This window comes from Eufriesea mexicana, unplaced genomic scaffold (genome assembly GCF_001483705.2).
Source record: "Eufriesea mexicana isolate 0111107269 unplaced genomic scaffold, ASM148370v2 scaffold2665, whole genome shotgun sequence".
Lineage (NCBI taxonomy): Eukaryota > Metazoa > Arthropoda > Insecta > Hymenoptera > Apidae > Eufriesea > Eufriesea mexicana.
In genome coordinates, this window is record NW_016910743.1 from 941216 (window position 1) to 1046951 (window position 105736).

At 30.1% G+C, this 105736-nt stretch overlaps 2 protein-coding genes across 2 annotated transcripts; both read left to right on the top strand.

Annotated features, from left to right (window-relative positions):
• Nucleotides 1–3161: 3161 nt before the first annotated feature.
• On the top strand, nucleotides 3162–79765 carry mAChR-B (muscarinic acetylcholine receptor). Its single transcript, XM_017904120.1, has 4 exons — nucleotides 3162–3259; nucleotides 73952–74142; nucleotides 74858–75052; nucleotides 77505–79765. Exons 1-4 carry the CDS (start codon nucleotides 3162–3164, stop codon nucleotides 79763–79765), a joined length of 2745 nt encoding a protein of 914 aa, XP_017759609.1.
• Nucleotides 79766–97025: 17260 nt separating this feature from the next.
• LOC108550369 (glycerate kinase) lies at nucleotides 97026–100563 on the top strand. Its single transcript, XM_017904115.1, has 4 exons — nucleotides 97026–97286; nucleotides 97741–98302; nucleotides 98801–99672; nucleotides 100216–100563. Exons 1-4 carry the CDS (start codon nucleotides 97026–97028, stop codon nucleotides 100561–100563), a joined length of 2043 nt encoding a protein of 680 aa, XP_017759604.1.
• Nucleotides 100564–105736: the final 5173 nt, after the last annotated feature.

Here is a 105736-nt window from a genome sequence, read left to right on the forward strand (position 1 = left end):
CTGATTATAAGCTATAATGAATATTATTATACTAATAATATTAACTATGAATATAATATTGAATTAATTATAATATAGAAATTATGTTTATTTATATTTTACTTTATGGTATATATATTATTTTAATTGTATTTAGTTATATGTTACAAGTATGTAATCCTATTACCGTTAATTCCATGGTAATTGAAAGTGTTAGGTATATGAAATAATATTTAATAAAATTAAGAAATATCTATTATTTTATTATTTACTCATTTACTGGTAGTATAATTTGATATGGTTACTATTAGAATTGTCTGCCTATAATGTATATATGAATATGGTATAGATAATAGTAATTAAAATGAAATGTTGTAAATAAATAAATATATGTATATGATTCATGTAACCAACGTTTTTCTCGATAAAAAATTCGAACAGTGAAGGCATTAAACAATATAAATGTAGTTTAAGTCATTGACATAGTCGTCTTATATGTCAATTTTGTTAAGAACCATTAACTAAAACTACTTAAATCGAATTTCACTAGAAAGTCCCTAGACCGACAAACCGTAAGGAAAAAACGAAAATTTCAACGTCACATTGCACCTTAAATGCCAGAAGTAACAAGGTTACCGTAAGGTTTAAAGTGCAGCGTAAGCTGAATAAAAAGGAGGTTAGGTTAAAGTGCATCTTCTTGAGGGAATGGAATTATCATATGAACCTTCCCACTGTGGTTCAAATTGATTGATCTTTATTAGAAATACCAAATTTCCTTTTACTTTTGCAAATACATACCATAATCTAACAACAAACAGCATTTTTATAATAACCTTATATACCATTTACAACAATACAGTTCACACTATGGTTTTCAGTCTTTTGAAACGTATACATTGTGTGTGCACATTTAACGTACTATATTCTAGATACGTACTATGATCTATATTAGGTACGTAAAATATTCCTTCCTTAACATTATGGGAAAAAATTACTATGAATATAATAAGGGAAATTTTTCGATAACATTTTTGATATTGGAAGGAATATTTATGAGACTACATGAAGTGAAAGTAATTGTGAAAGTAATTTAGAATGCGGCTTTTTTATTGTGGAATATAATTCCGTGCTTAAGTATAATTCGAAGTACCGTGGCCATAGTGCACAATAAATTTCTTTTCCGAATACCAGCAAATTAGGAAGGTCAAGAGAATCAAATGCACAATTGTCGCGTGTTGCATGAGTGAAAAGATTCGGTTTACGATTCAGTTGCAAAAAGCAATTGCATGTCGAAGGTCTATTTCTTAAACTTCATTTTACTTATCGTTAGATGCCTTGTTTCGATCAATTTTTTGCTCATTATCATACTTCAATGTTTATTCTGAGTGTACAATGGCTTTGTCAAATTTTTCTTTATAACCACAAAAATTGAGCGATACATGGAATTATTATGATACAATATGGTAATTTTCTTAATTAATTTTATGATAAGTATATTATATACGAAGCTATTATGCACATATAGTTCCTATTTTATTTTTATTATACTAAAATTGAACGTTGAATGAAATTATTGCGAAAGCTATGAATTATATGTGGGTATTGGTTTTATGAGAGTGTGAGTGTCGGTTTTATAAGTGTGAATGGTATCGAGGTAGAATAAATGAAAGTTATTTGGTATGATATAAATACAGGGTGTCCCAAGAAAACGTATACACACTTTAATACCTTATTCTTTCTAATTTATTTTTTCTTTTCTAGGTACAATCCATTTAAAGTAATGGCTGATTTTAGACTAGACTTTGAAAAACGTAAATATATTTTAAAGTGCTACCATAAGTGTGAAAACATACTGGAAGTGCAAAGACTGTTTAATTAAACAGTAAAATATATACTGTTTTCATAATCACGCAAAATGTGTATACATTTTTTGGGACACCCTGTATAATATGTGCGAGTGGAATCTAGTGTGAATGTTGATAAAAATGTTTAGAAGAATGTGCCAGAATGAAACAGTTACGTGAGAATCATCAAAGAGTAAACATGTGTTAATAAGTGTAAGAGAGAGCGAGAGATAGAGAAGAATTTTCTAGATACTGTGAATCTTTTTGTTTAAAATATTATATTGCGAATTGATGTCAATATTTAAATATTATTATATAAATATATTAATTTGTTAACTGTCATAAAACGTACTAGATATTGGTTTCCATTTCTATCCACATTATGTGCAATTATTACTGTGAATGCTTATTACTATTGGGAGAGGTACATTTTTCAAAATTTTATTTTAAATGTATTATATTCAAAGGCAATGTAAAAATATGTATATCTTTTAATGATGATTTCAAAAATTTTCATCACGTTTTATTCCTCTTACTCGAAAGTTGTAACATGGGACCTAAATATTATGCCTTTGGTATATTATAAAGTCGAATAGCCTTCAATCTTCAAACGACCCTTTCGACATAAATGAATATCAATTTAGGAGAAAATCAATAACAAAAGGATGCAGAGATGTCGACAGCATTCGTAAATGAATTCATTTCTGGCTTATATACTTTCTCCCGAGGACAAGTCATTTCTGAAAGTGGTAGTTCTTTCTAGTATTTGAAAAGATTCCAATTAGCATGACCTATTATAACACTGTTCACAAAAATTGTCTCATTACTTCGACACCAAAATAATTTATCACTTCGATATACACAATTGCATGATCAACATCTTAGTACGTACTTCTTTCGTATACAAAATATTCAAATCAAATGAGACGAAATGTTAGCATAAAACGAAATGTAATCTATTACGATACTCTAAATATTTATTAACATGATAGTACTAATCATAATATCGTCAACTCCCAATGTAGTTTCAAAATGTTCATCAATCTTCTACAAAATAAAATTTTTCTTATGAACTATCCATTTTCCAACATTCATTACGTCACATGAGATTAATTTCACTTTTATGGTATACATAAATTAATTAACTTGCTCGTTCTTCATCGTTTTATTCACAATTATGATTTAAATATCAGATTTGAAATTATATGGAAATTCAACGCATTGCCGCAATAACAAATTATTTCCTTCCTTCCAGAATGCTAAAGAGGTGATTGGATATCGAAGTGGAGGTGTCAGTGGTCTTGAATGTTACTGCCACCGCAATTTTTGCCTAGTGAAATGGAGATAAATGGAACGGACAGCAGCCTAAATGGCACTGAAACTAATCGTACTACCTTTCCAGGCTTCATTATTAGCCCGCATTACATCACGCAATGGTGAGTACATTTCGAATTTGACTATCTTTATGATCTATCTCATTTTTATATATTTAATGTTTCGATATTTGCAAAGTAAAGCTACGAAGTGCCAGAAGTTTGAAAAGCTGCTCGGTTTGAAAGTCGAATTTCTTTTCAAACGTGAAATTATTATTATTGTTTTTATTATTAATATTATTATTAACGTTAAATTATAACAACTTGTGCGTATAATCCCAATTGTATAAAAAGTTTAGTTGGAATTGAATAATTCAAAGAGCATAATGCATAATTGTATAACACGTGTTATGAAAAGAACTAGGTTTTAAAGCTGAAGAATATTTTCCACCCTTTAGTGGAAATATATTTACTTTCTTATTATCAGGAATACCAGGATTGTGAAACATAACTCGTCAATATATTTAAATTTAAAATCATTGAAACAATATAATTAAAAAAAAAATTAATATTATATCGGATCAAATATTATCTTTGCAATTGAATAATTATTTTTATTAATTTATTGATTTTTGTAGTAGAATTTTTAAATAATATTCAATATCCTTGTAATTAATTTGAATGTGATTATGTTAAAGGAAGTTAGATCATTGCAGGAATTTATTTAGATAAAGAAAGGTTAATCGAGTAATTAATTATTACTATAAATGTAAGAAATGTACATTTAGATAGACTTTTAAAAAATGATTCATTAATAAAATATATTGTAGATTGAATAATGATTCGTCCTCAACTTTTAAATTAAAAAATTTTCACAATTTTCCAGTCATGTGACTATCGTTCTTTCACTTGGTGTGTATGTCACGCTCCCTCTCTCTCTCTCCCTCTCTCTCTCTCTATTGGAATATGCTAATACCTAGACCATTGTAAAAACTGGAGGGTTCGATATATTAGGGCGCCAAACACGTTTACAATTTATAACATCCAAGTGACGAGCAAAGAAAACAAATTTCCGTCCTCAACCAAGGAAAAACCCAGAACCTAACTTCCTCTGGCGACTTCACATTTACGTCCGCCATCACACCCCAAATACTATTAATTTTCTTCACTCTCTACTACCATTTCTCTCTCTAACAGACCAATGGAAAGTGTCTGTGACACTTTAAAGTAAAAATACTTGTAAATAACAGGTTTCAGTTTAAATTGAATTCTTATTCATGATATATAGATTGTAATTGTAATTATGATAGACTGGATTAAATTAAATTGTCATCATTAATAAATCTCTACCTTTAATTCTGTTTGCCTAATCAGGCAAATAGCAATCGGCTTGCAAAAGGTACTTGTAAAGTATCGCATAGCAAATTGACTTTTGAAAATTGAATGTATGCAACAGTTTATTATTAAGTTTACACTAAATTACTGTAAATGAGAGTAGAATATTTTTGTCGAATATTTTTAAATTATTAAAGGAAATAAATAATAATTCTCCCTCATGGAGAGAAGTATTGTTTCAAATGGTGAAATTTGTGAAATTTCTTTACTAGACAAATGTAAATTATAGTTTTATTTGAAAATTGTAAATCTCAAAAGTTGCATAAAGATCGACCAAAAATTACAAATTTTTATTAGGAACTTGCAATATTAGGAATATTGGAGAATATCTATGTCTAATTAGTAATTACTAATACTTATAATTATTATTAATTATTAAATTACTAACAATTTAGAGTAAAAAATTTGTCTGGAAATTGTCGAAGCAATTTAAGTGATATTTAACAAACACAAATAATTAATAAAACTAATTAATGTAGAGTATAAATAGCATAACACGATTAATATGTTAGAAAGGTACCATTATTTTATTATAAAAGAATTTATAAAATAATCTCACAGAGAGAAAATTCATATTTCCTTTACTAACGAATATTCTCATTTCTCTTGAAAGTTTTAAACAATAGACCGTAGCTTTTGTATTGTTCTTTATAATATGAAGTTTATTCTAAAGCAGAAACTCTTGTTCTTATATGTTTAACTTCCATAACGTATCAAGGGATAAATTTTAATTAACAGTGGTATTCAATCAACCAAATAATGACTTTCCAAATATTGATTATTGCGAATGTTTATACAATCGCAAATTTGGTTTAGTTTCTTGCTTTATTTACATAACCACGCAATCCAACAGCTTCATGAAAATAACAGTATATACTCATATCGATAAACAAACTAATTAAATTAAAATCGTTTAACAAATTTCAGCATGATATATAAATGTGTAAATTTAAAAAATATTATAAATTAATGTCAACTTTACTATTTTATTGGTACAAATAGAGATACCTGTCACTTCCACGAAAATAATACTGAACACATATTCATATCGATAAATAAAATATTTATAATTACATTAATTATATTCAATTTATTTAACAAATTTTAATATATTATATTATTTATATAATTTATATACTATATTTGTAGTATACTGTATACTATATTTATAGTATAGTATACTAGATTATAATTAATATACAGATAGCTCTAGTACTACACGGTATCCTATAACACGGTGTCACTAATCACGATTCATAAATTGCGGTAACCTTCCTACAATACGGTTTCACAATAACACGAATCAAAAATTGCAGCAACCCTCCTAAAACACGATTTCACAATAACACGATTCATAAATTGCGGCACCCCTCCTGCAACACGGCAATCTGTAACACGGTTTCACTATAATACGATTGATAAATTGAGGCAACCTTCCTACAACACTGCATCCTATAACACGGTTTCACACAACACGGTATTTTCTAGGAACCTATCTACCGTGTTACCTGTACTATAAATTTAAAAAATACATTAATGACAATTTCATTACTCTTCCTATATAATTAGAAGAAGCTAACGCTTATATAAATTTATAAAAATAACACATATAAAATTAACAAATTTTATTTATATTTAAACCTTCAGCTTAATTTTATGAGAATATAATACACAAGAAAGTAAGTTCAAAAGACATAAATCCGACCGAACTTTAAATATTTTAAATTGCATTTTTAATCTTGTACCCAATGCAAGGAACTGCCTTTACCCATATTGTTTACCCTCACTATTTCCAATAGTAATAACGTTTCAGGCTTAAAACGAAAGTCGTGGTGACTATAATCGGACGTAGAACGAAAGTTTCTTGCATCAAGTAGCTGCGACGTATATTTATGGAATAATCACTTTCGGTGAATTACTTCGCTCACTTGCAAGTATTCAGCCAGTGCTTGCCACACGCGAAATTTTCGAACTGTTTCGCTTAAGGATATGAAGTTACGAAGCAATTTAGCAGGAGGTACGAAGCATTTATAAATCCGAATTACTCTCTGTAATGGGTACGAAAGAAATGTTGACCTACATTTTCCTTAACATTAACTCGCACCATTAATACTTCATCAAGGATTATTAAACAATCTCGATGAAAAAATGCTGCGTTCCGCAACAATATTTTTAAACGAGTCACGAGATTATCAAAATAATGGAAAATTTAGCGAATGTATTTTCGATTGTATCAACATTCAGTTTTCTCTTTAAATTGTAATTCGATGTTCATCGTACCAGAAATCGAATATTGTCGATATTATTTTGTTTCTGATTTCCTGTTTAAATGAATAGATGTATATCTACATTTTCGAATAATTTAAATGAGATGAAAATATTTTATTATTAACGTATTATTATATTTCTGTATTTAATAAGTTCTCTGCTAGTGTTTAATCAAATTTTCTTTTTAATTAGAAAGTTTTGTGCATTTTATTTTTATTTTTCGATAATATATTGTTATATAAACTCCTTCCTCCATTCAATTTTATTCATAGGTATACCTAAAAATGTCGAATCACACTTGACATTTCTAAATATATTCTCAAAATAATTAATGATCAATTAGTGAACCAAATTTCTACGAATTGTCTTCTATCAATTTACTATTGTTTATTTTAATGAAAATAAAATAAAATAAAATATTAAATTAAAATACCTGAAATAATAGAGTTAGTGAAAATGTCAGGAAAAAGAATAAAAATAATTTAAAGAAATAAAATACGAAGTATCAAATAGTGAAATAATCAGGAAGGAAATTGAATAAGAATTAAGAGTGCAAAGGGATAATGGAAAGTATGGCTTTCGAGTATTTCTGGTGGACTTTAAAGATGGCTGCTCTTGCGATAAACCTTGGTCACCACTGGGATATACAATTTTTAAGCAGAAATCAAAATTCGATGCTCATGCGATTTTAGAATTTAATGTTTACGTCGGCTGGATGGTTTTTCGAATTTCAGGCGACCGCGTTGGTCGTAATCTATCGGTCGTTGCTTCCGCAAATGCTCATTATCGAAGAGTAATAGCATCATGTGGTTTCTCTCGTACAGCTGATATTGGTTGTCTGCGGGGATGCTTAGGAAACACCAAGGTTGGAGGAAATGAACTTTCGCGGGGACGAAAACGAAGACAAAAATTTTCTTGTGGGTCTTGTTCCTTTTCGAGACACCATTGTTCTTCTGGTCGCGCTTAATGAGTACCGCTGTGCATGCGGTAAATGGGTGTTCGTTTCGGTCCTGTGGCTGTTGAAATACCTCCAGGACGATGCATCCTTTCTGATACAAGAGTAATAAATCTTTGAAAATTCGTAAATCCGTGTACATTACAAAACAATGGTGCAAATTTCAAAATGAAAATAAAATTTCAAAGAAAGTGACGAATATAGATATTTACTCTTAGCAACTATGTAATTTAATTTGAAGATTTTATTGCGATGAACTTTCGATTACTGTTCGTGTTATTAGTAATAAATTAGTAAAATATTATTTTTTATTATTAGTAATGTTATTATATTATTAGTAAAAAGTTCGTGTTATTAGTAAGAGTAATAAATCTTTGAAAATTCGTAGATCCGTGTACATTACAAAACAATGGTGCAAATTTCAAAATGAAAATAAAATTTCGAAGAAAGTGACGAATATAGATATTTACTCTTAGCAACTATGTAATTTAATTTGAAGATTTTATTGCGATGAACTTTCGATTACTGTTCGTGTTATTAGTAATAAATTAGTAAAATATTATTTTTTATTATTAGTAATGTTATTATATTATTAGTAAAAAGTTCGTGTTATTAGTAAGAGTAATAAATCTTTGAAAATTCGTAGATCCGTGTACATTACAAAACAATCGTGCAAATTTCAAAATGAAAATAAAATTTCGAAGAATGTGACGAATATAGATATTTACTCTTAGCAACTATGTAATTTAATTTGAAGATTTTATTGCGATGAACTTTCGATTACTGTTCGTGTTAATAATATTATTACTGTTATTAATCTCTTGTACAATAATTTAATTTTAAAAAATTGTGACAAGATAGTGTTAAATGTAATTTTATTTATTTATCTTTACGTAACGTGGCATGGAAAACTTATGACGAATTAGGTTCGTATTTATAGTTTAGAGGGTTAACACTATTAACACTGAACCAATAATAATTAAGATGGTGTAGTGAAAATAAATAAGCTAGTGAAACAGTAATTAAGTTTCTATTTGAATAAAAATTAATATCAGTTTTGCTAAAAAGAGCTGCATTTTCTGCAGAATGAAAATAAATAATCTGAAACCATTCATTGCGACCACTTTGGCACTTCAGTGTAAATATCTGTTATTGTGGAAAATTAATAATCGTTGGTTACTTGAAGTATTATAAATGATTCGAAAAATTATTATCTAAATGTAAAATGATTGCTTAATTAATAGAATTTCTATATAAATTGTTGCTTTTATTTGAGTAGAATAACAAAATTTCAATTAAATTTCTAAAAGTGGCAGATATGAAATAAAAGTTGCGGTTTAATTTAATTTACTTTAAACCTTGATAACACCATTACGAAATGTTACTCTGATGATTTAATATTATTATTTAAGTAGTCCATTAATTTATTCATTTATTTGGACCACTTCCCTTTATTATTATCGACTACTGTAATATCATATATACATCATATAAAGTCAATAATAATAGTTTCAATACATTAATTTGTACTATATACTTATTATTAAAATTATAATACATACATATAAGATATAATTAATATAATAATTTAATTTATCTTGCACAATGACTATTACTACACTGTGTGACATTTATAATACATGGATCAAATATAGTGAACATAATACATTAATCTAAACTGTATAATGATTGTTAGAATACTGTGCATTATATACACACATTACTTATACGAATACAATACCACAATTAATTTAATCATTGCTGTATTACAACTAAAGTAATTGTAAAATATACAACAATTATTCTTCACAAAACAAAGTTCAGAATGAATTCGTTAAATTTGTATCTTATTAAAAATTCATCGAAGATTTAATATTTTGCGTATTGAATACTTAATATCCTGCAAACAATATTTAGCAGCCAGGCCAATTTTACACGTACCAAAAATGATATAATAATAACATACAATAATTATTCCTCACAAAACAAAGTTCAGAATGAATTCTTCAAATTTATATCCCATTAAAACTTGATTAAAGGTTTAATATTCTGCGCATTGAATACTTAATATCCTGTAAACCATATTTAGCAGCTAGGCCAATTTTACACGTACCAAAAAAAAAGAAAAAAAAATTAAAAGGAAGAAAGTACTAAATATAATATCTTCACAAACTCAAACAAAATTCAGCATCCACCGACCAACATAATTTGCCAACAGTAAAAGCGTGGTAATCGTGTAACATCGTACTCAAAGTTGCAAGCAGCGTTCACACAACTCCGTCATCACTCCCAAGCAATAATTAATTTATGAAGTAATTCGTTTAAAATTACTCCAGTTTCTCATCTCTCTCTTACGTATAAATATCATAAATTTAATAAGACGGCATTTCTCGATTAAATTAGCGAAGGATAAATGTCACGAAGCGTACTAATTACGATTATCTTAAAGGAATCCTAACAAAGAATAACTTCATCGAAATGAACCAGATTCCACTGCGAACTCCTATTAAACCGAATTTATTTTTCCCCATCTCATCGTACTGTCGTTCAACGAAGCTTATCTCGGAGAAAAATAACGAAATCCATCCTCTTCGAGTGTCATTTAATTTGCAATAACATCGTAGCTTCGGGATACCTGAATTTCCGTCTAAATATTAACAGGTTGAGTAAGTTTAAAATTTTACACCAGAGATTCGCTTTGTCAGTTGGCTGTGGTCAGATAGGACACATATACGGGTGAATTGCAAACAGATACCTACAACGAACGTTCGTTTCAAAGGACGGCCTCTGCGTTTTCCGATAATGCAAGCGGTGTACCTGTGAAAGGCAATTACTATCGAGAACAATTTCTTTTAAAGGGGATGCTTGGCCAGAATATTTTCTTCTTTCTCTTTTTTCTAAGAAATAATCGATACCAAGCAAGAAATAGATTAGCTTTTAAAGTTCCCCACATCACTATTTTCCCTTCTTGCCTAGGCCGGGTTGTAACTATAGCTAATCGTATACCAAATTTTCAAGTTCCTTTTCATTCAAAAATTGTTCAATTCTTAAGATGTTGGAATTGTATGCAAAAGCAGATAGCAACACATGTCTGTAGACTATAACTTGTATCCAATTCTTCCATATAATGTTTACACGTTAATTTTCTTTAGTATTGTGTAACAGTTTTTAAATGAGTAGCATGTGCTTGTTTCTTAGTCAGTGTAATTAATTATTACATATTCTTAATATCCTGTATTACAACAAAAGTTGGTATATACAACAATTTTACAGAAAATAACAATTTTATACGACACTTTATATTCTACATATATATATTACAATAATATACACGTTAGTGTATCGTGTAATGTAATAATGTGTATAACATGTAACATATTATGCATGTGTATATATATACATTCACATATACGTATATCTTCCCATTGAAATGAATACATACTGTTTTTAATCAGCCTTTTATTCCCTTGACCGAGATAGCTTAAATATATTGGAACTTTTCTGGAGCGAATATTTCAAATGGAAGATTGCATTTCAATTAATATAAACGAGTAAACGAAATCGGATTCCACAGAACTTCAGGAAAATTGCATTGCAGTGCCTGAGTTACGCTGTTTCGACTTATTCTACATACAATACGGCTCTATATTTATATTTATTTTCTGCACGTAATCGAAGTAGAAGATAAAAAATGTAGTTCCACGAACTGCCATGTTGAGTATCGAGAAAAGTATTTGTTTCTTCTGTGTTTCTTCTCTTTCTCTCTTTTCTTATTACTTCATATCGATTGGAATATGATCACTTTTAAAAGAAAGGTTCGAGATCTGACTATTTTTGATATTTAATTAATTTCGTTTGGTGATCCAAAGATTGGAGGCAACATATTATTTATCTTATACAAAGATCATTTTGATACTAGATAATTTATATTAGAAGCTTCAAAGGATCTAAAAATATGTATAAAATTTTTCTTTAAAGTTCATGCGGTTTTAATTTATTTTGCCAAAAGAGGTATTCAGTTTTAAATACAATCGCAGTTAGTACCACTTAGACGACAGGATCTGGAAGTTTTGAACATCTCAAAGACGCTGAATACAGATTTCTTTCGACTTCGATTGGAACCTCTTGACTTACTTGAAGATGGCAACAGTTTTTCTTCTTTAGAAATGCAGACCTAATTTCGAAAGTTGACAAATCACTTTTGTATCGACCCTTAAAGATGCGGATCATGACAAATCCATCTTCTGAATGCTCATTGTACACTGATGCATGAATTTATCTTCGCGTACTCAATCACGAGGGCTCTTGTCTATGGGAGAAGACATTTTTCAATGTTGCGGAGCTTGGCGATAAAAATAGGCAATATGGAGATAGGTCGCATGGAAAATAGGTAATATAGGTGTACTATCCATAGAAAGTTTGGGTGCATTGTGTGTTTTAAAGGATAGGCTGTGGAAATGAGGACAAGTATCATTTTCATGATAAATAGCAACCCATAATTCATGTCAAATGATACGTAAATAAAATAAGGTATAATATATCGAACACATTCTTATCACAGTTATTAGTAGTAGTTAGTAAAATTTAATGAAGAGAAATAAATATTTCTTAAATACCTTACGATTTACAATTATTAAAATATACACTTACTGACAAAAGTTAATTCATATGAGAATAATTATGTGATAAAGTAACCATTTATACATTATCAACCTCAATTTTTGATTTGGTATCGAAAAACTTACAGAACTCGTAAAATATACGACAATTTGCATTGAAAAAAAATTATGTTCAACTTAATATGGCACATATGTTTTCCCAATATAATGTTAGAAAGAAGAATTGAAAGTTTGTATATAAAGTTTCTTCAAAAATCACCAGTGCCTCTGAACTTCTCGTTAATACTGTACACTATCAACTTTGAAACTTTTGAGAGTTTGACTTTCCACAGTAACGCTTATATGTAAATATATTTTAATTGAACAATCTTCTGCTTTATTCCCCAAAGAGTAGCAATCATTTGCTTGCACATCATGCAATTCCAGTGGATACTGGAAGCCTTAATAATAATTCTTTAAAAGCTTCAATAACGATAATAATTGTTTGAAAACTTTAATGATAATAATAATAATTCTTTGAATAATTAAATTGAATAATTGTTTTAAAAGTTTTGATAAAAACAACAGTGATAATTCTTCAGAAGGTTTAATAATGATAATAATATTATTGTAGACCTATGGGTTGCTCCAATTATATGATGAATGAAGGAAGGGTGAGACAAGTCATTCTCGCGCCTCTCGATAACTTTGATTCCTTTAAAATCACAAACCAGTGTGAGTTTTTGGATGGTAGGGTACCATGTTTGCTCCCAAAGGATCTGGGCTGAATCACTTCCAATTTGGCGTTTCGATCGATCAGTTGCTGAGGTGCGTGATCGAGTGGCAGAAGGATTTCAGAGATAAACTAGGTTCCTGATTTGGTCTAAAAATTATGGTGGTGAAAAGATCCTAGGGACGATATGTCTTGGAATAGTGTTTTCCTTCGCTTTAATTTAATTTTGCAATTTTGCGTATTTTATATATTCCATTTGCAAATTTTTCTATTTTATATTTATATATTTTTAAGCTACTTCGATACTCCAAATGAACTGTTCATCATAATATTGCTTCAGTGGAAAGAAGATCAAAGAAAAAAAGATATATATATGTATATATGCAAGAGAATCCTGCAAATTTTGTTTTACATTCTCTCCGATGTAATATATTTAGACGTATTAGTGATAATATATGTAACAGTAATAATTATAGAGAATTTAGGGAATTCCCTAAATTATCATTATTATTGTACTGTTAAATTGCGCATCTAATGTTCATACTACATTTGAAGCAGAAATTCAACGATTATATTAATAGAGTAATTTAGAAAAATTTCGCAATATTTTCTGTATTGTCAATTACAATTGATTTTATAATACGTCACAATTTCTTTCACTTCTATAGTTTTTCTTTGTATTCTTTGTGTTTTAATATATTTAACGTAATTTTAAAAGGAGATTAATATTTTTTAAAAACAGAACCTATCCCAATTTTTAATTGAATTTTAACTCAATCATTTTTAATCCAAATTTAACGATTGAAATACCAGGGGCCCGTATAGAACTATCATCGTTGGTCTCGTATGTGATTGCAAAATGGTCGCTCTTTGTTTCAATACACCCGCATCTAACAGCTGCATATTTAATTGCAGTCATCGATTTAAATAATCTATTAATCAGTGTAAATAACACATATCTTTTCCACTTTGACACTTAAAGTAGATACGATCAATTATGAATTACTATGAATCAGGTACAAAAATTTTACAGAAAAGTTTCCATACATAATAATACATAAAATGAAAATTATACATAAATTTTAATTAAAAGACTTTACTAAGATATTGCTTTTATAATATTTAAATTTATCGAGGCTACCTAAAACAAATTTATTAGCAGTGTTTTACACATTATTATACGTAAAATATATGTATAGTAAATAGCATACAAAGTACATATGAAACATGTGATGTATGATATATTTTATATATTATTCATTATAGAGTTTTATGTAAATTATTCGGTCTCATATATTTTATAAGAAATGAAAGAAATATTTAGAATATCTATTTACTAATATTTTTAATTAGTTATACAATTATAGTCATTCAGTATTCATTTTCCAATTTTCACTAGCAAACGGCGTGCCATAAACGCAGAATTGGAGATGTAGACAGTTGGAGGTTTTAATAAATCCTATTAATCTGCAATTGATTCTGCCTGGATTATTCCTTTGAATTATCTAACTGATTGTTACACGCAATATTATAAACGAAATACGTACTCTTTTGCAATTACCTTAACCTCGTTTGCATTAAAACTCGTACGAAGGGAAACAATATTTTTTATTCACTGATTATAAATTCATAAGAGACAAAATTTTTCCAGACTGTAATAAATTTACATAGCTGCTTTTTGTTAGAAAATTGTCAATTTCTATTAATAAACATATATTGCATTTTTCATACCTTGAAGATATTTGTAAATTTATTCTTTGTTCTTTACTGATATATTTACATTCATTGAGATTTATTGCATTGAAATAACGCAGCAGGATTAATTTATGAAATGTATACGATGTTATTTATGAAATTTTAGCGTTTTCATTTCAAGAGTACAATTATGAGATTAGAAAATATTTCAAACAGGTATCTCTCTCATGAGCAGCCTTGTAACCCAGATGATAAATTGGGCATTTCTTAAAGAATGAATTTGACGGGAAATATGAAATATTTCTATTTTTAATTAATACGTTATAAAAATTTGTTTCATGCAAAATAAATTATTTTGGTGTCAGCACAAGGAAAAATTTTGTTATGTTGTTGAATGAAACATTTTCTAAATCTCCAAATCTTACTAATAAGATAATAAAAAAGCAGCATCTTTTATAATCCATTCTACAATGGTCTTAATATAATTAAATTTAAAAGCTTGAAAACTTTGATCAGCGATAAAGATATAATAAATCTAAATAAAATAATATTTCTGCTTTTTCTGAAAATAAGTATTTGTTTAAAAATTGATTAAAAAAAAAATTATTGAAACATATATCACATTATTGATAAATTTCATATAGTAATTAGAGACTTTTAGAAGTATTTATTTAAAATCTCACATAAGTATATCATCATACATAATATGATGTCTCACATAATATCGATAACTCCTAAACTATGAATTATTAATTTTTCAATAACTTAGAAAAGAAGGATAACAATAGAATAGTATAAAGAATGGCATGAAATTACCATTATTTCTCATATCACAAATAAATTGTATGCAAATATATTTACAGGATATCGTGTAAAATATTTTCGACTTTCGTGCTATGGGCCAGTAACTTTTTAGTTCTACACAACGTACTAAAATGAACAGTAAAAAAATGTGTAATAGACGATTACAGAGAACGTGACGCTTATGTTCGAAGTACGAACCTGGTATTTGTGAACCGAAAAATATTTCAGATATGTTAAGAATAACAACGATCATTATTTAACTGGTACCAAACATATTTTCTTATAATAAATGGCATAGTTAGGCAATTTCTAAACCTGACACAAAATTCTGAAATACCAATTCGCTCTTTTCGTATGTCCATCATTTTCTTCATTCCTTTTGTTAGTATAGTATAAGTAAAAGTATAGTTATAATATTAACCTTTATTTAAATTACTCGAATATATAAAATATTGGTTTAATATTATTTTTATGCATTTAATAATATTTATTTTGTAATAGTTCAACAATATTTGATATTGTATAAGTCATTTATACAAAATGTATTTTTTAATAATATTTATTACCTCATAATGATTTTGGTGCCTCGAAAGGTATTAATACAGATATGTACTGTACGTCGAGGAACTTGGAAGACTTATCTGATTGATTATACTTAAATATATGAATTCACGATAGTGTGAGATTATTTCTTGATTTTTCCAGTCTATAATTTGTCTGAGCTTGTGTTTCGAACATCGACTGCTTTCTGATGCCCTGTTATTAACAATGAATCGACTGTTCGCATGATGCTTAAGGGTATAAGATTTAATCTACATACACGAGTGTTTTGTAAACCTCTGAAGTATGTTATTATTATATATTACACGGGATAAGATTTATCGATCGCATCGTAGAAAATTATATTGTAGACAAATACGTTGGTAGATTAAAAAGTAATAACACGAATTAGCTATTTAAAATAAAAACAATTTTAATTAATTTCTCATCTTGCTGATGAAGTGTATGAATAAAAATTTATATTAAATATAGCATAATAAATTATTTGTAATTTAATTTATTTTAAATATAGGATAGTAAATTATTAAAAATCTGCAGAATTGTTTTATATTATGTATTTTAATATTTATTAATGTTAATTTAATATTTATCTAATAACGTAAATTATACAGAAACCAAATAATATAGTAACTAATAAATATAGACGAAATTACTAGAAACAAGAGATATTTCTTCAATCTGTTGCTTTGAATAAGTATCATGTTCAGTAGAAAATTAATAGTACACAAAAATATAGGGCGTTTTCAAAAAAAAAGCAAGGGAAGGGGAAAAATGGTCATTTGATTTGAGACGAAATATAAAATAAAAAAGCTCGTTTTAAATAAATTTAGAGATCTGTTTTCATGGTAATCATAATTTTCGATCATGTCAAATTCCAATCATAGCGGAAGCTGTTAACATACATATCTATCGTAATATTACGTGGTGCGTATGAAATTTCATTTAGTTTGTATACGATGTGTCACATCATCCATTAAATTTGGTCCTGTCACCAATGGTTATCACCCATATCGTCGAAGCAAAATTTTGCTGAGAATTTAACCGTGAACACACAAATACTAATTTCGAACAAAAATTCTAATAGAGACATTAAAATCTCTTCATCATCTATTCTGAATAATCAGAATACTTATTTTTTTATGAGATTCCTTATGCTGTTTAAATTTGACAAATGTGCTGCAGAACCCGTTGAAGACATAAATATAATACTTGAAGAAAATTATGCAGATTTTGAGACAGATCAAAGTTGGTAATCTTTCTTGAGAAAATCAACTAAAATGAAAATAACAGAATTCTGACATATATTTTAAAATTTAATTAATTTATGAATATATTATAATACTATTAATCACATATTTGACTATATAATATTTCATGTAATATGCATTATATAATATTTAATATTATTTTGTATAAAATAATTCGCAGATTCTATGAAAACAAATTAAAGATCATGGAATATTTACTTTTTCTTTTAAAATATCAATAAGACTGACAATTCATTTATGAATATATTATAATACTATTAATCACATATTTGACTACATAATATTTTATGTAATATGCAATATATAATATTTAATATTATTTTATATAAAATAATTCGCAGGTTCTATTAATACAAATTAAAGATCATAGAATACTTACTATTTCTTTTAAAATATCAATAAAATTGGCAAGTATTGTTTTTAATGTAAAAATTAGTATACAATTTTAGACTAAAAATGTGTTTACTATGAATCACGAGTTATACCTCTTCGACTTTTCTGTGGAATAATTTTCTGAATATGATTCAGCATAAAATATGTCCAGAATTTCGAGGGTTAGACGAAGAAAATGTATCAGGAACGAATAGGGCAATGGGGAAAGTAGGCGTGACAGTGAGCTGGCATCGAACAAAACTAATCTGGGGCAAATTGCACCCTTGACCTAGCCACGCTAATTCGCGTATCCCGTGGAGCTGAGCTATATGAACGAGTTTCGGTTGATGGGGCCAGTTGTTTGAGTGCGCGAGTACATGCTTCTGGCGTCGTTATTTCGTAAAAAGGAGAATCCGTGTCGTGCAACAGGAACCGAGCACGCGAACTAGGTTCAGCTACTGATCGGCTGATCGGACACGCGATCTTCACGAAAAATTTGGAATTTTTGCGTGAGGCTATCGATAAAATGCTCGGACAAATATGTACGCAGAGTTCTCCGACAAGAATGCTATTGATTTGACCTGTTCCTTTTCTACCTCCGATAGGGCAAAAGGAAACAGTGACGATTATGAAATGGAAAAAGTCCATGTCCTGTCGATGGAAATTTATGTTAAATGAATAAATATAGAATTAAATTTCTAATGACTTGCAATAAAATTTCCAGCATTTTTTGTGATATTTAAAAATTGTACATGTAAAATTAGGAATTTTACTGTCATATCTTATTTTATACACTTTTCTAGTTATTACGTAGTATATTACATTTTATTCTATTTTATATACCATATAAAACACTGTACAGTATTTCAATTCCTATTTAAATATTATATTGCTATTTATAACTTACCAGTGAATATTTTATTTATTATAATAATATTTATGGTACTTTTGGCTATATAAATTCCTTTCCCATTTTAATTATTGTATTTATATCTTTCATAGCGTACTAGTACTTGTATATTACACACAATGTACGTATTAATAGTATACCTTCATTTATTTATTAATAATTTTATTACTCATATACGTACATAACAATAATATTGTTATGTAGTTTGTTTCGACTTCGAATTATGTTAATAAATATATGAAAGTATTATTTTGTAAATTTTATTGCATTATAACACGGAGAGTATTAATTTAATTTTGCAAAGAATTTGAAAGATTACAAAATTGACTATTAATCGAATGAATTGTAATAAAATCAGTCCAGAGCAACTAAATTGTAAAATTTTCTTTGTGAAATACAACTGTTATACATTAACATATACGTAGAAGCTTATAAAAAATTATTATTACTACGGCAGATCAAAATGTAATAATAATTAATTAAAAATACGTATTAGCATACATGATTATAATTTTAATTGGAAAAAGAAACTTAATAAAGTAAACACGTGAAATCAATTCTTCCCATTTCGATCCGTTAATTAAAACGACGCTTTAATCAATTGTATACATTCATGATTTATATCAATTGATATCGCCACTGATTTTCTGTAAAAAACTCAAATTAATTTTTTTTCCTGGATATCTATCTCGATAACGAACAATTTCATATTATACATGCATGTTCCTCTGAGTTCTAATAAACGAATAATCAATTATAATATCAAATCATATCAAATTATTTACATATAGCATAAGAAATCATAAAAAATATTTTTATTAAGAAATTAGATTTACAATTGTTTATTTACAATGTTTTCACAGGCGACATTGAATACAAAATAAAAAAATAGATTGAAGAAAAGAATTGAGTTGTTCCATAATTACTGATTTATTTTAAACACACGAGAAACCATTTTTAATAATATTAAACAATTTAAACACTGAAGAAGGTAAAGTAATATAATTATATATATGCTTATGACTACAAATAATAAAAGGACAAAATAGAAAATCTGGTATCAATAATCATCGTTTGTATAAATCCCAAAAGTGTTTCCAGAATGTTCATGTATCCTTACTCGCACAAAACAATTATAATAATTGTTAAATAAATATCTCGTGCATATTTAACGATACATAAAACCATAAATATATTTATGAATAATTATAACGACAGTAAGTAGTAACAAATGAAATATCAACAAACTGAATTAAATTAATTTCAAAAATACTTTGCAAAAGAATTTATGACATTCCAGGGCAGACATTAATTTATAAATTATACTAATTTATATATTTGTCATAGGTATTGTCACTAATTTTATATATATTTTGTTATTATTCTTATTAAGCAATCAAAAATCAGAAAAATATAAATACCATCGCAGAGTAACGAGACCTTAAATAATTTAATGTACAAAGATTTCACGGACTCTCGTCGAGTGCAGGTCGAATATAGGGTAATGATAATATCTTCGTTCTTTGGTATTGAAATCCTTTTTCAATAAAATTCTAAACTAATAGGATGGACCAAGACCTTTCATTCTCATCATATACAAAAGACGCAGTTGAATGCGGGTATTCGAGTATTACCATCTTTTACAGGTAGCATCATTTGCTATCGCTGCGTCATTTCTTTCATGGCTTATTGAAATACGATAAAACCAAATAGGTGTCCTTTGATGTGTATCATTTTCTGTTATCGCCAAGGCGGCCACGAACTTCTCACGGAGTATTACTCTGGCATTTAGAATATGAATTCACTGATAAGAGTGTGCTATATAGACAAACACTCTCTTCAACGAAACTTGTATAATTTTTAGTCTGTATAGGAAATAAGTAACACGTGGAATTTAAATGCCTTGCATTTAAATCCCTGTGAGAAGAATTTTGTTATTTCATGAATGAATACTGATATGTAAAATATTATACTAAAGATAGAAATATACATATATATCTCACGTTTATTACCTATAGAAATATGTAATTAATGTAATACAAGCACCTGCATAAATGAATATTTAAAAATAAATTTATATAATTACGTAAATAATTATTTAGACAGTGTTATAGGGGATTGAATACAGTGTTTTAACTATCTAATATTAAAACTATTATGAAAGAGTATCTTAACAATAGAATGACTAATTTGTTATTGCGTAGCTGAATACAATGCACATAAATGTTGTATATAATTACGTTTCTGTCTTAATCAAGATCAGTATTAATTTTTCCAAAAATAATCGCAGATTTTCAGTAACTGTGCACATTTTCAGAAATTTGTACAAATTTTTTTTTATTTACAATTTTTGTAGAGATTATTTTAAATTATCGATTACTCTGGTAATTTTTTATTAAAAAGAGAGGGGCTGTTCATTTTAAAATACAAATTTGCTACTTCACTCGTGAATGGTATATTAATGCACAAAAAATGTGACTGTCTTTATGATAAAATGTTTTTACGAATATATTACAACGATGTAATATTTTTAACATTCTCCAAAATGATGCATCCTTTATTTAATGTACATACGTAGGACGATATGGCTCGAAAATCGGCATTACATATATGGTAGATATGGTTATGCTCATACGTGCTATATTCAGCGGCAGGGTGGTTTTCCAGAACGTATTCAGCGAAACATCTTTTTTTATCGCTCTACGAGAGCTCCATTATACCAAATCGTCAGATTTTCGTGCCCATTTCCCACCTCTTACCTACCAATTCTCTCTTCAAACATTTTTCTATAACTCTGCTATCAGCGGTTTTTCTAGCTTTATCCACTATTTCATTAATTGTGTGAAACATTATCACTAGATACTGGACAAGTCCAAATGAATGGATACCGATGTTTTCTTTCTATTATTTATTAATAAAAATATATAGTTATTTTACGTTAAAATTTAAGAATTACATTTTTTAAATTAAATTTCAAAGTATTGTTCATAGTATGCTATATTATATTATAGATAACTTAAATTTTGTTATTATTATTAATAATAAAATATATTTCATGAATTTTGTAAAGTTTAGAAGGATAGCGGTTCGATTAATAATAATTATTTGTATCATGTTATATTGTATAATACTTTACACACCTTTTGTCATGTGAATAGATGTTGCAAGAATAGTAGTTTCGAAATAGTAATTACTTATATTATTAACAAATTGTATCGTAATTGATAGTAATAGAAAAAGGTTGAGTAAATTTGAATGAAGTTGTAAATATGAATATGGAAATCATAAGAAAATGGTTTTGGTTGAAATATGTACATATCAGATTATTTATTAGAATATGTAACTCTCTAATAATTTAAATTTCTATTATTTTGGTGAATTTATATTTAACAGAGATATGTTCAAATTTGATTTTTAGACTCTCGAAACTCGAATATGGAACATTGTAAAACGTCGAAACTCGAAACTTTAGAAACTGGAAACTTGAAGCATTTATTTTGCTTTCGAAAAAAAATATTTTGCTTTAAATACTACAGTCTGAAAGTTCTTGCATAAACCATTATTGATCATCGTTGAATGAAACATAAATAAAAACATGACGATATAAAAAAATATACAATCCTGATTCTTGTACAAATATTCGAACTTTTTCTGCAATAACATATCTGTTCCCTTTTATATCGACTACTGCACTGAAACCAGATGCACTGAAAAATATTCCGAGGTCAAATAGCTCACAGGGATAATCATTTAAATCTGTCATTTAAAATTATTTATAAGTTACTCGTTATATCATATAATTATATATATATACTCTGAATATAAATATATGAGTTAAAATATGAGTCTCTATAACATAATATGAAAAATTAGAAAAATAAAAATATATTTTAGGTGTATTTTGTAATATATAAAATACAACATATATAATTATAAAATAAATAGCAAATGAACATTGTATAAAATATATAAATATAATTTCATATAAAATATGATATATCTATATTATATAGAATTTAGAATACATTTCTATTTTAGTTACTCGTTACATCATATAATTAGATATATATACTGTGAATAAAAATATATGAGTTAAAATATTGGTATCTATAATATAATATGAAAAATTAGAAAAGTAAAATTGTATATTACATGTATTTTGTAGTATATAAAATACAACATATATAATTATGTATAAATAGCAAATGAACAATATATAAAATATTTAACTATGGTTTTATATAAGATATAATATGTCTATATAATATCTATATTATGTAGAATTTAGAATAGAATTCTATTTTATATAGAATTTAAGAAAGCCATCGAAAATCACTAGTGAACTGAAATAATTATCCTTTTTCACTGTTACATTGTTACATTTGATAGACTAAAATAATGTGCTTCTTGATGCCAAATAACACTTGTTTCAAACACTTTCCCACGCAACAAACAGCTCACGAGTAACTTCGTAATTAGTAGGTGGTAAACCAATTAGGTGAACCATATTTATTGCTATTAAACTTATTCGACAAAAATAAACAAATTTATAAAGAAGAAAAGAAATGTTAATTTCTTGAATCAAATGCGATTTTACAAAGGAGTTCTGTTAAATAAGCACAAGGTTGAAGAATGAAACACGCTGGAACCAATTGTATTTATTTATCGTCCATGAAATCGACGTTCAAGTCGTCACGAACTTGCAAAAATCTTTGCAATTCCAATGATCTGCATACCATCTGCATGCGATTGGCGACATGTAAAGTATATTACGATTTTCTTATTACCGAATGAGTGTTTCTCATGAAACTCATTTCAACCTTGCTATGCGTAATTAAACTTCGTGCAACATAATACAGGAGAACCTCGTCTATACGAACGAGTTAATGAGCAGTTATAGAAACTGAAATAACAGACTATAAGATTTAATAAATGAAATGAAACCTTCGTTCTTCGTTCCATTATTTTCCGCGAATTTTTCTTCGAGGAATAATTTAATTATTAAGTTAATTTCGTGAGTAATTGCTAGCATTTGTAGAGCTTGCGAGTATTCCTCGCATCCCGAATGCTGCGAGAACAGTGAAAAGCTGGAATTATAAATTGCATTTTAAACTTGTAATATTTTTAACTTTTCTCTTGTGACTCTTCGTCGACGAACGTTGCTAGAGGTGTTTGAATCTCGGTAATAAAAAAGAAAAAAGAGAAGCAAATAAGGTTTTGCAGTGTAATCAATGATGGTTCGAATCAAAATTCGTCCGGAGTTCAAACACACGTGACATTTACCCAATAGGTTTTCATCGTGTTAAAGTGCAATCATGCTGTTATTTGAGGATCGATTATCCAAATATCAGTGATTCTTCGGCCAATTTTAAGAACATGAACCGTGTGATGTCATATATTGTTAATCCTTGGAATACCGTTTCCGGTATTTAGTTCATCCTTTTGTTTAGGACAGACTGTGTATCTAAATGTGAAAGCTCCGAAATTTTACAAGTACCAGTGTTGCGGCCCTAGGACCGCAATGTCCCAGGTCAAGTGGAGGACTGTTTTATGTCCTTATTGTCAGCGTCCCTTGACGTCTATACACTCATTGTCACCTAAGCCACCACTTGGGTAAACCGTAACAAGCAACAATATATCACCCTCAAGACGACAGGCACAAGGATCCAGATTGTTTAAACAACCACCACCACCGAAAGACGCTGGAGCTAGCACACACCCCCAATATTATTCACAACCAATCAGTAGACAGACGAAGCTTATAAAACCACCGACAGAGCAGTCACGAAGAGAGTTCTAAAATACGGTCCACTTACCACTTCGAAGCTAGACAGAACTTCCCTCGAAGAACCGTCCGTCACTAATCGTCGCCAACTAAGTTCGACCTAGCGACGATATACATATATGTGTGGGGGTCCTTTCCCACCATCATTTGATGTCGGCTTGGTCGCAGGTATCCTCCGGTGGCGGTGTAGCTAGAAGGTAAGGAAAAGGAAGTGTTTCGTCCCGGGCCTGCTAGCGGACTCATCAGTAAGGCTACCCTTGCAGGCCCTGCCTTAGACACTGGGATACTATTGGAAGGTCGGGAAGTTATATATACAGGAATTAGAGGTTTTCCGAGGACTTGTCTCGAGAAAGTTGGAATCCACCTAGCGGTGAGAGTGAGAATGATGGTCGCTAAGATAGTATCGTTAGCTTCTTAATAGAATAAAATAATCTTATACATAGAACGACGGCTATGACACATGAGAGATTCGCTATGGGCACGCTCTTCTGATCTTTCTCAGACTGACTCGGACTTCTTACATACCCTCTGATTGACACATTGGCGTACTCCTAAAGTAAGTAATAAACGTCTCTACTGTAACTATTGTATACTTTTATTGTAAATAAACACTCTATTTTAACATCACACTCGGGATCCTTAATATTACAAAACTAATCACGCAATATTAATTTGGTGCATGATAAGCGTTCTTGGAAATTGAAGAGATTCGATACACAGGACGCTACAGATACTATGAATGCATTTTTGTGTAATCCATCTTGCAAAATCGTTATATCGTTCTACTCAAGCAAGAAATCAACGTAGCACGAAAGTGTCAACTTACAAGCTCGTCTCACCTTCCAGTGGAGTATCGAGGAACGAAGGATGGGGTTGAAAAATGCAGCTGATGAAGCGGCGTAAACAGACCCATCAGCTATTTGACTCGCGGAGCCTGTTCAAAAATTGAAACGCGGCCTGTAGTGTTTGAATGAATTGTGCTCGGCTGTCCAACGGGAGAAATCTGCCATTGTTCATGTTGCATTTGCTCATGTGAATTCTGCTTTACGCTCAGCAACAATGCATATAACCTGGACCAACATCCAGGAGAATAGTTTACACGATAGCAAAGCCACACTGTGCATTATTACGGCGTGTTAATCAGTTGCAACCACCCAGCCCCTCCACTCGTCATCCATACCCGTGTGTGTCACATTGATCGAAAGTCGACCAGGGGACAACGAGGCTATTTATTATATTTTAATTACCATTGCAAGCCATGATCAACGTAGTTCCCCTGTTTTTTTAATCCGACGTTAAAACGCGTTGACCGATTTGCGAAGTTCGATTCAATATGGTTTAAGCGAGTGGAATAATACGACTGGAAAGTAAAACGGGGACGCGGATATTCTTTAAACAGTGATAGCGTTACGCTATTGTTCTTTTATATATGAGCAATATCCTATAGATGATAATACGCGCGTACAGCGATGTCCATTTCAGCTATCGAATTATTGCAAAAATAAGGAATAAAATGGTGAAACAGCTTGGGTGAATGAGACAGTGGGTATGAGGAAATTATACATCGATTTGTGTAGATTAGTGATTGAATTTCTTTTTTGGGGGTCTTTGTCGTAAGATTTGGTGAGAACCTTAAGTTAGGTTTTTGAACCGAATACGTAGATCAAGATATATACTTCAGGGATAAAAGGTGAGAAACAAAGTTATAATTTGCGAATTTTTATATATTCTTTATCTTTTGGTTGCACATACATGTATTTTCTATTTACAAGTTAAAATCGGTTACTCTTTATATATTTATGAGGAACGTCTTTCAAGTGTTAATAATAGTTTCTTTAATATGCAATTATGGAGTAAAAATTACTAAATGAATAAAGTAATATAAAATAGTAATAAAATAATACTAATTTTCGTTATACTATTAAAATAAATTTTAGAAGACCTAGTTAAATTCCTTGAAAAAGAATGTTTGAATTTTATTTTGGTTGTACACACATGTATTTTCCATTTACAAGTTAAAATCGGTTACTCTTTATATATTTATGAGGAACGTCTCTCAAGTGTTAATAATAGTTTCTTTAATATACAATTATGGAGTAAAAATAACTAAATGAATAAAATAATATTAATTTTCGTTATACTATTAAAATAAATTTTAGAAAACGTGGTTAAATTTCTTGAAGAAAAATGTTTGAATTTTATTTTGGTTGTAAATACACGTATTTTCCATTTACAAGTTAAAATCGGTCTAATATAATAATATAAGTATAATAAAATAATAATATAATATATATAATATAATCTAATAATAATAATATAAACTCTTTATATGCTAATAAGGAACGTCTCTCAAGTGTTAATAATAGTTTCTTTAATAAGCAATTATGAAGTAAAAATAACTAAATGAATAAATTAATACTAATTTTCGTTATACTATTAAAATAAATTGATATCTTAGAAAACCATTTACGTGGTTAAATTTCATGAAAAAAAATCGTTGAATTTTATATACATTTCTTTTTATACTATAAATAATCCTGAAAAACCTTGATCAATCATTTTTTCAAAAACTATATTTTTTGCTTAAATTGTACGTTTTTAACATTTATTGAAATTTACGTCCTAAATTTAGTTAAATTGTTATTAATACCTGGAAAATCTCCCTCGTGAGTTGAGATTTATATGTATTTACTTGTGATTACTAATAACTACGATATCAATTATTTTTTAATTCTTTTTGATTTTTTCTATACATAAATATAATATATTTGATTATATAGATATATAGAAAATATATCTGAGAATATGATTCCATTATATGTAGACAGCTTTGTTCATTTGTTCTGCACTTGAGTTTATACGTATTTGCATTTATAGAGATTGATGATTTTAATAAAATAATAAATATAAATAGTAGCTTCGATTTTATCTCGATGAAACATTTGTCAGTGAATCGGGAAAGAGAATTCGATCAATTACGCGATTAAAAGCAACGAATGTAGATTCACCCGCATAGGGTGTAATGGAAAAAATCAAACAAACGTCTGTTTCAACAACTCTTGTTCATGTCTCTTTGACAGACGAGAAATCGGTTATTTTAATCGATATTTCTTTTACTTAATTTTCGATATTAAAATCCTTTATTGTTTATGGCCATTTCCAATCTGTCTCACAATTGATCTACGAAAAATTCACTGCAAGATTATTCACAATATTCATTGCTATTGCGCCTTTATCTACATATTTGTTAATTTTCTATTAAATATTGAATACTTTTATTAGTTCATCATTCTATTATTTAATATTATCTAATTCTTGTTCTATTATAATATTATACTAAATAATATAATTTAATTTTCGTTTTATTATAATTTGCATTACTGTATTATGATTTATGATACTATAGCGTAATTTATTTTATTGTATCATTTACATTATTGTGTCACAATTCGTATTACTATATTTCAACTTATATTATTGAATTATGATTCGAGTTATTGCATTGTAATTTGCATGACCGCACTGTAGTTTATATCACTGTATTTTAATTAACGCCGTTTCTAAAAAGGAATTCATAACCAAAAATGGCGAATTGAATAAATCGGGTCACAAGTTTTAGTTTTAATGGAAATCAAACGCAAACAAAATTTTTTAAATGGACAATATAGTTAGTAAATAACAATTACCACGAGTAAACAAAAAGCTCTCCACTTATCTTAATTGTCTGAATATTGATATTAAATTTTAGGGAAATATTTCTAGACGCGTGGCAATTCATAGAAAATGATTTACCAAAATGAATCTATAAACCCATAGATTCTTTTTTAGAAGTGTCCTTAATTTTTATTATTGCACCATAATTTGTACTATTGTGTCATAATTTATATTATTATATCTGAATTTATATTACTATACTGCAATTTATTTTATTATATCATAATTTGTATTACTATAATATTAAATTCCATTGGGTCATTTTTCCAAACGTGTCCTCAATTTGTATTACTGTGCCATAATTTGTACTATTGTGTCATAATTTATATTATTATATCTGAATTTGTATTACCATACTGCAATTCATATTATTATATTATAATTTGTATCACTATGATATTAAATTCTGTTGAATTATTTTTTCAGAATTGTCCTCAATTTGTTTTATTGTAGCATAATTTGTACTATTGTGTCATAATTTATATTATTATACCTGAATTTGTATTACTATACTGCAATTCGTATTATTTTATTATAATTTGTATCACTATGATATTAAATTCCATTGAATAATTTTTTCCAATAAAGAAATCAGTATTATAAAAATTTAAACAATTTACCAATACTCTTAAATATTACACATCATGTTGCAAATTTTTCTACCTAATTACTGTTATACCAAATCATTTATCAATTACTGTCAATTGACTATCGATTACTGTTATACCAAAATATTGTGTCTAATACTTCCTCATTACACTCATCGTATAAAATACTCACTGATCACATTCTCAACATCAGCAAACATTTTACACCAATACTGCACCATCTTTCTATAACCTATATATCCACAGTTAAGATGTATACTATATCCACTTCGTGTATCTGCAATTTCCGCAAATCCTTAAACAGATTTGCAGACGTAGAAATAAAATGTAACGTCGAAACTCTTCGATCAATCTGATGTGCATAAACGCATGCACGCATATTTCTCGTTTTTATTGCAATATTTCGTATGAAAGGAGCTGAGAATAATTCCATTGGCTCGTGTATACGTGTATATCTACGTGGCGCATGCATATGACGAAGATAATGTAAAGAAAAATAAGCACAGCAGTGGAAACTGTGGTAGGCACATTGTGATGACACGGGGGATATTGATTTTCGAATTTTCATTGCGCCGTGGAGAGAATGGAGGCAAAAATGCATTCTCTATGTTGAATCGAAGCGTATTGCTTTCAAATTGCATACTCCGGTTGAGGTTCGGGATATGTATCTATCGAGATATTTAGTATATACATACATATATATGTAAATATTTAATTTAACCACAATACAGGAAAGTCTGTGTATCAGTTTTTATAGATATACATTTGAAACGCGAAATCTGATTTGTTCGGCAAGGAAAGGTTACGAATATCTTCACTGGCCCACATTGGATACGTGTATCATGATGATATAGTTAATGCAGTAATTAGAATAATTAAAATTATACGATATTTAAATATTAATTTTTGGAAATGATAATATTGTTGATATATTAATTAATACTGATCATTAGTAGACTGCATGATGTTAATGCAGTGTACTAGTATCGTATTACTGTTCATAATGAAGCTTACAATATGTTAATGCAATAATGATTTCAGCATGCTGATGTTGCATCAGTGCTAATAATAAAGTACTCGGGTGTCGCATTAATGGTAATGGTAGAGTATGCGAATGTTTGCATTAGTACTCACAGTGTAGTATATTAATGATATATTAGCTGCGATAGTATAGTAAATTATCGTCCCATTAGTGTTAATAGTACAGTGTAGTAACGTTGTATTAATGCTATTAGTATAGAACATTGATGCTGCATTAATATTAGTAGCACAATATAGTAATATTATATCGATACTAGTAAAATAGTGCATTACTATATTGCATTACTATTGCAATTAAAAGTGAGAATGTAATTTACTGAAATTGCACGAGTACTAATAATACAGTGAATTTTTATTCCAATTGATATTATCAATATAGTTATTACCAATACAGATAATTACCAATGCAATACGCTAATATTGCATTCATATTGATAACAGAGTATACTAATAATGTGCTCATATAGGTTAATATGCAATATTAATGGAACAATTAATACTAATAGAACCGATACTACATTAATATTAACAATACAATAATTAAAAACGAAGCAAATTTTCAGTTTTAATTAAGAAATCCGTTTCTTAAGTAAACCTAATAAGAGTACTCCAGGAAAATATTATTTCAATAAAGAAGGTTGTTTATACGAGATTTATGTAACTGGATGGAAGTCTTCGCGAGGTTCAAATATTTCTAAAGGTAGATATGAAGATTGCTTGAAGATTAATTTAATTTCCTTTAAAGGGCATTATGATCTTTTCTTATATCAACTTATAACAGGTCAACGATTATTAACCTATTAAATTAAAAATATATCGAGACCAAGAGACTGAATAATTTAAATGAGCAAAAAATGCATTTTCCAATAATTTTAAATTAGAGGGAAATAGTAAAATAATATTTACATGAGAAAATACTTTTAGTTCGGTTTTTGGTTATGCTAAATTGAGCACTTTAATTTTGGCTTATTTCAAAGGAGATTTAAGTGATAACAGAAAGGCTTTGAGATATTTAGTTGTACATATTTATATGAAGGGGATTCGTACAAAATGCAAATAAAAATAATTGTAGTTCGTATAATTTTTTGAGTATTTTACCTTGGAACTTGATTTCTCGATTTTTCTTACAATATACTTCTAGTAAGTTTTTCAATACCTATTCTTCTTTTTATTCTATTTTATCTGAAATTCATATACAGCCTGCTTCATTTACCACGACTAATGATTTAATTCCTCAACTGGCCAGTGACCAGGTAATTTTAGATTTAATGTTAATAATTTTAATATATACCTATACATTACACACTAAAATTGATAACAGTAAATAAAAGGAAATAAAAGTTAACTATATCACTTTGTAATAAATAATATATAAATATCCTTGAAATGTTGTAACATTGTGTGTTAAATTTAATAAATTTATTAATATATTATGTATTAATATATTAATTTTGATGTTATTTGTTAAAACCTTGAATAAGTATTGTTTATATTACGTTAATAAATTAGTAATAAATTATCTGCTATGAAAACGTAATCATGTTTTAATACACACGGTTCCTCGACACTATTACCGTGATGAGGGTAAAATATACTTTCAGATAACATGCGAAATACTGTTTTTTATTTATGTTTTAATATGAGGTAAAGTATAGTTGATTGCATACACCATATCGAAAGACAATCTTGTACCCTATATCTAGTATGAACATAATATTTTTACATTTCCCTTAATTCATCAAAGGCAATGGCCAAGTAAAAGAAAATATGTTCACCTATAATGAAAATGAAGTAATTAATTTAATATTAAAAAATCAATAACTTTAACCTTTGTTATGAATGTTTGTTACCAATGCAAATTGTTATTTCGGTATAAGTATAAGTTGAATAAGTATGTAGATTTGTTATAATTACACTAAATAAATAATAAAATAACATTCAATAAATAAAATTAACAAAATAAAGGAGAAGTACATAAAATAAAATACTATATATAAATATTACATAGCAAAATTCAGAATATGCAATAGAAGTATGTAATACATGATGTTATATATTATACAAATATACTGCACAAGTATAAACAAATTAATAAAATACAATAGGAGTATATAAAATAAAAGTTCAGAAAGTGTGACAAACAATTGTGAGTATTGGTTTTATGAGAGTGTGAGTATTGGTTTTATATGTGTGAACGGTATTGAGGTAGAATAAATGAAAGATACTTGGTATGATATAAATACAGGGTGTCCCAAAGAAACGTATACACACTTTAATACCTTATTCTTTTAAATTTATTTTTTCTTTTCTAGGTACAACCCATTTAAAATAATGGCTGATTTTAGACTAGACTTTGAAAAACGTAAATACATTTTTAAGTGCTACCATAAGTGTGAAAACATACTGGAAGTGCAAAGACTGTTTAATTAAACAGTAAAATATAAACTGTCTTTATAATCACGCAAAATGTGTATACATTTTGTGGGACACTCTGTATAATATGTACGAGTGGAATCTAGTGTGAATGTTGATAAAAATGTTTAGAAGAATGTGCCAGAATGAAACAGTTACGTGAGAATCATCAAAGAGTAAACATGTGTTAATAAGTGTAAGAGAGAGTGAGAGATAGAGAAGAATTTTCTAGATAGTGTGAATCCTTTTGTTTAAAATATTATATTGCGAATTACATTTTTAAGTGCTACCATAAGTGTGAAAACATACTGGAAGTGCAAAGACTGTTTAATTAAACAGTAAAATATAAACTGTCTTTATAATCACGCAAAATGTGTATACATTTTGTGGGACACTCTGTATAATATGTACGAGTGGAATCTAGTGTGAATGTTGATAAAAATGTTTAGAAGAATGTGCCAGAATGAAACAGTTACGTGAGAATCATCAAAGAGTAAACATGTGTTAATAAGTGTAAGAGAGAGTGAGAGATAGAGAAGAATTTTCTAGATAGTGTGAATCCTTTTGTTTAAAATATTATATTGCGAATTGATGTCAACATTTAAATATTATTATATAAACATATTAATTTGTTAACTGTCATAAAACGTACTAGATATTGGTTTCCATTTCTATCCACATTGTATGCAATTATTACTATGAATGCTTATTACTATTGGGAGAGGTACATTTTTCAAAATTTTATTTCAAATGTATTATACTCAAAGGCGATGTAAAAATATGTATATCTTTTAATGATGATTTCAAAAATTTTCATCACGTTTTATTCCTCCTACTTGAAAGTTGTAACATGGAACCTAAATATTATTCTATCCACAGCAATAAGTGTCTATGACTCTCCTTATAATATCTCTCACTAAATTACAGAAAGTTAACAACTATTCAGTCTTCGTGTTCGAAAATAAAGTTATCCATTAAAGCAATATCACTTCACGCTTTCAATCATTTCAAAGAATTATCTCACAGAACCATAACGCATAGAAGTACGAGTACAATTAAAATTACTGTCGGTTTCAAGACAATTTCTATAAAAGGTTACACAGTAGTTCCCGGATCATAAAATTGGTTCGCTGGTGATCAGTTAACTGAGCCAGTATATTGCTTTTTCATCAAATTTCGTGCTACGAAAAATACGAGCATGCTGTACCAAGAGCGAGTAAGATAAAGAGAAGCGAACGACGTAACGGATCAAAGGGATGATTTTGAGCCATTGATGAACCATTCGCTAATGGAAATTACTTTTTTTTATATTTTTCGTTACATCTTCGTGAAACTTTTACCAATAGATTATTGAAGTCCACTCGATAAATCTGTTAAAGGGACTATATTCATTTATGTGTAAAATCCCATTACCATCTTTTTACCTTTTTTTACGTTCATCTCTTTCTCCTTCCTTTTTTTTTTTTTTTTTTTTTTTTTTTGAGAGAGAGAGAGAGAGTTGGAATTTGGTGTTAATTGTTACTGGAAAATTTTCAATAATTCCGTGAAACCTGTTGCAAGACTTGGATTTTCACTTTATGAATGACTAATGGGTTTGAAATTATTCTTTCAATCTGTTGTCGATCCATCACGCGTGATCTTTAAAGTCACTTGTTCCTCTTTCACTTAAGAGAGTGATGGAGCTGACTTCACGAGACTTTAACTGGAAAGAGATCTAATCATTGAGCTACGAATATTTCTGAAAGTACTTTAGGAGGAAGTTGTTAAAATGTTTTTTGAAAGTGTTGGAAAGTTTAGAAAGTTCTGGTGATAAAGTTTGATTTGAAAATTTGTTTCCTCTTTAAATGGCGTTAAGCAAATATAATCAGAATAGTGCTCGCGATAAGAAAGAGAATTTCAATTAGTTATAAGTTCTCGTTGCAATATAAAATTTGGGATTAATAATTACTGTAAATAATATTGTTCAATGTAACATGACTGGTAAAACAATATGATACATTAATACTAATAAGTAAATAAAATAGAAATTAAAATTTTGTGTATATATAACTGTACTAATTATAGCAATACCTCTTACTATATACGCTTTCTATGTATATATGATATACTATATAAGACAATTTATTGTATAATACATTATTCTGCATACTATATGAAATAACGTATATATTGTACACTATAATATAGATAGTGATATTTATATATGATATTTATGTACTATGTATCATAAAATAATATTTACACGTTATTAAATATTACTGTAGGATGGCGAAAACTGGTTTTGAAACACCGAAAATTGACAAAAGAAGAAGAACAGAATAACACAAACTCAAAACTCGTAAACTGATTTAACTTAGGAAAAGAACACCAAGATAATGAAACGAAAACACACAAAGACGCACTCTTATTTAACTCTCTTTCCAATACCAAGCGACTCACGCTCGTGCTGGTCACAATTGATTTCTAAGGACTCTGTTTTCGGTCGTCAAGGACCATGCTTTTAAGCTTTTCTTAACCATTTCGCTACGGCGTGCGTCGCCGCGAAGTCTCTTCAGTAGAACGCAGCACGGTGTCAAAGATGGCAACATTACGATCATGCAGTCTTTAGCATTCGGTCTTTCGACGCAAATCTTTCGAAGAAAAAAAGAAAAGGAAAAACTGACCATCGCGATAGAGCTTGCGATTCTTTGCGAAGAGAGCTAAGAGGAACGGTAGCACTTGTCTTAATTTTTTACTCAATTTTTGTAATCGGTGACTATAGTCACCCGTCGTGTGTAGATGACGTCTCGTGGCTGGTGACTGTGGTCACCCGTAGTAGCGAAAGGGTTAACCTACGCTTCACCTCCTCGTAGGGACCACGCAACTTAATTTTGTTACCTAAAATAACTTTTCCATTTGTTTCTAGAAAATATTGATCGATTTATAATTTGTTTTTATTGGCAATAGCCGATTCACGATTTCTTTTGGTATCCTACACTACTTACATAAATTATTATATAGTACTATAGTAGTATATAATAATTGGCAATATCCGATTCGTGATTTCTTTTGGTATCCTACACTACTTACATAAATTATTATATAGTACTATAGTAGTATATAATTATTATCATATACTGCTTATATAAATATCATGCGAATAATATTTATATTATACTTTCTACCTCGAAAACAAAATTAATAGAATAAACAAAAATATAACCTAACCACACATATATTAATCATATCTCCGTCACAACATAATTCATCGAACTCTCCAAATTTTGTGATAAAACTCACGCTTTCACTAATACTTACATTCAATAACGTTTTATTCATAGAAGTATTGAAAAACATTTTCTGCAACGTGAAATCTACTCTACACGATCGTCACAACTCTTCATAAACATACATGGAATAAATTTCTCAAACTTTCATTCATTCTTTACAATTTCACTATAAACCTTCCCCTCTGAAGAATGCACAAAATTCAACGACAGTGATGAGGTCAAGAAGCTGCTGAGGTTAGCGAGTTTTATAGCGCATACAGTATGCATATATGTATAACATATTCAAGTTCGAATAGGAAATCAAATGCTCAAAGGGTTTGCAAACTCTGTCGGAACTCGTAACCAAGAATTTTCGAAGGGCCTCGTTTCGCTGGATATAAATTCTCGGCAGGTTATCGGAGTCTATACGAAACCACGAAGGAATAAAAATGACTCCCAGATTGATGTATCGAGATAATAGACGCGAATGAAGAGGGAAAGAAGAAAGAAATGACATCGTTTCGAACCCCGTACGCTAGACCAAGGAAAATAAAATTCTGCTCGGCTTGATTAAACGATAAACTTGATTTCAGGGGTGATTACGACTTTGTGATGCTTGCACGTGACAGACATACATCACAGTTTGACAAATCGGTATTCTTATCACTGAGATTAGGTAAGATGGAACTGAGTGAAATAACAGTGTAACTGGAAATATCGCGTGAAATCAACTTTGTTCTGATTAAATTAATTACGTGGAATTAATTTATTTTATCTGTGACTAGTCAAGTGGAGTATTAAACTCGAAAGTAGTCGCGTGAGTGTGTAGTAGAAGTTAGCCATCTTTTAATTATAGTAGAAAGACGTGAGGTACTTAGGGTTTTATACACTGTAATCAATAAATGTTTCTTTTTGTTGGGGAATCCCAAGTAATCCTATGTTACTCCATATCAGGAGTTAAGAAAAAATATATAGATATATGGAAAATATAAGTTTCCAATTTTTTCGTATGTGTACACCTAATTAAAAGTATTTGAAAATATATCATAACATTCATAACACTGAAGTATTCAAATGGTACTTTGAATATATTAACCCTTTGCACTCGAGAGGTGACCGTTAGTCACCATTAGATAAAATTTCGAAGATCGATATTAATTAATATGTTAAATTTAAGATAATATAACGGTATGCGAGCTATCGAAATCAAATAATTCTACGTGTTAATTATTATACGATTTCTTATTTATTACTGAAAGAAATATCGCCAGCTTTATAGCAGAAAATCTTTGAACTCCTACGCATCTTTAGCCAAAAGATCGTCGAGTACAAAGAGTTAATAAATAATCTACATCTCTTTTAATTTCTTAAATATTTCAAAAATCGGTTTTGCAGTTAAAAATTTTGAAAAAGTTCAGAAGTACGTAATATATACAGTAGGGTGCCCCTGACTTTTAGTATTTATTTTTGCTTAGTGAAACAAAAGGTACTGAGCTTGAATTGCGAAGTTTCACCCTCTAATTATCTTCCTAGTAGAAATATTAGGTACAAATTTGCTAAAGAGAGTTTTCTTTAAAGAATTCGTCGATTTGTACGTACCAAGTTCGATTTGGTTTGGGGGTTTAAAGAGTATAAAGGCAATAAAAAGAAGAGGAAATTTCTTTAAAAGCGTTAACTTTACAATTTAAAAAATTTCTTATTCGGAATTATTTTCTGAACAATGAGCTCAATCATTTTCGCAAGCGAGATTTGGATTATTTCTAGATTTAAATTACCAAGACCTGATTTTTCACGTTTTTACATTTTTAAAATTACAATGTCCACAAGTTTTCCAATCCACAGTTCTCTGTGGACTAAAATTATGTCACTGTCACAGCTGTCCTTACTCTATGGAAGATTGAAATTATTCTTAATTACAGAATCACATATAGGAATTCGTTACGGGTAATGATACAAAGCGAGATATTATTATGTCATTTAAATTTGGAATTTATTATATCACAGGAAATTACGAATATATTGTAATCGTACATGAACACCTGATTCATGTGCAAATAATTTTATGCACTGAAAAACACATGCATGTGACAAGCAATACTCGTTTTTCAAGAGTTTAATTAATTCTGAAGAGGGACGTATCTTAAGCACATACATTCCACGCTTTTCCCTGATTTACATCTACAATTGATTCTCTAAAAAATATGTAGTACCCTTCGCGCAGTTAGTATGAAAGCATTTTGAATAAATTACTTGCAAATATGAATTAATTTTATTGATTCTTATGAATAAAATCAAATTATAAAAATTCAGGAAGTAATTAAATATATTAAGTATTACGTATACATTTTATTATATATTATCAATTATATATCATACGATTATAATGTATATATTATATATTATACATTATGCAAATGAGTATGCAAATTTGTGAAATATATAAATATTATCGAAATATATAATTTATAAGTATATTAAAAATATAACATACAGAAAGCAATTTATATAATATGATTTAATACTACGTAAATATTAGTAGTTGAATATAAATAACGTTCCATACTAGTAATTTATTAATTTTCCAATAGACTAAATTGAAAATTAATATAAATAGAATGTAGAATAATTAGAAATTATTAATGTAAATTACCAGTATATTTCTAATTTAGATTAATGAATATATTAATTTATTCGTCATAATTTCTTCAACTTCTATCTTTCTTTGTAAGAAATTCGACCTATATTAGAAAAATTAAGTATTTCAATAATTTTCAAATATTACAAATATCTTAAAAAATATTGTTATTAAATTATTAAAACCCTAAAGATATTAATATTAAGTTATTAGTATCATTTAAAGATATTTTTCATTACTTTTCTAAATTTGATTTAATCTCGAGCAAGGTATTTGATAACACCTTTTCCCCTTAAATTCAAACTCCGTTATATAACGTAAATATAATATTTCTCGGTAAAGTGATCCCATTTTTTCCGTTTAAGCTTCGATGGAGTCAGTTCTCTTACCTGCGTTAACGCGAGCAATTCGAGTCAAGTCAATTCAACGAAAGCGACGTTCCAGCTTTCCGTGACCGACGAAGACGATAATTTCATGCGCTCGATGAGTTTATTCGTCAGTTGAAAATTAAAATTTTTATACTCTTGAGTAGACGTTGATAAAATTAATGCATACATTCGCTTCGATATAAATTCGAATTCAAATTTTGAAGATAGCAATGTTACGCGTTGAATGAATCTATACGTCTCTTATCACTTTTTCCTTTTTGATGCATTTTGTAGTATTTGACATCGAAAATAATTGAATGAAACAAAATTTGGACAACAAGTGACAGAATCAACATTCAGAATTTAACACGATATTTTTACAAACCAATATTTCATGTGAATATACACATGTATGATTAAAAAGGAAAAATCTCTAGTGTACACATTGAAGTTTGGACACACTGACTTCACACCAGTTTTCATGATCAAGAGAGGTGAGCCACTCTTTATTGTTAAAGATAACTATTAATGGAAATTTCTGTGCGAAACCGAGTTGTATGTATAGTATGTGTATAGTGTATGTATATATATAACTCGTTACAAATTATCTATTTAAAACGAAACCATTTGTTTAAAACATAACAAAGCAATTGTGATATAATAAATGAGTAGCTGTACAATGTTTCACTCCAATTTTATTCGCAGAACAAATCTGGATTTTGGCCAAAACCTTTTTCACCACCTGCTATTGCCTTTTGCAGTAAGTCATTTCCACTTACAAAGGAATGGATGCATTCTGACTGTCAGCAGCATCATTTGTCTTCTCAAACACACGTTGAGTGTAATATCAGCATAATGGGCAGAATAGGTACAATAGGTACAACAGATATAACAAGTGTAATTTTAGGTAATGAATTACAAGTCGAATGCTAACGTCTACCTTCGTACTAATTGCATAGACAAAATTTTTATACGTGATTTGATAGACTATATACAAAAATTTAAAACTTTAATTATTTTCTTTATTTCTGATACCATAAAAAGGAAAACAAAATGATATAAATTGAAATATGAGAAAATAATAAATTTTGTTAATACCTTTCCTTTGAATTCTTTTAGAAAGTTCTCCTTTTGATTTCTTTTCTTTGTTCCTTTTTCAATAAAATTTTATTTCATATATATTGAAATGTAATTTATGTCAGCAGAATTTTGAAATGATTATAACACTTTACAATCTAAGAAATATTTAAGAAATGAATGTTTAAGAAATAATATATATACTGTGACTAGTATGAAATAATAATTTTCGTAAAATAGTGACATAAGTGATACAAAATAATAATATCATAATTAGTACATATTTTCATGCATTCTATTAAATTAATTTTTGATATGAACGAAGATATTCCCTATGTTAAGAATAAAAGAAATAGAACAAAATTATAATAAAATATTGAACTCGTTATGGTCGCTGCTAAAGGCTGTTAAAGTTACAAATATAAAACTACAAACAATTAAAAAACAAAAATTTGACCATGTTCTAAGAGACCACTAGAATACTGTAGAAACTTATTGTTTATGGTGATACTTGCTGAAAATAATTTTTATATTATTTAAAATAATCAAAGGTAACTTGTCATGTTCTTTCGTGTTTCTAGGGTAACAGAGAGGCAAACTCTAATTATTCGATACGTCATGTCTTGTGTCCCAAATTAGGTTGCTGTCAGTAAACATCGAATATACTCACTCACAATTATCAGCATACCATCTATATTTATAAAATCTCTCTCTATTGGAATTCTCAAAAATAAATTATTTAAAACAAGATAAAATTACAGTAATTATCTACTAACTTTCAAGTCATCACAAGTGACTAGTTAAGCATTGTTTTAATATTCAAGTACAGATTACTTCAAATTTGTAATTCAAATACGATGCATAAGGATATAAATTTATATGATAAAGTGCAGTAGAAAAATTGGAAAAAATTGCATTCGAAATCAGCTAAATTATATTTAATATATTTCACCGAACCATTAGGAATGAAATAGATACTAGCTGCTCCAGTTCTAATGGGACAAGTATTGATCTGTGGTAGACCTGCATAATAAGAACATCAACTATAATTTGTAAATTATAAAATTGCAAACAATATCTTGATAAGGATCGAGATGATCGATGGAGAAGATTTTGCCATTGAAATAATGTGTTATTGAAAATTAATTATCGATTATATTTTATTTTTATTTATTCGATAAATAAATTAGTAAATTACAAGGATACAAAGTGTAGTATCGATCTTTAAATATCTTGAAATAATAATATTGCAGGTATAAGTTCTAATAAACAATTCAGAACACAGAAATAAAATATGTATTTGTTATTGGTGTTGTAATTAGAATTAAAATAAATTGTTAATCATAAAATATTTTATCTGCTGAAATACATAGATCAAAATTAAAGATAAACTTTTCACAAGATATTGAAAAAGGAGCTTATTGTTCTGTGATATACAAGATGATATTTCTTTATACTGCGTTTTAGAAGATAAATGATTTTCAAAGTTCAAAACGTTCAAAAATTAATTTTCTTCGAGTTTAAACATTTCTATGAAATTTATAATGTTCCTAGGGACCCAGTATTAAATTTCTAGTACATTTGCAGACCTTCGAGGTTGAGACTGTTATCATTAAGCCTAATTAACCCTTTGCACTCGACGATTTTTTGGCTAAAGAAGAATAGAAATTCAAAGATTCTGTACTAAAAAACTGACCAGACTTTTTTGAGCAGTAAGTAAAGAATTGTATAATAATCGAATTATAGAATTATTTGATTTCGATACCTCGCACACTGCTACATTACATTAAATTTGATATATTAATTAATATCGATCTTCCAAATTTTATGAAATGGTGACTGAAGCTCACCTCTCGAGTGCAAAGGGTTAATATCTGAACTTCAAAATAATTTTCAAATACATAATATTTGAAAAGGAAATATTTCATCAAGAACACTATCTCAAAGATCACTTCCTGTACATGTACTTACTTGCCTGATCAATCATGTTCAGCAATTCGAAGCTATGACTACGGAAGACCATTCCTAGATCCTTCTCTAGTGATCTTCCCCTGATAAAGTTCCAGAAACGCGTGTCTTTTCGTTTCGTGTCAACGATGATAAATCAACTCGAATTTCGGTTCTATAGCTGTCACGGATACAATCAAGACGTGAAAGCGAATCAATCTTTTCAGGTAAAGCGCTAGATAACCGGCTATATTGCCTTGAATGCTCTTTATCGACTATCTTTACGACCTGAATCATACAAGATTGTCTGTAACTGCTTTAGCACCTACCTGTTTCAGCGAAATTGCACGATTATCGATTTCCTGAAAAATTCAAATTCACTTTTCGCGAATCTAGATTTTTTCCCTTAACGTTGTGATAGATTTTATAATTCATTGTCCTTATCTATAACGTTATTGTAAAACGATTTGCTGTCTTTCTCGCGCTCTGGACGTTATTGCAAAACGATTTCTTTGCGGTGCTGTATCTCTCGAATATTTTATTCTATAAAGCTAAGTATTGTTTGCCTAATGCAGTATGAATTTTATTTGAATGCAAATTGGAGTGTATATACAGCAGGAAGGTAAATGTACCAGTGACTGGCCATCTGAAAAATTATTCGAGTAATGACATACTCATGCAATAATTATAAATTAGGAAATTATGTAAAATGAAAGTAATATATGATTAGTAATATCAATTAAATTAAAAATGTTATAATTACATTATTATTTTAAAATGTGTATACACACATATGTGGTACTGGTTACATAGATTTTTAAGTATATATATGAGTGGAACAAGTATGCATAGGATTCCAATATGTAATGAATTCAGGTTATTATGATAAATGAGTATGCGTGTAATGATTGAGGTGTGTGTGAATTGTGTATGACAATATAATGTATAAAGAAGAAAGAAAAAAAGAAAGTGATTTGGGATACGTTAGTTGAGTTGCAATTGAGTTATAATAGTGAGAATTAATTATATTTAAACATTATATTTGTGTTTTATAATCTTTCTAATTAAATAAAGAATTGTTCTTGTTATTAAAATTTCATCCACCACTAACAACATATAGATGGAAATATAATAATGTTGCGATTGTTAAAATACAAATTTACAATATGAGAAAGAATATCACATTTGGTTTAACCCAATAAATTTTATAATTTATATTCAGTAGCATAATTACTGTAGCTGAAGTATTGTACTAAGAAGATATTTTTGAAAGGCCTTGAATTTTTGTACGGAACTGATACAAGCATTGTCAAAATGTAAAATGTCTGCTGAGAGGAAGACCGGAGCAGAAAGGTATAATGACATAAAAGGAACTAAAGGACAACAATGGCTAGATTACAATAAAAACGTGAAACCCTCTGAGGCTGGAGAGTCGTTCCTTTTTTCTCTTTTTTTTATTCTATGCTGCATTCTCTATCATCCGTATTGCCCACTTAGCTTCTGTTTATTTCCTGTGAGTTGGAAATCCGAGTGCTTAACAGCATGTAACATTAGCTACACTCTTTTGTGAAAAATATCTCTACCTAAAACTAGATACCTTCTGTAGGGTCCAACTATTTCCCCCCTCACCTTGTTATATTAACCATTTCGTGGCAAATAAACTAAGATTGAGAAGAATAGAATAAACTCTAAGAAAGTGAAAGATATTATCGTGTCTTATGAAAATGAAATTGAATTAAATTACCTAATTTATAAATCTATATAAAAAGTAATTTATAAATTATTTAATCTACAAAAATATAGTCTACAAAGAAATAACCTGCAAAGCCTTATTAGGTCATAACAACACTAAAACAGCAATTTATTACAAATTTCTGCCTAACCTCATCTTTTACTACCTTAGCAACCTTCCAGTTTCCACCACCAGAGGGATGCTCGTCGCAAACATATACTTCTAAACATGGTTTCCTATCTGAACTCCACTATCCTGTGCCATAGACCTATTCAGACATAACCTCATTGGTGAGTCTACTTATCAGGCCCGAAACGAAATTCTCCCATCCTTTTCCTTAATAATACCTCCTTCTCTCTCCTCCTTTAATATACTTCAGCGTTACAAGTCTAACGAAGGTGTCAACATTTCTACCTACATTCGCTATGGCCGCCAAACCTTGGATGGCATTTTGATGTAAAATGAATAAAGGCATCATGGCGTAATTACTGGAAATTGATACGCATACTCGGATATATGATGTATAGGGCAGCGATGATGTATGTATATACATAGATCGTTTCATGTAAGCGATGACAACATAATATCCCCTATCAGCAACGTCTATGCACGTCATTTAATTATGAGCCAGTCTTTGTCTTCCGATGGAACAGAGATGGAGGGAAGACGGATAGCAATAGAGAGGAACAGAATGACAGGGTGGGTAAGTGGCATTGTATTAAGCGTAGGTTGGTTATTATACGCCAAGAGATCGCAGAAATCACTGATTGATATATACTCGTGCACCTAATAAAATCAGGTGAATTGAGAGAGCCAGAGAGAGAGGGAGGATGTGATCCTCGTTTCCAACTTCCTGTAGCAGTGATTCAATGGACGTATAATCGGACCTCACGTTGGTCTGTAATCCATTTGCCTGAAACAAGGAATATGTGCTAAACAAATTAAGCGTCGTTAAATTATTAAATTAACGTTATCAATATGAAACTAGACTGAAATTGGATTTTCTTGTCGAGTGGAAGGTAATCTGAAACGATCACTCTGCTAGTCTCGTATTGAGGATCAGGTATTATTAAATTGAATGGTGTTAATTAAATTTGTATAAAGTTGAGTTATATGAAATAATTATTTAGTTGTTGAATGGACCATCTGTTTATCAGGTAATTAGAGAATTTTTATAAATTATAGTGTGTACTAGGTTTCTTGTTGTAGATGATAATTTTGGATAATATAGATAGTCAAATATTTTTGCAAGAAGTAGGAAGTAGGGAATTATTTTATAGCAAAATTTTGTCTACCACTGCAGAATTTCTTTGATAGTGGCAAACATATGCTACGAAACATTTGAAGTTACATGCGTAAAATGTTGTGTGCATTATTTAGTCATTATTTAAAATAATCACACGTGACTATGGATATGCACACAAAACTGTTTCCAATATGATGACACGAAGAAGAATTGAAATGTTCTTTTTTAAAGAAAATTTGAGTATTCCAGCGATAATAAACATTTTTAAAAATTCCATAGTAATTAAGTCCAAAATCATCTTGTAACTGGAAGATTACGTTTCAGATAAGTCAATCGGTATTTAATTCAACATTTGTCGAAGCAAAGTAATTAGTTAGGTATACAATCAGTTTTGGAATGGAGTTTTGGATTACGACCCTCCTTTCATCGCGGTCTTAACACTTCTGCTTTAAATGGAAGGTATGGCAGTACGGCTTTTGTTCGATGATAAAACTTCCAATCCACAGATTGGTTGGTAAGAACCATTAAAAATTAGTTGTTGACTTGTTCCTAAGAAACTTCGAAATTTATGGCATATTGATTTGCTGTTGAACCGAAGAGAAGGGAAAATTACAGCGCGATAAATTTTAATTTCTATTATAACGACGATGTTCTTCATTTCGCACAAAGAAATTTTACCTTCGGTTAAAAACTTCTCGCATAAATAAAAGAACGAGTAATATCGTAAATCAAATTGCAAATATACGCTGAAAAATGATCAAACTATAAATCTTCATATATTTTATGTGTTACATGTATGAACAAATATTTTCCATTTTCAGAGATATTATTTATTCTATTTTATTATTTCGAGATTACATTAAGGTTACATAATTTAAATTTACCATGACACTACGTTTTAGTTTATATCAGGATTATACTAATTATAGGTATGTTCATTTTAAGATTAAATTTTAAGGATTATATAAAAAATATTAATTCTTATTTATCAAATTCTTATTTATTAAATTAAATATAGAATTAAAGTATTAATTCTATAACGAAAAATTATATTACTATTTCATAGTGTTATAATAATAACAATAATAATGATAATAAATTTTCTACATGTGTTTAACTTAAAATATAAATTAGGTAAGGTGATTTTTCTTGGCAAGAAATTTTTCATCGTGGAATGTCATATTGAATAAATGGTATAACAATTATCTTGCTACAAATTTATTTTCAAATAAACGACGAAATTGCTTCATCACTGCATTCGTTGACTATTTACAAATTCGAGTGAACGGCAAGTGTTAGACGCTTTAAGATCGACTAGATAAATAAAGGACACTATTACCAGAGTAATAGGCTGGTGATAAGAACTTTAATACCCTAGTATTACGAGTCGCGAAAGCTTGTAAAGGGTGGATAACAGGAAAAACAAGTGATGGAAATTTGTGCAAAGTACGTGAACAGTAAGAAATGTTGCTTTTATATGTTCCAAGATATTTAATTTCAACCTTGGGCCAATTTTTAACTTGCGAGGATAATTTTCAGTCACGCACGTGTCTATCTTTGTGCCCAATGTTGAGCAATTCGAGCAGATATAGCTTCAAATCAGGAATACGATTTAAACAGCATAACTGATAAATTTTGCGATAAATCGAGGGGAAAATATGTGGAGGAATATAGTAACTACTAAAACATTTTATTCTAATGTTTTAATCATTTTGACGTTGGCATAAGCGTATTTGTAAAGAAATATTAAAGTTTCATTTTAACATTATTTCAACGGAATTCAATTAGTACTGGAATTAAAATGTTTTTAATTATTACGATAGCAATTTTAGCTGTCGTCATTCCTGGAACTCACAAATCATTTTGCTTCGAAATTGGATTTAATTACTTTCCATAATTTATAATCAAATATACAAATAAATGAATAAATATCCTTATAATGCACCGAAATGTGTTTATCAATACGTCAACATTAATAATTTATTTATATTATAAATCGACTGCTACATTTTGATTAAAACTCGTTTAACAAAACGTCGATACCAAAAGTTTAAAGTCTAAAAGAATAATTTAAGAGAAGAATATTTCGTGACACTCAAAGTATAATAATTTTGTAAGAATAGAAAAATGAAATAATATTTATAACTCGTTTGAATTTTAATACTAAATTTTTATATGTATCAATTTCTAAAAGCTTCTCAGCACTAGAATTAAATAACAAACAAGTCAAAATGACTGGTTTCATATTGTTCATTTTCAAACTTACTAAAAACATGGAGTTACCTTTTACAAGATCAATATTAACTTTTATTCAGATAGAAACATAATTATACATATCCATCATACCTTATTCCCATCATGCACTTTCAACTATTATTAACTACACATACTGAGCTTAAATATACGTGATGTAATTCACAAAATTCATTTAATTCGTTTAAAATTGAAATTTACTTACTAATTTAACGAACTAAATCCATTAACAACAAAATTCCACAAAAATATGCACACTTCTTTATTTACTCACAAAATCCATTTAATTATTCGATCAAAATTAATATTTACTTCTTGATTTTACCTAAAATTATTAGTTTTCACAAAGAACAGAAAGTTCCATATTTACTAAAAATTTCAAAATTGCTTTAACTCGTTTAACAAGTTTCGATAGCAATTTCGTCTCTTTTGATTCGAGAAATCCACATTTTAATGCATTCCGACCGAATAACATATTCCGATCGAATTGGACAATATGCCGCAGTTAGTATTCTTTGTAGAGAGAGGAAATTCGTTTCACATACGGGGATCGAGGAATTAATTGTACGCGCGGGAAGGTACGACAGACCTGTCGCGAAATATTATTGAACAGTGATCACGCGACACGGATAACTCGGCATAGGTTGGCTACTGATGATAACATTGGCGGGAATTTCCTCTCGACTTTCCGTGAGGGTCTCGTCCCTGCTGTTGGATGGTTTCAGTGTCACGCCGTGGGCGATCGTATGCCAGCATAGTTATTAAACGCGTTCGTTCAATTCCCTCGAGCGATCAAGCTTCCCCTCCGTAGAGTTTGCTACATCACCGCCATCAGCGTGCCATCGTAACACTGATATTTATGGAACACGCCTGCCCTCCGTCCAAGTGTAAATCCGATTTGATCTCTACCTATATTAAGTCTCCATGAGTCCTTGAATCGGGTTAGGAGAAAAGTAGTGTACGATATGAGACGCAACACCTCTGTCTCTCAGAGCTTCTGACGACACCCCTGTAGACATTGCTCACGGTCCCCTGATTTTTAGTATATCACACCGTGTATCCAAGTTTTTCTTCATTCTTCCGTGAGTTCAAAATGGACTGACCAGGGTGAAGGTCTATTTCGAGTGAGGTCTATGGCAGGTGCTTCTGGGTACAATGACCTGCACTTGAGAAGTAGGTTTGTGAAATAACGAAGATTGCGAATTGCTGTATTAAGAGGTAGATGCAACTGATGAAATGAAACTATGAGAGACATTTATTAGGTTGACAACTAAGTGATGGCGGATTTTAAATAAGAAGGAAAATGCAACATTTTTTGGTGAATCTCAGATTTTGGTGTCGTCTGGGCTGGTTCATCTTGCATCACCCACGATCTTTTCCGATTAACGTTGTTACAAACTATCCAATTTTCGTCGCCAGTTATCAGTCGCTTCAGAAATCGATCAATTTCGTTGCGTTTCAGAAACGAATCGCGGATGCTAATGCGTTGCGTCAATTGAATTTCCTTAAGCTGATGAGGGATCCATAAATCGAGTTTCTTGACATAGCCAAGCCGTTTCAATTTTTCTTGAATGCATGTATGCGATACATTGAGCTTCTCTGCGATCTCACGTGTTGTGCTATGACGATCTGAATCGACAATGGCCTTGATATGGGTCTCATCGACTTCAACTGGACAGCCAGATTGTTGCGCACTTTTCAGTGAAAAACCACCAGAATGAAATTTGGCAAACCAATTTTGACACTGTCTTTCTTTCAAGGCTTCATTCCCTTATACGGCACATAACTTCTTGCGTGCTTGCGATGCGTTCTTGCCTTTTCGGAAATAAAACAATAAAATATGTCCGAAATGCGTGTCTTGTTCTTCCATCTTTAAATTGGGATAAAACCGAAACTAAATAACTAATCGATACAATTTTTCAACTAAATTAAAGGCGGAAGTCCAAACAACAAGGAAACAATATAAGTTAGGTGCCTTGAATACGTTGACAAAACAAAAGAATGTGCAAAATCCATGTATTGACAAAATCCGCAATCACTTAGTTGCCAACCCAATAGAACTGTCTCCAGTTTCCAGATGTTGTAGTAAAATTAAATAGTAAATTAAACTCTACATCCTAGCGATGTGGGAGTGATCCCTTCCACTGCGTTTTGTCTTCTGTCTCCAGTCTTCTGAGGACGACTTGTGACCTGCGTGGCCCTAAACAGGCCAGTTCTAACTATTCACCCGTTCAATAAAGATCTATACAGTTTCTCCACAGTTTCCAGTGACTACTATTCCTTTGTGTTCTAACCCCTTTAACACCAGATGTAGGAATTCCAAATTTTCCAGTCGAAGGTATTTGTGTTTCAAAGAATTAGTAGTTGATTTCGAAAGTTGAAAGTTGATTTCAAGTGAAGACTGTGCTGAATATTCCTAGGTCACTGTACTTGGTGAGGAGGTTCGAGAGATATCAGGGGTGTGTGAATTGAGGAGCTTTTGGAAGAAAGACCAATATACCGAGATCGTGCTTCGATTTGTAAATACTTGGATTTAAATGCTATAGTATATATCATAGGATAATTGTTGTTAATTGTTAGGTATTATTTGTAATGTAAGTGACTAATGTAAGTTCAGAGTATTAACCCTTTGCACTCGAGAGGTAACCTTCAGTCACCGTTTCATAAAATTTGGAAGATTGATATTAATTAATATATCAAATTTAATGTAATGTAACAGTGTGCGAGGTATCGAAGTCAAATAATTCTACAAGTCTATTATTATACAATTCTTTATTTACTGCTGAAAAAAGTATCGTCAGTTTTTTAGTAGAGAATCTTTGAATTTATACTCTTCTTTAGCCAAAAAATCGTCGAGTGTAAAGGGTTAAGAATGAGTGAAGGAATCGAGTGATTCAGGTTAGGGCGTGGAAGCAAGGTACATGGCTACCCAAGGTTTTAGGTTAGATTTGGGCTAGGTGTCCTGGGAATGTCTGTATACTTTGTTTGGGCTGAGAGAAAGAGAATGTGAAATAGAGGTAAAGACTGTGTGTGGGTGTTAGTATACATGGTCTGTTTCAGAAGTAATGAGACTGCTTGCTTTGTGACTTAGATTGGTAGCCTTGACAAAAGACAGCAGTATATTGTGTTCTGTGAACTTTATCGTTATATCTAAATTACACGCATATCTTAATCTGATTGGTTGACGTGGAGTAGTTATCAGATAAATAACAGTCTATTGATTAGTATTAATTGATACATGGTAATCGTGACATAAATTATATCAATTAGGACTAGTTAATGCAGACTAATTTACAAATAAATAATATTATGTTGGTGGAACGTATTGCATGATCCCTTTCATTATAGCAAAGTACCCTTTGATTCTGGATTATGAGTTAATGAATATTTAACTACAGACAAAATTTCAATAGTACTTCTATTTTCTTACTATTTAGTTCCCTTCTTTCCAAAAATACAAAATTATAGGAGAAATTGTTATTTTCATATCATCGAAAATATTTCAAAAGCCATACTTGATAAAGTGAGCACTCCAAAGGTTGAAGATTCCTAGAATTGCATTCGCGAGTAGGCAAAACGTCTATATAGGTTTTCAAAGGAATTACTTTGAAGGCAATCACTTCGATTCTTGAAGATATAACCTATAAAGGTTTCCATAAATATAATCTCACTACATTTAAAATAGGTACGTATGTGCAGATTTATGCATAAAATTTATTTCTATGTCGAACTGTATTAAGACCTATTTTAATATAATACTTAATTATAATTTTAATAAATTAAAAATTGTTTCTTAACCTTACTTTTTCCACGTATCGAAGGACAATATGATAAAAATTCGCATTAAAACTGATATTTAGTGACTTTTTCAATCATCACTATTTGATTAGAATTTTTTAAAAGAGGGGTTTGTTTTATTAGTAAAATAAGGAATCAATCAGGAAAGTTTATTTATTAATTAAAATTATTAGAAATGAAAAAAATCATTGAAGATATTTACTGTATCGTCCAACGGATTTGTAGGATTTGTAGCTGCGAACATGCATCAATAAAAAGTCACTAGATTGCGGAATTACCAAGTTCCTATACAATTTCATCAGTTTGAAATGTAGTTTAGTCCAGGCTCATTTAAAAAATTATTTCAGGATACTCAGTTGTGTTATTAGATATATTAATTCGAAATTGAGTTCTAAAAACAGAATAACGATCATACCTTGAAATTTGTAATATAACGAAACTGCTTGTTGCTTGTTCGCAGCAACGGAAAGTTTCTTAGTAAACCCGAAGAAACCCCCGAAGAAGTTACCGAATTCTCGACAAGTGATGAACCTAACCTTAGTGCCAATCCTTCTGACCGCAGCAACGTCCAATCTCGGCAAAATTTCTGCTAACTTCTACTTTCATCTCTAGACTTTTGCACGCCGAATTTCATTCGGCCAGAGAATGGGACTAAAATCAACACGAAACAGGGGCAAAGTCAAAAGGAAATTAAAGGGAAGATGTGGCCTCATAAATTGCTAAAAACTTGATTCATTATCCACTTTAGATGAACAGATTACTTTTTAACGAATATTAAAGTTAAAGCATATTACAAATACTCGAAAGGAATCAAAGCAAAGAAATATAGTTCAAGAATTGGAATTGTTGTTTATACAAATCTTAGAAAATGTCATTTTGGTATTCTTTTACGAATCATTGGTGTTACCATGTTGAATATTAAAGTTGAAGCACTTTATAAACATTTGAGGAATTCTCAATAAAAAAGTATAGTTCAAAAATTGAAATTGGTATATAATTGCCTAATATTTATAACTTTGCTAGTGCCAACCTTGAAAATTTTGCTTTACTAATTATCGTTCTTACAATGATTTATCTAATTAAAATATTTGAAGAGCTACATCTTAATAACTAGATTTATAGGAAGAAATTAAATTTTATTTTCAATGAGTGTTTATTTCCAATTTTTATAAAATTATGTTTTTATATACAAATTCTAATTTTTAATTCGGGAAAAATGGAAACATTCTTTGATTGTTTCCTGGGCATTTTTCCTAGATTGAATGCGATTATGTGTAATGATTTTGTCATTACACGAAGAAGTATAAATCATACGATTTGATTCCTACAATCCCAAATTTAATATTATAAAAATAAATTATATTGAAAAATGTTATAATTGTCAGAACTGTTTCACGTAAAATAAATACGTAATAATTCTTTAAAAGTTACTCTACCTCATTTGGTGTTCCAAACTACTGGGCTAAGCTGTTATTTTTACGAATTCAGAGAATTTTGAGGTAGTAAATTTTTTCGATGAAAACCGCGCAGTGTTCTATACGCAAGCAATAAAGCATGCGCATCATCCACTAATGAAAAGCAAAATTTTTGTATTTTCCACGTGAAATTTGCGTAAATTTTTAGTGAAATTTCAGCGGAACGTTTCGGATAAAATATAAGATGTCGAGTGAAAATAAAATATTAAGAAATAACGCTAAGGATTTACATGAACACGTAGAGTACATCTCGCTAGTTTCTACTCGTCCTCGTTCGTTCTCATTTTCTTCTATTTTTACCTTTGGCAAGCTACGACCAAGCTGGTGAAGCTGAACTGAGGATGAAAAAGGCAGATTTCTAAAACACAAACAATAGCAATCTCTAAGGAAATATTTTATTCAGAAATAATTTCTCATAAATCTCTACAGATACATATACACACATCATTATTGATACACGTTTAGATGTAAATTGATTTGTGAAGCAAGCTTGCAAAGGTTTTCGAATTTCTTACATTTAAGAACACAATATATATTAACTCTACTGCTGTATCTATTTTACTAAAAAAATATTTCATTATAGATTTATTACCTTCAAAATGTCAGAAAAATATGTCAGAAAATTCTAAAAAGCTCTAGAAAAGAAAAGTCGAGTGTCATATCAAAGTGTCATTTTTTCGCACATCTAATGACCCTGACAGACCCAACACCAAGTTCCTAAATGCAAATATCTACTCAGTGAACGAAATGACAACTATAATTTTATATATGCAGGACTGAAGTTTTACGTAAATATATTTTTCAATTTATTTTAATAATATAATAAATTTATTTTAATAATCTATTCCATTAAAAAATCTATTAACCAACCTAATCTATTAAAAAGTTTATCATCCTTAAAATTCATTAGAAATTATATTTCTAAAATAGTTGAAGCAAGAAGAGGATTAGTGTTGCACGAAGGCGCCATTTTTTCACGTATTTAATATCACTGGCGACAACAGCGCCAAATTCCTCAACGCAAATACTTATCCAATAAGCAAAATGAAATATGTAATGTAATTCATACGTGATCAAAGTTCTACTTATACTTACTCTACCAAAAAATTCTTCCCATATCTACTAAATTTTAATATTTTAAATAATCGACTAAAAATCTATTATCCTTTAAAATCCATCGAAAGCTAGATTCTCAGACAGCAATAAGTTTCGATGTAAGAATCTAAGAGAAAGCAAGTGTCTCATCAAAGTACTATTTTTCACGTTCGTAACATGTCTGACGACTAGAGTGGCAAGTTTTCCGTGGCAAACACCTGTCCAGTAGGCAAAATGAGAAGCGTGATTTGATTCATGCATGACCGAAGTTTCTACGTCTACGGATCCAAAGTTCCGGAAAGGTCCCCTTTTTGCGATAACGGCCTATTTCTCTCAAGAGGGTGTATCGCGGGAATTTAAGGAAACGATGTCACGGGAAGTTGTGTCGCCGAAGAAGGAACGGTGGAGCTGATATCACCCCGCAGCTATGGGTTATGTATTTCGTGCATGGCGAGACAGGGAAGAAGCACCTTTTCAAAGACTGCATCCAGTCGCGAGAGAAGAAAATAAAAATAAGCTTTTCCCTTGAGGGACTTGCGAGGGAGCATCGAAGAATAGATGGCGTGATGCGACAATTCGTCATGGTTTTGCCAAGCCCTCTGGTAAATCACTCGTGTCCTCTTGCTGGGCTCCTCTAAGGTTGTCCTTAAGGTATCGAGTTAGATCGAGTTCAGATTAGGAGAAATCATTGAGTATGTTTCACTGCGGTGTACATATGATTTTGTAGGATTGGAGAGAGGTCAATGTATTTTCACTAGTTTTGGTGTAGGATGATAATTATAATGGTACAAATATTTTAATGTTTATATACTATGCTTATATACAAGGTCTCCCATTTTAGTACGTACCTAGAAATCCTATAAAGGTACTGAAGTTTGAAAAAATGTTCTAAATGAAAGTGGAATAATTTCAAAAAGCAAATTAGTTCATATTAACAATATTTTTTGGATAGAAGACATTCAAATATAAAGATCGACTTTTTTCATAATTAGGTTCTAACATAGGGAGGGGTTAATGTATTGGGTTAGTTGAAAAATAATGGTACTTTAGCATTTTTGGTATAAGATGATAATAACAATAGTACAAATATTTTAATGTTTATATACTATGCTTCATCTATAGTTATATGCATGGTGTTCCATTTAATACGTACCTAGAAAGCCTATAAAGGTACAGAAGTTTGAAAAAAAGGTTCTAAATGAAAGTTGAATAATTTCAAAAAGCGAATTAGTTCATGTTAATAATATTTTTTTGGATAAAAGATATTCAAATATAAAAATCGACTTTTTTTCACAATTAGATTCTAATATAGAGAGAGGTTAATGTATTGGGATAGTCGAAAAATAATGGTATTTTAGTATTTTTGGTGTAAGATGATAATAATAATAGTACAAATATTTTAATGTTTATATACTATGCCTTATCTATAGTTATATACATGGTGTACCATTTTAATACGTACCTAGGAAGCCTATAAAAATACTGAAGTTTAAAAAAATGTCCTTAATAAAAGTTGAATAATTTCAAAAAGCGAATTAGTTCACGTTAATAATATTTTTTGGATAGAAGACATTCAAATATAAAGATCGACTTTTTTTATAATTAGGTTCTAATATAGTTTGAATTGTTTTAGTTATTACTGTATGCAGATTGAACTATAATATTTTCATTAATAGTTTCCTTAAAATAAATTCTTTGCAGGAAAGAGAAGAAATTAAGTTATTTAAATCAAAATACCATGGGCGTAAAAAATAGTTAAATTTCAATTTCCAATATCAAACTTTTCAAACGAAGAATAGAATATGATTTAAAAATTGTATACCTAACCTAACCTAATATAGCATAATATATAATATATAATATATGATATTATATATTTATTTATGTTATAATATATAATAGCATAAATGAAGAAATACAAATATCATAAAATCAAAGAAAGTAGAACTGCATCCACAAAAATAAAAACCCATTCTTTTGAAAACTCGAACGCAGGTTTCCTCGTTAACAAATTGAAACGTTTGAGCTGCAATTAGCATACTCTTTATAGTCGTTGTCCCATTGTAATATACAGAGAATATAAATGTTTAAAAACATTTTTTACAACAATGGCAGGCTCTCATCAGCTAATATTCTGGGATTCGTTCGTATTCATCAACCTCTACAGTTTAAGCTCGGTTTCATGCAAATAGCACTCGTGTAGGTCGTGATCTCGCCCAGTAATCCTAGTTTGTTCTACTTTTTCAGAACTACTGGCGAGTAGCAATAATTAACGTTTACCATATTTAACCTTCTATGACTAAAATTTTCTTTGCTTTTCCTTTCCTTTCCCTATATGGGAACAGAGATTTCAATTAATTATAATTTCTCGTTGCGGTTAAGAGTCGAAGATGAATGACTACTATAAACGTACTACTTTGTATCAGTATTTATAGCGGTATAGTAACACAATATAATAGTACAATGGAAAATAAAATAATTGAAGATTGGAGGATATAAGTTATGTAACTTTCAGATCACGTGATGTTATGGTGGATTAAAGACTGAAAATAAAAAATAGGAAATGTTAAGATATCAATAGTAAAAATTTTTAATTAATTCACATTAATTTTGTTCACACGAAATATAATGCAATTTCTTATTCTTTAGTAAATACACAAGGACGAGAAGTATTTACATTGCAAATTTTAAATGTTTATTCTTAGTTTAGTACAATTTTAAAAATTTAAATTAAAAAACTTTTAATTTTTAAAATTGTACTAAACTAAGGATAAATATTTAAACACTTAAATTAAAAAATTTAAATTTTTTAAATTGTACTAAACTAAGAATAAAAAAGTAGTTGAATAAATTAGTATAGTTGCTTTGCAAAGTACACTACTTTCGTAAAACTTATTTTCAATTAATTAATTACTGTATCAGATGCTTCTTATCACTTGTGAAATAAATTCAGCCTTGGTATTATATAATACAGTCTGCTTACTCCCTCTTTATTTATAATTTAAAAAGGTGCTGTTATATTTTTAATCTTTAAAATTAATCGTCTTGAATGTACTACGAGTAAATGAAGCGTAGATAATAATTACTACGTTATAATCTATTGCTATTTTGATACTGATTATTTCCAGTTTTATAGAAATTATATACACAGTTGATTGAACGACGTATTTTCCTTAAGAAACATTAAAAATAACGATGAGATTTTTTTATCATTTTTTTCTTTTATTAGTCTTATACCTTCTTAGTCTGTTTATCTCCTCTTTTATAATAAAAGGTAAATATATAAACGTGAATATTTCCTATGCAGAGTGTGTTATTTTCATTCAGTACATTCTACGAATGTAGGTTATAGATTTATTGTAGAACTACGCTGCTACGTTCCCAAAAACGACGAACATTTCAAATTTCCTATAATTCTTCACGTACAAAATATATTTCGAAGTTATATTCGCTGTGTAATGTCCCATATGAAAGTATTTAATTTATTTTCTTTAATACATTTATATTCTCACAAATTGTTTTACCTATTTGTTTTATATTCTCACAAATTGTTTTACCTAAAATGGATTAGAATGGAACGCTTTGTGTCGAAACACTTTGTCTCTTGAAACATTGAAAGTTGACCTAAAAATTATAATATTATATGTATTAGACAGTCTCGAAAATACGAAATTAGATTATATAATTATGGATAACAACATTGCTGATATTTGAAGCAATAAAAATGTTTGACCTATTACAAATTTAATTTTGGATAAAATAATATATTAGTTAATTCTTTGCACTCGAAGGGCGCCTCCCAGACGCCATTTAATCAGATTCTAAGGATGAATGTTAATTAATCTATCAAATTCACAATTACTCAACGATGCTTGGAATATCGAAGTAAAATAATTCTATGTGTTAATTTGCATACGATTTCTTATTTACCGTTTTAGAAATATCGTCGACTTTATGGCAGAAAGTCTTCGAATTATTATTTTCCTGTAACGAAAAGATCGCCGAAAGGGTTAATACACAAGTTAATGAATACATTAGTCAATACACTATTTTATCCAAATTATAGGAAAATAAAATGTCACGTTATGTCTTAAAACTTTTTCTCAACAGTAAATTCCTTTCTCCTTTGGAAAATTTAATAACAAATTTTGACTTATCATTTTATTAATAAAAATTAAATAGAGGACAGTTGACGTAGCATAAAATAAATTTCAAAAATTCAAGTTTAAGAAAGAAGGTGCTTTAATAAATAATATACTTCAATAAAATGTAAAAACTGGAGTAAAATAAAATAAAATGTATCGTACCTTCTCAAAACAAGAATTTATAATTACTTTATTTTCATTTTATTAATTATTATTCACTGTTATTAGAGATGTTCATTTTGAGAATAATAAGTCTATTAACCGAACAATCGCAGAATTATTAAGGAATCAAATCAAAACCAATTAAAGCAAAATGAGGCTCTCTGAGAAAACGGTTTAGTTAATTTCCAATTAAGTAGCAAATTAAAATCAAAAGCAATCAGTGTCCCATCAATTTCTAATCAGTCCCTACTCAAGACACTTTATATAGTATGTATAGGCATTAACCCAGCGGTACCCACGAGGGAATCCCTTATGCGTCTTTGTTCTTGTCCATGTCGCTAGAGACAGAAGAATGAACTACTTTGTACATTCTCTAATGTACATATAGTCCACGTTATCCATATAATGTGCCGCGAGCACAGTTCCTATATCATCGCAGCAAAAACAATTTAGCAATGTATGATCAGTCTCCAAAGCTTATTTAGTTCGAATAGAATGTAGCCACTAGACTTGGACAGAGGAGATAAAGGATTCAGTAAATTGCCATCACTCATATGTATATCATAACACCAAATGTTTTGGGTAACTGTGTTCATATGTTGGAATACTATAAAATTAGTAATTATTCCTTAAACATCGCATAAAGTAAATTTCGGATCATATTAAATTATTATTATTCATTCAAATTGGAAATAATATTACTTAAATATTTTGTGAGGTTGATAGGATTTTTATAGTATTAATGATTGTTTTAAATAATACTTTTTTAAATGAATGATGAATTGGTAACGAAGGTTTATATTTAGTAAAATTATTTAAGAATATTATTATGTATTTTCGACTAAATAAAATAATATACCTTCACCTAAATAATATTACAATTTTTATTCAATGAACTTAAAGTATTTAATATTATTTATAGAAAATATTTTACAAAATTAATAGTCATCTGAATAGTTCCTTAATTTTAAGTGAATAAGATCCTTGACTTCCCAATAAAATCTTCATTTATTCAGCTGAAAATATTTACTATTTTGCCGTGCTTTTCAGTCAATTAAATCGTCTTAAATTTCAATCGAATATAATCCTTTACTTCTCAATGTTACAGTCTTCATTTAATCGATTGAAAATATTGCATATTTTCTAGAGATAATATTTATAAGGCTAATAAGTAATTCTCCTATTCTGTCGAATAAGCGGATTCTTAATCATAACTGAATAAAATGAATTCTTCGCCTTTCAAAGTTATACACATAATTGAAGAATTGTTTTTAATTAGTATAAATCAGATGGCATTGCTAGCCTAGGAATACTTCGTTTACATTAATCAAATAATAGATCTTGTACTGATTTTCTCTCACATGAAAAGATCTGAACAATGTGCAAATTGCAAATATACAATGTGCAATGTAGGAAAACAGTGTAACAGAAAATATTTCGCAATAAATATTAAATATTATATAGAAGGAGATTTAATATCTTGCCATCCTACTTCTTCGCAATTAGTTTTATTTAATTAAATAAAAATATTCAATATAACTCAAAGACAACGTTTAAAAAGTATCCTGATCAATCAAATAAGTAGATTCTATCTTTTATCAAAATAAAATAATAAACTCTTGACTTCCGAATATTACAATCTCCATTCAGCTATCAAAAATGTTTAACCCTTTGTCTGCCACGCCGAAATCACATGCTTCCCCCAGGATGCCATGGGAATGCACCGTTGGATGTAGGATTTGCTCTATTTTTATAAACGATGTTGTAATAAAAATTTTTAAATGGGGCACATTTACTTCAAAGTATCTTCTAATTAGCGGTTATATTCAAAATGCACTAACTGTCAATTTTCATTTAATGAAGTTCAATGTAGTTCAAGTAGTTCAAGCGCTTTGGTCATCAATGACCACCGTGACGTCACAGGAGAAACTGTGGCCGGTCATACATGAGCAACGTGGCAGTCAAGGTGTTAACGTTCTTCTAAGATAATATTTTCTAAATCTAACAAATAATTTCCCTGTTCAATTACCTAAACAGATTTTTAGTTTGAACAAAGTATAACAGTACATCCTCATTGCAAACTAAGAAATAACAAGTAACTCACCTAACCTAATTGTGGCAATGGTTACATAGATTTTTAAATATACATATATGTATTGGAATGAGTGGAACAAGTATGCATGGGATGGAAGTATGTAATGAATTCAGGTTATTATGACAAATGAATATACGTGTAATGATTGAGATGTTGTGTGAATTGTGTATGTAATTTAATGTATGAAAGAAGAAGGAAAAAAGGAGAGTGATTTGGCATATGTCAGTTGCAATTGAGTTTTAATAGTGAGAAGACGTGTGAGCATGTGATTGTGATAAATTAATTATATTTTAATATTTGTGTTTGATAATGTTCGTAATTCGATAAATAATTGTTCTTATCGTTATTATATTTCATCCACCACTAACAACATCTACATTTTCTTCTTTCCTTCTGCTAGTATAGTATATGTAAAAGTATAGTTATAAGTAAACTTTAATTATTATAAAATATTAACTGTTATTTAAATTATTTAGATATGTAAAATATTGGTTTAATATTATTCTTTATGTATTTAATAATATTTATTTTGTAATAGTTCAACAATATTTAATATTCTATAAGTCATTTATACAAAATGTAGTTTTTAATAACATTTATTACCTCATAATGAGTTTGGTGCATACATCTGTGGTAATGGTTACATAGATTTTTAAATATACATATATATATTGGAATGAGTGGAACAAGTATGCATGGGATGGAAGTATCTAATGAATTCAGATTATTATGACAAATGAGTATACGTGTAATGATTGAGGTGTGTGAATTGTGTATGTAATGTAATGTATGAAAGAAGAAAGAAAAAAGGAGAGTGATTAGGCATACGTCAGTTGCAATTGAGTTTTAATAGCGAGAAGACGTGTGAACATGTGATTGTGATAAATTTATCATATTTGAACCTAATATTTGCCTTTCATAATGTTCGTAATTCGATAAATAATTGTTCTTATCGTTATTAAATTTCATCCACCACTAACACTAATCACCGAAACAGACTCCCATCTGAAATACCACTGACTCAAAGTATTTGTTTAAGAATACAAACTCCAACATCCCTTCGCTAATGTTTCACGAAGATTGAGCCAAGGAAGGCCCCATTCGTCCCCCTCATCGAACGGAAAATTATAACATAGAAGCTTAACACGAGCAATGGCGCTCAAGCCAGGCGAAAGTCTGCCTCGACTTCTCAGCGCAATCAGCGAACTCCAACAATGTCGTCGGCAATATGATCGCTGTTAGGCGTGTCGTTCATTGCGACCCGATACAATGACGATGGCAACCGTTGTTTTGGTTCACTCCTGGACGAACCGAAACCACGAGCAGCATTCACGTAATGTTGGAACGTTGCCTGCTGGGTACTTGTTGCAGCTTCTCTCTACATCTCAAATTCCTCCGCTGCCCTCCCCATCGCGCAATTTTTCCCTCGTTGTTCGTTTCAACCCTTTCCCCTCACCCCTTCTTCGTATCGGTTCACCTTGCTCACTCATCCTTCTCTGTCTATCCGTATGATCATGCCATTCCACGGCGATGATCCTCTGCTTAACAGGGCTTATATAGCAGCTACCCTTCACCGTCCTTTGGCATATATACACTCATACACGAAAGTATTCGAAAATTCGCATACTTTTAATAAATCAAACTTAATAAATAATTCACACGCGTTAAAACGAAGTATTGGGTTAGCAAGAAAGTAATTTCGGTTTGCATCAGTAAATAATGTTATGCTTGTTTAGTTATTCTTTTGTCAATGTTAGAATTGTTTTCTTTTGAGATGTGGTAGTCGATACCTTTAGGTTGCTATTTCGTGAAATTCCGTGTAATTTCGTTTACAACTGTCAGTTCACGGTCAGTCTTAACATGGAGTGCAAAAATAAGCATTTTCGACACATTTTACTTTTTTATTTTCATAAAGGCAAGAATGCGGCTCAGGCTCACAAAGAGATATGAGAAGTTTATGGTGTTGATTGTTTAACAGAACGCACGTGTCAGAATTAGTTTAAAAAATTTCGTTCTGAAGATTTTTCACTGAAAGATACCCACAACGTTCTGGTCGACCTTCTGAGATTTACGCACTTGGTTAAGTTTTTTGCAGATAAGGACCAGAAATTCTATGAGCGCGGGATCATGAAGTTACCAGAAAGATGGCAAAAGGTTATCGAATAGAATGGAAGATATTTGACCGATTAAAGTTCATTTACTGTATAGAAAAAATTGAATTTTATTTCACATTAAAAAACCGAAAGTATTTTCTTGCCAACCCAATATTTTATTGGTATTACACCTATGATTCTAAGGAAAGACACCACGGGTGACGATTTTAAAAAATTATTAAAAATTGAAGAATTAAAAGATCGAGTTATTTAAAAAAATTTAGTATGATTTTCCATTAAACGTACAGCGCTGTCATGATTTCTATTAGTATTAAATATACCTACGTTAAGTATCGTGTATACGTATTGCTGAACTATTTTCTAACTTCATCGATTCAGGCTTGAAATATTCTTTCTGCTGCGGGTACCATGTCGTTTTAAACATTTCGATTTAACATATACATTTAGTTCTTTCAATAATATTCAGAATATATAGGTAAGTCTGATCGAAACAGAGATAATGTGATTTTCATGTATATTTTTGGTATATTAAAAAATATATTTCGATTATCTTTGGTATATGCATTACGATATGTGCCATTAATTCGCATACTTGCAGTGAATATCATAAATGTAGCAAGATGTGAACGGTCGCATACTTTTGTGTCTGAGTGTACTTACAGGGGTGAGTCTAACATACGAGACAACGTCGATGACGGACGATGTATTTGGGACGCTCGTTTGCATAAACAAAACTTTCCACGAGCCTCGTGAACCGTTGAAAAATCGTTCTTTTTGTCGATTAAAATGGCAAACCTGAGCTGAGGTTTCGCACAGATCTCGGCAAAGGTCGACGAGGGACATTAGTTACACGATGGGGTACTCTAGGTGGATGAAATTTAACTGAAACTCTCTTCTCAACGGACCAGATCGTGTTTAGAGGTTCTTTAAATTTCGATAGCTTCTACTTACACTCGTTTTACACGAGATGCTTCGCTTTAAACGAGTTGCACGCCAAGTTGCTTCTTATGAACGAGTCAAGTGGTAGATCGCGAAAATAAAAGGGTACCCGCTCGTAGTAATCAAATTTTGCAAGAAGTAAATGAAAATTTAATTGGTTAAACTTGGTTTTGGGGGGGAATAAGTAGAACTGAAAGAGGAAATGATTTTTATTATTCTCTTTCTTTTTAATAACTGTGGGAAAGTTTAATATAATTTCTTCAGCAAATAAGAAACGAAGGGAGAGATGTACACATGCAATTATGTAATTATGTCAATTTTAGTATAACTATCATTTCGTTCAATATTTAGGATTTTACATTATTAATATAATTTTTAATATAAACTTATTAATATAAACTTTTAAGGGAATAAAATTTATAAACGATTTGAACATTTTTAGTTAAAAGATCCTATATTACTCTTTGAAAAGTATTTATTATAATTGTGTTAAAATTAATAGAGATAGACAAATATACATTATTTATAAAATTCTGATATAATAATATAAGATTCATATTAAAGATATTATTATATTGAAGAGTTTATAAGAAAGCTTTCAAGTACTAATTTTAATAAAATCAACGGTATTTTTGCCCATTTGAAATTTGTATTTAAAATATAATAAATTACAACTTAAAACATAATTTTTATAGTTGTGTCCTGCAAAATAATCTCAATAGAGATTAAAATTGTATCAATTAAAAAAGAAGAGAAGAACAGTTATATTCCAAGTAATGTACACATGCAAATATGCGTCATATACAAAATTCATATGTAACATATAATAGCACTTTTTGTATTAAAAATTTCAGGTGAAATTTTCAGGTATTCATTTAAAAAAAATCAACAGTATTTTTAAACAATAAATCTATATTAATAAAATATCCGATTAACAAACATTTAAAAGTGTAATGCATAAATCCATCGCGTATTCATTCAATTTTGAAACGCACAAAACTGACGTATATAGAGAAGCAATTGTTGTACAAACGATTTGCATTTTATGTATGATCGTTTCGACGTTCTATAGACACCGTGAAATTAAACATATCCCGCGAAATAAATAATACTCGACGTACAGAACGCGGTGAAGTTAATAAACTAATGAAGTGACTCAGGCTAAAAGCACTTTGAACAAACGAAGCAAGTTAATTAAAAATATTCTAGCGAATAGAACTAGCATACTTATACCCGAGAGCATCCGTGTGCATACGCTTCTTTAATCAAAAAAGATTTTTCATATGCCCAAAGTCACTTCTCACATCCTACTTTCTATTTCGCTTCACTCGAGCTTTCTCTCGTTGAATTCTCCTTTCATCCCAAGGTATTCAAGAGGAACTGAATATCCGCCACGTGAGTATCGTTCATTCGGAAAAGAGACTCTTGCGTAAATCCCCGACGCAGAAATGTACACTCCGTCATTGAATTGAACTATCCAATGTGTCTTCGAAGAAACTGACTGTATTCTGTGTCTATAAAGAGTATTCGTATGGAAAAAGAAATTTTATACAATTCCGTGTATTAACGGAAGTTTATGAATATGAGAATAATGCTTGTATATATTCCTGAGAATATACGAAACAAATCTGCTGCAAAAGAATTTTAATACATTTCCTAATTGAAATTTGATGAAAATGTCATAATTGAAAAAATAATTTGGGAAGAATATTTTACATTTTGTAATTATCGTTGGTATTATAATTTATCATTTATGTATTTTTAAATATATGCCACAGAAATTCTCTTTTCATACCTTCATGCTATATGCTCACGAAATTAACAAATATACGCACAGTCACTTTCACACACGCAGTTTTAATAACTCACTTTCCTGAGTCAGTTTTGCCGACGCATATTTTCTTTACTCCAACAGATCCCATGTAGAAAATATTTTGTGAGGAAATATAATATAAGGAGCAAAGAAGCAAGGAGAAATAACTAAAGTTAGTAAAAATATTTAAATAATTAATAATAATTATGACTGTATGAACCTTGTGGGAAATGAGAACAGCAAAATTATAGCATTTAAAACTTACAGTCTATGGTGAACATAACCTAAAATGAAACATGATAGCTTGTCCATGTATTCGGGATTATATAAAGGCTGTTAAGCATTAGATATTATAAACGAGATAATGGACTTCCATTTATACATTAACATTTTAAAAACTGGTCCCAGGAAATTATTTTTATCTGCCTGCAAGATAATGATGCTGAGTAAATCGTTTATTATAAGAAAATGTTGATTCTGTATAATGTACCATCGTATTTAAAAATGGCTAGGCAATTATCTGATATTAATTCTATTTCAATACTTGCTATAGAACATTTGTTTAAAAATAAAAATAGGAAAATATTATATTTTATCTAAAAATATTGAATAATTATAATAATAGCTGTAATGTGATATATACACATTTACATCAGGTGTAAGATGTAACTCAGTTCCTCCAATGCCAAAGAAATATGAAATCATTGTTAATTTGAAACAAAATTCTATTATAATATAAAAATGATAAATCAAATAAATAATATTTATTTATATTGAAAAATGGGAAGAGGACAAATAACAATTCATGTACTTCTTTTACGATTTCTTTTGTTATAATATTTTTATAAATATGTTTAAATATTATATTTGCAAACAATAAGAGTGTCACATGTATAAATAAAAACGATTATTTCAATATTTTCGATTATTTTTAATTTATATCGTTTTCTCTTTATACTTTTTTTTATCATTGAAAATAATAACTGAAAGATTTCATAATATTTATTTTCTCTAAAATGTATTTCATTAATATATTTGCAGTATAGGAAAATAAAATTCGTCGTTTATGGTATGACAATTTTCAATTCGTGAATTATTTCGCGTATCAAGATTAGTACAGATAAATCAATACGGATCTTTTTACATTTTAACACGTGGCAATACATATTTGTGAAAGAATGAAATTCATTCTCGACATTTAATATCCTTTATAACGTGTTCGAATAATTGCCAAGTAAATACGTGTTTAATGCTGTGGAGTTTATAACTTGTTGGCACCTGTCTTCAAATTTCACCTAAATGGATGTAGGTGAAGTTAAGTATTCAGAATTATCGTTGAAAAGTATGATTTACATGTACTTTAAAAGTTTTTGGTGTAAGTTCAGTTTTGGGAACTTTTACGGAAATTGAAATAAAAATTGAAATATTATTATAAAATAGAAAAGTAAATTTTTTAATATTCGTATTAAAATTTCAAGTAATCGTGAACAAAATTTTGAATAGATTCTAGGAACCTTTATTAGGAAGTTTTGAGAACTTTTATGGAAATTGAAATAGAGATTAAAATATTATTATAAAATAGAAAAGTAAATTTTGTAATATTCGTATTAAAATTTCAAGTAATCGAGAACAAAATTTTAAATAGATTTTATGCTTCACCTGTACCATTACAGTATTTATCATTTTGTACGTATAACTTCGAATCATGTTACTGATGAAACTTAAATTAATAAATGATCTCTACGTTCATTTTAATTCTATCTAATTTATTATGAATAATATAATATGTATATAATTTCAGTTTAAAAATGAAATAATGCGACATCGGTTTCCTCGTAATAGGAATATTATTTAAAAACTATATCTGTCATATATCATTTATAACAGTATATTATTATTAAATATATTTTAGTTCTATCTAAGTTATTATGATAAATATAACGTACGACTTTGATTAAAAAATAAAGATTTCTACTTTCTCATAATGAAAAATGATTTAAAAATTGTTTATGTACTTCAGTATACTATTCTTCACAATTTTCTACATTCGTATTAAATTTATTCCTATTTCTTTCCTTTTTTATTTCGTCTCTATTTCCATGTGCATTATTCAAAAAATGTATGTACTTACTACTCACAGTGAATTCTTTTATTTATTTTTGTTAAATACGCTTTATGAATTTTTCTGATTTTTGGACTGCATATTAACATACTTAAAATGAACACAATTACTATTCCAGAAGGAAGTATCTTTGTACTACTCTGCTACAACGAAGATGAAGTTTTTCCAGAGTCACCTGCTCGCGATTCACAATTCATGAAAACCCACTCTCAGCAAAATATTTACCTTTGCTTACCTTTACGAAACGTATACATTTGCATTTTTATTTAGAGACGCTTTTGAAAACTGAGACTACTGCAGACTTTAACTAAGAGCGCTTGAAATTTTTTTCTCAGACCCACAATCCAGGTCACCTGTGCAAATTCGCGAAACTTTAATTACGAATCGTCCGTAATTAATGAAAAACAATTATCCAATTCAGGCACAAAAGAGCAACGAAATTCGATCGTTTCATTTTGAAAATTCACCTCCTAACCAACATATTAATTTATAAGTCAACCAACCATTAATACATCGACAAATATTCCATAAATATTTTCATGAGATTCCAATCATCCTCGAAAAATTTTAGGTTTTATTACGAAAGCTAGAAAAGAGCATGAAATTTAATAACCAATTTATCTCTCATGGTCTCATACGCCACAACCGTATTAATAATCATTCTACGAAATATCAGACCTTGTCAAAAAATTTTATCTTTTGTTAGAAAAGTCAGAAAAAAATAAAATTCAGTTTCTTCGTTATCAATATTCAGCTTTTAACACTGGAACTACCAACCCAGTCAAAATGACTGATGATTTTGCAATCACCGAACACATACACCTGCTTTAAAAATAAAATTGGTATTAATTGATATTAAGAAAGAACTGTAATCAATATATTCACTAATATTCATCGTACCACTAAAATTACTATAATTTGTGCACGTTATAGTTAGATATCCATTAAAGATCGGTAATTCTAATGTTATCAAACTTAAATACCTCAATACTTAACCGTTTGCATTCGTCGACTTTTTCGTTACTGAAAAATAGTAATTCGAAGACTTTCTGTCATAGCGTCGACGATATTTTTAAAATGGTAAATGAGAAATCATATGCAAATTAGGACATAGAATTATTTTTCTTCGACATTCCACACATCGTTATGTAATTTTAAATTATTAATTAACGTTGATCTTTAGAATCTGATTAAATGATGACTGAGCGTCACCTCTTGAGTGCAAAGGGTTAAAAAAAAATTGTCACGAATATTTCAAAGAAGGCCCAGACAACCTTGAAAAATTTAATTCTCGGTTACAAAAGATCATCGTCGGTTTTCCTCGTTGAAATTTTATATTTTTTCCCCTCTGGTCGGTTTTCGAGCAGTCACCAAGCGTTGGAAGAATATCGAAACACGGAGGAATGGAAAGTTGCCAGTCCTCCCCGACGAGGGTGTCTCTGGCTGTTCGACTCACGGTTGAATGACCTTGATGAGCGGGCATTACAACTCATTAGACAAAACGGATACTTTACCCTTGTTTCGATGCACGAGCTGCGGCAACCCATCGAGCACCCTTTCCTCGACTAAACTACCCTGTAAACGCGTCCCTCACTCCGTACCGCCCTCCTCGACATTCGGCTCTTACCGATACTCCTATTCGAACTCGCGTAAATACTCTCTCTTGCGACTTTAGGGGTGTCCTTGGCTTCGTTATTCTGAATCCTCGAATAATTTGCATGTTTATTCGTAGCTTTATTTATGCACCCGTTTCTTTCGAGTGAATTCATTTTCGTTAAAGAAAATGACGAATTATAATGGATAATTTATGTAGCAAAGCAATTGGGTGCAAAGTGGGGTGCAGATTGGATGGAGAGTTGAGAAGCGTAGGGGAGTTGGTCTGTTGTCAAGAGGGTAGTTTTTGGGCAGACAGCCGTTGGAATTAGTAAATAACGTTTTGTAAATTTTATGAAACCTTGGAACGAGGGGAAATGAATTTCGAATTTTTTTATTTTATTGAGTCTACTGAAATTATTGTGATTATAAATTTTGTAAATTTTGTATGTATAAAACAACAGTTTCTTAAATTAGAACTGTCTGTATATCGTGTATATAAATATCGTACACGTACGTAATAATAATTAAAATCGTGTTATGAAAATAAAACATAAACATGTATAATTGCAAAAAAGTATATAAATCGTAATATATTATTATAGACAGAATTCCATTTTTATTTAAACGAGTTTAAATAACATATGGTATTAATGGACAGATATTTATGAAATCAGACTAGAAAATCGTAAAATTTATTAAAAATTATTAATTCGAATTAGAAGTTCACTTGGAATTTGGGATTCCAAAGATCAATTGGAATTTTGAATTTTTTTATTTTATTGAGTGTACTGAAATTATTGTGTTTGTATATTTTGTAAATTTTGTATGTATAAAACAACAGCTTTTTAAATTAAAACTGTCTATATATCGTGTATTTAAATATCGTACACGTACGTAATAATAATTAAAATCGTGTTATGAAAATAAAACATAAACATGTATAATTGCAAAAGAGTATATAAATCGTAATATATTATTACAGACAGAATTCTATTTTTATTTAAACGAATTTAAATAACATATGGTATTAATGGACAGATATCTGTGAAATGAGACTAGAAAATTGTAAAATTTATTAAAAATTATTAATTCAAATTGGAAGTTCATATTTCCTCCGATTCGTCTTTATAATCTATATTCTAGCTCATTAAATATTTTAACTTCACAGCTTCAAATTACGAAAGCAAAATGTTCTCCTCTGCATACTACTGTGATAATTTGTCATTTGCATGCAGAATATGAGATTCGTATATCGTATCTCTAATTTTATTATAATATCACTCGAAAACTAATTAGCATTTATTTAATTGAATATCGTGTTTATGAACGAAACAAACATTTTTTTTCCTGAAATATTTCTGTAAATTATCTTGAATATTCACTGTATATACTATAATAATAATTTATCATTGCATTGTATATATTCCACGCACCATAAATACACCCAATTCTGTTTTTACACGAACTTCTTTTACACGATTTTGATTTAACACGAATTAGGAAACAAATTTAATTCTCTTTTTACACGACTTATTTTGATTTAACACGATCGACCCAAATTCTAGGAAGAAAATTTTCTATCATTTCGTTAAACATGATTCTAATGAGGAACGAGCTGGGAAGTTTCAACGTTATTTGAAATCATTAATGTCCTCATACAGAGAATATACAATGGCCTAGCCAAAACACAAACACAACGATTAATTACTGAATTCGTTCTTAAATTCACTGAAGGGGGCTAGTCCTAATTTTGTTCAAGAGATTACAGAAAGAATTTCACCAATGAAGCACGAAGACGATAACCAAGACATTTCCAGTGATAGCAGTAATATCGCAGTCTTACGCAAACGTATGCGTTTATTATCAAAAAGTGACAACGAATAAAATCTTTTTACGTGTAAATCATATTATCTTGTCTAATTTTTGTGTTCATGAATTAGTGACATGTTTTTTTCCTTTTCAAATGACAATTTACTTTGTACGATACAAGTGCAATCTTTATGAAATAAAATGTTTAAGATCCTAACATGAAAACTCATGGTTTATTGTATTATTTTTGCTGATTTCTTGGGACTGCAACCAATCTTCTATTTTTCCATAGATGCAATATATTTATTTGCACGAATCTTTCTTACACGTATTTTTCGGGAACGTATCTATCGTGTAAAAACAGAATTAGGTGTATATCGTAAATCGTATTTTTCCTATCAATCATCAGTTTCGCTAAAAATCAAGGAACTACATTTCGATTTAAGGTGTTTACATTCTAATACGCTATTTGTATCTATACCGTCCCTCTTTGTCAGTATCATGTTCGTTCTAAGTTTCGCTGAATTACAGGTAGTTGGCTCCTTTTTACGAATCATTTCACTTGCCGGGGCTGTAAAAAAGAAACGCCGCCATAACGAGGACAAGTATTTACGAATCATTTCACGGTGGCGCAACATGAAGAGAAAGGCTGCTATAACGAGGACAAGTATTTACCCTCGAGAACATTGAAACAATGGATCTCATCTCTCTATCTTTTATTCACGTGGCTTCATTGTCTGCGTTCGTAGGGGTCTGTTCTAATAATCTTAGAACGATCTCATCGATTTGCAAATCTGATGTCGAATCTGAGACATCGCGTTAACCGTGGTCCCCAAAGCTTCCAGATAATTTCATTCGTGAAAGAAAGAGCGAAATTTCAACTCCGATGCTGTTCGTTCTAGTCAACCTTGCGAATTTACTTGTTTCTTAGTTTTCTTGTCGCAAAGTTCAGAATTATCTATCAAAATGGAATTTGGCGATTTTAATCGAAAATTCGAAGAGGTAGAGATTATAACTTCGTATTCTAAACGGGTCAATTATCGTGAAATTGAATTTTCGAGTAAATATCCAATTGTTTGATAGAATGTACATAACGAAGTAGTATGTTCATTTAGTTGGAAATTAAGTTTGCCTAAGCTATGGATACCTGTTTTTCAGGTAAAATGAACCATTAACCTGTCTAAAGTTTCTATAGAGTCGCGTATTCTCACCACATGGAACGTGGTTGGTAATATACAATAAAGAAATTATCTTAAACGGTGAAAAGAAGAACGATAATGCTTTATCAGGAGCGTTTGTGGTTTGGAATTAAAACGATGAAAGGATGAGGTGGAACATGTTTGCTCATATATACCATCTCCTATCCGCGGTTTTCTTATATTTTGTTATTTTATGGCTTCTTGGGAGCAACTGTGAAATATTTAATTGAACAAAATTTTAAATCTATCAACGAGACGTAATTCTGTAGTTGTCTGCTATATCATATTATACTTTAAGAAATTATTAACCCTTTGCAATCGAGAGGCGACTCTCAGTCATCATTTAATCGAATTCTAGAGATCATTATTAATTAATATGTCAAATTTAAAATATCGAGGTAAAATAATTCTATGTCTTACAATTAATTTGCTTAGTTACCGTTTTGAAAATATCGTCGACTTTATGGCAGCAAGTCTTCGAATTACTATGTTTCTGTAACGAAAAGATCGCCGAGTGCAAAGAATTAATAGGAATTACATAGAAAATGCTATTATCACCTTATTGAAGGAATTTCAAATTAAAAACTAGACGAGTGAAGAGAATAAAGTGTATATATCCAATAATATAGTTCCTTTAATAATAATTAGGAATAAATAGTACTAATCTTGTTTCTACTTGTGGCTTTAGTCTATACAAGGTGTATGTAACAGTATTATACTCTACGAAAGATATTATTCCATACACTAAATATAGAATCGTATTATTATGACAAACAGCAATACATAGCACAAGCACATAACATCATACAATATCGTTCCATGACCCTAACCCAAATCTACTCGTAAATCACCAATTCTGGCCCCGGAGCTAGTTTCAACAAACCCAAAATGAAAACTGACTTCGTTACCAATCAATCACCCCCAAGGGTCGTTTTCTCATAAGTAGAAGACGTAACTGGATAAATGCAGTGAATATTTCCTAAGGCAGGTCCATGAATGAGCCACGATAATCACATCTGTTACGAACGCGAAGCTCGAAAATGCAGGAGCCTCAAGTACGTTTAACCTGGGGCAGTTACGATCGACTGGCTAAATTATTTAAAAACGAGTCACCCTCTTTAAGGCGCGGCCCATCGTTTCTTGCCTGCCGGCGACGGGGACCTGCGAGCGGGGAATGGATGTGGTTCCATTCATGCTTATTTCAAGCTCATTGTGCGCCCGGTGTATTCAGCCTTTGACTTGCTTCTCGTGTTGCCACTGCAGCAATGTTTCATAGAGAGCAAGAGGCATGCATGTCACTAGCTAAAATCAGGAAATACCGCTGTCACATTTTCTTCGATGCTAACGAACATTACTAAAGAAGTAACGCCCTTATGATTCACTACTCCCTCCTAATACGCTTTGTTGCGAATCGTCACACGCGTCGTGCTATTGTTAACAGTTTACCGAATTGCCAATTTAGTTTTTGGCAAAAAAGTTTTCCCAGGTTGAGGAAAAGCGGTAGCCATTTTGAAATATATTTTACAACCTCGATTCTATCTCTTTTTGACTATTTTACACTTTTGGTGAGTGATTTACTTTGTATTTGACTTTATATACTATGAACAGTGTATGATATATGGATATTATCTGTGGTTAAATGGTAGCCATTTTGAACTATTTTGTACGACGTTGATTTTATTTTCTGTTGATTACTCCTTTCTTTCTTTTTGGGGTGGGTTATTTTTCGTTCTTGATTTTGTGCTAGGTTACACGTATTATATAAGTGTGAAAATTTTCTATGTATTAAATAGAATGCAGTATATAAATAGAGTGAAGAATGGGGAGTTTGCTCTGGTACTTGCCAAACAACCATTTTCTCTAAGGACCAGGCAGGCATCTGCATGAATAATTTCATAATTACAGTACAGTATCTGCTGTATTATATAATGAAGCATATATACAGTAGATTTCTACTATACAATACACAATATGGACGATAAACGTTAATTAAACATTTTGACGTCTTTTCTGAACAATCTAATATAAGTAATATAATAAAATAATAATATCAACGATATTTCAATTCTAATAGGATTTGACTGAAAAATTCAATTTTATTGACATTTTCGACTAATATCGTGGTGAGCTAATTTTTCTTACATAAATAAGGAGAAAAAATCCTATTGAATTGCTATAACCATTTCAATTTTATTGAAACATTTAATAAAATAATATCAACGAACTTTCATTAATCGCACATACTATAAAATTTTTCACGGTAAAGTACAGGTAACCCTCCTATAACACGGTAGATAGGTTTCTAGAAAATTCCGTGTTTTGTGAAATCGTGTTGTATGAGACCCAGAGCCAGTACAAAAAGCGGGTTACGTTCCGAAAATTTATTAAAAACAAATTTCTTTTCTAATTCTACATAAACAACTTAATTTTTATTAAAAATATAAATGTATGTACAACACAAAACAAAACAAAAAAGCAGAAATATTATTTTAATTTAACGCAACTTTAATTTAAAAAATTTCTCCGTCGTCACTACTGATATAGAAGTATAGTGTTGTACAAAGGTTTTTGTAATTTTCTTATCGTGTTAGAGTGAAATCATGTTATAGAATGCCGTGTTGTAGGAGGTTTCTCGCAATTTATGAATCGTGTTATAGTGAAACCGTGTTATAGGATGCCACGTTGTAGGAGGGCTACCTGTACTTCTTATTGCTTTCCTATTCTTCCTATTCTTCTCTGTCAACACTTTCCAAGAATACATAATAGATTACATGCTAAGATAATACTAATGCAAATAAAATGAAATAAATTTGGAAAATAATTTTTAGGAAATGGGAGAGGCAACGGAAGCGTCTTTGTGGCATGTACAATCATTTAACGGAATGCTCGCAGCTTAATGGAAGCTGGCCTGACCCGAATGATCCACGTTGGAGCAGTGGAGAGTACATAGAACTTCTGTCAGACTGGTCAAATATTACCAACGGGACGATAACGGGAAATGCAACAGTCCTATCAACCGGTAACGCAATTAAATTTTTCTCCACACTATTATGTTGCTATATATAACTATTATTGTACATAATTTAAGCAGAAATACTATCATACAGAATAGTAATTAGAATAATAGTACTATTGCAAGTATGTGTTAATTCTATTATAGTTAATTCTATTACTAAGTACTATAATAATATAACAGTAACTACTTACTACAATTACTACCATAGTAATTTAATTTAATATTATTACCATAACAAGTGAATTCGAAATTATTATTATGGTACTTTAAAATTGCAAAATGGCATAGATTTTAGTCAAAAAATTTTTCTCAACACTATTGTGTTGCTATATATAACTATTATTATACATAATATAAAGTAGAAATACTATCATACAGAATAGTAATTAGAATAATAGTACTATTACAAGTATGTGTTAATTCTATTACTAACTACTATAATAATATAACAGTAACTACTTGCTACAATTACTATCATAGCAATTTAATTTAATATTATTACTATAACAAATGAATTCAAAATTATTATTATGGTACTTTAAAATTGCAAAATGGCACAGATTTTAGTAAAAAAATGAAATAATGATGATTTTTGCTTCTATATTAAAATCTACCATAACTAGGTTATTAATTTCGATATTTTTCTACTTAGTAATAAGAATAAATGAGGTATAAGTTTGGAAATTGACTGAAAATGTATATTCTATATATTAAACAGCGGAACCCTTCGCGCCTGTTCTACCACCCTTCGAACTCTGGCAGACGATACTGATTGCTTTCTCCCTCGCATTATGTATACTGTTAACTATCAGCGGTAATATTCTCGTCCTTCTGGCATTTATCGTAGATAGTGCCATCAGGCAACCGAGCAACTACTTCATTGCCTCATTAGCAGCCACTGATATGCTTATTGGTAAGTTATTCTAACCTCTATATTTTCTTATTCCATAAATTATTAATTATATCAGTAAGTCAGTACATAAAATTATTCATACTTCTTTTAAATTCATTAAATAATTTTTGTTCTTCTTTGACAGTATATTTTATAGAAAAATATAATTACCTTTCACTTCTTATTTATTTATTAAAGGTATTTAATGGTGATTTTATGGTTATACATATAGTGCCTCATTTTAATGTTGATATTTCGAAAAATAGATTAGTCGAGTAAAAGAGGATTTTTAAGGAGTTACAGGAGATCGAGAGGAACAGCACAAGATGTAGGCAACAGGTTGCCAGATAGAGTTGTTCATATTGGGTGAAGGACAATTACATTTTCTCAAGTGACATCGGATGTGTTCTTCTTTACACAAAGGCAAAAGATATTAAAGAAATTGAATTATATTATTTCATGTATGAGTTTAATGAAGAGACTTAAAGCAACACAGATTTTATGGTAGTATTATGTCGCCAATTTTTGAGAAATCATGAAAATATTACCAAAATAGTAATGTGTCATGAAATGATAAAAACTAGAGTACTCTGTTTTCAATCAAATATTTTTCTTAAATATCAGAGACTATAAATATATCACAACATAATTTTTATACAAAGACATATTTAATTCACTGTACCTTCTTATATCATGTCTGATTGAGAAAATTTAGCCATTTTGTTAAAAATATTTAATGTATTCGTACTCATTACATGCACTGAATTTAATTTTCATATAAAAGCTGGATTGAAGCTTAAAGAAATTTTCTTATCGTATTTCACGAATTCTTTAACAAAGTCATACATGAAATTCATGTAACGTTCTAAAGAAAAATGTGTCAGGTATCACATAACGTAAGTGATTTTATCTGAAACCTTCACCTAGTAACTTTCTGTCCGTATCTTCTGATGACCTTTCGACCTCATTTAAACCCCAAAAGCTTTTCTTTCAACCAAAATACTTCACCATTTGTCTGCATTAATATATTAAAATGAGACATCCAGTATATATTTTAAATTTAATTACTCAAAATTTATATTCTACGTTGCAATCCCTTTTCCACACTGTATTATATTTTCTTTTACGGGGTGGTCCACGTAACTTATAAATATAGTATTTTTGTTTTGAAACACAGTTTAGAGTTCTAAAGATCAAAATCTTCGAATCACCTTCAGCTACTAAACTAATGCCTGCATTACGTGAAGGATCTTCCCAAACTATGCTACTTTTGCATAAAATAGATTTTCGTATGACACATACTTTAGCAGTACAGAAGTATACAGGTTGACCACCCTGTATATGAGCCGTTCACTGCACAAATTGATTAACTCCATAAAACAAAAAGTGAAGAAATGCAATAAATCCCTTTTCCACACTGTATTATATTTTCTTTTACGGGGTGGTCCACGCAACTTATAAATATAGTATTTTTGTTTTGAAACAGTTTAGAGTTCTAAAGATCAAAATCTTCGAATCACCTTCAGCTACTAAACTAATGTCTGCATTACGTGAAGGATCTTCCCAAATTATGCTACTTTTGCATAAAACAGATTTTCGTATGACACATACTTTAGCAGTACAGATGTATGCAGGTTGACCACCCGGTATATGAGCCGTTCACTGCACAAATTGATTAACTCCATAAAACAAAAAGTGAAGAAATGCAATGAAATAATGTATATTGTTTTTTAAAATTCCCTTTATAATTTAAATCGAAATAAATATCGTAGAATGCATAAACACAAATGTAACTTTCATCTAACGGTATATAAAATTTATAAGAAAAAATAGCCAAAAGGTAATCGTTAGTAATGTTACCATTTTTATGTTACTGGAAGAGTTAATCGATTTGGCAATTGAAAAAAGTAATAAATTTAAATTTTACTAAATTTTACTTAAATTCTAATAAGACGGCACTAAAAAATTCACCGTTGTCATTCATGGCTTGCTAGTGCATCTGAGTTGCATTATTGCAACGATTTACATTAGAGAACGGAGTTAATCAAAGCGACCTCTGAAATGAATTATTTATTATTCAGTGGTCAACAAATTTTTGTCGTTTAATGGTGTTAATCTTAATTATCAGGGAAAGTTATTATAAATATAAAAAGTTATGACTATACCAAGTGCTTTGACACTTAAATTCAAGATTTTTCAAAAAATGGAGTTAATCGATTTATGCAGTGAACGGCTCATATAACGCAGTGAACGGCATCCTATTTTATATCGTATTATATTATATTGCACATTACTTAATATCACCTTTTTCGTTACGAAAGCAACACTCCATTTGAGTACTCTTATGTCACTTTAACTTGTTAGTTCAGTCAAGCTTGTAATCATAGAATTTTCATATAGCAAGTTATAAGTTACATTCGTAGTAATAACTTTTCATTTAATTCAAGCTAACCTTAATGCGATTTTTAAACAGGCACTGTGTCCATGCCATTCTACACGGTCTACGTTCTCATGGGATATTGGAATCTTGGACCCTTGCTCTGCGATTTATGGCTGTCCGTAGATTACACGGTATGCTTGGTATCTCAATACACAGTGTTACTTATCACGATCGATCGATTTTGTTCAGTGAAAATAGCTGCCCAGTATCATAACTGGCGGACGAAAAACCGCGTGATCTGGATGGTGACGATCACCTGGATCATTCCAGCGTTGCTCTTCTTTATCAGCATATTCGGCTGGGAACACTTCATCGGTTACAGAAACTTAGATCCTGGCGAGTGTTCCGTTCAATTCCTCAAGGACCCAATTTTCAACACCGCCCTGATAATAGGCTACTATTGGACCACCCTGGTGGTCCTATTCATTCTCTACGGTGGTATATTCAAGACAGCTTACGACATGCAGAAGAAGAGCGAGGCCAAGCATCGCAAGATGCAATCGATGGTTGCTCTGAGTGCAGGCACGATGTCTGGCATGGCAGGTCGTGCAGCTGGTATAGGGATATCGAAAACGCAAAGTACCCTTTTGAGTCAGGATAAGCCGAAGCTAGGCACGTCAGGCGACGAGGGAGCAGGCGGAGATGGCTCAGGCCAGAAGACCTCTTCGAAGACCTCTGGAACTGGGGTAACCGATTCCACGGAGAAACATACCTATGGAAGCAATGTTCCTACAGAGACGGAGAAATCTGAACGGTCTAGTAGTCCAGTGTTCGACTCAGACGAGGAAAGCACTATGGGCCCAACTCAAGAGCTCATTAGCGCCAGGAAACGATCCTCATTAGCTGGCCTAGTTGCTCAGTCAGGTGCCCTACCAGTTTTCTCTACTAACGGTCACATGAACGGAATCGTCCCCGCGAAGGTGGACGTAAACATGCAACCGAAGAAGACATTCACAGCCAGCCCCACGTGTGACATAGGCACAACGACACAGAAAACTCAAACGTTACCCAAAATACAGGAACTGAGTCTCCTGGATACAGAGAACGTAGCAGAACCTGACAAGTCGAGTAGCCAAACATTGACACCGGAACAGTCTCAGTGGAACGGTGAGGGCGCCACTCAGCAGCCTCTGAACTCGGCTGAGACCTCGCCACCTACTCATCCTACACATTCGATCAGCAGCAGCCAACAGAACATTATACCACCGCCTACTCAGTTTCAAAGCAGCCCTCAGGTGTCAGAGAGCACGTCTACTTCGTCATGCACGGACAGACCCAAGTCGTTGGTCGTGTCTTCTCATGGCACGGGTACCTACGACATCTTGACAGGTTTAGATGGCGGAGATTTGAGGTACATGGATGAAAGTTCGGTGATACTACCCAGTCCCTCTTATGAGAGTCCATCGTCTTCCTTTTCGTGTAGCCTAGCGAATCCTCTGTCGAGTGCACCATCGTCACCGATCTTAGGGAACGTATCCACAGCACCGAATACCAGTCTATTGCAGGCAGCTCTGATCAGAGCCACGGCGCAACAAGTCGGCAACCAGCAACCGACGGGTGGTCAGAACAAGCAGAGCCAGCTCCAACCAGCTATGTCGAACGCCTCTAGCCAGACGCATCCTCCTCGAGTGTTCATCACTCAGAAGACTAACGTCGCCTCTCAGACCTCACCAACTGTTAGCAAAGTGCACACAGAGGTCACTGTGAAGGCGAAGGACACGAAACAGCAGCCTGTGACCACGATCGTCGGCTCGCCAGCTGTAGAGGCATTCAACAGTGCATCGAATCAGTTCTCCGATCAGGACACGAAGATCAATCCCCCTCAAAATTCATCCTCGAGTGGAAGCATGGTACCCACTATCTCTGGTACAACTGGATATGAGCAGGACTCTAAGAAGCAGTCGAAGAAGAAGGAAACTCGAAGCAGCGAGGATGGAGGGTCTAGGAAGGACTTCGTGAAGACCATTGGGAAACGTCTGAAGACCAAGACGCGAAGAAGGGACCCCTTGATGGGACGACAGAAGTCTAGGTACGAGAACAGGGCCAGGAAGGCGTTCAGAACTATATCCTTCATTCTGGGTGCTTTTGTTGCTTGCTGGACACCGTACCACATTTTGGCATTGGTAGAAGGGTTCTGTTCGAACAAACCCTGCACGAATGAGCATCTGTACATGTTCTCGTACTTCTTGTGTTACACCAACAGCCCCATAAATCCGTTTTGTTACGCTCTGGCCAATCAGCAGTTCAAAAAGACTTTCATGAGAATACTGAAGGGTGACCTGCACATGACGTAAGAGAAGGAACGAATAGCCTGGAGTTGACGAGGGTAGGCGGATGGACAGGGAGCATACTCGGGAATGCTACGAAGAAGAAGGCCTTCCATAATTGATACCGAATTATATTTACACGCCATTGCTTATGGTCAAATTGGACAATAACGTAGTAAACAGCTGAGATTTAAAAGCAGACAAATCGAGTACTGTGTGCTTCATGTATATAGTGATAGAATGCGTTGGTGTAGTTTTAGACTGCATTCTCGGTTGTAAATAATGTATATGTATGAATATTTGTTAAATTCTGTGCAGATGAGCATAAGAAGCAAAATGTAGAACGACGTGACGTATTCGTAGTTATAGGTAACTGTGCGTACCACAATAATAATCGCTACGATAAGTGCTTCAATATATATATACATACATACATACATAAAACGTCACTGATTAAGTATCCTTTAATGAAGGGAAAAAGGGAGAAGCATGAAGAGAAGTACAGACGTACGTTTCCTAATTTAGAACGATCGAATCGTTCGTCATGAAAGGAGAAGAATTAAATTCTGGATAGACATCGATTAAAATCACTGCATCAGAATGAACGTTTTTGAGTCGAAAGAAGTTAAAGAAGCTTTAATCGTTAATTTTCGCAGCCAATCGTACGGCACAACGTTGCACGAGCCTTCAGCGCGAATTATGGTTTCATATCTTCAACGATAGGGAAAAATATTTTTTACGAGCAACGAATCGGATGGAAATGGCTCGTCTCGAAGAAGTACCAAAGAAAATAAAATAAAATAAAATAAAAAAAAAAAGGGACAAAGGATTTTATTATCTATGTACACACTGCCTTGGGGTGGCCTACTGATACGCAGGCCTTCTTTCTCCGATATATTCAGTTACATTTGGTGCTGTCCTCGTGAACGAGCGTCCACGGATTTCTAATCAATAAAGTTTCCTTTCGAGCATCTCGCGAGATATACCATTACACCATTAACTCCGTCGTAAGGGGTTCTCAGAAGCTCATGGATGATATTGGGTTAACAGTTCGTTTTGGATTTCGAAGAGCCATTATGAGAAAATCTTACTCCTTGGTACAAGCATCAGGTATAATATATTTTGTCAATTTTTCATCATCCAATGTCATTTGTAATTTTTAAAGAGGAACATACAAGTGTAGGAAAAGGTTCAGAGAAATGAAAGAGGTGGTAGTTTTGAAAATCACTGGTGGACAGGAACGTAGACAAAGTTTTCATTGTTGCATTGAAAACAGACATTAATTATACCAACGAAAATGGAGGACCGATGTTGTGGTATATTTTGAACGCTATAGTAAGCTGCTAGCATAAAATTTCATATGTATACCACTACTAGATAAAAAATAAAATTGTAATTATTTATATTAATAGTGTTAAACTTTCGTTTATAAAATATTGCGATTTTAAGTACATTTCACTATCGTTATAAAGGAAATCAGTATAATTTTAATTATTTTCCAAGAATTCCTAGTCTGATCAAAAATGAAGACATTTACAAAAATATTCGAATTAATAAAAATATGAAAATAGGTTTTAAAGAGTATAATACACTATTCTAAATTACTACCACCTCTTCGAATAAAATGTAATTTTACGTATGATTCACGATCAGTATGAAAAGAATTATGTCATTTTCCTGAGGATAAGAATTTCCAAGGATTTCTACTGTATTTAAAATTTACAAAATTTGGTGTTAATAAAAATAATACGAATTAGCATAAATTCTGAAATAAAAGAAATTCGAATTAACACAAACTCTGAAGTGAAAGGAGTCTGAATTAACGTAAATTGTAAAATAAATATTGAAAACGTAAGTTACTTCTAGGTACGACAAATTGAAAATTGTACCGAAATCTAAAAGATGTTATGTCAATGTCATCAATTCAATCATGAAGTATTACTAATCGTAATAAGCACAGCGTTGCGTAATAAATACTTGTATAATATAAATGTTTCATCAAAATATTTCACTTATTCACAATGGGTATATGTCTTTTACATTTTATTACTCTTCCTTAGACGCGGATACTGATTGTTTATCGATGTTTCTTTAACAAATTAACTAATAAATTATTGACACGCTCTTCGCAAATTTCCAAGAATTTTATAACGCGATTCGCTACTATTTTTGACTGATTATGCTTTTTATTGAAACACATATTTTTAAACTGTCGAAACACGCAAATTGAACTTATTTGATTAATTCGATGAGACGTACAACTTTGATACTGTTAATCGAGCTTTTCGATACAATCACTAATTAATAAAGAAAGGCATTATCTAAGTTCTTTTCCAAATATCATGCTTCGCGAGGAATATATTTTTAAATAATGTCTACACCGTAAGACAAGAATTTTACATAAAAGACATAGCTATCACAGTATCAGTAGAACCTCCATTATCAGATAATATTACATATATTTTGTTATTTAAATAATTTACCACACTGGCGTTCAATTATTTCAATAATACATTTTCCTTCGGTGTGAAATAACTAGCGAAAGACACTCGAAGAGATGAAAGAAAATAAAAATGATACAAAAATTTTAAAAATTTGGAAATTACAGGTGGTTCCGTTTTAAATTATTTACTGTATTCGAATAAAGGTATTTAAATAATTTAAAGCACCAATAAATAAAATAACCTATAAGTACTTTAATAAATATTACATTTATATTATTATATTTCTTACTCTGGAGTTCCAGTGTCGATAATTGTTGTTGTTATTATTACTATTATTATTATTATTATATTTCTTACTCTGGAGTTCCAGTGTCGATAATTGTCATTATTATTATTATTATTATTATTATATTTCTCACTCTGGAGTTCCATTGTCGAAATATGAAGTATTCACTAACAAGTGTTTCAATTATACTTTGTTAATTCGGATATTGGAGGTTCCATTTCTGTATACAAAAAGAAATTCGAACAACTTGATTCATCAAACGCATGTTATTCGCTCCTCTTCGTGAACACAAAGTCGTGAACTTACTTTTATAATAGTTTTTACGCGATATCGTATTAAGTGAACAAAACAGGCAATATTTACATTTTCCAATGATTTAATCGTTCTCAAGCGTTTGTACCTTTTTTACGAAGAAGAAAACGATGTAAGCATGCAATTATCTTGCACAGAGGTTTACGTAAACTACACATTTGCTCGTAAAAGTATGATTTTCATATTGGGGGACGTTAATCGATAAACGTGATCGTAAACTACAATTAAACGTGAATCATTTGAAATGTTTCACAGCGATTAACGTGCTTACCGACCATTCGTCGAAATGGTACGAATTGATCACAATTGGTACGAAGGAGATTTCGTATATGAACGAATGAAACGAAAACGCGCGATTTTCTAACTGTATTACATTCTGATAAAAAACGAAAATGGTAAAAAAATGCAATTATTTCATATTTTTTTAATATCATTCGTTCGTTTTGTCCTCTTTAATTCGTATACATTTTATATTTATTTATTTTCGACTTCATCGATGTTTTGTACATTTTTCGAAATTCACTGCCAATAGCAACAGTCATCTTCCTCCATTCTCTTGTTCGCTATCGTTTTTGTTCTTTCTACGCTAGGACTGTGATTCCCTACGAATTCTGAATTACTGAATTATTCTTCCTGTTCTCTCTGCACGATCTGATTATAACATAAGGTGTATCGTTCGAAGGAAACTATGCGTGAAGACAGGAAGTGAAGCAGCAGTAGATGTTATTTACAGTCTCTAGCCATCGAATTAGGATTGTTCAAATGTTTCGATATTTCTCACGTTTTCAGTGAAATTACAAGATTGAAATGCAAATTTATTGCTAATTATCAATTTTATTAAGAATATTATTATGTTACATAAATATTACATATTATATATAAGTGTAGTATAATATATAATATAGTAATATTATTAGTAAAAATTTTTTAATAATTACTAGGATATTACTATCTGAGCCTCGATATACTCAATACACACTCTTCTGTAGTATACTGAGTGTTTCCATAATTTTTCTAATATTTATTATTTTTGTTCTTAATATGATACCTGGTCATAAGTATACACGTGATTTTGTACAAACATGTTTAATCACTAATTATAATTCTCATCCCAGTGAGAATTCTATTAACGATATAATACTGAATTAATTATGGTGTGTTTTCGATGGTTTATCTATTTAATAATAATTTAGGCAGCCAAAGTCAATTTGAAACTTATGACACAATTTTATAAATTTGGGATTTTGTTTAAAAGAATGAGATTTCATGTGATCCTAATTCAATAGCCAAGGACTGTATGCACAAGTTACTAAAATGTCCAATCGAATGTTATACATATACGTACAATATATATGACGCTAATGATAAGCCAGAAATCTGTATTATCACCTTCTCTTTTGAATTCAAGTTTCTCGAAACGCGTTAACTTATTATACCGAAAATATACGAATAGAAGTTTTTCTGGATGGCAGTTGAGGATGAAGGTGAATAGCATATGCTTGTTAAAAATGTCAATTTTTTTCAGAAACTCAGAATACATTGTTAGTATATAATACGTGTACAACCAGAAATTAAGCGATTTGAATATTCGATGAATCGAAGATCGATCTTCTATAAGAACTTATAATATTGTGCAAAAGTCTTGGGTGTTCGCGATACGATTTTATATCGAATAGAGTGTATTCGCTACAGGGATCACTGTATAGTGTGTTACTGTAATGATGAATTACTTCACCTCTATTGTGTCGAGATTTTCTTCCTATATTATTATACCTTTTACGTAATTAAGGTCGTTCAATAAAAATGAACAAAAATAATTTTGAAAGGAATAATGGAATGAATTTTCATACTAATATGTCAAATTGATTAATATGTTTACAATTTCTTTAAATTTACTTCTTCTTGTTATTACTATATATAATTTTATTTCTCTTAGGAACTGTAAAACGATAAATAAGTTACCATTAATGATAATACACTTATGGTAAATAGCAATGATAAATGGTAACTCTAAATAATTTATTTTTAATGATAACAAATTTTTTTGAAACTTTAGGTGAAACAATTTTATTTTACTAACCTTCTATTTGTATCTTTATTTCTTTAAATTATACAATTTTAAATAATTCGTCTTTAATGATGGCATCAGATCTTCTAGAAACCATAGATAAAACAATTTTATTTTATTAACAATTTAATTTTCAACTCCTTGAAAAATTGAAAAATCTAAATAATTTATTTTTAATGATAACAAATTTTTTGGAGACTTTAGGTGAAATAATTTTATTTTACTAATCTTCTATTTCTACTTTTATTTCTTTAAATTATACAATTTTAAATAATTCGTCTTTAATGATGGCATCAGATCTTCTAGAAACCATAGATAAAACAATTTTATTTTATTAACAATTTAGTTTGCAACTGCTTGAAAAATTCATTTCATTAACTTTTTTAACTTTGATACAGTGACGAGAGTGTATAATGGGGTCATATAACTTCTGGTTTTATTACTTTGTTCATAAGACCGTTGGGGATGACATAATACTAATATGAAGTTCCTCGAGCAGAATAACATAGAATTTCCATTGAGATTATTAAAAGCGCATATTAAAACGTACCAGAAGAGGATTGCTTTTGACCTAGCTAGGAGATATAGTCATAGAAAATATTTGGTTCAAACAATTAATATTTTAACAGAAAATATCGAGCTAAAATTAAAAACACGTTTACGTAAGGGTTGTTTCCATCGAACTATTTTTCATCACTTTTATCTCTAACACGTGTACACGTGAGGAAAATGTAAATCGTATGGTAGATCATCCGAGACTTTTTACAGGAGGACAATTACAGTGGAACTCCATTTATCTGAATTTCACTTATTAGAACGAAACCTTAGTGCTCGAACTCCTACCTATTGAATCCATTTACCTGACTGTGGGCTCCTATTATTCGAACGAGGAGTCATAGGTGGTTAGGAGAACTCCTATTATACAGCTTATTCCAATTTTCCCGCGCAAACTCCGTCGAAATATATTCCGCGAGTATAAATAAAAAGAAAGAATATTACATGCACGTGAGTCGTTTGAAGCTTATTAAAATGCTGTCAAAGATGTAAAAAGTACGAAGAGAATGCCGATGTATTGTGATTACTATAATACGAGAGAAAAATAGGTTGACAATCAATGTAATCACTGACTATCGATGTCCCATTTTAAAATATTCGCCAGTCAATAAAACGCGGTAAATGTATATTTGTAAGAATTAGAGGAATTACACTCTGCAATTATGTAGATACACAAATTCTACCTTGGATTTGTAGAGATGTGTAGAGATTTGTAGAGACGTAGACTCTATACGTCTTTCTTCCTCCAATAGTCATGACAGACTGTCAGCACTTGTTTCCCCTAATTCCGGTCAGAGCAACTGCCCAGCTAACATCTCACCTGTCATCATCGAGAGTGAAGGTGAGCGTCGAGTTGATGATGACCTCGACTTAGTACACTGTCAACGAGAGATGTGAATTGGCTCTGCTCACTGTTCAAAGATTGAAAACGAAAGTTTGAAATCAGCGTTTTTCATTTTATCGTACAAATGAAATGTATACGAATAGTTATTTTTCATCAAATTTTAACCCATTTGCATCATGGCTCTACTTAAAGTGCCGTGTTCAGCCATCAGCGACGTTTAATTGACGACTGGCCCGTATCACCGCTGATACACGTATCAGCACCTACTCATAATGGCAGTTAAAAGGATTTTCACCGCAAAAGTAAAACTTGTTAAGAATATAATGATCTGATGTAGATGAGATACTCACAAAAGGGATCAAACGCGATCTGTGGCATAGGAAGAATATTCAGCATCCGATGTAGATGAGATACTCACAAAAGGGATCAAACGCGATCTGTGGCATAGGAAGAATATTCAGCAACTGGTAATGGAAAAAGTCAGCTCGCGGATTATTCCGCGCTCGGTGATAAACGACAGTCGTGGCTTGCGGAATATTCCGCGCTTGGATGCAAATGGGTTAATCTTCAAATATTGAAATCACGAAATGGCGTGCGAATATTAATTTTTAATTAAAGGTTTCATTGATTGAGATATTCGCAATGCTTTAAATAAATGCACAAATGCACATATTTTGAAAATGAGTGGGTGCTTGGAAAATTAGGTGTTTGAAAAACATTTCTGGTTCAAATTTTCTTCAATTTTGACAGTTAAATGGACACCACAGATTTAAGTTCAGTATTGTAATCTTGAGCATAAAACTTGACATCTCTTTGACTTAAATAAGGAAACAGCCATGTACTCATACGCATATAGTCTTTTAGAAGTTTTGAGATTTTTCCATCTCAACGAATAAAATGTCAATTCTTCTTACCAATTCATTACCAAATATTAATTGTTATTGGATATACTATATAGTAGAATCTTAATTATGTGAATAGTATTTCAATCCCCTAACATAATGCATCTATATTTATGCTTACAATTAGTAGATCAGGGCACTGTACAGAGCAGTACAGGCAAGAGATACACATTTCATATTCTTAAAATTTATAATATTGACACAATAATAGGGTAAGTTACGTCACCACACTTTCTATCTTATTTTAAATAATTATAATGATCCTGTTCACTCTCTTCGTCACGTCGACATATTTATTCTATATACACTCATACATGAAAGTATTCGAAGAAGAAAAGGATTCAACAATTAAAATATATATATTATACTATAATTTTTTAAATGATATGGTACATGTAATAAAGAGAAAGTTCACAGATAGAAAATAACTCAGCAATACACACTATTCTTACAGTACATTCACTCAAGATATGGATCACAGTGGCGCTAGTGAGTTCAGTGGAAAGTTCGCTTAAGACTGTCACGCGTAACGAGAGAAATATCTTTATTTAAATAATTCTTAATTCTTAATTTCTTTAATTCTTTATTTGCGAATTAGTATCTTTCCATCATTATTATTTCGAATGCTTCAATTCAACAGACATTTATGTTATACTTGTTAGAAACAGCACATGTAAACGATCGAACACTCTCATGTACGAGTGTAATTCTATTTTTAGGATCGATATCTTTCACCAATAACAAAAATTCATTTACTTCATCTTTACGATCATGTCATATATGATGGACCTATTACGCTATGGCCAATTAGTCCTCGATTTCATAAGCAAACTCCTGAACTCTGCTGAGTTCTCACGACACAAGGCATTGTCCTATTCGTATCGCCTAAATTGACACGAACTTGTCAATAATCTTCAAACGACTTATGTTTATGTAACGTGAATTTTTATTTATACCTATAGAAAGTATGGAATGACGAGAAAGGTTGGCCGGAAGAAACTGGAGCAGCCTGTATCAACTGCAGTTATATGAACTGTCTCCCCAGATCGGTTCAGATGAATGGAATTCCACTGTACCTGAAAGTTCGATGTTCATGTACATGCATAATAGTTGTTATATCTCGCTTCCAGACAGCCAGACATTTCATCGTCTCTGATATTCTAAGAACAATCGCTATGTAAAGCTACACGAAATGAAAAGAGTAATCGCTTGTGAGCCACTTTAAGTGGCAGACAGTAAACGTAGCGTTAATCGATAGGTTGTAAGGTACATAGGGATTAAGCGTAATAGAATTTAGTGGAAAAAAGAAAACAGAAAAAGAAAAAAAGAAGAAACGACTAAAGTTAACGTCGAACGAAGAAAACAAGCATGAAGCCTAGATGATAACTAGACGATCATCGTGGAGGAAGTAAATGTACGCTCTCCGCAATTTCTTTATGTGTGCCGAAGCTTTCGTCGCCCTAGTGTTTCTTCATTAACGCCTACCAATGAAGCAGAGTCATTAAGGACCAGGGAAAAAAAGAGAAGCGATGAAGGGAACGAGGTAATGAGCTATGAGGCGTTAAGAACGGAGTCGAAAAGAGCTCCACGTTTCGTCTCAATTAACGCGGATCGAAAATCGATTATGAACGTTGTTTTTCGGGAACAGGTGCTCGTCGTCGTGTTTCAAATCGTTAGATGGCTCGCGATGTCTCCTGATGAATTTCACTCTTTCTACCTCAAAACAGTATACACGAATAAAAAGACGAGAGTCATGCCGCGGATCGGTTTTTGATTCACTGTTTAAGATGTTGATTCACTGTTATTAGATATTACGTTGTTTCTTTATGTGCATGAGTTCTTCCTCTTTTGGAGAATTTTGATATCGACATTTTTATTTTTGGTACGTAGCTGTTTTTAATTTTATTGACAATTTAGTTTGTTTCTTAGGTAAGTTTGGGTTGAGTACAGATGTTATTTCATTTGGGGAATGTGTTTGTAAGAGATTGTGTTAAATTTTGAGGAAGTATAAATTTAGTAGACTAAATGAAAAATGGTGTGGTCAATTGTTTTTGTGTTACTAGAATTATTGTTAAACCTTCGCGTATGATTTGAGCCCACTTCTGGGACTTAATTAATATTATTGAAGAAATTTCAGAAATCACAAGTTACTGGAGTTGATAAATTTCATTGTATGTTTGGTAATATAATGATCAAAATTTAGAGAAACAAATTTTGCAAATTACAAATAAGCTGATTGTCTTATTTGATATGAAATTGTAAAAATTATACTAGTAGATGGCAGACCAAAACTTATAAATTCTAACTTGGAGTTTAGTGATATTTTTAATTCGTGTCTTACGCCGCAAGAGGGTACTAGTTGTATGATAGATTGCATTATATACCTGCCTGAATTATAATCATGTAGTAACTCTTAGTTATTAAATATTAATTAAAAGAATAAGCGCGTATAAATGTTAAAACGTTTAAATATAATCGCAATTAAGTACATACTATTTTATATTCTCGATAAAGTTGTTATTATATTCTTTATTTGAATATCCCAGATGATATTAAATTAATTTAATTTTTAATTAATATTTAATTTTAATTAATTTTAATTTTCACGTTCTTTGAATCCTTACGTAAATTTTAACAGGACAACCATAATTCTAATATTATAGCAGATAATTTATTATAATTGAAGTATTACAAGTGAAGTACTTGCAAGAACAATTAGTTTATTTGAAAAACTGCTGTATGTGTCTAAAATATAATACAACCTCTTGCAAACACTCTATATATGTACTGTATATGTCTGTATTTATATTATTCTATATTAAATTGCTCATGATAAAAGTAAATGCATAATTTATATTATTTATTAGTAATTCATTAATTATAAATACGAATTATTAATTTGAATTATTCTTTATTAATAATTCTACTGTGATTATATATAAATAATTATTCAAATCTTCAATAAATCTTTTAATTTAAACCATTTCAATGATTCTAGTAAATCATGTCTGATAACTGTTTAAACTTGCAAGGCTGATATATGTTGTGAAAATACAATATTCTATGGGTTTTTTAATTAAATATTGTCTATAAACATCATTTATTATTGATCCCGTTGAAATGATCTCTTTAAAACCAATTATATTCAATTCTTGTAAATGATATTTTTGCTTCAGGCTGTACAATCTTTTGTTCAAGTATTATCAATATGGAAATCGTAAATTTATAACTAATGTATATACAAAGACATTATTACAATCAGGAACTAATTATGTATCACGTCATTCCATTAACGTTACATGTTATTATTATAATATTAATATTAATGGTACTACATTATTATATCAAAATTGGAAATATTTATCCCCTTATACTGATGTGTTTAAAGTCAAACTCTCAATTAATTCTTATAATTCGTTACTAAATTAATGAATCCGTAATTACTTCTCTTTAAGTTGCTAAAAAATTGCATTGCTAAAAAATTAATTTTTCCATAACGTTCTTTATCCAAATGAAAGAAATTGAATTGAATTAACTCAAGCATTGTTATCTTGCTCATGAAAATTCAATCCACTGATATTTATTTTTAAAAAAATATAAATAATTTCTCCAAGTTATTTTTGGTTTTTCTCCATAATTTGTTATAAAAATAGGAAACTGATCTGCTACAAGACAAAAGCAATATACAAAATGTGCTTTCATGGACATCCTTGTCTATCATGGGATCAATGAAGAAACATTTCATTGTAATTAAATTATAGACAATACTGCGCGTGCTCTCGCTGGACAATCTGATCTTCGCAACCCTTAAGAGCTAACAAAATCATTCGTGATACTCTGATTATCTTACTCAAAAATGAAAAATTATCTGTCTTTTATTTAAAACTCGATATGAGTTTTCTACACTGAGAAAGGAAGCTTTTTTATTCGAAAATTTCATCTACGAAATATATAAACGCATTAAAGGTATAGATCATTTAGCTTTTAAGGGTTAATTAAGAAAAACTATAAAGCGTATAATATAATTTTATCACAAATACAATATCGCAAGCTATGTGCGTATATACTAAGATTAACATTGGGAATATTAAAAACTTCTAATACTTCGTCAATCACTAATGCCAACCGTGTGGGTTAGGGTATATTTACATTTGATATCCATCAATTTTATCTACATTATATTCCAAAATCATTAATTAAAATTTCTGAGTAACCTAATTCTCAGTAATTTCAATTTTTTGACACGAATAATTGAAAATTGATACTAATGTTATCTTTAGTAATATTTATAAAATTTGATATTTTATAAACTCTTTCAAATAAAATATTTGACGTTACTTTTCTCTAAAAATTATATTAATAAAATTTAGTTACGTTATTTATATTATAATAATTTTATTTTATATAGTATATAGTAGTTTAACTTATATATAGCAATTATATAAGTTCCTTTTGAAGGATATCATACGAAATTTCAGTCAAATGTAAATGTATCTTGAAAATATTAAACAGACTTTTGCAAAACCTCGCTGTTGTATTATTACACGGAAAGCAAGTCCAACAAAGAAAATAATTGTTATTACGATTGTCATGAAATATGATAGAAGTGCTTAAATGTCACGTGTCTGAAAGTAGTTCTATAGAGAAAAACAGAGTTGTGTAACCGTCGTAGAGAAGCTGTTCTTATTAGCAACAGTCAACAGTGTAATAAAAGTGTGTGAATATATGTTGCATAATGAAATAAATAAAAAAAAAAAAAAATGATATATATATGCAAAATGGACGCGTCTATATTATAACGTTATAGCGCTGCAAAATTGTTAACATCGCACAGCTGCACCCTCGAACGCTATGTGTGCATAGCACATACCGACATGCTGGATGCATATCAAAAGCTACATTCTATTTTAAATAAAAAACTTCGCTGGAATAAATGTACACGGTGCAATAAAGAATTAATTGTGACGAATAGAAAGAAAAAGCAAATAAAGAAATTTCTTCCGAGCAATATGCAAATTTTTCTTCAATCGCTGTTGTAATCAAAATTGTAACGATTGGAAAATAAAGAAATTTCCTCTGAGTAATAAATAAATTTTTCAAATTGTCGATGCAACAAAAATTGTTACAATTAGAAAATAATTAAACAAAATAAGAAATTTTCTTTGAAAAACGAATTTTTCTTTAAATCAACAATGCAATAAAGATTGTAACAATTACAAAGAAAAGAAAAATAAACAAATTTATTCTATAAAATAAAATCAGTTTTTAATATATTGTATTACATAAAAGAATAAGTGAAATTAGTTTTGAATAATATAAATTTTTGTTTACCTTCTTGCAATAACTTCAGCTTTGAATAAATATTAAAAAGGAATGTAAGACAAATTTACAATGAAAATTTGTTACAGAAATTTCTAGAGAACAACACATATCATGCTTTCCTTTTAATGTAATTTTAATATTTCAATTAATGTTGTCATATGAAAATTTCCATTGCACCCTGTATGTGTGTATGGCTTAATACAATTACAAGGTTCACACGGTTGAACATTGATATAATGGAAAATCGACATTGGCAGCTCAATCATAAATATATAAATATGATAGTTACAGGTAATACGATGGTATAGTGATTAAATAGCAACCGTTTCTTTCGTTTTGTATTACTTACGATGCATTGTGCACGCAGCTGTACCGATGTATATCAATTACGATGGATGATAATGTATCTAGTTATTAAACATAAATAAAAGGTAAATATATATATATATATATATGCAGAAACAGCTACAATAAAGTGAATAATGTGATATGATTGTAAAAATATATTGTGCATAATATCTATAACCTTCAGCATCGTTAATTACTTCAAATACTTCAGCAGCTTCATGTTTTCAGAAAAACGAATTTTCATCTCGAACAATAATCACGTGCAACTGGTGAAGGAATTATTTATGCAACAACCAACGTAATACCGTTTCCGCGATTTTTTTCTTTACGAACAACGAAGATGTTACTTCGATGATGCATTGCTCTTATTTATTTAACGTCTTAGTAAAATAGTGACTTTATTGAATACACTTTTCGTATGCAATGTACAATGAGAAGAACTCACTGGATAATACAAGCTAAACGGAGTACATGTTAATTATTAAATCAGCATGTAAATAGCTACAATAATAAAGAAATGTTAAATATTTAGTGAGATTTTTCATTTTTATTATATAATTTTCTTTTAACGTTCAAGAAATTGCAGGTAAGCATACTATTTTTATATTTTGGATACGAAAAGAAAATTTATGGGAAATATAAAATCATGCATAGAAAATTTCATTTCATACATAGAAAAATTATATATGAAATTTAAAATATATAAGGATATGAATAATTTAGAATGTATAAAAAGAAATAAGTACAAAATTCGAAATATATAAAAAGAAATATGTAAAGAATTTGAAATATATAAAAAGAAATTTGTAAAAAAATTCGGAATATATAAAAAGAAATATATAAAAAATTTGAAATATGTGAAAAGAAATATTTAGAAAGTTCGAAATACGTAAACAAATATGCAAAGAATGTATAAAAAATTTAAAACGTGGAATAATTTATAAAATATTTGTAGATATATTAATGTCAGAAAATGTGAATTTATGACGATCAACACGATACTTAATATCAAATATTAGAAAAAGAAAGAAGTACGTTACATCATAGTCGGTCCTTTGCTATTCTATTACAATTTCATCCACGTACTCCCATATCCTCGACTTGTGGACTGTTTCCGGTTAATTGTAAGATATTGGTATTCTACTTAAAGTAGGTTTCGGCACGGAAATTAAAGATCCAAAGTACCGAAGTAAAGTAATCGAATGTTTTCGTTCTTACGAAACGAGGTATGGTCACTATCATTATTTTAGCCTCACTGATTTCTACCTTCCAAACTGGGCTGTGGAGAAGACGTGAATGAGATATAAAGTAGCGTCGAATGTAGAAAACGACGCAGTTTTCCAGTTTCACTGCAAAGATCTTATCATGACAAACTTCGCCTTCGGAACAAAAATTTCTTTCCTCTAACGCAAACTTGCTAGCATACTAGGTGAAGAAGAATAATGTATGCAAAACATATATTGAAATCAAAATATATATGTGGATAAAGGTAAAATAAAATTTAGAATATTGGTATGCAGTTATTAAATAAATTTTATATACATATATCATATTTATAATATACGTTGCAAACTTTAGTATTATAATATTAAAATGTAGCAGATAAAATATTGGTAGGATTGTAATTATATAGTAATAGTTTATTGCACGCTATTTGTTGTATAGGATAATTTATTCAACAGAATAACGAATGCAGTAAAAAAAATATATTACAAATATATATAATGTATTTATATTTATATAATATATTTATAACATATATGCATACATATGTAACATATATATATTATAACATACATATATAATATATATACCTAACCCACAAAATATAATATATTAATATTTATGTAATACATTTATAACATATATACAATATTTGAAGCAAAAATTGTGAGTAATATCTAAGGTCACTATTTTATCCAGCTGAACTAAGAAATAAAAATTGAAGGCCAAAATAAGAAGTCAAAATATGGAATTTAGATCCTCATTTCCTCTCAGGTACTAAATTCAATGTTTTACGAAAATAAAAATCACAAATTACTCTAATATGAAGCAATTTTGTTCTATATAAAATATTATAAGTTAGGTTCGGTTAGATTTTTCATAGCGAAGCTGTAACAGATTGAATTTCTCTTCAACATAGCAGATCCCAAGTTGACCACACTGGTGCATATCTCATTTCCACAACTGATTATTCATTAAATTTACCTCGGATAAATGTTTCATGTGATGATGGATAGCGAATAACAAGTACTCTCGACTGTTAAACAATTTAACGAAATTTTTGTAACGACCGACTAATGTTGAAATTGTGATTCAATTGTTTGGCAATCATTTGACTCGATTAGCTGCAATCCAAATGAAATTTAAAAATTCTCCTAAAATTACGAACGCTTGTCATCCTAATCACACCACAAAAATAGTGCCAAAAATGGGTATGCAAATTGATTTCCGTCGCGAAGCAAATAATTACCAATCAGCATATTTAGGAGGCCTCTAAATGTATTTTCCTTTTTTATTTATTTCCAATTTTGCATTAAATATTTCACCACCCAATTTGCAGGAAACTATCAGTAAGCCATGCAAGATAATCCTGCCACCCCATCATGGATCATTATTATTTACATAGAAATGAATAGAGAAATAGTTCCATCTATCTGTAATGAAATATAAATTCCACAATATTTTGTGAGAAATAATTCAAACATCAAATACCGTGTGCAATGTATCTTATATCATTCTCTCGGCGACACATATCGAAGAGAGGTGATACGTACTATACTTGTCTGGTACCAGCCTATGGAGACTCATATTGGTAAGACTGCAGCTGGGTTATATTTTAGATGCCAAGAAAGTGAATGTCAGCTCAGAAGCAGGGGTTGAAATCTACTACAATATTAAATCCGTTTCTCAATAAAGTTTCAAGGAACGATTATTTTCTAAAATTGAATGAAGACCCGAATGCGTCTGTAATTATTTATTACAAAAATGTGATTGTAAGTAATACAGAACCGAAATAAAACATACGTTAAAAGCGACTGAAAGTATTAATTTAATTTTAATATACGTAAAGACATTTTTCCTTATAAAACATAAATCGAAATTCATATTATTTTAAGTCCTCGTGACACTTTTGAAAAAATTCGTAATAAATAATAGGTATTTGTGCAACAATTTCAGTCTTTGTTCAGTGGGCATAGCTATAATCATGAAATGATTAGTGGCGGACTCTGGTGAATCTGTGACAGTACAATCCCTACTTTACCGATGAATTCAAAGTGAGTTACCAGCTTCCACCGTAGTTTAAATTTGCCCACCTGATAACTAAAACATATTATATTGTTCTACCAAAGAGGGTTATTTTTATATTTTATATAATAAAGTCTGTTGCCAAAAATATTAGTGCCTACATAATCGACTCAATACCTATTCTTATTCAGGAAGAAAAATAGTTGAAAATTTGTGGCAAAACAGTCGCTCATACCGTCGAAAACTACTGATACCGACATCTAGTAAATTTTCCGAAAAAGTCCACACTAGTCCCCCGACAGTGTGCAATGGAAATATTTGCTGTGATTACACATGCCTGATACAATTATTAAATTAAAATTCCTCTTTCTAGAAATTGTGAGACATTTATTCTTCGTGCCAATAGTTAGTAGAGAGGCAGATCCCTATCTTTTTTAATTTTAAAGAATGAAACGATGATACTGTAGATTTATAAAATATTTTATTTCAAAAATTGTAAAATGAGAACACTAAGTCTGTGGTATTATATTTAACAATATTAAAGAATGTTTATAGATCGACTGTGGGTATATGAAATTTTAATTGTAAATTAAAAATAACAGTCAATGTTACTTAGATTATTGAGATTAATTACATTTATGGTTCAGTTTTACTTTTATTGCCCCTTTATGTTCAGGACCTCTTATCCTACGTAGGTAAGTAACGATTCACAAAATCATTTATCTATTACTGATAATATATATGATACGTATCTACTATAGATATAACGTACATATATTAAATTAAAATTAATATCTATTGCTTTCATCTGAGAACAGTAGCTAATTTCATTAAATAAAAATATGTATCTCTTAACCTAATAATACTTTCAAAATTTATCAAAAATATAGTAATTTCAAAATGTAGACGAACTAAAATTAATTTGTAACACTAAAACAGGAACATTTTATACCGACCATGAGCAAACACGTAAAAAGGAAACCAAGGAAACGAAAGGCACGATATATTGATCCCTTTCTAGAAGAAGAAAAAGCTAAGAGAATTGCAGCGATACAAGAGAAGAGACAAAAGATAATAGATGAAGTTGACTTATCACTCAAAAGAAGAAGATTGGACAAAATAGCCATTCGAAATGCACGTTTCGAGAAAGAAGAACGAACTCGACAAAAAGAAATTAGGGATTCAAGAAAAACGGGAAGTGACAAGACAATGTTACAGGTTCTGATTACGTCACTGGTTTGCACTACTAACCTCATTCTTCATAATAATATTCATCATTAATTTTCATAAGTTAATATCGTAAATATTTAAATAATTTTGTTATTCCATTTATAAATTAACGCAGTAAAAATATTCAATGTCGTTTCTTAAGTGATATTCTATTTTAATAACTGTTACCTTTAAGTCAATTGAAAAATTATTTTTCATATTTAGGTTACAAATAAATATCCAAAATTTTATATTTTGGACCCACTCCTTATCTTTACCATTTATACATTAAAAATACAACTTGTAGTATCAATGGTCTTATATTAATATCATAAAAATAAGTAAATATAATTATATTTTGATTCTAACCTTTCTTTCTACTCTAACCTTAAATTTTGTGTTTATCATCTGTTGGTACATTTCACAAATATATTTTGATTAATTCGTTTTATTACATTTCTAGATTCGGGAAGAGTTAAGCAGAATTATCGAGACTGGTATAAAGTGTGTATACACATCGGTGATTATTCCAGAAAAAATTAAATACGATGGTCGATCGATCCTGTCAATAAAAGGAGTAAAATATAGACTGAGAAATAATTTGCATATCGTGGGTTGGGGTAAAGAAGCAGTAACTATGAGTTCAACGTTCGAACGAATTGTTGGTAAACAATTGAAAAAAGGTTGGATGGTGGTGCCACGAAATTCCATTTTCATGATGTGGAGCTTCCCAGAAGCTTTTCCTGCACTAGATAGTCGTATTACCTACGTAGAAGCTGGAACTGATGGACAGCCGGATGAAAAGTCCGTGAATGCCACTAGGGGAATTCTACATTATTGCAAGAAGTTAAAGAAGAGAGATCTACTGATAGTAATGATTTCGCATGAAATCGATGACCTTCTATGTTGTCCGAGAGAAACTATTACCCTGAGAGATAAGTTGAGAGTGTTGAGCAGGTTGAAGGCTGCAAATGCAACTCCTGAGGAAATTAATATTGTGAGAAACAAGCTTTCAGCAATCAGAGGTAAAACAGATAATGAAACTGATATATTATTTATGAAAAATTACAGAACAAATTCTGCAAACTGTATAAAATATAATTTTCTTTTTTTGAAATAATTGGGGATAATGATTACATGATATCGAGGAATTTAATAATGAAGTGAGCTCTTTTATAAAATAACTAGACATGTCTGTACTCAATTTAGAAACAATCAGTGTCTCCATCTGTAGGGATTAATGTACAATTTATAACTATTTGTTTACAATCAAGAAACATCTATTGGTTACATACTCTTTTTCTTTTTAGTCTGATTTTAGAGAATTAATTTTTTTGTAAATTAAAACTATTATAAATGAAAGAAAAATTTGTTGCATTATTCACTTTATCTGTACTTTAATAGATATTTTTATTCTCCTCGAATGTTTTATCTACAGAGAAATCTAGGGATTTAGATTCGATTTAGTAACATGTCCAATTTGAAAGGATTTTCTATAATTCTCTTAATTTCCTTCAATATAGGAGGCGACTTAGCTCGGTTTGCTTATCCAGCAAGAATAGTAACCTTAATCACCTCAGACGTCTCTACAGAGCCAATGGCTCAACTATCTGGTGGCCCATGTGTCTATGACCCAAAGGATGAGAAAGCCTTAGCGATATTAGTAAAATACAAATTACTCGACAAAGTATCATTAAGTGTGAGAGATCTAGTCGAAGAAACTATACCATGGACGATGGCTGCTGACAAGCAATTAGACGCGAACAAAAATTACAAATTTGTTTATCAATGCGTGATAGCCTGCAATGCAGATGCCATGGAATGCATGGCAGTCGAGACATTCAAATCAGGCCTGTTTCCTATAAAGCTTAATTCAACTTGTTTTGGTGAGATCCAAGAGTTTGCACAGGAATACGTCAAGATGGCGTCGTTGATGATATTAGCGGTTGAAGGAAAAATTACCAAGCTGGAAATGTTTCAGGAAATGAAAGAGAGCCCCATCTGTCCGTTGACCGACGAAAAAGTGCAAGAAATATTTCCAGCGAAAGATAGATGGGGCTTGGGTCTGTGTCTTCTATTAGGTGGTCGACCGACTGTCAATCTTTGTTCTGAACCCGGTCAAGGTGGGCCAAATCAGGAACTGGCGTTGTACTTTTCGTTGTATTGGTACTTACGTACCCAGCAGTATCCAATATTGAGAGAGTACACTGTCTGGTTCTTGGGCGGCAGCTCTTATGGTAAAGACGGTAATACCGACGCTGTTGGTGCATTCGGCTACAAGAGCTTGGGTACAGATATTTACCCGGAATACGATAAAGCACAGAGCGTGTTCCATAACGCTTATACCAAATGGTGGACACTTAATAAGACGAGAGTACACGAATCTCAACTTGCGGTAAATTATTCGAGTTACATACTGTATATTATATTAATATTATACCGATATTTCGAATCTTGGATATAAAGTTACAATATAAATATATTATTTAAATATATTATTAAATATATTCGATTTTAAATTATTTAATTTTATAAGATTATATTCAAATGATTATGTTTATTATATTGAAAGATTATGATTATATTTTTGTTTCATAATTTTTGAATTATACTGAGATAAATTATATTTATATATAAACTGACATTTTAATTCACACGTATCTTAATTTATGCAAATGAAAACATTTTTTAAACTCTCCGGGAATAATAATTAATTATGAGACTTTGAGGATTCGAGAAGCTGTATTATTTTGAACAAAAAAGGAAAAATATTGTACAATTTAAACACTTAACATGATAATTCATTTGATAATTAATTACAGGAATAATTATTTATTAGTTATGTCTTGACACTAATATGATAATTAAATGATAACTATTACATTTTATTGAATTTCATCACATTATTCTTCAATTCGGTAATTAATTTTATTCACAGAGTGCACGAAAGGAAATGCAAGAACTTCTGGTTGAAAGAAACAAATATGCCAAAATACTACCTGGTCGTGTCTTAAAGCAAAACGATACGAATTCGTTATTTTTGAGTATCAACGACGAAGACGAATTATTGCAGTTAAAAACCGGAAATTATTATACATTTACGAACGTTGGTGATCTCCATATCATACGAATTGTACGTTTCCAATGTAACTGCGACAGTGTTTGCCATGGTCATGAAGACAAAATGTGTACAGACATCGAGTGCCCGGTTTATCAATCACTATCAGCAGAGGCGCTTTCAAAATTCCAATACTGTTGTCGTTTTGGTTCACGGAAAGAAATATGATTGCTTGCAATTGTTCTTGTAAGTTCATCACGCTGTTACAGATATTTATTTTAAATGGAAATATGATACTAAATATTAATATTATATATTAATATTATGCATTAAACAATGCATTGTATTGTACGTTATCAGGTATTGATTTATATATTTCTTTTATTTATGATATTTTTTCAACTTTGGTGAATTTCACTTTTTCCTGTTTGGTATTATATTGTAGCATCTTTGAATATGAGTAGACATAAATATATATCATACAATTCAAGGAATTAATTTATAGAATATAAATATATCATATAAATTAATTTTCATTAATTTATTTTGTAACATTTATACATGCTTGCTATATTTATAATATTTATTATCCTTCCAGTTACACGTTAAAATTTGATACAACTTTTGCAATATCATTTTTCATTTGTACTATTATTAGCAATATTAATTTTGCTTTTATGTTCATGTTTGTAATATTAATTTGATTTATGTTAACTTTTCTAATTTCTTTTGGCATTATTTTTATATTCCATTTAATATTCCATTTTCTCAAAGATGTACGATGCTTTTAACTATTTTATGAAAAAGTTTGAAAAAGTGAGATTATAGCTACGGTATCACTGAATCTTCCTCAAAATTCAATTTAAGATAAACTAACAATCAAAATATTAGTAACACTTTAATAACAATATACTACCAATCGATATAATAATATTTTAATCATAGTGCGTGCAAAATCAAAATAAAAATAGAATAATAACTGTAAAACGAAAAAAGATGGTGCATATGTGCAAATTCATCTGCTAGAATTAATCCTGTGCTGATTATCAAGTATTGAAGATTCGAATCGTATTTAGTGCTGAAACTACAAATGCATTGCAGAAAAGGAAAAAATGGAAATGGACGGAATAACATGTTTTTGCGTTCCATTTCTTCAGCCGACGTTACATATTTATTTTATCTTCACGGCGATGGATTTGAAATATTTAAAGTCATCCTTGTTTCACTAAACTTTCACGGATATACAGAGATAATAAAACAGGGAAAAAAAAATTCATTGCAAATATCAAGAAATAAAGGAGCATGTTGAGGTGATGATAAAGTGAGGTCAAAGAGTCCAGGGATCAATATGGTGGAACACTAAGCTAAGAAATCTTCAAAGAAAATCAATACTACATTAAATAATCTAAATTCTTCCAAAGTATGATTTACAGTCGAAAATTGGAATTTTATTATGTAGATTTGGTTGTATAAAAGAGATGTAAGTACATATCCAAATTATTCACATAAAATAAATAGTATTTTATAATCTGCTAAACTGTCGTCAGTAAAATAATGATTATTATTTGGATGAGACTATACGTAAAGTTTTTAAATTATGTTATTAATTTTGTGAGATATTATACCTTTCTCTCGCACTTAATTTTGGAAAAATAATATATTTAAAATCTAAATACTATTCAGAAATGTTTCAATGTTATTCTACAATAGGAACATGAAAATAAAATAAACTGAATTGAATTAAACTGGAATGAATTTGAAAGAAGCAAATAATAAAAATGAAAACTTAATTTCTTTTGCGTTTTTATTTATATAGTTTATTTTTAGACAAAATAAACTATATTCTTTCGTTAAAAAATAGCGTTTTATTTGTAAAGAATTAACATTGTTTTAAAAAATGCAGCTTGTTCATACAATATCTGTTTAAAATAAAATTTGAAAATTTCTTCTCATTCTCTTTGCTGAAACATAGAATATATAATTCTATATATATACACTTGAAAGTAGTTTAACACGAAATATGAACTTCAATTTCTTTAATATTGCACATGTGATTGCCTTTATCCAATCTTTCAGTTTCCTTTTGTTCTTTTCTTCTATAACGCCATCTAGCTATTCGTCGTCGCATTCACGCACACATGTACACACATACTTCAAATCCTATTCGTCCCTTTTCTCCTTTTTATTTTTTTTTTTTACTCCAATTTCTAACACTTTGATATTTCTTCTGCCATTACGTCTATTCAAAAATTGTTTGAAACGTCACTCTCCATATTAAATAACTTTCAATACTTTGAACTCGATAGACAATAGTCATCTGTCAATATATAATCTGTTAATAGTTAATAAAAATATTAAAATTACGTTTAAATTCGTTGTATGTCGAAAAATTAATTCTTAATTGAGCTACTGTCAGTATTACTCGCAATATCGATATTTATGCTTTATTCTTATGCATTGGAATACTAACTTTCTCCATAAATATGTACATATGTCTACATCCAATGTTTTGCAAATTTCCTAACAAATTCCTAATATCGTTACTAAAATGATAGATAAAAAACTGTTTTCAAAATCTCAGACATAACCTAAGAATTTTATTTATTAAAAATTTAAAAAGCAAGCTTTCAAATACGTCCATGAGTCACTGCATATGCAATTTCCAGGTCACACAATGATATATAAAATTCATAAAATCGTTATAACGTAATGATGGTCACAAAATTATTTTCAAAGTACCTAGGACAACATAAGTATCTAATTTGTTAAAAATTTAAGTATAATTTCGAATACTTTTAGGAGTGACTGTATACGCCATTTCTAGGTCACACGATAATATAAAAAATTTATAAGTTCCTTAACATAATATTCATCAAAAAATTATTTTCAAGATATCTAATCCAACGTAAGTATCTTGTCAAAAATTTAGGAAGAAAATTCTAGAATAATTTCATGAGAGACTGCATATGCAACTTCTAGGTCACATGATGACATGTAAAATTTATAAGTTTCATAACATAATGTTAATCAAAAAATTATTTTCAAGATACCTAGTCTAACGTACGTATCTTTTCAAAAATTTAAGAAGAAAATTCTAAAATAATTTCATGAGAGACTGCATATGCAACTTCTAGGTCACACGATGACATGTAAAATTTATAAGATCGTTAAGATAATGATAATTAAAAAATTATTATCAAAATACCTAGTGCAACGTAAGTATCTTACTTTTTTTAAATTTCAGAATCAAATTCTGGAATAGTTTCATGAGCGACTGCATATGCAATTTCTAGGTCACACGGTGTTACACAGGATTTATAACATCGTTAACATAATCGTAGAGAAAAATTTTCGTTGCGGGAAAGTTGAATGGAAGCAATCCGTAGGAGAGAAATTTCTAGTTCCAACGTGTAAACTTGTTGGTGCAGTCAGAGCGAAATGATTTCTATTGAGCCATCGGTTTTTCGAACTGGAATGAATTGAAGGAAAGTGCTATGACATAATAGAGATCTTCTAGGCCAGCGTGTCCCATGGGTTCGGTACCAATCCCGTTTAACAAAGCCTCTGGAATGAACTTGGCTAGCTCAACGACACCTTCATGGCCTCGTGGTTTTCAACGCGTTCTTTTCGACGTTTCAATTTTTCGCACACGTGGAACTGCTAAAAGAGCAATCTTCATTAGCGACCGAAATGGAAAACGATTCTGCGGCGTCATAATGCGAGACCTCATTTGACAAAATTGTCTACGCTATCAAAAATTAGGATTTGGTCAAAAACGTCGTTCGAGCATATTCTGCTATGAATTTTGAGTCTCTCAAACACGTGAACAATCAGATTGAATAAATGGTTTAAAAATAAAAATGTTATAAAAACAGTATTAAACGGACTTCTCAATTCTAGTGTTATTAATTTTTATAAATAATGAGTAATGTATTTTTAGTAATGAACACTCATGTATGGTCAAAAATAGAATATAAAGGTTATCAAAAATATAAATGCAATTGAGAAATCATAACAATATGGAAACATAAAATTTATAAGCAAAATTAAAAACTTAAAAGCAACTAAAAACTATATTACTGAACTAAAAAATCGTAATATCGATAATGCAGATTACGAAGTAAAAATTTTTGCAAGAACCGCAATAGAATTCCTTAGTTATATATTACCTACGGATGATAACTCGGAAATTAATGTAACGATGAAACAAAAGAAACTAACAAAGACAGTGCAAGTCCTTCCAATTACCGATTTGATAGAAACTTTGTAGCTTTGTAGATTTCGTCATGCAGTTCAATAATATATATCATTACAGCCGCCACTACTCAATACTTTTTGAGATATTTAGGATTAAAGTTTTATTACTTCTATAAGTATAAAATTATTTCCAATGGTTTCCTAGTGGCGTTGCAGCCTAATAGCGACACACAAAAATTCCTATGAATCAGGTATAGTACTAGTTGATTTCCTTTATTCAATTTATTTCTATTAATTATTACTAAACGTCTATTAGCTTAATTCTAAATTATTTCAATTAAATAAAATAAACCTGATGAACTTAAATCACGAGAAATTATTATTAAATAACTACCATAAATTCCTAATTTTGTAAAAGTACTTATTTTGTATTCATTTTTCGCCTATGAAAACATTGTAAATAAACAATTGTAAATCAAATTTCTTAATACAAAAAATTTATTTTTTACGATTTCTTAATAATTTATCTCAACTACAAGTGCTCCTCCAAGTTAAAGCATGTTATATATAGTTTCTCCACTAACCTTACCAAAGATTGTATGTTTATTCTGCAAATCTGGTGTAGAACTAAGAGTAAAGAAGAATTGGGAACCATTGTCAACACTTCCACTGACACTTTCGGCACTATTTCACGAAAACGCACGCTCGAAACTGAAAAAAAATATCCAATCCCGTTAAGGAAATAATCACTTTACGCGAATCAGTGGAAAAATCCGTCTCAAAAAGCCTAATTCAAAAACTAGAAGCCAAAAAAGTAAATTGCGCAGCACGATGTGACAGCCACAGACACTTCCGGCACTATTTCACGAAAACGCACGCTCGAAATCGAAAAAAAATATCCAATCCTGTTAAGGAAATAATCACTTTACGAGAATCAGTGGAAAAATCCGATTCAAAAAGCCTAATTCAAAAACTAGAAGCCAAAAAAGTAAATTGCGCAGCACGATGTGACAGCTACAGACACTTCCGGCACTATTTCACGAAAACGCACGCTCGAAACCGAAAAAAAATATCCAATCCCGTTAAGGAAATAATCACTTTACGCGAATCAGTGGAAAAATCCGACTCAAAAAGCCTAATTCAAAAACTAGAAGCCAAAAAAGTAAATTGCGCAGCACGATGTGACAGCTACTGACACTTCCGG

What these genes read in the sequence shown, in the direction of transcription:
- mAChR-B (XM_017904120.1), top strand. Translation starts at nt 3,162, where the DNA reads ATGGAGATAAATGGAACGGACAGCAGCCTAAATGGCACTGAAACTAAT. An exon ending in CCGCATTACATCACGCAATG is followed by an intron (nt 3,260 to 73,951) that starts GTGAGTACATTT and finishes AATAATTTTTAG; the next exon opens with GAAATGGGAGAGGCAACGGA. An exon ending in AGCCACTGATATGCTTATTG is followed by an intron (nt 75,053 to 77,504) that starts GTAAGTTATTCT and finishes ATTTTTAAACAG; the next exon opens with GCACTGTGTCCATGCCATTC.
- LOC108550369 (XM_017904115.1), top strand. Translation starts at nt 97,026, where the DNA reads ATGAGCAAACACGTAAAAAGGAAACCAAGGAAACGAAAGGCACGATAT. An exon ending in CAAGCTTTCAGCAATCAGAG is followed by an intron (nt 98,303 to 98,800) that starts GTAAAACAGATA and finishes CCTTCAATATAG; the next exon opens with GAGGCGACTTAGCTCGGTTT. An exon ending in TACACGAATCTCAACTTGCG is followed by an intron (nt 99,673 to 100,215) that starts GTAAATTATTCG and finishes TTTTATTCACAG; the next exon opens with AGTGCACGAAAGGAAATGCA.